This window comes from Solea senegalensis, linkage group LG6 (assembly GCF_019176455.1).
Source record: "Solea senegalensis isolate Sse05_10M linkage group LG6, IFAPA_SoseM_1, whole genome shotgun sequence".
Taxonomy (NCBI): Eukaryota; Metazoa; Chordata; class Actinopteri; order Pleuronectiformes; family Soleidae; genus Solea; species Solea senegalensis.
Window position 1 is genome coordinate 8046097 of NC_058026.1, and position 120871 is coordinate 8166967.

Below are 120871 nucleotides of genomic sequence, written 5' to 3' on the forward strand. Positions count from 1 at the left end.
AAACATCATGTCAGAAAAAGGAGCCTCTTTTCCAGAGGTTGCAAAAAGTGATGGACTGAATAAAAGCATGGAAAAGATGAGGTGTGGCTTTGGGTGCTTCTTCTTGCTATCAGACTCATGCAAGGTACTGTTATTTAATATCACTAAATAAACAAAACAGTACATGTGATACAAACCGTGCACAAATCCGACTCCTTTGCCTCAAAGCAGAGAGAGAGAGAGCAAAGCAAAGAATGTACTCAGCCTGGCGTGGCCTTCTGTCCTTACTGTATGATGGAGCTGTGGGTCACCATGGTAACTGTGGTTGCCGATGGCAACGTAGAGTAAAGCTAGTGTTGCATATTGCTTCTGGTGTTGTCGTGGTGCACAAGGATGAATAAAGGTATGCAATTCCACTTCTCACTTTTCCCTCTCCATTGTGTTTGCTGCCTGTGTGTGTGTGTGTGTGTGTGCGTGTGCGTGTGCGTGTGCGTGTGTGTGTGTGTGTGTGTGTTACCCACACCCACTGCAAATTTTCACCGTCGTCCTCTTGTCCTCTTCTCACACAGGCGACCGCCGCAAGTCCCTTCCAGACCCAACCACTGGTGAGTGAAACAGCTGCTGCTGCCCCCTCACACCTGGGTGGCTCAGCCAGCAGGAGCTGTAGGAGGCGACGCCACGTTTACGGGCACGGCACTGGAGTTCAGGAACCCTAAAGAGACACTCAGCTGTACAGGTTTTCCTTGCATCGGACACGTGTGACCTTTAAAAGGAGGGAAAGATGGAGAAATAATGGGTATAAATGATTGCAGGGATTAAACAGATTTTAGGGGGGATGATTAAAACCAGGAGAAATGTCCACTAAAACACCAAAAGAAGAATGATGAGGCTGAAAAGCAATGTGCATGATGTAAAAATATTTTTCCTGCAAACATACTTGTAATCACTGTACATACATGTGAGTTATTTGGCTTGCACAGTATTTCTAGCATTGAATGTATACTGTATACTGATTGTCGTGTTTTTCTTTTTATCTATAAATAAACACCTTTCTCACTTGAAATGTCTGCCCACTGTAAGACAATTAAACGTAAGAAAAGTCCAAGTCTCATAAAAGTATACATACCGCACAGGATGTCGTTGCATCTCAACGTCACGTGACATGAACGCTGTTTGTGTAAAAGGTTACAGTAAGAGTTTGATGAGGTCAGACAACCCTAGCATCAATATCACTAAATAAAATGCACATACATTAGGTCACATGCTCAATTGCGTCAATTCTGCCATACCAGAACGGTGGCGGCCCGAGTTAACAATGACCACCATTGGTGATATTGACCAACAGTGTACTGATAGAACAGGAGAGGGGGGAGGTGTGTGAGGAGGCAGCGAGGCGAGGTGCTTCAAATGTAAGGACCATGACTGGTTCAGGGAGCGAGGTGGCTGACTTGATGGAGAGAAGGAAGGTAGATGTATTGTGTGTGCAAGCGAGCAGGTGGAAGGGAAGCAAGGACACAGGCTGGTGAAGATGGAGCTGCCGGGCGGAGGTTCATAAAGGTTGTGAAGGAGGACACGAGGACAGTTGGTGTGACAGAAGAGGACACAAGCAATGGGACAAGATGGAGGTAGAGATCAGGCATTTTTAGCTCTCAGTTTCAAGTCTAATAAAAAAAAAAACCCTTCTCATCACACAGTGTCTACTGTGTAAAAATGTATTTATTAATCTCAATGACACCCATGAAAACCTGATTATAAACACAACAAATCACTCTATGGGTCTACGAGCACAAACCAAATGTCACATGTTGTCGACTTTGTAAACAAACGGAATAAAAGCAACTTTTTGTTCAATTCACAATTTTGTATCACCTGAACCAACATATTCATACTGTGTGCGTGTGGAGGAGTCACCAACACACATACAGTACGTCACTGGAAATATTCCCAGTTTATCTACATTCTAATTTGCCAACATTAACATCTTCTGGCACACAGAAACAAATCAGTAACATCCCTCAGAAAAGAAAAATAAATGGTAATAATGACAACCAAGGACACATTTGGATCACTTGACAAACCATCAACACAACGTCTGCACTAAAAATGTCAGGAAAAACCAATACACCAGTGACTATTGCAAATTATTATTATTATTATTACTGTTATTATTTGTAAACTAGCAAACTAGAAGTTATTTAGATTACTTTTTGAGTGATGCTGTATAACTGACCTTAAACCCATAATTAGGTTCATTTCACCTTTGGCCAAAAATCCCCCAGAAATCCTCAAACTGTATCAGAAACAGAGGCTCAGCAGCAACACAACCTCTGTGGCGCTGTTGACATGAATCGTGACTTTTTAAAAAAAGGATGTTCTCATTGGTTTGTGGTAAAAATGGCATTAAATAAAATGAAATGGCCAATTTGGAATTTCTCGTTCCCTTACGTGGATACCCTTCAAAGACAGGTTGTAAACAGTTCATGTAAAAATGTCAAAGGAGTGATGAAGTTGATCGCTACTATTCATGTCGTGACAAAAAAAGAAAAAAAAAGAAAGTATACACATCGCGCCTTGCTTCCCAGCCCAGTCTTGATGCGCATCACGATGTCTTCTCTACGTGCAGACCCTCCGCTTATCATCGAACAGTTTCCGGACAGTGTAGACCTGGGAGTGGACACAGACAGGAGAGCATGTTGTGCTGCTTTGTGATTCATGTTGTTCTTAAGTGTGCTCAAGTGCTACTAATCTATTAACCTGAGTGAAGGCCACACACAGCATCACCAGCATGCTGGCGCAGGACCAGAAAGAGACTTTCCAAAGGTTATCTTCCAGGAGGTTCCTGTCCCGCGCCTCAAAGGCCCGCAACACCATCTGCATCTGCCAACTACGCTCCAAGCGTTTGTGCAGAGAGTCCATGGATTCCTGAGGAGAGAAGTTAGACGATTGGAGCCAGACGACAAGGCGGTCTTCAAACCAGAGCTTACAGTTGTTATCACACGCTCTGTTACTGATCTCAATAAAAGTGTCGCTTATTTTCTAGCGCTAATTTTCTGATTTTGCCACACATGAAGAAAAAGAATCAGCCGTCAGCAAAGCCCATAAACCCAGAAACCACCAGTGCATGACTTGTTCAGTTGAAGCTTTCCCACTTCCCCCTGCCAGTTTGCCCCTGCTGATGACATACGAAAAATGGATAAGAGATGTGGTTTTGTGCTCTTTCTTTGTTTATTTTTACATAAATGAGCCTGTAAAAAAAAAAACATTCCAGCTCTATAGCTATCAACACACGTCACTCTGGTGTTAGAAGAGCATACTTCCTGATGTGATGTGTACATTGTGTTATCTTGTGCTAACAGCAGCAGGGCGAGTTACATGATATCACATCACTATAAAGAAAGATTATGAAGCAATATGTCAAACTGACTGAGTCTGAGGAACGAGATATACTTGAAGGGCAGTAGAGGTAGACCGATTATAAGGTTGGGTTGATCAATCAGGTCAATGTCCTTTTAATAACTACACCTGTTTCATTCATTTAATATTTAACTTATAGATTGTGGTTCATACATTTCATACATTTAAGATATATCACACAAAATTCAGTCCAGAAACAGACTGTGTTTTATGTAAGTCAGGGGTGTCTAAAGTTAAAATGATAATCTGAAGATTTATGGGGGCCAATGGCCCTTTTTTTTTTTTTTTCTCTTTAACAGTAACATTTACATGCACTGTTTTATAAAAATTTAATTTTCATTGTCACAATTATCATTGTGAAATATAATAATATGAGATGAGTGCATGTCTGTCACAGGGGGGTTTCAAAACCGGGTTTCCTTACCAGCTGAGCCACACGCAACGTACAAGGTCAATTTTTTGTCCAAGTCCATCCCTCGCCATAAATAATACATTATAAAACTGAAGCCGCGGGCCGGACTTTGGACATGCCTGATTTAAGTTGTAGTACGTATAATACATAATATTATCCCGGACAAAGTCTGGACATTTAAAAAAAGAGATATACAACATCTAACTTACTGAAGCACTATAAAAAGAAAAATATCAAGCAGAAGATAAGATGTGTGTATGTGTGTGTGTGTGTGTGTTCTTGAATGGGTTTCTTAATAAGGACCAAAACAATATAACAATTAACCTAAGAGAGTGAGGACATTTGGGCTCACATTCTGTCAACCCTTTAAAGGGCTTTAAAGAGAGGGTTTTGGGGTTAGGGTTAGGCATTTAGTTGTGATGGTTAAGGTTAGGGTAATGAGTGGCCTCACCCTGAATGGTGCTAGGCGTGTATGCGTGAGAGGGAGGAGGGCACAAACTGGAAATTTGTATTTGTAGGAGCAACTATTGAGTTAATTTAGTTTAGGGTTACTGGAAAATATCAAGCAGTTTTGTGGGTTGACGTGTCCGTTAGAAGCTGTACTAGGTTTGGTGTAAAAAGGCTTTTTTTTGACCGCCAGGCCTGTGTTACGTTGAATCGAGAGATTGTCATTCACGACCTGGAACATCAAGGGAATATTTCTGTGTTGTGTTGTTGATCTGAAAGAAGCTTGGACATCATGTAGACGGAAATGTAACTTGGATGTACGGCAAGTGAAAATAAAAGTGCTAACCCCTTCGCATGACTCTTTCTTAACTTGGTGATTGAGGAATCAAAGCGGCACCTACGAGTCAAGTGTATGTTTGCCAATACATAATTAGTTACTGTAAATAATTAAACTGTTACACATGTAAGGGGAACAAATAGACAGGGCATCAGCTGCACTGATTTAATTGTTCATGAACAAAGACAGAGAGTGATTTAGGTTTTCAAACCAAAGCAAGTATGATTTCTTTCCAAGTGCTACACGAGCCAGAAAAACTCGAGTCGTCTTTATTCTGTCTTTAAGCCACCATGGTTTGTTCCTTCATGACCCTGTTCTCTTGCTTGCAGATACAGTATCTTTTCCCCACTGGACTTGACAAATCAACTGTCAACTGTAGATTTTCTTTTTTTAAGTAACGTGTAAACCATAAACGTGCATCTCACCCGGATGTCGTCTAGCTTATACTCGAGCAGGTTTCCATCGGGGTCCTCTACATCCGCCAAGTCATCCTCTCCAGCCACATCTCCTGCCTGACCCTCGATGATGATCTCGAAGAACACCATCTTCTCTGAGAAGCGACTGAAGCTGTTGTCAAAGCAGATTTGATAGTCTCCCGGCTCTGTAGGCTCCACACTGGAAATAACAGAGAGTGAGATCAAAGTCAAACAGACAGATCCAACACGGCTGAAACATATCAAGTGTGGAGGTTGCACTCACAGGTGAACCCCGTCAGACCGTCGAGCATCAGCGATGAGCTGGACGCCTCCTGGAGAGATGATGGTGAAGTCAACATCCATACCAGCACCTGCAATCACCTGGAAGGAAACACAAGCACATACTGTACACACAGAGCAGCAGGACTTTCTCCTCATTTCATTTTATTTTATTTTTACTTCACACTGCAGTTACTGTATATGGTGTGTGTACTTTCACCCGGCTAAACATTATCAAGCAGTCTTAAAACCCTGTTGCATGAGAGACCATAATGTGGTCTTTAAGACTCGCCCACTAAACAAACACACGTCAGATGAGTAAGACTTTACACGATGACACATGATCCTGTGCAAACAAATGGCTTAAGAGAGTGGTAAGACCTTCATTAGTTTTTGCTCAGGTAATTGTGGTTAAATGGATAAAGCTACTTTTAACAGCGATCGGTCTGTAACAACGTTTTTCCACATTAACAACATGCATCCATCTGTCAAACACAATTTAAATATGATGAGGCAGAGAACCACCAAGACTCTTAATGGTATCTAGCTAAGCTGTGTAACTGAGCAAGAAGAGCCTTGGTCAGGAAGATGACAATGAACCCAACAGTCACTCAACAAAGTGTGAGAGGTCCCTCTGTGACATTCTCAGCTGCCCTCCATCCATCAGGCCTGCATGGTTTCACAGACAGATACACGTCACTTTTGCTGTGTTTCCATCATGGTACGGTTCGGTGTGGTGCAGCACAGCGCGGTTTGGAGAACAGTACCATTACTTGGTAGGAGGGGCGTGGACTGTGCCCGAGGGCTGCGTAACGGCATTGAACATGACACAACACAACAACAATGGAGGTCGCCCAGCAGCTCTTTTTTCTGCTCGGTCTATGGCCGTTTGTCTCAAGACGTCAAGCTTTGTATGTATGTGCATCGACTTTCATGGGACATTTACACCAGTCACAAAGGAGTGATGTTTTTCTGATGCCCAATCAGCTGACTGTAGTGGGAGGAGCTCCGATCGTATGGTACCATTTAACTCCGGTACCCAAAGAGAAGGGTACCAATGAATGGAACAGCTGGGGCCAGTTATTTTGGTACCATTACTAATGGAAACACAGGTCACTTGGTGGAAACACAGCTTTTGTTAAATGGCACATGGTGTTTGTTTACGTGTATAATTGCTTTAAAATATGTATACTAATTACAGTTTTGTAACCAATATCTGTGGTCTTACAGAGGGCGTCATATCGCACCAACATGTTCGTACAACAGACTGCATTTAGAAGCATAAGATTACTATGCAGAATGATGAAGGAACACTCCACCCACTTGAACACAAAGCATAAACAAATAATGAAGGCGTTAACATCTTAGACAGTGGAGAGTTTTCACGTCCTTTTTGACACGCAAAGGCCACCATAGTTTCCTGAGTCCTCCATTTGCTGCACTCTGCAGCTTCACCATCAGAAGTCACATTTTAACACACACACACACAACACTGCACATTTAGGTAAGCCAGTTTGACAAATCATGTTCTATATATCATACGGTCCTGATTTCTAAAAAAAAAAAAAACCTGCATCGGTCATAGAATAACCAGTATCAGTCGTGGACCTCTTGCAGCAGTCGGAGCACGGACGGTCTGTCGTCAGCACCGACCCGGTGTCCCTAAATGTCGTGTACACAAGAATACACAAGCGCGCGCGCGCAGTTACCTGAAATTCGACCTCCATCGAACCATTATTTATTGTTGTTTGGAAGAAACACTCTGATCTTCCGGCAGGTAGCATAAACGTGAACTCGCTGTCTTGACTCGGTCCGAAACAGCGCACGGACCCTAAACACAGCCCGCAAACAACAGCGAGTACAAACAGCCGACCCCGGCTGCCCTGCTTCCTGCTGAGAAGCTCCATGGAGAAGATATTATTCCCAAACACAGCGCTACCTAACTTCAGCCATCTCCTTCTCCGTCCTCTCTTCCGCACGAGAACTTTGCGACGCTCTGATTGGACGGAGGACGCGGAACAAGGGTAACTCTGCGGACCAATCACAGGGCGAAGAGTAGCAAAGCCCCTCCAATCAGCTTGGAGCTCAGGTCTCGATCACCCTGATACAATAACACCATGGAATCTATTCTAAAACCTGGATAGAGCACCTTCCATACGCCATGGATGTACTATAAGGACTGTTCTTATAATGCATCCATGAGTTACAGTGACATTGAGATTACATTTGTGTAAGAAACACACACATTTTTCTTTTTTTTAAAGAAAGAAAACAAAAGTCAAAGATCAGTCTCAGAATTATGACTTTAATCTATACAATTCAAAAATCCTGTATATCGCATTTTTATTTTAAAAAAGCATTTTAGTTGAGTCATGTTTGGGCTGTTACATGGGTGAAGAATTATGTCTTTGAAATGACTCAGCACTAATGTGTTGTTAACGGCTTCATAGTTCATAAATGGCCAAAAATGACTGTATTGGAATAATATCGTCTTTATAGATACTCAAGTTAGTATCAGACACAAAAAAGTGCCATCATCCCATCCCTAGTATCCACTTTTTCTTTTTTCTTTACAGCAGACATTTTGACTTGTCGTATTACAAACAGTACAGATGTTAGGAATAACATCAATGGCTCAGTTCAGTTGAATGAGCAAACACCACAACCTTGAAAACTGATGCAGCCAAACACAATTAAGCCACCGCGTAATACGTTATTCCACACTACTGCTTTTTACTGCAGAGAAAACGACAAACGTGTCACGGATAACAATCGGCTGATGAAATTCACCCACTGGCAGCTTGTGACAGAGAAAATGGGAAGGATATAAGATGTGTTGTTGCGAAAACTGCAATTCACTTAGGGACATGTGCGTAAAATGGGAATTTATAACGTGGAAGATACAGTAAAGCAACAGCGGGCCAAATGAGGAAGCCAAGTTTATGAAAAGTGATGATTTGACTGTTCATTTTTGTGATTCATACCTGTGTGCGTAACAGTAACAGCAAAACTCTGGTTGACTTCCATCTGTCCTTCCTGTTATTTTTATCCCCCACTGAATGCGATGTTCAAAGTGCATTTGTGTCTCTGTGTATGGTTTTGTGGTCCAGTTATTACTCATGCTGTGGGGACCTGCATAAAAACATGTCACTATGATGTGGTAATGTTTGGCTTTAGATTAGGAAACAGCAAAAGAATGGGATAAATAGTAGTTATGAATTATGCTAAGAGTAAGTCTCCAGGTGATTAATTTAAGTCAGTGTAGTGCTATGGAACTAATGTGTGTGTGGCAAGTAAGCCAGTGTACATATATGTTGTGTAGTTTCGACATATGGAGCCTGTCATTTCAAACGGCCTCCTCCTCCTCCTCCTCCTCCTCCTCCTCCGCCGCCTACAACAACCAAGGCAAGGGTCAAATTACCACGAGTTTGACCATGATTTCAGTGAAGTGATGAAACAAGCATGGATAAAACAAGAAAAAGAAGCATCTATAATTAGCACATAAAGTGGAATTTCCCTGTAAAAAAAAAAATAAAGCAGGAAAAGTCACATTGTTTTTCTCAAAGCAGAAAATGAGTACCGATAAATCATATGTAATAAAAAAAAAAAAAGGAACATGACAAGAATACTCCAAGTGTGGCAACACTTGAACAAAGCAGTGACCGTAATCAAGGGAGGGGAAAAAAAACAAAAACGCGTGGCCACATTCACTGCCTTCTTCATTCACTCTTATCTGTGAGAGACGAGGCTTCAATCACTGCACGCTGCTGTGACTGATGTTAGATGACCAAGTTCCTAAAATCAACATATTGCTCATAATATTGCCACAAACAGTTGCATAGATCAGCCACAATATTTAAAAACCAGTCATCTATTTTAATGTTGTGGCCGTACAGAAAGATGTATATGTACAGTATATATAAATGTACATATAATACACAGGTTGTAGGATATGCAAAGCAACTTAATATTGCTAAATAAAACGCATTGGACCCTTACCTTAAATATAACTTCATCAGCTTTACAGACACCCAAATGGTGTCTCTATATTTTGATCATCTTTATTAGATAAAGTTCACTCAGATGGGAGTTCAAGATACAAAAGTCTTGTTGCCTTATGCAGAAATAACAAATTATGAGTGTAATTAAGATCTTCTTGTTGTATTAAGGGAAAAAAGGATCAGCCACAATCCTCAGCACATAACGGGGGTTATATAAGGGGGAAACTGCTTTAGTGTCACAGTGATGCTCAGTCTAAAATGCAGATTAAATAGTGCATTTGGTGTGAATTCTTTTGTCCGATATTCGTTTGATATAACCCTGAAAAATTGAGTCAGAGAGTTTCTCAGAAGACACACAGAAAAAAAGAAAGTTACCATACGCTGAGAAAACAACCCAGAAGCGTTCTGTCAAACATGAGACACAAGGGGTGAGAAATTGAAGTGCTAGAAAAGGAAGTGTCAGCTGAGGGACGATAACTATGTTCAGCAGTTTTGGGGAGTGTCCCACACACGCACACACACACACACACACACACACACACACACACACACACACACACACACACACACACACACACACACTACTCACTCTAACACTGCCTCTTCCCCATGTCATCTTCATTTCCTGCTTACTTGAGCGTGCTTAAAAAGCAATATTAGTGACAGCTGACAGCAGGCGAGCACACACAAGAGGTGAGGGAGGACAGAAACCTCCACTTGGTGCAGTCAGAGGACATTTGTTTCAGAAGGTGAGGCATCGAGAAACGCTAAAACACGGAATTTTAAAATAGAAAATAGAAACTGTGTTTCAGGACGTTGTTTTCTCTGCTGTTGTATTTCAAAACAGCTTCAAAACTACACTCAGCTGCTGGGAGGCTGAGTGAGCTGTGGAGGAGCATCAGGTGCAAGAAGCCAAGGTAATCTCCCTTAAAATGCCATGGACAAAATGCAGGAGATGGATTCACAGGACCTGCCACAGCTGTCTTCTTGCGTGTCTGCAGTAATTTCAGTGTGCAGAAATGGCATTGTTTCCCAGGTGCTGGTTGCATTACACATTCCTATTGTGAGCAGAGGACAGAAAACTCTTTTTTTAATGTAGTTTCTCCTTTAATTTGTCTCTCTGTTCCTTCTTCGTTTGATTTACCTAACCCTAATCCTGTTTCTGTCAATTCTTTGCCCAAATCAGAGCCCTCAACAATTAGCCTCGGCGTCCCAGGTGGAGTTGTGATTTGGTGACATGGCAGAGGGCGACGTGGGAGTCTGCCCCCAAGTGTTTGTGGTGGACAGTCACCCAGACTTTGTCTCCATGCCCAGGAAGAGGGACCCACTGTGGGGTAGAGTAGGCCAAAAGTTTCTCCTCCTGCTGGTGGCTCTGACCATGTTGGGACTTGTTCTGCAGGGGTTTTTCATCTACGTACTGCACAAGAAAACAGAGGTGAGCATGATGATGCATGTGTGTCTGTTTGTCTGTGTAAAGAGAGAGAGAAAGCATTTTGAAAAATCCCTTTCTTCTAGAATTTCCCTATGTCTCTCGTCTGCTCTCTAAGTTTCACCCTGATAAAAATGTGTCAGATGGACTCTGTTTTTAGTTCTACTTCCCTTTGCTATCTCTCTAAAACCCACATTATGGCTTCACTTTCCAAAGACAGTTTCATAATACTGTTCGTTTGCATCAGGTTTGTTCATGTTATGGAGTTCTGATGTGCACCGCTGTCAAAAAACAAAAATCAAACCTTAGAGGACAGAAAAAGCTGAAGTGATGAAAAGAAGAATAACAAAAATGACTCCAGTCCTTTTTAAATGGAGCCAAAAGAGAGAAAGTTGGCATGTAACACACAGATTTAGTTTATTATTCTCTCGGTTTAGTTTTTGTCTTCCTCTCACTGCAGGCCCTCAGTGACTCTCATCATTTCTACTTGAACTGGTCCAATCCTAAAACATCTGGCCAGCAGGTATGTAAGAGTGTGCAGTATGTTAACTGGTTACTCTGTCACTGTCTGAGCTACAGTACGTGGGTTGTTTGACTCTTTTTTTAACGTTTCAGATTGCCAACTTAATGAGTCAAGTGGGATCTAAAGGTTATTAATATCTCTCTCTTATCACAAAATTATTTTGGTTATTTATTTTTTTCACATAAATCGATTTATCAATTTCTCCTGCTTTTATCCCATCAGAGATCAATGAGATTGCCATAGTGCGACCACAACAGATCCAGGAAAGGCCGTTCGCTCATCTCATGGGTCAGCGCTCACACGCCACCTAAATTTTGTTCAAAATAGTTGAATTTATTTCATGGTTTTGATTTTTCAATCTCTTTTTATCAAAGGCTCCAATAGTCCTGTCGGGGAAAACAATGTGGTGCAGTGGATACACAACAGTGGTGATGCCGTTACACACAATATGGGCTACGACAAGGGTCAACTGTTGGTCGAGAAGGACGGTTACTACTACCTGTACTCCAAAGTGCAACTGAACGCAGCAGTGGAGTGTTCCCTTATCCTGCACAAAGTCATGAAAAACACAAGTGCCTACGGTGAATCGTTAGAACTGATGAGATCAAAAAGGTTAGTCACTTTCATTCTTTGTTTGTTGCATTGAAGCTGACATGAGTGCACGCTGTCTTCTCCGTGAGTTTCACTCCAGACATCTCTGTGCCATGTTTCCTCTCAAGTTTCCGCTGCCGGCACCCAAAACCGACAAGTAAGACATCAGCCGGGGAGAACATGTGGAACAGCTTCCTTGCTGGGATTTTCCACCTGCAGAGTGGGGATAAAATATTCGTCACATTGGAGAATATACAGCGAATGCGACCAGGACCTGCAGACAACTTCATGGGGGCCTTTATGATATTTCCTTAGGGAAAAAATAATGACATGTGTGATCAGACTCTACATGTATGTCTGGGTTTGTGTTCATTTACACACGATGCTATGATCATCTTCTTTTTTATATATATCTAATATATGCAATGTACAGTAAACATGGTGTGACACATCGTAAAAAGAAAGAAAAGTATCTGATATTCAGATCATATCCTACTTGATATCATGTAACATACTTTGTTTTTTCATGTTAATAAATTTACAGTTGATCAAACTAAACTTGAGGTACCATCAGTTCCTGATAAGATCTCTTGGACAGATAAGGAGATCACACAAATTCCTTTTCTGCTCACAGATGTCACATAACAGATGAGCAGATGAGTGCGTGTGTGTGTTTTTAGGACCTTTTCTGGCATAAACACTGACCTTGTCAGGACCAGTAGTCCTCATGGAGACCAAAACCTGGTCCCAATCAATAGTTTTGGATAGTTTTTATTTAGTTTTTAAAATGAGTTTGTTTTAATTTATTCTTAATTTTGTAAATGCTTACGTTTTTTTTGTATTTCCCAGGTGCAAGATTCAAAAAGGTCACAATAAGTCATCACTTACTCACTCACTCATATGAACATCACAACATGAACAATAATAATAATAATAACAATAATGATAAATGCTAATAATAATAATGATTGCTTGTGTGCCAGGAGTCTCAGAAGTTAAAAAACAATACAACCTTTCAAAATTGCCAGCAGAGAAAAAAATAAATACATTTCCTATAAACCCTAAAGGCTTATGCATGAAAGGTATGAAATAAAAGCTTTAAAAGACGCTACAATTAGTTTAGTTTCAGTCAGTTTTCTGAACACACAATTCAGTTTCGGTTAGTTATCGTTTCTTTATTTTCATTTCAGTTCACAAAGATTTTCTTTCAATTTTAGTTTCCGTTATTTGTTCATTTTCGTTCCCCCAAAAAAGGCAGAACCGGATTCCGTTTGAAGAACTGGTTAAAGTTTAGGGCTAAGATTTGAATTGTGGTTAAAATGAAGGCAAAGGTTAGGCATTAACAGGTTACTGGTTAAGGTTAGAGTGAAGTCAATACAGGGACCTTAAAAGGATAGCTGTGTGAACCTGTGTGTGTGTGTGTGTGTGTGTGTGTGAGATAGTAGTAGGCTGTGAAAAAAACATCTTTGTGACGACAACTTAAAGAGCTTTTTTGAGGGTTAAGCCTTGATTTTAGATTTGGCTTTAGGTGGATTAGATTAAGAGTTTGGGTTAGAGAGAGGGGGAGGATGTGGTTGAGTAAGGATGCACTTAGGAGAGGATGAAGAGTGCTGAAGTTCTGAGGTTGGTATCGGTGACTCAGCTCTTTTCTCAGTTCACCGGGGAAAGTTGCACCAACGCTGCAGCAGCAGCAGCAGCAGCAGCAGCAGCAGTGTCTAATGGAAAAACCCAGTCATGTCCAACAAGTCAAGACAGTCAAGTACAAATTCCAAAAAGCAAAATACGTGATAAAATTGCAGGAAACTGCATGGACAGGTAGACAGACAGCTAACTGTGTGTCAGCCCTGAGAACGTTTTCAGTAAATGGAAAGATGCCGCTGTCAGATTTGGGTCATTTCCTGCTCTGAGAGGCAGATAAACATCTGTGCATCCGAGTGAAACAAACACACAAACAAGACCTTTTTTTTTTTGTTCTGCAGCTCAAGCATGAAAGCAACAGAGTACGTGTTCATTTCCTGCAGCATTCACTTCACTCGCTGTGTTTATATAGGTGTTTATGTTCAGCTTAAAGGTATAGTATAATATAATTGATATTTGCATATCAAATGCTTTGAATATGGAATACTTTTTCACCTCTCAGACACATGCACAAGGACACAAGTGCATGCCATGTGTAGCAATGTTTGAACAAAGGCGGCAAGACATATGAACACTAGTTAGAACATGTTATTAATGCTGAGCTTTAAATTAGTTACAAATTTTGCAGTTAGAGCCTTTATTTCTTTATTTTAGGGGTTTACCTTGTTAACATATACATATGTTTATGTATACATACATATATGTATATATGTGTATATGTATACACATATATACACATATATGTGTATACATATACACATATATATACACACATATATGTGTATATGTATACACGTATATATATATATATACGTGTATATATATATACATATACACATATATACATATACATGTATGTATATATGTGTATGTATATATATATATATATGTGTGTGTGTGTGTGTGTGTGTGTGTGTGTGTGAAGCTGTAGGAAGCTGTAGGAACAAAGGTGTTCACCAAATCTCCTCAAGGCTGAAGGGGAGTGCAGATTTCAATGATTTACTGTATCACTATTAGTGTTGCCTCACTAATGATGACTGTGCCCTTTCACGTTTGTTGTTTAAATTTTGGTTATTAAAAAAATAATGCAGATATTACTGTTTTAAGTAAATAATACAAATACACCTCATAACTTGATCTATAGGTTTGAAGATTATACTAGAATAGATTGGATTAAATTCGATTTGGTAGCAAGAAAAAGCTTATGTTTGAACTTTAATGTTGAATTAGTTTTTTATTATAATCTTGCATATAAATCCTTGCACTTATTGGTCTTTATGTAGTTTTTAGGACACTCACTGACACATTTGTGTCTTTGGAAATAACTAACTAACCCCAAAACCAACTATCGTCATCAAAAATTTAGGTTGTGGCAAATGACACTGAAGCATTTTCGGAGTCAATTAATTTAATGTGTGTTTGTCATTTTCCGGTGTTCGTGTTTAGTTCTCAACCACATACATGGTAAATAAACAGGAAGTGATGTACATGCAGTTCCCGGTACAGGCTGCGTAACAGCAGGGAACTTTCCTTTACCTATAAACTTACAACATATTCCATTTCATATATTGCCACTATCACTTTCACAGCTACCAACCGCTCTCTCCACTTCCCGAAAATGAACTCGGTGCCCACCGCACCCATAAATATGTCCATGTTTAATATGGATCATGGTAAAAAAAAAATACATTCAACAGTGTGTAGTTTGTCCATAGGACGTATAAACAGTTTCTCAACAGATACATATGTAAAAGCAGTTGTTGTTTTGTTTGTTCATTTTGTGTAGCTCATCGTTTGGCAGAAGAGATGAAAAGCCGTGCCTACAGCAGATCTTAATGAGGTCCCTGAGGAACTTGGAAGTTGGAGTTTGGTAACAGAAATGATCTCACGTCGTTTCTTTGAGCTTCCAAGTCTTTCAAATAAATAAAACAAGAGCTGTGATGTCTCTTGACCTGATGCAGGCTGCTTAAAAAACAACATATTGCACTTCAGCACTAATGTAGTGGCATCTCCATGAAAATACATTTGTATCGAAAACAAATGGCAACAGTATTAGAATATAAATAACAGCACATAAATATTACTGAATAAATATATCACATGCAGTGCAACAAATATTCATATTTACATGGAATGAGTGTCTAGTCCTTTCTGTATCTTCTCCTTAAATTGTATGTGAGAGGAAGAAATTGTCTTACACCTTTAAGTTTGTGTGTGCCCCGTTTTCACCCACATGCACTTGAAGAAACATTTTTTTTTTTAGGTATGAAGCACAGGTCAGGACACATCTGCACCACGGTGACAACAGTCGCACTACAATGTCCATATTAGTCCACAAGGAACATCCCAAATCCTGAGCCCGTTGACTCCAGTCTCCAGTACCTCATTTCCGCTCCATGCACTGTCATCTGCATGACCAGTTTCTTTCCATTCATCTGGCTCACTGCCCAGCACTTCTTGCTCACAGGTGTTGAACTTGTTGTAGCTGGAAGCCTCAACGTACACGTGAGTTTATCGCCCACACTGACGCTTAAGAGGCCCGCATTGCAATTGAAGGTGCAGGTTACATTGAGTTCCATGTACATGAAGTAGGTCCCTTCTTGATGTGGCTTCAGCGACTGCTGCGCCGGGTTGAACAAGAAGTTGGTTCCGACGGACACAGCAGCACCATAGTGGACTGGATGCCAGTGCATGGTGGAGTTCTTGAGTTCAACTGCAGGAGGAGACAAACACAGACAAGTTTTAGATGCAGCTTCTACATATGGCTCATTAACTGGCTGTCAGCAGTTTGAAAGGTTTGTCTGTTTGTTCTTTCAAACGTAAAAACAATGCTGCTTGAAGCTGCAGGGATTGTGAAATTCTCACTGCGCAATATGCCTTTTGTGCAATGTATATGCAGATTATATGCATTTTTTTTTCTCTACGTAAATTGGGTACAAGTGGTGTTGTTTTGTTTCTACGTTGTTGAGTTGACTGTAAATGGAGGCACTGAAGTGTGCAGCAATGATTTATCTAATCTCATCAGTTAAACTGCTCTCCTGTGTTGTCTTGTTTGGACACAGATGAGACTTCAACCTGCAGATAGTGTTTAGACTGATGTTCATAAAGGTTCTTAAAACCAAGAAACTAGACGACTGTAGGGCCCTGAATAAATACAGTCTGACCCAAACATTAACAAGAAAACTTCATATGACTTTAGTACGGAAGCACATTGCATTTTTTTTTTTCATGGTTGGTTTTTCTGAATAATTTTTTTTCACGGTTGGTTTTTCTGAGTATTTTTTTCTGATTTACTGACTAATTTTTAGTTTAGAGAGCATTTGAAACAGTAAACGCATTCACTACTTTATTGAGAGTTCGATTTATAACAACATGGACGGCTTCTTTAGTTTAATCAAGTTTTACTTTTAATGTGGGCTTAAGACACTGGGAGATAGTCCTGTCCTTAGGTCACATAGATGGTATTACCATTAGTTTGTCGACTTTACGCAGGCACCCGAGGACTTTACGGTTGTTCAGAAGGAAAGACCACTCAGATCTGTTAGACATAGCAATGTTTCTCCATGATCAGTTGGACAGATATGGCATGCTCCATGGATACAAGGTGATGCATTTGAAATGCATTCAGGCTGGCTACGTGGTGACTCAAGAGAAGATCAGGACACTGCTGAAAATATGGGAGTCACTTGCAGGTTGGATGTTCCCAGAAAAAAAATGACTCCGAAAAACAGGAAAAGAAAAACTTTAGACAGTAAAACAGAAAAAAAAAAAAAGTTCCAAAAAAATCAATTACTCAGAAAAAAACGGAGTTTTTTTTTTTTTTTTTTTTTCAAATGAATGCAATGCGCTTCCGTACTTTGGTTACTAGTTTTATTGTTACATAACGTTGTTCATATTAATTCAGTGAAAGGAGGATAAGTTAAAGTGTGTTTGTATTTATAGCAAACTTAAGTGTATTTACCTGATTTGGCTTCCAGGAAGGCAAATTTCTGCATCTATTGAAACAAAAACAAAAAATTGAAAAATGAGATCATTAAAGTGTGCACAAGACATGGGTCTTGGGTCGAAGACAAAAGAAAAGAGAATACATTTGTGCAAAACCACTGTAGTGATTTGTTTACCTTGTACTCTGGGTAAGGTGCGGGTCCTGTCAACCTTTCAGCTGTGGGAGGTAAGACTTCAAAAGGCTTGAGTTGAGAGCGCACGTCCAGCGCAAACATCGCTCCACCGGCAGCCAAGCCCGTCACCGCCACAAAGAGAAAAACGATGGACACAACGAGAAAAACGTCCAGGCAGCTTCCGCGTCTACTGTCTGTCTTCTGGAGAGACTCAACGTCCATCTCACGGTTCTGGTCTCTCATCCACGGGCAGTAAAGTGACTGAGGTTCGGGCAAAAGTCTCCCAAGTTTCAGCGACCAAAAAAGGCTCGATTATGGGATACAAAGTTGTGCAGTTCCTGTCGCTCGATGGTTTAGGTCCACAGGTTAGTCCTCGGGGTGTCACACAGACAGCTCTGGGTGTTGAGGCTACTGTCGGGACAGTGCGCATCATATTGACTTTTTATAGCCTGAGTCGCCCGCCTGCTGTGCGCTTACTCTGCGCGAGGTTTCGCCGAGGGAGGAAAAACGCGGAAGTCATGGGTTTCCCTCTCGCCTCCTCACACGCGCCGCACCTGCTTAGGAGAGAGAGAGAAAAGAAAAAAAGACGCGCTGACTTTCCGCAGCTTTCTCTGCTGTTGCGCAAGTGTGGACCGGTGGCAGTGAGTGCGGTGGAAAACGAAAGGGAAAGAAGACTGCGACTTGGACACCGTTTCCGATACTGAGGAACACACTGAAACCCGGGGCACAAGAGTGGCACAGACGAGATGAAACGAGCGAAAGAACTACATACCAAGATCAAGAGGGAAAGAAGTGGGCTTGTAACCAGAACCAGAAGAGGTCAAGGGCTGCTCCTGTGCACAGTTTGCGTGTTCACTACTGATGTGTAAAAAAGAATGGTTCAATCAGAGGTCCAGAACTTGCAGCCCCCCCCTCATCCATTTCATAGCCCCACCACTTAATATCACGTTATTTCCATATGATCTTATATTTTTTTTAATTTATGTAGATTCATTTGGCATCATAAATCTGTTTATATTGTTAACTGTAAATCACTCCATATCAAAATAAACTCTGATTCTGAAACGATGTGAAATGTGATTATAATTATTGCCAGCTGCGTTAAAACATTTAAAAGCGATTTTTTGGGTATCCATAGTCAGTTGAAGCCATGTGAGCCCAAGCGTAGTACCGTGATCGGATTTGCTAAAAGCTCGTTTTTAACGTAAAAGTACATTTGCTTCTTGCCACAAACATGTATATGCAGCCTTGAGAATGCCGTGAAGCTCTTCGAAGGAAGGAGATCATGAAAAGGTTTTCTTGCCTGATTTTCTCATCTCCTTTATCTGGCCTGCTCGAACTGTCTTGTATAGAGACAGGTGCTTTAAGTCAGTACCTATTCGATTTTAGCAGTGTCACACGCAAGCTAAGTCTGAAGGGGTTGTAATGCTGCCTTGCAAAGGCACCTGTCTGGTGACTGTGTGTGTGGTGTGTTCTCTGCTTCAAGCTTCCTACAGCCCCAGCCAGTGTTGTGTGTACAGTGGTACTAATAAATTGGAAACAGCCTATAGAGGCTAGGCTAGAATGTCAGCCATAGATCTGCCCAATCCGGCCTGCAAGACTTGTTAAAATCTCATACTGTGATTAGAATCCAAACACAATGTGAAATACTATATTTTTCACTTACAGATACTTGTGACTAAACGTTTGTGCCTTTATAGATCCACTGCGATCTGTAGGTTTGCACACGTGTAAATGGTCAATTTAGGCATAATATTGTTGAAATTGCACTTATTTTCCTCAGTGAATGAGTACTTGTTGTTCATAGGTTAATATGCTGTTATTTTACTGGTCCCGCCCACTTGAGATCAAATTGTGCTGTGTCCCCGAACTAAATTGACCGTAGTTGTGAGAGTGAATGGTGGTTGTGTGTTTTCTCCACGTAAATTGTGTACAAACAGTGTTGTTTTGTTTTTGCGTTGTTGAGTCGACTGTAAATGGAGGCACTGAAGTGTGCTGCAATGATTTATCTAGTGTCATCAGTTAAACTGCTCTCTTGTGTTAACTTGTTTGGGCACAGATGAGATCTTTAACCTGCAGTGAGTGTTTCCATTGGCGTACATAAAGGTCCTCGAGAGAAACTAGGTGACTGCAGGGCCCTGAATAAATACAATCTGACCCAAAACATGAACAAGAAAACTTTATATGACTTTTGCTACTTATTGTTTGTCATTTTCTGGGGAAGCAAACATGATTAGAGTTTGCCAGTGATGTGTATATGGATGTGAACTCAGCTGCCTTGGTGGAGCTTTGGACACTTTTTTTGTTTGTTTGTTTTAACAGCAAACTAAAGTAGATTTTTCTCCAGGTTCTCCAGGTTCCTCCCACAGTCCAAAAACATGCAATATGAGGATTAGGGCAATTGGACACTCTAAATTGACCGTAGGTGTGAGACTGGATGGATGAATGGTTGTTGATGGACTGGCAACCTGTCCATCAGCAACCCCCGTGACCCTCAGGTGGAGGAAACAGTGGTAGCAGAGATGTAAAAGTTGACAAACATGGAGAATTTTCCACAAAGTCTTATGACATGTATTCACGGTGATGCTTCACTCATTTAAATATCACAAGGAATGGCAACTGCGAAATGTTGGGAAAATGCGGGGAGTGTTTGTGTGTGTGGGTAGGTGACAGACAGATGGGGAAGTCGGCATGAAACAGAGAAAATGAGACTGTCTATCGTAACGAGTCTGACAGTTTGAAGAAGGTCATGTGTTCCTGTAGGACTGAGGGGAAACAGAGCACAAATGTATTTGTTCCCGTGTGAAACTAACCACACAAAACAAGCTATACATTTTCAAACGCACATACATTTAAATTCCACAAAGGTTTGCATGATGTCAGGACATGCTTTCACTTCATATTGATTACTTATCAGTGCCAGGGCGTGTGTGATTTTTTTTTGTTATTTCACTCTTATCTTAATCCCCTTAATTGGACTGAAGAGCATAAAGTAAATCATGAAATTGTAAGACGTGTTTTAAGGCAAGTCCACTTTGCTTGTCCGTAAATTCTATAATGTTTAATTAAACTGTTTTGTCACATTTGTCAGTAAAAGAAGAGTGAAGGAGTCAGTTCGGTGCTGTGCTCTAATCATGTTATCATTTTATCAACAACACTTGATAACACAACTGAAAATGATATCATTTTTTTTTTTTACACTTCAATGACAATTTATTACGCCCACAAAAGTTTACGGATGCGCACGCACACACGGATTTTCTGTGGTCAGGATTAAGCTCTGGCCTTTTTATGACAAAACAAACATCATGTGCTGGACTTTCTTACAGGGAAGTGGCTGATTCTATTTTCACTTCATATGATGAAACATCCTCCCACACACACACACACATTAAATGGGTGGTGTGTTTACTGCCCCCTACAGCAAGAGAACTCATGTATTGCAAAATCTCTGCTGCACACGCAATTTTGCTCTCAAAAAAAAACCAAACAAGTGCAGTCACAGACTACTCCATTCTCTTTTTTTTTTTAGAGCTAGATTACGAAACGTTTCCTTTTCACGCATTACAAACGGCAAACTACCTTCGGGCCATTGTGTCATCCTTTACCCAGACTCTCAACTTCACTGTCAAAGAAAAGAAGTGAAAAGAAAGGGAAGAATTTGTAAATGTTACCAGAATTTTCCAAAAAGTTTATACTTCAATCACAAGAACCTATTTACTGTAATGCTCTTGTACCCTCAAAATGTCTATACATCCTTCATCCAGTGGTGTCAATACTTATACAACCATTTAGCAAATTCAGATCAAATAAAGGTTTACTAAAGGAGAAGAAATGTTGCTGGAAAGATTTTTTGAGACAGTTTCCACCTTGATGATTCATATTTAAAGCCTCCAGGCATGAGGAGTGAGATCGTCTTTTTTTATCTCTTGAAATGTGTGTTTCCCAATAATGTCTGGAACTCATAAATCATGCAAGGGTAGATCAGCTATACTTTGTTGGGAAGAACTACTTTGTGTTGCCAGATTATAAGTGTGAATCTAAGGTTTGACACTGGTATAATAAATGATGGGGTTACTCATTATTGAGATGAAATGTTTGTTAAAGATAAAGAGCATTCCTGATTCTGTCTTCGCTGAAACCTGATGTCTTGTAAAAGGGAGTGACAGACACGAGGGTATCAGACATTGTCAACAGATCAGAACTTTGGCGCGGCACAGCATGGTTTTGGTTGGTTTTCCACTACAAAATAGTACCTACTCAACGTGGGTGGAGTCATCACTGCACAGCTGCACGAAAACCGCCTTCGTTTTGACAGTTGTTTTCACTGTAACTGAATCATTAGAATCAGTTAATAAAAACATGTGTCACTGGACTGAAATACAGCGGTGGGGTTTGTGATGCCGCTCGCCGCTTGCGATCACTGAACTCCATGCAGAAAGGCCCTTTTTCCGATCGGGTCCTCTTGAGAGTGCCCCTCTGGGGAAGTGTTCAATATAAATTAGACCTGTTATCTATGTAGTTAGCAGGTAAGGAAATGACTCAGAAAAACCAACTATGAAAAAAAAAACAGACCAAAAAATAAATTACTCCGAAAAACAGACCAAAAAATAAATTACTCCGAAAAACAGACCAAAAAATAAATTACTCCGAAAAACAGACCAACAAATAAATTACTCAGAAAAACAGACCAACAAATAAATTACTCAGAAAACAGACCAACAAATAAATGACTCTTTTTTTCAAGTGAATGCAATGTGCTTCCGTAAGCAGGCACTTATGTGATTGGGCAAACAGTAAAAATCTGCCATCTCACAAATGGCTGAAGTGTTTGCTGTGAAACTTTAGGGATCAATAGAGGCGGAGAGGACACCGCGCCCCAAGAAACACGGAAATTGTCACATTTCCTTTGCCAGTGTAAATCTGAAGCCTTTAAGAAGTGACGGTGTCGGGGCTAAAGTCATACTCCTTATACTTATGTTTGACGTGTGGTGGAAAATGTTGTGTTTCTTTATGTCAATTACTTTGTGAATCATGGAAATGTGGCGATGAGTTGATGCTGGTTAGTCAAATTGTAGTCATCACACACACACACACACAGAGTTTAGCAACATGCTTGTGCCCTCTCTCTCTCCCTCTCTCTCTCTGTCTCTCTCTCCCTCTCTCTCCATCCTGAGGCATCCCTTCAAGGTGACTGCGTCCCGCGACGAGTCGGGACGAGCCTCGCAGACTCTGTGATGAAATCCAAATTGTATGACGACAACAAAAAAGAGAAGAACTTTGACAGCACGTGTGCAGCGGGACAGCCGGCGCATATGTTCAGTCTCCCTGCAGCTCAGCAGTTCAAGGACGCTCCCACAGTGTCTGATGACAACAAGTTTTGTGTTTTTTCTGCTCCGAGCTCGTGGTCATGTTCATGTTGGATGGGTTTGGGCCGCAGAGCGGCGGTGTGTCCGCCTCCAACGCGGAGCTGCATCTTAAAGTGGCGGACAACCACAAGAGCAGCCCGCCCGCAGCAGCAGCAGCAGCAGCAGGGATGAGGATGGAGAACAGCGGTGGGAAGAAACTCTTAGACATTTCTGGAGCAGCTTTATCTAAACGAAAACTTCTGGTCGGCTTGGACCTCCTGTGCCTCTTCCTTGGTAATTAACTTCACTTCTCAACAGAATAACAAAGCTTCACCATGTTTGTGAAACCTTTACAGGCTGCCAATAGAGTCAGAGTGGAGCATGTTTGCACTGGAATGCTTTAGATTACTAAGTGTTGTTTTTGGTTCCTGTCGAAATGAATGATCTGCCAAGTGCACAAGGAAATGAGCTTTTTCCACTATAGGCGAGTTCCTCTGTGGAGATGAGGCTAAACCTCACCAATGAAGTTCTTTCCAGCTCTGTTCCACATTGTTTCCATCTCTTTTTATGTTGGTCAACAAAGACAGTCAGAGGCTGCATTCCAACACGATGCTCAGACATGTGGGCCTGCAGCACATTTACTACAGGTTGGAAAAGAAAGAATGAAAGAAAGAGACTTTCTCAATCAACATGTATCTTTGGCCATGCATGGGTTTCCACTAATGCGCGCTCCCGATACCGTGCCAGCTGGTTTGTGCATTGCCTGGGGAATTCTACAGTTTCCATGACAACCTGTCGTTCTCAGGGAGTTGAGCCATAGGGAATTGTGTTTGGTATAAATAAAATAAATGCACGATCCATGAGTACTGACTGCCTGTCATGACTGCAACTGCTGATCCCTCCTCCCCTGTTTTCCTATGTGTAACAGGATGGTGGTTATGTAATGTTGGCTAATTGGAAAAAGCTGGATGGGGAGCGAGTGTGTTAACAAATTGGACATGAGCAGGAGGGAGGGAGCGTCGGCTGCAAGATGTCTCTATAGCTGTCGTGTCTCTTCCACCTATCTCTCTACAGACACACATTTGTGTACAACGTACTGAGTGAGGACACTCGTAGACGTCATGCATTCTTTATGACCTTACCATAATCGCTAGCATCACAGTTCCATGTCTGATCCAAACCCTGAACCTAAACCCAATTCCTCTGACCCTACAACAAAGTCTCCATGTCTAACCAGCCTTGTTAAGGTGTGACAGGACGTGAGGATGAGCCTCACTGTCCTCACTTTCACAAAATGTCCTTGCAGCCTGAACAAAGCACTTTACCCTAAGCAGTTACAGCCTGAACTTAACCTTAGAATTTGGGTTCTGCCTCAATAGGACCAGGTTTTGGTCCCTATGAGAACAACCAGTTCTGACAAGGTCAGTGTTTGTGCCAGAAAAGGTGGTTAGGGGTAACAAATACACACACAGAGACAAACAGAGGCAGTGTGAGGCCGGTTCTGGCTCTGGACTGCTGCTGCAGTTACTCTTTGTTTCGTAGGAAAAAGTTGAACTGAAGTCACAAACAACTAATTCCTCTCTCTCCACTCAACAACAACAAACCCACACACACACGCACAGTTTATGCTTTATCTCTATTTACATTCTCAGCTGATTCCGTCTGCGCTCAGTCAGGACATGGGAGTTTTCTCCAGTTGCTTGGACATCTTTGGTCCCAGTTGAGCAGCACTGTGGTGACCCTCACATTCCTCTCGGCTGTCAAACTTGTTAGCTTCTCAAGAGAAAAGTTCTGGTTCCCACCCTGGTTTTGTTGTAAAACTACATACCCCTACTTGTCCGGCCTTCTCCCCTTTCCTCGGAACCCGTACGTCAGTTTTTATTAAAGCCTCATATTTGTGCCACCCACTCGTTTCTTGTTGATACGAGACAATCTGCTGCATGACGAGTCAAAGGCTTCACAGTTGCAATGACGCTGGGTGTCGAACCCTCAGTAACCTTTTGGTGCAAATTGAAATGTGTTAATTAACTCGCCTTTGCTGTGATTTATTTCTGACTTTGGCTCGTCTCTGTGAAGCTCTACTCCAGACAACACATCCTCTGATGTCTCTCACTCATCGCACCACAAAGAGGGATATCCGTGCGTCTTCTAGGGATTCTTGTAATATCAAATCATATTGTCTGTTCCTCTGATATTTCTCCCTCTCTGCAGCCTCCATTCCTTTCTTTGCATGTGAGCTGAAGGCAGTGAGTCCTTACAGAAGAGGCTTCATGTGTGGGGACCCCAGCATCACCTATCCTTATCTGCCACAAGAGGCCATACCAGATGAGTTACTCATCGCTGGCGGCATCATCATCACCGGCGTCACAGTGAGTACATATTAATTCACCGATCACACCGTGTCACGGTGCGCTGAGAACGAGGACGACTGTACAATAGCTGTTCCATGTACGTGCTCACCTCCAGATCGCCCTTGGGGAGTGTTACAGGGTGCGTTTCCAAGGCGTCAGCTCCAAGGCCTTCGTCACAAACTTGTACGTGTCCCGTCTGTACAAGGAGCTGGGTTGTTTCCTGTTTGGCTGCTGCGTCGGCCAATCACTGACCAATATGGCCAAACTGAGCGTGGGGCGGCTGCGGCCGCACTTCCTGTCCGTGTGCGGTGTCACCTATGCGTCACTCAACTGCACACCGGGGAGCTACGTTGCGACAGTGAGCTGCCGGCAGTCTGATCACCGGTCAGAGGAAGAGGCAAGGTACTGTATGTCAGCGGTGGATTTTTCCCTTCAGATATCGTTGATTTTGAATATTTACCTGTTGCTGGGTTTTTTTCTAATAACTCCTCTAAACATGGGTGAAAACAATGATAGCGTCAGTCGTGACACTTGCTCCTGTTAGAGCAACTGTTAGCAAAGATGGCGGACACAGTTTACATTCTGGGAATGAGGTCCCGCCCCCTAACGAGTGTGGAATTAGCGTTGCAGTTTCAAGCCTCGGACCAAGTGTCACTGGTGGGCACGTAACGATATTTCTCGACTCAGGGGAAACTGACGTTGAGAAGCACAATATTTAAAAAATACTACCCATATTCTAGTAGTGTTCATTTAAGGCCCTTTTAATGTCCCAACTTCAAAATATTTACATGTGGAAAAAATACACAAAAATATACAAGACATATACAAGAAAGTAAAGAACAGTTCTCCAATAACTCATAACAAAAATCCATAGCAGAATACCAATATTAATCTGATGCAGTCATCTCTTAAATCACTAAAGCTTTTAACAACACATTTGCACTCATTGAAAACCGGCCATTTCAAAAACACAATGTTCCAACTATAAAATAAATATTCAGCTCCTCTAAAGAAGCCCACGTCTTTACAGTCAGTAATTACTGGAGCATTCATATGTATTGTATTGTTTTTTTGTTTGTTTTTACTCGATCCAGTGATTTTGACCAGTATTGGACCAATAGTGTGAGTGAATATCATACGGCATCAACTGTATGTGATGTCATTTATGTTTTTATGAAAATATGAAAAAAAATGTAATTGCTCTTTTGTGTGTTTCTTGCTCATTTTTTTGCAGGAAGTCCTTCTTCTCAGGCCACGCTTCCTTTGCCATGTACACAATGCTCTATTTAGCAGTGAGTATTTCTATCAGTCTATTCCTCTCTCTCACACACACACACACACACACACACACACACATACTGGCAAACCCAATTTACTGTCTCTCCAATTTCCAATAACTATTTCTCTATGAAAAGAGAGAGAATGAAACAGGGACCCATCTCAGCCCAGTTAGCTGCAAAAAAGACTGAGCATGAAAGAGGAGAGGGAGAGCGAAATGGGGAGAGAAAGAGAACGAGAGAAAGAGAGGGAGAGAGAGAAGGACTGAATGGAGGAATGGGATAAACAGAGACAGCTTTGTTCTGCTGTGGGAGGAGTGTGACCTCGCCTCACCGCCTCACTGCTCTCCTCTATTGTGTGAATGTGTTAGTGTGTAAGAGCCTGCATTTATATGTGTTTATCAAAGCCTGCGTTTGTACATGCAAGTGCCTGCATATGACAGTGTGTGTGTGTGTGTGTGTGTGTGTATCTGCAGTGGTCTCCCCAACTGTCATGACTTCCTCATGTCACGATAGTGCTCGACGATCATTTTGGAAGGAGAATGACTTCATTAAGTTACGAGCAATTTACGAAGAGAGACGATCACCACCGTCACCAACACACACACGTGCATATATACAGTACATATATATCATTTGGTGCTAGATCATGTTTTTGTGAAGGACAGAGAATATGATTGGCATAATTGTGTCATCCATCAAACTATTTAACAGTCAATATTACAATATTTACTACTATATTAATTGTAAATATATAACTGAGCGGGGAAAGAAAGTTGAAAGAGGTGACTCAGCAGCAGAATGTAGACACAAGATGACTCAGTAGTTATGTATACACTCACTGGCCAGTTTATTAGGTACAAATGACCACCTAACAGAGTGGCAGGAGTGGCACGCGGTGTGTGTCCACAGATCTCCTTCGTGCTTTGGTTGTAACTCGTGATTATTTGAGTTGACGGTTGACTATCAGTCATCTCAAACCAGTGCTGGCCATTCTCCTCCTTCTCTTTTTTTTGGACCAATCTCTGTAAACCATAGAGATATATTTGAAAATCCCAGCAGATTAGCAGTTTCTGAAATACTCCAACAACCAAGAGTTACTTAAATTGCCTTTCTTCCCCATTATGTTGCTCGGTTTGAACTCAAGTTGCAACCTGTATGTGATGTCACCAATAAGAATCGGATCTCCACTCCCATTATGAAGTTTTGAGATCCATTCGCATACTGGTGTCCAGTACAAAATTGACAGAGTTGAGACTATGAACTCTTCTTTCTCCTTTCCAACCAGCAGAGCCACTCCCTGGTAAATTATTACCAACTGGTTAGCATCAACTGGTAAGACAGAAGACTACATCCACTTAGTTAAGTCACCTTAACCATGCCAACATGTCAAAAAGGGCCAGTATATGGAGTGTTCATCAAAATAGCAAGGAGATAATATTGATAAGATGCACTTGATCAAACCGAATTGTTAAGACTGCATTCTGTTCCGTGCATTAAATATCATTGTTTGTTGCAGTTTTATCTGCAGGCACGGTGGACTTGGCGAGGGGCTCGCCTGCTGAGACCTGCACTGCAGTTCTTCCTGGTTGTGCTCGCGTTCTACACAGGTTTGACTCGGATCTCAGATTACCGGCACCACCCGTCCGATGTGCTAACGGGCTACATACAGGGAGCCCTCACCGCTTACTGGGTGGTCAGTATACCCCGTCTGCCTGTATTTTTCTTGTTCATGTCCACGCCTCAGACATGTTCATCTTAAGTTGGCCTCTGTCTCTGTGTCCGTGTCTTCACAGGCCTTCCACATCTCATCCATGTTTAAAAGCTGCAGTCCAGATCTGTCTCCCACTGAGACCTTTAACGCCGCCTTGTCACCCCATCATTCTGTCTGCTAAACATCACTCACACAGACCTCTGTGGCACCAAGGCCCACCTGTGGCCCGCAGTCTGGTGCAGACAGACGAGAGATTGGAAGAATGCGAGGCCATTTCCTGTGAAGTCAAACCACATACCTCAGCGCTCAGAGTGAAGGAAAGAGATGGTGAGCGTTTGCCTGTGGCTCAAAAGAAAAGGACATACTACTGCGTATATGAACAGTGAGAAAGGAGGGAGGGAGGATGCTGAAAACTGTACCCACACTGCAGCTGGAGAGACTTAAAAGCAGCCTGAGCACTTGACCGCTTTGTCCTTGTGACGGACCTCGACATGTGATACTTACCTGTGAGACGAGACTGAAAGAAAAACACACTACTACCACTATACCTGTAAATGTATACAGTTGTTTGTACGAGCACTTTTTGACACATCCACATTAATATTATTAATTGAGTCTTTGGTATAAAATGTAAAGTATTTCATACAAACACGCATAACTGTTATGTTTTCTACATAAACACTGTGGATATAATGGTACTGTTGAAAGAATTATAAAAGCGGAACTAGCTTTATTAACTTGTGCCATTTAGTCCTGGGTACTCTCCAAGGTTTGAAGCCTCGGAGAGTATTTTGTTAGCAGTTACTGATGTGAAAGTGTCTCTTGAATATGACAAGTGTTGGAGGAGTACATTCTCTATGCTACTGCTTCTCGGTTGGATTTCATAATGAATATGAACAGATTTACTAAATAGTCCAGAATCGCACTGACCATTAAAGGAAAAAAGAATTTCTTTAAAATCTCAGTTCATGCTGCGAATTTTTTTCTTAAATATTAACATTAGACACTTTATTAAAAAAAATAATATCTCTGCCGTCACTGTTCAACCTGAAGTTCAAGTAACTATGGCAACAGTCCACAAACTTAACATGGCTGCCATTTGGTGGGATCAGGCAGTGTCTAAAGTCACAGGCAGTGAAACAAAAACAACTTAAACATGGTTTAAAAATGTGACACATTTCACATTACACACATTTCATGTCATTTGACTGGTTTATTAAACTAGAAGTGTTGATTAGTGCAGCTTTAAGTGCACGACATAAATACAAAAAAACAGTCTTCAGATTTTTTTATTGTAATAATAATAATAATAATAATAATAACATAATATTTGACATAAACATGAGTCCACACACCACTGCAGTTCATCTTGTAATAATTCAGTATGTGCTCGGACCTAACTTTGCTATCATTTCTGTTTACTCTCCAGGGATAAAGCTCCTAGAAAGATTAAAATATCCCCTTTTCTTTCACCATCACTGGTGAAAGAAATCCTTCACAAGTAGTAATACAACAAAGGAAAATAAGCATCCAAAGCAGAAGTGTTGACTAGACCAATCCCATGAGACTGTACATACAGTATGTGAGAGACTTTTTTGATGGAACCTTCTTCAGTGCATCATCATCATCATCAATAGTTGTACCTCAGTGATATTTCTTTTTACACTGCTGCTTAATCCTCTTTATTCCATATATTTTCTTCCTATTCTTTCCCCCCGGGAACCCTCCAGCTCTCTGTACAGCCACACAAAACAGAAAGACAAAAGCGTGTATTTCACATGTTTACTTGAACTTCAATAGCAATACAAGACAATCAGAACACTTCAGAGGTCAGTATGTACAAGGATCTCGGGGGTTGCAGAAAAGTTTTGAGGTTTTATATGATCTCTGGCTCTGGAGTCAAGAGTTCTGTTGCTATGACAAACTCCATGGCAAACGAGTCCCATCACCAACAGTTACTGGCAGGTGGAGGTTGGAGGAAGGAGGGGGCGGAGCTTTTGGCTTTTTAAGTGAAATGGGATTGGTCAAGAGTTCAAAATCAGTAGCAGGGGGTGTGTGTGTGTGTGTGTAAGAAGAAGCCCCCCAGTCAATGTTGATAAAATGCTTCACTGTGATACATTAATTATACAAGAATGATGTATATATATACACACTCTCTATTTCGCTCTGTCTCTCTCTCTCTCTCTCTCACAAACATACACACACACGCACACACACACGCTCACACACGCATGCTCATCAAGCTAGACACTCGCACGTATGCTGACACTCGCACGTTAGCACTTTTCCTCCTACAGTATGTAGCCATGTAAAGCCACTATAAAGTCATGCACATGTTCTTTGAAAGGATTTTTTGGCAACACACAAGTGCTTCTTTGACACACCGTTTGCTTGCTACAGGGAAGGGAAACACCCGGCCAATGATTGGCTAGAAACTTAGACTATGGGCCAATAAGGATATAAGCACTGATGAGATGGGAAGACACAGCAGGGTTTCAGGAGGGAGAGAAAAGGGGAGAGGAAGAGGTGCAGGGAGAGTTAGAAATGGATCACAGTCATAGAAAAGTAACAAAACATGGAAAGGGGGAAGTCTCGTGGTGATCAGGAGATAGAAGCAGGGAGGAGCCATCACTGTCACTCTCGTGGTTGTTACCTTCTTCATTTCTCCTCATTATCCTCGTAATCAACGTTTCATTCAGTGTGACGATCATCATTGTTTGCTGTTATTATTATCATCATCTTTCGTCTCCTCCTTGTTTTCTATGACCCGATCACCACCGCCCTAGTCACAGGCTCGTCACCCGCTGCATCTGTCCATCCTCTCCCTCCGAGGTGGGCTCTGTGGTGTACACTGCTTCTCCATTGGAGGCCAGCGGCGGCGGCTGGTAGAAGGTCTGGAGGTGATTGGGCCGCGGTCCGAGCGGGGGTCGCCCCAGGCTGTAGGGCAGTTCCAGGGCAGGGCGCTGAGGTGGGCCGGTGGGGCTGACCTCCTCTGGACCTTCAGGGCTGCTGTCGGGGTACGAGAGGGTTGGCGGGGAGGTGCGGGTGTAGAAGCGAGGAGGAGAGCTGCTTCGGCTGTACACTTGTGGGGAGTGTCGGGAGTAAAGGTTGTTGGGGGGCGAGTTGGTGTCTCGTGGAGCGAAGATATTTGTCGGCGGAGAGCTCCGGGGGAAGATGCTAAGTGGTGGCGAGCTTCGGTCCCCCGGGTAGAGCGGAGAGGGGTTAGACTCTCTGGCGTAGATTGGTGAGGAGTCAGGATCAAGGTCGAGATCAGGCGTCAAAGGCAAAGCAAAGCTGTCTGAATCCTCTCGTTCGCCATGATACCGAAGGGATCCTCTATCTTTCCCTCTTTTCCTCCCATCGAGACCTCCATCTTTGCTCTCAAACAGGAAAGATTCCTCCCTGTCTATATCCACCCCTCCTCTCCATACATCCAGCACTCTATCTTTCTGTTTCTCATTCTCTCGTTCAACCCCTGCTCTCCATCCATCTCTGTCTGTTAAAAACAAGGTTTCTTCCTTTTCTCGGTCCATCCCACTTCTCCATCCCTCAATCGCAAAATCATTCTTCTGGGTGATGAAAGTCTCCTGTTCGGCCTCTGCTCCTCCTCGCCACACCTCCATTCGTCCATCTCTTTTCTCCAGCAGATGAGGTTCCTCCCTCCCTCTTTCTATGCCACCCCTCCAATTGTCCATCTCCCTATCTCTCTTCTGAGAGGTAAAAGGCTCGTCCCGCCCTCTCTCAACCCCTCCCCTCCAGTCGTCCATCATGCCATCCCTTTTTACATGAAAAGTCTCGTCCTTCTCTCTGTCCTGGACGCCTCTCCACGTCTCTATACTTGCCTCCCTCTGTTTCAACAACAGCGGCTCTTCCAGAGCCTTGTACAGCGGCTCGGACTCCTGGGGTGGAGGGGGAGGAGGAGGGGGAAGTGGCCTGTCTCGGTATCGATCCCAGTCTCTCTCCCTTTCTCTCTCTCTGTCCATCCCTCCACTTGTCTCCACTGTGCTGCGGTGACGGGACAAAGTGCCAGGTGTGCGGCTGAGGGTGGAGTAGGGCCGGGCCTGAACATCTGGGGGACGCGTTTGCTGCCTGTCCTGGAGGCCGCGGCGACCCAGAGTGCCTTGCAGCTGCAATTTGTCCCCGTCTTTAAGCAGCTCGCGGGACTCCGACTCTCCGGAAGCGCGCGCCTGTGACCAGCCATCTTGTAAGCGCGGCGCTGTGGCATGATCCTGTCCGCGTGTGGTGGAGTGCGTCTCAGCCTCTTGTGTGTGTTGCCTCGCGTGCGCCCAGCCCTCTTGTGCGTTGTGACATGTGCTCGGCTGCATGGTGGCAGCCCAGCCCTCTTGGGGCGGCTGCGTGTGTCGAGTGAGCGTGGCGGCATGAGTGACAGCTGCCCTGTCGTGGTGATGAGGCCTCGCCAGGCTTCCGTAGCGCTCGGGAGGAACAGGCATGGGCACCGAGGGCCTAAGGTTGCTTTGCACCAGCTCAGAGATGATCATCTTCTCGAGGGCCGCCGCGTCGGACAAGTTCCGGCGCATTCCGGTGCTACTGCCCAGATCTGAAGCTCCATGGGGGGTGAGGAGGCCTGGCGAGATGTCATCCCCTCCTATCCCGACGCCTCCTTCCCTCAGAAGGTCAGTGCTGCCAACAACTCCAGCTCGGGACCCAGGCGTTGTCCCAAGACCATGCAGAGTGAAGGTGTTGGGGGTGTAGCCTCCATTGAGACACACACTGTCCAACCCACAGGACTCCTGGCTCTGTGACACACTTCCCTCTGTTGGGAGAAATGGAAGGATATTAGTTACAAAAGGATGAGGACGCCATTAAAGATATACATGAGGGGATGTACATGAGGTAATGTATGAGTGTTCCTGTGCCGACTTAGGGTGTAACTTTACCAAAATGATTGAGGGAATATTATTTCATGAAATGTTCAGTTTGTAGTGACATGAACGAGATGTTTATTATATCTTCATGGTCTATGAGTAGTTACATCGCACTTATATGAACTGAAGTGGCGCTCAATGATTCAAGAGAGCACAAGAAAGAGGCTCATACTCGGCTTGTTTCTGAAGGTTCCTACTGCTCCACGTCAGAGACAGAGAGACAGAGAGGGAGAAGTTCAAAGACAAGTAAATGACAAAAACAATTCAAACTCAAAAACTGAAATCACAACAACGAGACAAAAATAAGTGACCTTTGGCTTCCAAACACTCAAATTGTACAGAAACAGGAATGATACAAAATTGTACTGTGCAAAAGTCTTAAGACTACTTTGGAGAATTATAATAGTCAAGAATTTTGCAAAAACAAATATAAAGTCCGAGTTAGGACACCAAAGAGCAAAGAATAGAAAGGATACACACACACACACACACACACACACACACAGAGCTACAGAATATGAAGAAGCACCTGTGGAGGTGAAGGGTTGATTGTAACCCTGGGCCAGCATCGTGTCATAAGGAGAGGCTCCAGCATGAGTCTGCAACACTGGATTAGTAAGGAAATGATTTCCCAGAGCGGCTGAGAATAGAGAAGAGGAGAGGGAGAAAATGAAATCCACATCCCTCACCCACAAAGCTGAAGTCAAAAAGACGAAAGAAAAATGAGTGCCACCTCGGTTAAGAGTGGGAGTATTGTTCACGTCCGCGGCGATAAAAGACGATTCGGTCTGCCTGCGAACTGTGTCGTTCCACATCCTCCTGATGCGACTCTGGACCATAGAGAGCAAACAAGGTCAGAACTGATTCAGAGAGAGAAGACGGAGAAAGACACGGAGAGGCCCAGTGTCTTGTACCTGACGGTTAGCAGTGGCTCTCCGACTCTGGCTGCTGGTGTAGCGGCTGTTGGACCGCAGGGCAGAACCCTTTACCGAGTCCGGAGAGCTGGAGGAGGAAGTTGCACAGCACTGCGAGAAACGGAGGCATCGGCCGTAGTCCTTCTGACCCTGCATGTAATGTACAAACATGATATTATTGGTTAACATGTTGATGCAGTTTATAATGACAAGGTCAAATGTGAAAACCCTTAATCATCTTTGCCTCTATTAGGCAATCCTGGCTTTATTACCTCTAAACTTTCATTCCTAAAATGATTTACACTAACATGTCTTATTTTTACTAAATGCCCGTAAGGTCCCCACTGAATTGTTAAAAAATGCATTCAACTTTGCTGTTACATCATAATTTTATTTCGACTATTTCATGAATACTGTGACATCCTTTGTATATGTATGTAAGTTATTAAAAATCATGATAATACTAAGAGCCAGACCTTCCTGGCCAGGCTGCAGTGTAGAATGGTGATGAGCAGGCCCTGTGCTGTGTTGAGGGAGGAGAAGAGATACGCCAGGAGGAGAGATGGAGCAGCCAGGAACATCAGGCCTGATGACCAGGTGACACTCTGCAGGAACAGCAGTGTCAGGGAGCCCACTGCCCAAGCCCTGGAGAGGACACAGATAAGTGACATTTCATTTTCCATTCTGACAAACTGAGAAATCAAAATTAACTGTTGATTCACAAAGCATCATGTAGTATACATGGAGAAGAACCTTCCCGAGTGCCGCCCTCAATTTGTGTGCAAAATACAAAGTCATGAGCAATACCCACACTTTCTTTCCTTTATCTTTTGTAAAAGGGAAATAAACTTTAATTGTTCTTTATTTTTCATTTATACAGCGAATCTAAGGTTTGACAGCTTTCTTACTCCAAATGATGCAGAGATAGAGTTTAATGGTGTTATATGTTTTTATTGGCGAGACTGCTGCTGTGCATTTCATACTGGTTTTTTTTCAAAGGTACATCATTCATACCAGAATCTAGTCCATTTTTACATATAGTTTCTTTTTCTCTTTCATCTGGTTTGATTCAGTGTTATTCCACCGTGCAGCACTGTGTACAAACCAAGAGATGTTAACATATAAATTTGGTTTTCTTAATCCAGGATTTTTAATGTTTATAAATCCTACACTGTTGTGTTATGCTAATAAACGATACCAACGCTTCTCAAAACACGATGAACTCTGCACTCTTATCGACATACTAACCTAAGGTTGTCATGGCGACTGGAGTCTGGCTTCAAAGCAGCGGTGCTGTGCATCTTGTGTAAGGTCATCACCAAGACAATAAGGTTCAACTGAGGCAAAGAAAAAGGAGAAAATATCAAACACAGGCAAATATCCATCCCTAAATAATGGATCAATATGCCATTATGATTAATTACCAAGGCTACATGAAAAGTTTAACATGAATTTTCACCATTATAATGACAGCAACAGGTCCGAGGAAACTCCAGATGAAGTAGTTGTCTGTTCGTAGCCAACATCTACACACAAAGAAGCACACAAATATACAGATGTAAGGACTGTTCACACACACACACACACACACACGCTCGCACATAGTCAAGTCAACTTACGCCATCTTCGAGCCGTAGCCTCTGAAATCTATGGCTGCAGACACAGCCACCACCAGGCCAGGAATAGAGTAGCCACACAGGTAGAAATACTTCCTCCTGGAGTTACGACCTTCAAACACCTCCCGCTGTAGCAGATACAGCTCCACCCCCTCCAGACACAACCAGCAAAACACTGAGAGTAGCGAGAAGTGCAGCAAGCCAGCAACAATAGAGCACACAACCTGAAAATGTGAAGTCAGGAAGAGAAAAAAAAAAAGAAATTATACACCTTTCGCCTTTTTTTAATAAATACTTTTCACTGCTACGCGGCATGTCAGTCCACGATGTGCACTCACTGTGTATTGTGTCTTGTTGGCACCGGCAAGGAAGAGCAGCTCAGTGATGAGCAGGTTGGCCCACAAGTTGCAGTGGATGGTGCTGTGGTCCGTGTGCCAGGCTGCCCCCTGGCAGCACAGGGTTGTGAGGCAGGTGGCTAAACACACCAGAGCTACAGAGATGCCGACCCAAGAAATCACATAGACCAGGAGCTCTTCTACACCAGCCCCAAACTGGAACACAGAGAAAGAATCCTTTCTTAAATGTGATTGCAGGGAGAGCATGTATGAATGTTGGGGACATGTGTTGACGCAGGTTTGAGAGCATTATGTGGAGGTGTTAGGCTGTTGAACAACTTGCCAACACATCTTTCTCCTTCCCTGTCTGATATGCAAATACACACTGACATGATTTCTGTTTGCGAGAACAACATTCATGTTTTCACGCGTCTGACTGTACAGATGGGTGTATGTGTGCGTGTCTGTGTGTGCATGCGTCTGTGTCAAAATCCTATACATCACAAGCCTCACTATGCACAGACTGTACAAATGTAAATAAAAATCAGCGAAAGCCTTTTAGCTTTAGAGTCACAACTACAGCTGGAGAATTATGTCTTTGAAATGATGGCACCAATGTGTTTTTCACAGCTTCGGACTAATATCGGTATCGGTAGATACTCGAGTTTGTGATATCGGTATCGGACACAAAAAAAGTAGCATTGTCCCATCCCTACGTCTGTGTCTGTGGGTTTGCGTGAGTGACAGGTAGAGACAGAGAAAACAAGAAAAAAAAGCTCTACTCACGCTTTCATTCATCGAACGGATTCATGTGCACACCAGCGTTATTAAACTAAACCAAAATTTGGAGTATTTTGGAGAGTGCAGCGAAGGCAAAGTCGAACTGTCCCACAATGCATGCGTGCATAGGTGGACTTTGATATCTAAAAATGTTAATGCAGCTGTTTTCAAGTCTCAAATGTTGTAGGGCCATGGTTCTCAGACTGTGGTACGTGTACCACCAGTGGTGCATGAGCTTCCTCTGGTGGTACTTGGAGGTAAATCTGAAATAAATACTATTTTACAAGTGTGTACAAAAGGAAAATGAATGACGAGAATGAGTTACCTTATCTTTTTATATTATCTTTTGCTCCATCTTAATCCAATTGCACTCTATGTGAAGTATATGTGAGGAAGAGGAGGATGATGAGAGAGCAAATGACCTTTTTGGGAATAAATCTGCCTCCTGTGAAAAGTCTGAAGCTGTCGTTGCTCGGCCTACTCACACCACTGTATTTTAACGTTGTCAATAAAGGTGCTACTTGGTGTAAAACCTTTGAGAACCACTGTCTGTGGCTGTGGCGTGCATTTAACTCACAGCAGGTTGCTGATATGTCATGAGGACAGCGTAGCTGGACAGGTGGTTGCAGGCACAGGTAGTGTGTGTGTTGTTGGTGTGTAACAGGCGGCAGCCCTGTGTCGACCACCTGCCGCTCCCAGAGACCCCCGAAGCGTTCCAGAAGGAGCAGTTGGGGCCAAAGTGGTTCTCCAGCTAGACGGACAAACAGACCAATACACCCGATGACCACATCGTCAGTGCACAGTTGTCAGGAATTAGCTCTTTTCTGGGCATTAATTACGAGGTAAACGGATTTCCAAACAGACCTGCAGGTGCCGGAGAGTAAAGATGACTGGCTCGGAGAGGTACACTCTGTTGGATCCTCTGTGCACAGAGGCAGAGATCACATGGGAGTTGACCACCAGGCTCTTACGTCTGACCTCGGAGCCCTGGCCAAGCCCCAGCCCAAGTCGTAGAGTTGAATTCTGGGTTGTCAAGAAGGAGCCCAAGTTCTTATAGAGAGAAAGGACCAGCTTTACCTGGCCTAAGAGGAAAAGGGTAGAGGGGGAAGAAAACATGATGACATTTATATCCTGTTCCATAACTTTAATACATGGAGATAAACTAGTGTCTCTTTCCACATCCCATCTACAATACTGAGATTTACAAAATGTTATTTAGTCTTATGCCACACACCATTGTTGCTGTACTGTTGCAGAGCCACTGCAGATATCTGCAAGATGCTGTCGCTGTCATAGGAGTGTGGGAACGTCAGGTCCTGTATGTCCGCCTCCGTGTTTAGCACATAGACCTCCAGATCTAGGAACAGACATGCACACATGTGTGGATGAGGAGGTGGTTTCCACAACGTGTAAAAGAAAAACAGAAGAACAGCACGTACCGATATTTGGTGCCCTGTCACTGAAGCGGCCCTCATAGAGGTTGTTAGCCAATAGAAAGGCTCCTTTCTCTACCGCGTCTATCAGCAGCGACGCTGAGCGTGACTGGTCAGTGCTGCTCATATCAGCCCAGGACACCAGAGCCTCAGGGCCCAACAGGTTATCTACTGTCTGAACGACAGCCTGCAAAAGAGAAAAAAGGGTTTTATCGTCCATCCATCCATCCATCCATCCATCCCTCACTCCCTCTCTCCATCCATTCTTTACCTGAACATAAGCTCTGCATGTGCGTTCCCTCTTCTGCAGCTGAAAAGAAAAGCATCAAACATTTACTGTTTGAATCATCATCACTGACATTTCGGCTTTCATTTCCAGAGAAGGTCAAGTGCACATCCGCATTGACAAAAAAGGAACACTTTACCTTGTTGTAATTGCGTGCTGCAGACTCTTTATTGGCCGGTCTCAAGGCCTGGAGCTGGGAGTCCAGGATATCCAATAGCTGTTCAATTAGCTTGACAGACATGCTGACATCACCGGCATAGATCCGCCCCCGGGTCAGGTTCACCAATTCCCCGGCGATGTTGGCTGCGTTCTCTCCACTCTTGATCTAGAGTGAAAGCGGGGGTGTTTATAATGTCAAATATTTTGACATTTAACGGGGGAACTGCTTGCTGACTTGCTTTAGGGCATTAGCGCAGGGTGCATGAGCGCGCACGCGTGTGTGTGTGAGTGTGTGTGTAAAACTAACCTTCTGTGCGATTTGGCTGACCCACGGAGAGGTGCAGTTGGAAAGGTCAGGCCCTCTAGAGCTCCAACCCACTGGAGACGACACACACTGATAGGAGGCGATACCTGCAGAGGCAGACGGCACCACACATCAGGTTTCACATAATGCTCAGGTAGCTTGTCATTTCTGTTCTCTCTCCCATGCAACTTTTGACCTTATATTCAAGATTCAAGATATCTCAGCAGTTGTATATATACATATATGTATACATATGGATATGTACAAATATATGCTACGAACTATTTTATTTTGAATTTATTTTCCTGTGAAATATCATCACCGATGATCGGCCCCCTGCTGTCCACACTTGGTGCTCAGTGGCCCTTGGGTCATTTGAGTTCGAGACCCTTGAGGTAAACGGCAGCTGTGTGGAAACACACAGGTCTTAAACTGATTTTATTATCATTAAATAAGGTTATAGCATAACAGACTGTGTAGTGTAACAAAAAAGTAGAGCGTCATTATCATCAATGTTGTGATTTTTGTGTTCACCTGATGAATGAAGTACTCATTCTTCTTTTAGCACTGCTAACAAGACTTGCACCTTTAGCTTAATTAGTTCATTTAACTTTCTTCACCAACGACTCACTTCTCTAGGCTCTAAAGCTAAAATCGGCTAAAAAAACAGTTGGTACTGTAACTCTCAGACTCAGTGAAGTAAGCGCAGTGCTTTAATGTCATCAGTTTAAATGTTGACCACATTAACGATAATTCACTTCTATTTTCTATTTTGCCAATGAGCACATCTTTTATGCAGATGAATGTGCAGTAGCGTTATGCAGAGTAGCTGCACTAAATGTGATGGGGGGGTTACGTAATGCTCCTGTAAATACCATGGACAATCCTAAATGCATCAGAGGCCTATTTACATAAGAACATAACAGCCTCTCCTCTGAGGGAACACTGGCTGAGGAAGACAGCTGCACAGCGGGGTGAACCCACCGCACCTAAACCCTACAACCTCTCTTTTATTCCTCTCTCATGTGAAGTTCAAAGACGGGGCATCCGACTACATTTCAAAAGGGAAACAAGATACAGAGATACAGAAACACACGTTGATCTTACACACACACACACACGCAGCACACAGGCTGACATGCTGGCACACACTCACACGTGCCACACCTACCCAGTGACCCTTTAGGGCACGGTCTCTCTACTGTCTCTCCCTTCAGGGTGGGGGGCCATTGCACCCCTCGTGTCACCCGACCCTCACATCCGCCCACCTGACCGGGGCTCCCAGGAGCCAAGGGTACACGCAGTGGGGGGCGTGGTGTGAGAGGAACCATGGCTGTGATAGGCCGCTGGTCAAAGGGCCCCCGATTGATGACGCCTATTGGGTGAGAGGCTGACGGCCGCACTGGGGTCAGAGCAACGGTCGCTGTGTATGAGCGTACAGTCGTCATCAGCGACGAGAGGGGACCTGGATGTGACGGAAGCATCGTTAGTTTCAGAAATTACCATTAGCGTCCAATTACACATCTGCACGTATCCTGCAGACCTTTAGTGGGAGGCGGTGGAGTGAACTGTAGCGGGTATCTGAGCACGTAGTAGTTGTTCCACACATACAGCTGGTTGTCTCTGGGGTTGTAGTCTATGGAGGAGATGTACTGGTAAGGGTTGGGGAATGGTATCTGAACAGGCAGTTCCTGTCCACGGCTGGTGTCATAGGCGTAGACCACCATGTCGCTGCCAGCCCGACCGTCTGCCTGTCCCTCATCGTCCTGGAAAACTGAGCGGACGGCGTAGAGCACGCCGCACGCCATGAAGGCATTGCTCGCCCCCCGTTTATCAAAGCCAGTGGCCCATGTGCCCTCAAACCGCAGGGTGTACGGGTTCACCTGCAACATGTGAAAAGGGAAGACACAGAAATGTTGTGTGTCTAAAACCCTTTCTCTTTTCCTTCTTCCTAATCATTGATTTGTTTTCATTTCCACTCACCTGGCTGACCACAATGCGTCCGTTATTGGCTTCAGTGGAGTAGATCACCCAAAGGCCGTTCTCGTCCACTGCCAGATCGATGTCCGACTTCCCTCCCCAGCGGTACGGTGAGGTGTCGTGGTAGTTGGCATTAACCACCACTGCCTCCCCGCTCTTGATGCGTGTCCGCAGGTCGTACTTGACCAGATTGCGCGTTCGCTCCTTGTTGTAAAAGACTGCACCGTCATACACCACAAAGCCTGTACCGTCCACACGGCTGGGCAACCTAGGACAGACAATGACACAAAATACATGCGTACAGTTACACTTTCTTAATGAGGATGTTATTGGGGTTATTTTTTTGTTAAGGAAACAAGTTCAACGAGTTAAATGTCCTAGAAACATCATTTCATAATTAGCTTCTTGTTTTGAGTCATAGTAAGGTCACAATATTAATAATCCGGGTTGATTTAGTCATACTGTACGTACGGTTACTGATGGTCACACTACAGACATTTTAATAGAAGTCCCAAAGATCAACCTTGGAGCACGTTAGCAACTTATATCGTTTCTTGTTTAACCATAGTCATTTAAAGGTTTTACTTGGCAGTAACAAATATACTACCTGTAAGTATGTTTATGCCTTACAGGGCCTTATAATAAGCCTTAAATATGTACTTTAGGGAAGGCCTTGCTTTGCAGAGGATGCCATCTTGCTTCCACAGCAGCAGCCAGAGCATGTGTTTCATGTTTTGAAGTGAAAGCTAACTACCCAAACTGAGAATGACATTCTTACTAGCGTGCAAAGGCCACCACAGTTCCCTGATGCACTTTGGGAACACATTATGCAAATATGGGGTGGAGTGGCTCAGTGGTTAAGACCCTACCTTGTGTACCAAAGACATCATGGTCGCAAGTTCGATTCCACCCCTGGCTAATTGTACTTGATTCCATTGTAAGTCGCTTTGGATAAAAGCGTCTGCTAAATGACATGTAATGTAATGTAAATATACCAACACAGGCACTAGCCAATCAAATGACATTTATGTGTTTAGCTCAAACACCACATGGATCAAACCATTATTTATTTAATGGTGGGCATTATGAAAGCGCATTGCATTCACTTGAAAAGAAAATGTTTGGCTCTGAGTAATTATTTCTGTTTTTCTGAGTAATTCTTGGAGATAGTCCTGTCCTTAAGTCACATAGATGGTATTCCCATTAGCTTGTCGACTTTACACAGGCACCTGAGAACTTTGCGGTTGTTCAGAAGGAAAGCTCATTCAAATCTGTTAGACAGCAATGTTTCTCTGTCATGCTCCATGGATACAAGATGATGCACTTGAAATGCATTCAGGCTGGCTACGTGGACGAGAAGAGATGATCAGGAGATCACTGAAAATATGGGAGTCACTTGCAGGTTGGAGGTTCTCGCAAGAGTTCTCAATAATTCATTAAAATTACTCAGAAAAACAGAGAGAAAATTACTCAGAAAACCAGGAAAAATTACTCCGAAAAACATGAAAAAAACATTAGACAGTAGAACAGGAAAAAGAAATATTCAAAAAAAAACAAACCAAAAAATGTATTACTCAAATTAATTTTTTTCTTCGAATGAATGCAATGTGCTTCGGTAGGGCATGGCGAACATCACATCACCATCACTTTAGCAACATTAGCAACTCAGACAGACACAGACAACAGATATATACACTAGAGTGGCATTGATTTCTTGTTTTAAATAAATGTATAGATTACAAAAAGTCTGGAGAACCAAGGGTGACCTTGTCAAATAGTTTTGTCTCAATCCAAACCCAAAGGTAACTTGTCATTTAATCTACAGCTGGCGCAATAATAAATACAGAGCACACAGTCTCATTACTCACTTGTAAGTGGTGGTGATTCTATTTTGGCGGTAGTCCTCCCACGAGGCGTACTCGTACAGCACCTCGGTCCGATACGGTGTCCATGGCATGACATATAGCCTGTCACCAGCCTGGAGTGGGTCCTTACACCATGCTCCTGACTGATGCTCTGCCTCCAGGAGCGAGGAGGCCGGCTGGATACTGAGCAGTGAGCCGGGACATACGAAGACTGGAAGAGGGGATTTAGGAAGGGGAAGCAGGATGTCAGGAAGAAGAGAGAGAAAAAAGCGAGAGAAGAAGAGCAGAAAGGGATGTGAGGGAAAAAACAGAGTGGAATAATAGTGGAGCAGGTGAGGGTAGAAAATGGATTGATGCGTGAAAAATTGATTGAATTAGATGCAGTTGGTGCAGCAAGATTGAGAAAAAAGAATGAAGAAAAAAGAAGAGAGAGAGGGATTTAAAACACCTGCACTGATCTCAAGCAACAGAAGAGAGGTAAAAGTGTCATCACACACTGTTAGTGTGTGTGTGTGTGTGTGTGTGTGTGGTGAGAAATACAACTGGGACACTGCAATGGAAGGTGTGTAAGAGTGTTTGTATGTCCTTTGTGTGTGATTGTGTGTGTGCTTGTGTGTGTGTGTCTGTGGGTTAGTGCAAAAAGAGTGAAAAAAGAGTGTGAGGTAGAATCAGGGACGCAGAGGGCGGGGCTAAATTTTGCCTTGAAGTGAATGAGAGGGCAGGTTAGTTACACTGAGCACAACGCCTAGTTCACCCACATGTCAATAACTGTATGGACACACACATATGTATACAGTCTCACACTGGCATGCAAATAGGCATGCACACACACACACACTCACGCACACACACACACACACACACACACAGACACACAAAAGCAGTGCTTAGTTAGCACAAATCCAGATGGACATACAGTCACACACATTTGGTCTTATTTGTCCTATGAAGATAAATAAGGGGCTCTTCCTATAAGGGAAGAAAGGGAAAATAAGCATGAGGAGGAAGAAAGAAAGAAAGAAAGAAAGAACGAAAGAACAAAAGAAAGAAAGAAAGAAGCAAGGAAAGTAAGAAAGAAAGAAAGAAAGAAAGAAGCAAGGAAAGAAAGAAAGAAAGCTTGTATGTGAACAGGAAATAGATGAGAAAAAGATTATGTTTATGTTTGTGTGAACTGTTGTGTTGGTGTGTGCAGAAAGACCATGGAGGAAAATCAAGAGACAGAGAAACCAGCGGAAGAGAGAGAGGACGAAAGTTTAGAGAACTACACAGAGAGACAAGAAGAAGAAGAAGAGAGACTAGGTGCGGAACCTGGATAAAATTGGATAAAAGGGCGGGTTTCCATACAACAAGAGATGGATAAAATGGGGGGTGAAGAACCGAGTAGGAAATGAAAGAAAGAGGGGGGCAACATCCAGCATGACTACGAAACAACATCCTAGGTTAAGAGGAAGAGAGAGATGGCAGGAGAGAGGAAGAGAAGGAGAGGAAAGAGAGAGGGGTCGGGGATAAGGAGAGATCAAGATGCTACAATGTATTGTCTTTACCTTTTTGGTCCACTTCTACTCAAGCATAGGAAAAAAAGAGGGAGAGAAAGAAAGAGTAGTCAGAGGGTGAAAGAAGGGAAGTAAAGAAAAGAAAGCAAGAGAAAAAGGAAAGAAAGAAGGCAAGTGAGAAAGAAAGAAAGCAAGCAAGAAAGTAAGAAAAGAAAAAAATTGCACAGATAAAGAATTTTTGGAACTCATTCTCGCCACAAATATCATAATTTACAAAAAAATAAAGAAAAAAACACAAAAGAGAACCAGCAAACTCCACTATCCTACTCTCCTCCCCTCCCTCCCTCCCTCCCTCCCTCCCTCCGCCTCCCTCGAGCTCTCCTTTTCCTCAATCAGGCTCCTGTGGAGAAAAGAGAGCGACTCCTGTGGCGTGAATCTGGAAAAGAAAACACACACACGCATGCACACGCATGTGTATACACACACTCCCTCACATACGCGCACACACACGCACACAGATGATGTATAGTAAAATCCGACAATTGTTGCTCTCTTTCTCTGTACTTTCTTATAGTTAGCTTCCTGTCTGTATTTACAACACACACGCACGCACACACTCACTCCCTCACACACACACACACACACACTCCCTGAGGAAAAAAATAAACAACTTTCTATCCTTCAATCTCTCACGGTCGACATCAGAGGTTATACGAGTAAAAAAAAACACATCAAACCTAAAGTGTAGCTAGAAAAATGGGTTAATTTTTTTTTTCATGCACACATTTGCATGTCATGTTTCTGTGGGTGTGTGTGTGAACAGTATATGCGAGTTTATGTGTGAGTTTATGGAAATATACATATATATGCTTATATACTGTACATGTATATATATATATGTGTATATATATATATACACATATATATATAGCATATGCATACTCACTGTAAGGGACACATTCATATTGGATCTCCAGGTACTTGTATGTTCCAGGACAAGGGTCTGGAAACACATCGACTCCGGCGACCACCACACATTGAGTCCTGTTGTTACACCTGCAGCAGGAGTGGGATGGATGGATAGACGGACGGACGGACGGACGGATGGATGGATGGATCAGTCAAAGGGAAGGTGGAGTGAGGAAAAAAACAAGGGGGAGTAATTAACAGACAGGAAAGGGGAAGCAAAGGACACTCCATTTGTCTCCTCTCCCTCAGTGAATATTGATCAGTTCTTCTAGGAAAACAGTGCTGAGTTCACAGCTAATGGTGCAGCCAGGCACTCAGACTCCACTTGCAGTACACACGACTAACAACACAAACACTGGCTCGGTCGTCACACAGAGCACACAGGGAAACCGTAGATGGTCACGTTGGCATTGATCGGTTGAACTGCACGCATGTATAAAACTGCACAGGACCTACTGTACATGACTACACGTGTGTGTTTGCTCTATACGGTGTAAGCTCTTACATCAACACAACGCGCGGTCAACGGGATTCCCAGCACGTATACACACCTCTGGGCCATGATCTTCAACGCATCGGGGAGGTAACACTGTGTGTTCTCCATCTGGAAGGGGTCCGCATCACAGATCTTGTCGTCGGTGCGTCCATAATTGGCCGTTTCCACCATCACCACGTCGCTTCCTGGACAGCGTAGCTCTATGGGGTAACCCTCACATGCCAGTTCCCTGCGCAGCAGCCCAAAAGGCATGGCAGCTCGAGACATAGCTGCTCAGATGGCGGAAAAAGAAAACAGAAGATTTTACATATTTTCTGTCACTGCATGAGTTGGAGGATTCAGTTGTGATTTTTCCATAAACACACTGTACGCTGAGCTCAAGAGTCACCCCTGAAATTTAGCTTCAAAAGCTCCCTGAGGACCACACCTGTGCTGAGGATTCATGGTTAAAACAAACTGTTCTTTAGATTAAATCACATCACGAGCTGCTATGTTGGTACACTAATTAATAATTCACCAGCTGTACAACAAATGCCACGCATACCTTACAGTTATTGCCTTAATTAAATCTTGCCCATTGCTTTAGGCCTCAGAAGTAAATGTGTTCTGGCACAGTGTGTGTGTGTGTGTGTGCGTCTCTCATGTGCGCTCTCTACACACGCATGAACGCTTACATCGCAAGAGTGAAAACAGAGTGTGATGACGATATAAATCACACCACACACCTCCACCGTGACACCTTGATGTAACACAGTGCATCACAGCATTGTGTGTTTTTCATCTGTGTGTGTGGATAAAGCTTTTCACATGTGCTCAGTTAAAGACTTTATTTTCTTACATTTGTGAATGAGGATGAGCAATTTCACTCATCCTCATATCTGTGTGCGTGTGCGTGTGTGTGAAAACCCAACTGACTGCCATATTAATCCATGTAAACCAGCGATATTAGAGAGAATAACGTTACTACAACCTTAATCCTGTTGTTCGCATCACCTGCAGTATCGTGTGTACACATGAAAAGGTTTCTGCTGCACCGGGGGATTAAACCCCGCCTCACACATGGACGTGATCAGTATGCAGACTGTGCACTGTAACTGTCTGCAGTGCTGAATGATATGATGGCGTCCAGCTTTTATCGAGCTGCACACTTCAATCGTCTTTTTCTTTTTTTGTGTATTTATTTAGGTCACAGCCTTTCACCAACTTTGCCAAGGTGACATTGTCTGGGCGGTGGGCACGACGAGTACGACTTTACATGTTCTGCAAAAACAACCATTCATATTCTTGTCACAAATCGGTGCAGTCTATTGATCCATTATTCCTTTGAACTCATTAGGACACTTAAGATAACTCCCACTGCCTTGATGCTTACCTTGGCTGGAGGGGGCAATGTGAGCTATTGTGAGTGCACACACCCCCAGGAACCAGAGTGACACAGCCATGCTGGACAGGAAGATTTAGCACGTCACACCACCAGCCGCGTAAGTAGAGCCTAGAGAGAGAGCAGTGGAGGTGTGAGACTGAGAGTGGCGTTTGTGTGTGTGTGTGTGTGTGTGACAGTGAGAGAGTGCACATCAGAAACAAACAAGGTGGGAGCACAGAATAATAGAGAGAGACAGAGGAGAGAGAGACATACTGATAACAATTGGGCAATCAGTACTATGAACAGTCCCTCAATCTGCTGTTACCATGGTGATAGCACAGTGCAGCATGTGTGTGCGAAACGTGGAGAGAGTACGGGAGAGACACTGGGCGTGTGTGTTGGTGGGTGAAAGCGTGTAAGTAAGTCCGTAATTAGCCAGAGGCAAGAGTGGCCGCTGACCCATAAAAGACTCTTAATCTTTCTATCCACACACCGGCGGAGGGCCTTGGCTCAGCTTTGGCCACTTTTCAGTAATCCTAAATAAATGATGTAGTGGAGACACTCTCCCTCTCTGCAGGACAGGGGGAATGGGATGAACAGCTGACGGAGGGCGCAGGTGATCACAGGGTGATGCTGCGGTGTGGAGTTTTACGAGGGAACATACGGGACACAGACGGCCGAGCTGCACGAGAGTAAGAGGAATATGACTCCCGAATATAGACTGAACTCTTGGCCCCAGACAGGAGGGCGGATGGAGGCTGAACTGTAACATGCACACACCATTGCATTTGTTTTCTCCTGCTTAGCGTATACTCCAATCTGCTGCTGCTGCTGCTGCTGCTGCTGCTGTTTCCATAAAACCCAGCATGACAGTCTCTCCAGTGTGTGTGTGTGTGTGTGTGTGTGTGTTATTTGTGTGACTTGCTTTTCTCTCCGTCATCTTGTTAGGTAATGATGGCAGACAGATTTAGGTCACTTCTCAACAAATGTCAAACATGCATTCAAATACTGGTGCTTGTAAGGGTTCAGTGGACACGCACGCAGACGCACACGCACACGGCCACATACACAGAGAGAGAAGAGAGGGAGAGAGGGAAAAGAGAGACGTCTGCCTTCTTTAAGTCCACTGAACCAACAAGACTCACACACACGCACTCTCTCTTTGAACTGAAGAAGCCTCTTGGATTAGATTAAGAGATTAAACATTTTCAGTTTATCTAAAGCAATTCCAGTTGCCTATATCAAAACTCTTGAAGATACAATAACGTGGATGACTCAGAACCTTCGCACACACACACATGCACACTAGAGCTGAAACAATGACCCGATTATTAATCGATCACTTAATTAATCGACAACTCAACAAGATTTCTGATCGTTTCAGCTTCTTAAATGTGAATATTTTCTTCGTTTCTTTGCTCCACATAACAAAGAAATCATAAAAATTGAATAATTTTGGTTTGTGGACAAAAACAAGACATTCCAGATTTGGCGAACACTGATCGACATTTTCCGACATTTTATGGACCAAACGATTACTCGATCAATCGAGAAAATAATCGTCAGATTAATCGATTATGAAAATAATCACACTCACACACAACCATGTGTACAGAGATTCCACTGAATGAGAACCTTTATATTATTACATTATTTCATTTTTAATTACACACATGTATTCATACACACACACACACACACACACACACAGCTTTCCTGCATTGACTTCCATTTGGACAGCCCAAAACATATCGTATAATATGTAACATATCCTATAATTTAAACCATAACCAGTTAATCCCTAACCCCCAATCCTTGTTTATACTGTAAATATCAAGCCTGTATTGTATATTTTCTGGTAACTGTCTATAATGTACATTCTGTTTTATATTATTGTTAATATCTTTCTATTTTGTACTTTCACATAATGTGGAAATGTAAGTTTATTATTTATTACCTTTATCTTTACCGTCTTTGCCACAGTGATAATGTAATTGTCCCCACTGCTGGACTAATAAAGGACTATCTTATCTTATCTTAACTCTAACCTGACCACAATTCAGATCTTAGCCCTGAACTTAACCAATGCCTCAGATATAAGTCTAGGTTTTGGTCTCCCTGAGGTCTGCTGGTCCTGACAAGTTCAGTGTTTATGCCAGAGATGGTTCCTAAGGATATGTACACACACACACACACTTATACACAAGTGTATATGCAGAGTAAGTAGACCAAGGACACTGATGGGCCTTGACAAAGCCACACACCCATACCCACTGTTGGTGGGGATGTACTCTCTGCCTGTGACCAAAATCTAGCCCTGGGCCACTGCTCGGCCTACTTGGAGAAGCCACGGTCTCTAAGTGAGAGTGTGTGAGTGGTGGGCCTGGAGGGAAATTAATTACACACACAGAGGCATTAATGTACACACAATCATGCACATACAGCGCACCCAGAGACAGTGCATGTACTACTGCTTAATATGTGCATGAGGTCCACCCTCAATGGTGTACGAGGTGTAACATTTTATAACTTTATAAGCAGAAGATTCAACATGCCGCCCCTAATTATGTTTATGTGGGTGTACGATTGCTTTCAGGTACATATTGTTTGGTTTCTGTGGTCTTAAAATAAGCCTAACTTTATGTAAGGGAATAGTGGCTGCCATCTTGTGCAGCTATGTTTTTGCAGCAGCCTGAACAGACAAACCGGCCGGAGTCTGTGTTTTACAGTGAAAGTTTACTAAGCAAACAAAGTAGAATGGCACACACATCCTCCACAAAGGGAGGATGTGTGCATGTGAAGGAGACCTCTGCACAGTAAATATCGTGATATTTTGAGACACCAAGTATCGATTTCTTATCATTGATTTTACAAATTAACACAAAATAATCAACTGACATTTCAGTCCACTAGATGGTGACAAGTGCTCCCTCTGACTGGAGCTGTATATCGCAATATATGATTTCGCAATATTGTGATAATGCCGTGATGTCTATTCTCGCCATATTATGATGTCACTAATCCTGGTCGTTCAAAAAATCTAAAAAAAATCATACAAATCTATTCTACTCATCAAATGAACCCATGAGCACTGGAGTTTGATGTAAGTTGAAGTTGATGTAAGTTGATGAAGTATTATTTTTTTCCATTTTCTTCTGCTATATAAACACAAAACACTGAGCAAAAAGTACTCACATTTCTGCACAAGTATCGCTACTCCCGTTTTGTTTTTGTTTTTTTAAATATGCGATATAAAATGAATCATAACTTTGACACAACAATACATAAGGACACACAGAAAAACACATTTTGTAAAGCCTGAAGATGTGACCCATAATCACCCACCCCCAGGATGTCCATATAAGAACTATCCCCACATATTATTCCCACTGCAATTTACCAAGGGGTGCACCCTCTGTGGCACAGATCCGTGACGCATGAGCACTAAGGCTTCATGTAGACACAAAACAAGGAATCCAACTAACTTGATCATGATAGCAAAGGTCATTTGTGAGTCTGACAAACAAATCCCGTGTGGTTTGGCTCTATAAATAGCCATAAATAAAGGACTAAAGAAATATTGACCAACACGATGCTGCGAGAAACAGACGAAGGCTGAAATCCAATAAAATCAGTCTGTCGGAAATCATTCAAACTGATGTGTAATCGTGCCAGGTATAAAGATTCACTCTGTGTGTGTGTGTGTGTGTGAGACAGAGAGTAACTTCCCCTTCTTTTGGTCAGAGAGCTGTCAGTGCCTAAGGGTGGATCACTATGAAGCACAGTGACAAAACAGCCTTACACTGGCGTGTTCCTAATGGAGGGAAATGTGTGAGAGCGAGAGCGAGAGAGAGAGAGTCAGTACGTTTCCATGCACAGTTGAGTCACACCACTCTTCCACTACTACGCCTTTTAATTGGTCTACACTCTCTTCATTCCAGTATACTGTACAAACAGCAGTGGGGAATTGATTTAGTGAATGTAGTATGATTTTTTTTTCTTCCCTATGCGAGGTGACGATATACTCTCCTTTCAGCTTGTTATTAGTGTATTGGGGGGTTTCTGGCTGACCTATTATGTCACAGAGCAAAACAACTTTGGCTGGCGGCTAGTTGTTAGCATGTCGAGTGCCAATCTTGAACTTTAAGAATTTCAGCTGTTTTGGCTGACGGAACACAAACTCAGTCTTCACCGTGTGTGTGTGTGTGTGTGTGTGTGTGTGTGTGTTTGCCCCTCCTCACTGTTGACTCCTTCCTCTGCTGACTTCTTCTTTTTACTTCTAGGTCAAAGCCCAGGAGTGAGAACTGAGGTGCACGGGCAGAGCACCTGCATTTTCCCCACACTAACATGTTTACGTGTATAAGTCCCGGTCAAGGTCATCCAAGGTCATATAAAAACACTGAGTGACAAGAGCGAGGGAGAGCAACGAGGGATGGGAATCGGCATCGGTCAGTATCGGCATCGGTCCGATACTGGTCAAAAATCACTGGGTCAGATATCGGACAGATAAATAAAAATGTAAAATCCAATACAATCCAAAAAACCTATGTAGCACATGAATCATATAATAAAAATCAGTAAAAGTCATGCTTGGGGTGTTTAGTTCTTCTTTTTGGGAGAACAATGTTTGTTACACCGTTGGAGAATTGTGACAAATATGGGGATAACGAGTTTGCGATAACGGCATCGAAACACAAGAGAGTGGTATCGTCCCATCCCTGGTAAAAACACAGGCTCTACTGGTAGAAATGATTTCCGATTAAAAACAATGGCAGGAATAGCATGAAGGATTTAGAGAAGATCTTAAATACAACTGTGCCCTCCGAGTCCGCTTCAGACTGGCGACCTCCACGGCCCCCGGAGCGCCGACACTTTCATGACACCGTCAAATACATTCATGAGGTTCGGAGCCCGTATGTTTGTCTGGTCAGCCGGTGACCCCGGGGGAATGTAGGTGTCGCCCTCTGTGAATCATTGACTTGTTGCAGGCAGGAAACACAGGCAGCGCTCAGGGCCAAGTGTGCAGCATGAGGCCCAGTGCTGCATGCTGGATGTTCCTGAGAGCACTGGGGTTTGTGCTGCACATAGCAGGCTCGCTACAAAGAAAACAGAGGGAAATTGCTTGCAGATGTATTTCAGACCATGTTAAACATGAATTCACTCAAACTCGTGCACGACGGTTACATATCATATTTGCATAATGGAAAGAGTGCACCGCTAATGTACAGGTATTACAGTGTTTATTGCATGTGACTGAGATGATTTGTGAAGTCTTTTTTTTTTTATTTTTCCTATTTTATCTACTCTGCAGAATTGAGTCTATTTCAAAGCTGCGGGAAGGTTGATTAAACATTGTTAAGTTTCCTCCCATATTTATGAAGATCGTAATCCTGAGCTCAGCACTCGGACTCTCTCGATCACAATATAAAGCTCGCCGATTTATAGGCACCCTCTCGGAGAATCTGCCTCCTTTAATGGATGCATTCACTCATTTATCACTGTTTGTTGGTGCCTGATCATTGGGCAACATTAATAAGCGGAGTAGCTGAAATCTGTCACTGCCAAATCTAAGACGAGGTGGCCCTGTGAGGATTAAAACACTGTGCACTGACATTATAAAGCCATACATCCATTAGTTCCACATTAGTCTGTTTTTTCAGGCATGACTGCAGACGCAAAGGCTTTCAGAGAATTTTGATTTTTCCCGTTGTAATTATGACTATCGACAGAAAATGTACTCTGCTGACCAATTAATCTTATTAGATTGTCCAACACTTGATGCTTCAGCTTCTAATTTGTGAAGATTGATGGGTTTTTTTTTATCATACAGGATAGTAAATTTGGTCTGATAGTGTAATTAATTCATTTGTAATCAGATAATAATATAATTGGTTGTTTGTTTGACTAAGCACCGCACAATAGTTCTCAGATTTCAGATTCTTGGACATTTAAGTGTTATCTGGTTTCTTCAAGGCTTCGTATGAATGTCTTTGATATTTTTCACAATTTTCTGACATTTTATGGACCAACAAAGAGGAAATCGGATGATAAACACTAATGCAATTAATAAGTATAGTTGCAGCTCTAGTCCTATTCATAGCTCTGATAAAGAAAGAGAAAATGAAAAAAACCTACACAAACATACAGACCATCGCTCCAGTATAATGTTCCCTCTTGGTCCAAACATTTGAACAAACAGGCACAGAATGTCTCTTTCTCTAGAAGCTGGACGCTGAATATTTCCCAGACCTGAGAGTCACACCGCATTAACAATCAACAGTTGTAAGTTCAGTCGTCCTCGCCAGAGCCGTTCTCTTCTGGCAGAACATCCGAAACTCTCAAATATCAGCAAACACATCGAGCCAGATGTTTTCTCATGAGAGGGTGTTTAACAGAAACCAGTTGCACAATAACCTCCGGGAGATGACGAAACCACCTCACAGTCACGTGGTCAGATGACCAAACGAGTCTTTTAAAGACCTCGGATTTGGCTGTGGGAAATGATTCCATACATTTCGCAGCTCTCCCACATTTTGTCAACAAAATAATTCATCCGAACATAATCACTACCTGCAAATCTTTTTGTCAGAGAGCCTGAACAAAGACAACATTTTGTGTTTTTTAGACGAATGTCGCATGAATGACATATGGATAAAATGACTCATGAAAGAGACACTGACGCTCAGTTCTTCCCTGTTGTTTGCTGCAGATTAGTTTTAGCAGCACAGAACAATAATGATCTGGATTGTTGTTTTTGTGTGTGTGTGTGTATTTATAGCTTATGACCTGTGGTGTAACCCTGCCTCTCTCATCCATTGTCAGATGTTTGGCTCAAGCTCCCCCGTGATCCTCAAAGGTTACGATTTGCAGATGACGGATGGACAATGAGCCGATATTATACTCGGGACTGGTTGTAGTTTGAAGCACTTGGCATGTTTCCATGCACAGTCACAGTCAACGATCCTGTGCCAGTATACACGCACAAGGTGGCGATATGCCCCGTTTCAGCTTGTTAGTAGAGCTGCAACTAAGGATTATTTTCATAATCGGTTAATCTGTCGATTATTTTCACGATTAATCGATTGGTCCATAAAATATCAGAAAACCTTAAAAAACGTTGATCGGTGTTTGTCAAACCTCGACACGATGACGTTCCCAAATGTCTTGTTTTGTTCACAAACCTAAATGATTGACTTTTAATGATTTATTTGTTATCCAGAGCAAAGAAATTGAGAAAATACTCACACATCGGAAGCTTTAACAATCGGAAATATTGTTTTAATCATGAAAACAGCTTCAAAATGATTAATTGATTATCAAAATAGTTGTCGATTCATTTAGTAATCGATTAATAATCAATTCATCGATTAATCGTTTCAGCTCTACTTGTTAGTAACAGGCAGTTTCCAGGTTAGGTGGTGTTTGGGTCCTCCTGCAGTCCGTGAACTTTAGAATATTGAATTTTTTAAGCTGACAGAATTTAAATTTGGTTTCCTTGTCGGTCCAAAAAAAAGGTACTGGCCTGGATTTTTTCAGGCAAAACCCAGCTGTTGTCTTATTCTTCTGTGCACCAGCTTATTCTGTTATTTCTAGGTCAAAGCCAACAGGGGTGGGATCTGTAAAGCATGCGAAGAGCACCTATTTGACTCTAAATGATCTGGGTGTTTTATTTAAAAGTCCACTTCTAGCCAGACGAACACTATCGTTTTTGTTTTTTTCCCTAACGTCAAATAAACTTACTGACTGGTTTGATTATCGAAAAAGAAAAAAAAGAAAGGGAAATCCGCCACGATCCAAATCACAGACATGTTTCATTAAGCACAGGCTATAAAATGTAAATAAAAGCAGCAGCAGGATTTTAAGTGAGTCATGTTGTAGCCTGTTTATTTCTTTTTTATGGGAGCACAATATGCTCTGCCTATCGCCAAGATCTGGACATCTAAAAAAAATGTTTATGCTGTGGTTCAAGTCTCTTACTGATAATACATCTGAATAGAACAAATAACTGCTCTGAAAGACAACAATATATCTCTATATATTCTATCTATTGATTAAAGACATATTATGTCTTTAATCACAGCACAACTTTATCATCATGTATTTAATTATATATCTATCATCTGTCCTATTTTATTTGGTCTTTTTATATGCTTGCTTTTTGTGATTTTAACTTGTTGTTTTGGTACTTTGTCTTCACTCGGCTCTGTTTTGCACAATAAGGGGGAAAAAAAAGAGAGAAAAGGAATGGCTAAGTGTCCCATCCCGTGTTTGTGTGTGTGTGTGTGTGTGGTTGGGGTGTCCTCCAGTTTACTCCCACAGTCCAATAACATGCAGATTTATGGATTAGGTAAATTGGACACTCTAAATTGACCGTAGGTGTGAGTGTGAGTGAGTGAGTGGTTTGTCATTATGTGTGGCCCTGTGATGGACTGGCGATCTGTCCAGGGTGTATCCCGCCTTTCGCCCTATGTTAGCTCCCCCCCAGGACCCTCATGTGGAGGATAAAGGTGTAGAACATGGATGGAAGGATGGACGCTCAAGGTTGGAATATTGGTTTTGAACACAAAATAAGAAAAAGAAAATCACGCTGCAAAAAAGGTGCTATTGTTGTCTTTATTGAACTTTTAAATTGTCATATGAGGCAAAACCAGGAACCAAATGTGTTGGTTCATCTGAGAGGTTTTGGCACATTAAACATTAAACCTGAAATGAGGCTTTGAAAATACATTTCAAACGGCACCATCTTACATCTAAAGCACAGTATAAGTCCCCTCAGAGCGGTACATTGATGTAACCTTGAGCTCATATACTATTGTTTAGGTTCAAATGTGTCTTTCCATCACACAAAGGTGAGAAAAGACCTGAGCAGTTAGTGTGCAGAGCATCATCGGAGCAAACACTGGGAGGCGACATGTCATCTGCTGGCTGTCATATTCGCGTGTCCCTCGCTGCCCTTTCGTACTAATGGTGATTTGTGTGTCAGCTTACACAGTTACTATGATTTCAGGCATTTCAACATCATGTCACCAAGACAAACTCCTGGACAAAGAGCAGGATTGTGACCCTGAGGCGTGACAAAATGTAATTCTACTTCTTCCACGATCACTGACTGAGGTGTGACAGAGCAGAGCCAACTGCATTCAGCCGCTTTTGTTTGCAAGGCAGCAGAGCGGGCTCGTGCTGCACGGACAATAGGTGTTCTCTGAGATGAGAGAAATGTTGTCTCCGGCTAGAAAAGCCGCCATGCACCGTGCGTGAGGGAGAGGGTAAGCTTTGATTGTCGCTGGGAGATTACAACCACCGTTATACATTTACACATTATAAAGCAAATTGAAAAAAAAAATGGTCAACATCACCAAGGCAGACTCAAGTCAAGAGCATAATCAAATACTGGAGCACTAATTAAAACAAAATAGCCATTTACACTCACCGGGCCATTTCATTAGGTACCTCTGTTCACACTGCTAACAGATTATCTTATCAAAAGATCACATAGCAGAATCTCAGAATCTCAGTCATGTAAACACGGTTAAGACAACCTGCTGAAGTTCAAACCAAACATAAAACGGGGACGGGGTCTGGTCTGAGTATTCCAGAACGGTTTGAAATAATCGAATGGCAACAGTAACTAAGACCCAAGCTATGCAGAGGTCCTTCTTCTTCTTTGAATGCCAAAACATGTCAAACGTTGAAGCGGATGTCCACACCAGGTGCCACTCTCCTCGCTACTTCATGCATCAATTATAAACATCTTCTGTTGTTATGAGGCTTCCTGGTTAAATAATAGTTCAATAAAAATGAAACGTCCTCTGTATCTTATAACGTGGCCGTTGAGTGCATGTTAAGCAAACGTGAGACAATTAAAGGAAGAAAGCCCGTGGTACCTGACAATCTAACAGGTCATCACTGTCCATCCTTCATCACTACAGTCAATCACTGACCTGTGATGTGATGCTGCTGTCAATCCCAGAAACACACAACTGTACGATACACAGCAGTTAGTCGCTGCTGTTTCTCCTACTAGGTTTTAGAATGCTGGTCAAACAAAACCTTGCGTGCCATATTTGAGAAACCCATTTTTGCCCACAATTTCTCAAAGTGAATCTAATCAGTCGCTCCGTAATGAGAGGGTAAGCGTTACTATAGGCTACAGTTCTACAACATTACAGCATTCAGTCTCAGGTCATTGTATTGATGTTACTCTGATAGATCAGATTCAGCCCTCGGCTCTGACACGGCCTGCGTTAACGCTCACAGCATAAGAGGGCCGACTGAGTGTCTCAGTGTCTGACTGATGCGAGGAGACACAATAGAAACCTGTTTGAAGTGACCCAAAACAGACACATGTGGTGCATTTTACAAGTCAAATGACAGAAAATCCATCCTATCCTTATTGTGTATGTGTGTGCGTCTGAGTGGTTTAGGCAAATCAATTCTCTTTTTTTTCCCATCAATGGATGATGTAAATGATCCGTTCATGTAAGCAAGCCTTGTCATGTTTCTTTTCTCCTTTCCAACACAAACAGCACACACACACAGCTACAGCAGGTGAGTCACCGAGTTGTGCATTCACAAACATTTCATCGATCTGCTGCTGATGTAACACAGAAATATAAAATGACTGAGCCCAAACAATAAGGCTAATAATGGAATTCAGTCTGACAGATGAGTACGAGTCCTCACTGAGCTATTTCTCCCTTCATCTCCTTTCACCTTCTCATCTCTGTCCCAGTCCTTTCTTTCACTGTCTGAAATATTGATAATGGACTCTCACTTGTTATACGGCGTCTTCCACTCGTGTTCCCGTCATGGCAACCCTGCAACTATCTAACGCTGCATGTCTAGTCCTCCCAAAGAGTGCACTACAGCTGTTTATTCCATTTTTTTTCCATTGCACCACACCACAGACACTGCACTGAGCATCTGTGATGAGGAACACAAATGAGCCCAATGGTGATGGACCCCCACTGGTGGCCTATCGTGCGTGCGTGCGTGCGTGCGTGCATGGGACACCTTGAATTATACCACTTTCCCTCCTTGCTCTCCTCAGAGGCCCAGAGGAAGCCGATCAGGAGCCCATGAATATTTCACAGCACTCATGCCTGGCACTCATGTGCCACTGACCCAGCTCTAATGGCAGACCAGTGGTGTGAGGCCCAGCACAGCAGCTCATCAGATCTATGTCCCTCACTGATCCAATGGCCCTTTGGCGGCAGCAGCAAAGAGCAGGTACCTGTACAGACTGTCTTCAGCAGACCGATCATGTATGTGCGCGTGCATGTAAGAAAGAGAGAGAGAGAGCGAGAGAGAGAGGGAGGGAGGGGGGAGAGAGGGAGGGAGAGAGAGAGAGGGAGGGGCGGGGTGCATCCTCATAGCCTACATCCATATCTTACCGTCGATCCTCCGATTTCCCTCCTCCTCCTCCTCCACCTCCTCCTCACTCACTGCGTCTCCCGCATTCCGACTCTCCGCGCCCTCGCTCACTTTGCGCTCCTCGTTTGCAGCCTCCTCCACTCTGCCCGACGCATACAAAAAATGTCAATATTCGGCAGGGATGTGGTGGTGGTGGTGGTGGTGGTCGCGTTATACCTGCGGGACCATATAAGTCATTATAGCGATGTGTCCAACAACAACTGGGCGTCCTCCTCCTGTGATCCGTGCACTGTCTCTGCTGGACCTCACACCCTCCCTCCTCCTCCCTCCCTCCGTCCTATCGAGGCGCGTCGTCTTTCCCCGCTGTGTGTGTGTGTGAGAGAGAGAGAGTGAGTGTGTGCGTCACGTTGGTATCATAATTCCCACGGGTTTCGTGCCCAGAGAGGATGCGGGCGCATATCGGCCTCACAGCTCCGATGGATGGAGGGAGGAAAAATACGTACACGATCACACACGAAAACAAGAATCAGACGCAAATTGTAGCGCGCAGACAGACAGACAGACCCAGGCTGCTGCTGATGATGATGACGATGATGATGCTGCTGCTGTATCCTCCTCTTCAATAGCTCGACCACTTATCAATGTAGATCACAGTCCTCCTATGTTGTTCAATAACATCCTTGTGTTGCATGTAGAATAACGTCGACGTGAGAGCAGCCGCTGTGCATATCCTTGAAGAATCGTGATAAGGCGCAGCAGCAGCAGCAGCGGCGGCGGCGGAACATCAGGACCGGAATCAAATGCGGATATATCTGGATAGAAAAAAAAAACCCAGACAATAAAAATAAAGAAATCGTTTTATAAAATTGTGCTGAGGTAAAAAAACAACAACAAAAAAAAACAGCGGAACGACAAGTGCAAGAAAACCAGAGATAAGGTTTCCCGCTCCTAGCCTCGCCTTGCATCCGTCCTTCTCACTCTCTCTTCCCAGCTTGTTGCGCGTTCTGCATTCGGGAGCGCGCAACGCGTGTTCGCCTCCGTGTGCGCACGTGTGGAGTTGTGCGCGCGCGTGCACACACACACACAGAAAGGGGGGTGGAGGGGTCGACTATATTATCAAGGTTTGTGTCAGTGAGCAGCATTAAGCTGCTGTGTAGGCAAAAACAGAAGCAGTATAGAGAGGGATAAACAGCAGCTCCTGCTTTTTACTGAAGCCCTTTGTGTCGTTGCACATGTTAGAGGAGCGTCTCACACTTTTATGTCTCCCCTCACATGGATGGTGTTTGCTGTGTGTGCAGCACAGTGCACCAGCAGGCGTTTACTATATACACTATGTATTAGACAGAGCTGTGTTTGGAGCAGCTGTGACAGAAGGACATGAGGCCTCTGTAGGAGCAGACACTTCGTGTCACTTCACGTCATTATGTCACTGTCATTGTTCACCACCACCACCACCAAACCCTCCACCAGTCGAACCTTGATGACACCTGGTGAAACACATGGCGTCTGACAGTCATTATTAGAGGCAACTCATGCAACGCTTGCAACGAAACATTGGTGTCTTTTTAACTCTTTAAGGTCTGCAACCTCCACAACATATGCCATTTTTGACCCCTCTCCACCCATGTATAATAAATGTAGAGCCGCAAAACCTATTTGACCCATAAAATGAGGAGGACATCATGTAATATCTTATATATATATATATATATACAGTATAGAGAGAGAGAGAGATAAGAAGCATAGGTTAAACTAGAGTTTGTTGCATCTATGACATTTAAGAACTACAAATAGGAAACTGGTGTTCTTACATGTTAACAAAAAAAGCAAAGTTTACAGTAGCCCTACCTTGAAACAATTGTGTGGATTTATTTGAGTCCTTCCGTAATTTATGGGAAATTGATCAAATAAAAAGGGACCCATTTTGAAACAAATAAAACAGTGCTTAGATTGTATGCAACTCATGCTTGAGAAAGGCTGTGTGTGTGTAAGAGGTGGTCACTTTGAAATTAAAAAAAAAAATGAAAACAGAATAAAGAAACCAAAACATTTATCTATCAAAGCTACAGGGAGCCACAGCAGAGGGGCTGAAGATCCACTTGCAGCTCTTAGAGCCGCAGGTTGCAGACCCTTATTTATAGTACGTCTTCGGGACAGTTAGGGAGGCAGACACTCTCTCTGTATTAAAAGTTAGACTTAAAACCTTCCTTTTTGATAAAGCTTATAGTTAGAGCTGGCTCGGGGAATTCATTTCTAGTTATGCTGCTATATAGACCTAGACTGCTAGAGGAATTTCCTGTGGTGCACGACACTCACTCTCTCACACTCAGGGTATGAATATGACTTCATTATATGTCATTAACCTTGTTCTTTTTCTGTCTTTCCTTCCTTTCCTCTCTCTCTCTCTCTCTCTCCCTCCAGTTTCAAGGCTATTATTATTATAATCATTCATGTCATATCATCACAATTATTATAATGCTATAACTAAAGTTGATATCAGTATAATTTTTATCAACAATCTCTGCTGCTGCTTGTATAAATGACATTGTAGTTCTATAAACATAACATCACTGACTCAGTCAGAAATGTCCTGTTTAAACTTAGAACCTGATACAATGTGTATCTGCTCCTGGTCTCTTTCTTCTGTCTCTGCCTCACCTCCATCTTGTCCTTTCTCTCCCCCAGTTTTCCTTTCACCACCGGTCGAGGCAGATGGCCGCACATCTTTGAGTCTGGTTCTGTCACAGATTTCTTCCTGTGAAAAGAGAGTGTTTTTCTCTCAACTGATGCATCGTGTTTTCTCATTGCGTGAATTGTTGAGTTTCTCTATGTGTTTCTTCTGCTCTTGTCTATGTACAGTGCCTTGAGGTAATGGATGTTATGATTTGGTGCTATACAAATAAAATTGAATTAAATGTAATTGAATGTAATTGAATTATTGCTCCTGAACTTGATTTGGGCCAACTGTCAATAAGTTGAGAGTTTTGAGGTACAGAGTGAATAAAGGAGACATCAATTTAATATAATATCCCAAAAATTTTTCAAGCTCGGTGTCGGACATGGCTCGTTGTTTACCGTGTCCGACACTGAGGCTCTGGTCTCTAGGTTTCTGGTCTCCTGTCTCCGGGTTTCTGTTGTACACTCCAGACGCTGGGTTTCAGCAGCTGTCAGCTGAGTGGCTAACCAGATAAACTGCAGATTTCATTTCCAAGTTGAATTAAAACACAGAGAAAGAGTTTGTCACCATTCATGACAGAAGGTTAACTAAAAGCCACAATAAATGTCATATTCAAAATTGCTATTGCTCACCTTGTTTAAATACTTTTACTTCTTATACTTAAGTACATTTCATATCAGAAAATGACTGCCGATACTTAAGTACAGTAAATGTCAGCTACTTTAAGACTTTTACTCAAGTAATATTCTAAAAGGTGACTTTAACTTCTACCAAAGTAATTTTCTGGTAAGAAACCTGTACTTTTACTCAAGCATCGTTATCAAGTACTTCATATAAGACTGTGTCCAGGTTACTGTAAGCCAGAAAGTCCCCCAATTAGGGGACCCAGAGAGGCTCTGGTTAAAAATGTCATAGAATATTGCACTAAACACAGAAGAATATAGTGAGTGATTATGTACATCAAATTAAACAGCAGCATCTGGGCTACAATACGTCACAATCTCTTTTAAATGTGACAAACACAGCCCAAATAACAACTAAATAAATTTCTACATAATCTAACTCTGACTCGCCACATTTCTCTATCTAGCTCTGCGACACATTATTCAGAACACACACCACAGACCTCGCATGAAAGCAGAGACTCCATGGATTCTGAGGATATAAGTCAAAGAATAAAGACAACAGAAATCGCTTTGTCTAACAACCGCTGTAAAATTGCTCTTACCTTTGATGTTTCTCCTTCAAAAAGTTGATATTACTGCGAAAACAACACCATCTGCTCCGACGGACTTCCTGTGTTACACTCAAATCATTCCGAGCGTCTCTAATCCCTCCCGGAGATACAGGCCTGCGTAATGTCCAGGATACAGCTCAGTGCCGCCACCTTGTGTTCATCTTTGGAAAGGGAGATATTTTAGAAGTCTGCTGGAACCTTGAAACAAAGCCAGAAACTGTATTATTGAACACTTATAATGATGTAAAAATGAAATGAGTAGTTTTATACATGAGAAAATACAAATGGCACAGATGGTGCCAAATGAGACATCGCCTGTACTTTCTGTACTAAAACCTCTCTAATTTAGTTTTGTTTTACATTACATTACATGTCATTTAGCAGACGCTTTTATCCAAAGCGACTTACAATGGAATCAAGTACAATTAGCCAGGGGTGGAATCGAACTTGCGACCATGATGTCTTTGGTACACAAGGTAGGGTCTTAACCACTGAGCCACTCCACCCCTACACATGTTACTTACTCTTCACAAGTAACACATGCACTGGTACTTACAAATCTTATCAAATCCCAAAAGTGTTCCCTTCACTATGACACCCAAAGTATTCAGAGATATTACATTTTGAGTGTGCAATTTTTGAGCAGAGAGCTACAAGTATTGAAATAAAGCTTGACCTAAAATGTTATGAATCAAATCAAGTTCCAATCAGCGCAGTGCTGATCTGAACTGTACAGGTTCCTGTTTAGTGGAAATGCAGCTAAAGTTTAATCGTGTTGTTTCACCGTGTCTTTTCTACTGTAGCCTGGCAGCACATCAGGAAGTTCTTGCATATTAACTTCCTGTCTGATTTACATAAAAGCATCATCAATACAGTTTTCTTGTGCGCGGAAGTGTGCAATGGCTAAACACAGTCTTTATTATGAAAGATGACTCACATTAAATTACGGGTTATGTAGAAAAAGCCAGTTTTCCATCATTTCACTCGCATCCATCTGAATAGCCCTGATTGCTTCTTGTGTAGTCTATAAAGTGCAGCTTGACTTCATAAACACTCAATAAAACTAAATTATTTTAATGGTGATGAATAATTCATTGGTTTCAGATTATGCATGGCGTGTCGTGATTGGACAGCACAAATTATTACGTAAAATAAAAAAAATGTAGAAACTGCATTACGAAGATGTGTCTTTGAAAATGGAGAAATGCTTTGACTAGTGAGTGTAATAAAACAGGCCATCACGCTGACACTTGGCTCAGACCAAACCTTGGCTTCACTGTACACTTGGCAGCGTTCACAGATTGTCAAGGCAGTAAAGTCTACGCTGAGGTCAGCACTGCCGAGCAGAATTCATTGTTCTGTCAGGTAATATGCGACATTACCTTTTATTGGTAACTGGCATGTACACACCCACTCACACTTTGAGGTGTTTATAATTAAGATCAATCACAGTTAAAGATCCAATGTATAAGAATTAGTAACATCTAATAGGAAATCCATAGACTCCATATAAAAACTGGGTGAAGCCTTCCAGCTCACTGGCTGATGACAACCCGGAGATAAGGATATAGTGAATAGCCACCAGGGGGCAACCCTGCTGGTTGCAGAATAACTCAGTTTGAATAGAAGTCTATGGGGAAATGAGACGTTAGTAAACATTGTCCTGAGGAGTTGATTATCTCGAATGTCACTTTCAGGACAGTTTTGTATTGTAAATGATGTTATGTTAATAGGTGCCTGATTGCAAAAAACAAAAGAGGATTCCTCTCTGCACATCCCTCCTTTTCCCAGATGTGTCGGGGAGCATGCTGGTGCCCTCAGCAAGTCTCCTGCCAGGTGTCTGTAGCCTGTAAAGTCAACCATTTATGGGATTAACAGAGAGACAGACAGACAGACAGATGTTCCTCGCTTTTAGAGATAATATCAGGTGTTACAGAAATGGCAGATAAAACAAATCAGAAAAATTATGCACAAAAAAAACAACTTTTCCAGTCTTATTCCTCTAGCTCTTCATCTCCATCACCATGACACTCCTCCTCCACCCTCTTCTTTTTCATTTTCCGCCTCTCCACCACTGCCCCACCCCCTTTGTTTTTTCTTCTTGTTTTTCTTCTTCTCGTCTTCCACCTTGTATTTCAGCCTCCTCACGGGGTCAGTGAAGCTGCGCATGGACTTCCCCTCGAAGTCGTCGCTGATCATAAAGCTCCTGTCGATGAGCTCTGCCGCTTCCTGCCAGTTGCGGTAGCACCGCGGGCCCAGGTGCAGTATCTCCTCCACTGCGTTAGGGACCAGGATGGAGCAGTCAGGCCGCAGCACCACCACTGTTGGCAGCTCCTCCACGTTAAACATGGCCTCCAACTCCCTGTGGACACACACAAACACACACACACATTGGCACACACATTGCAATAGATTTGATGGATTTACACAGCTAGGTATATTTACATTACAATCATCCATCAGCAGGTTGTGCACACATGCAATGGGCCAGTCTCACACACCTCCTGTAGGGGTCCTCACAGGCCAGGAACAGGCACTTCTTTGGCAGCTCTTTGAGGAGGCTCTCAAGTCTTTCCTCTGACTCGTCCAAACTGATGGATGAAAAGAGAAATCACTTTGAAATTACAGATATGGCCCATTTTAATATTCACATTATTCAACAAAAATCTATGTATATATCTACCTACCTATCTATCTATCTATCTATCTATCTATCTATCTATCTGTGTGTGAATGTGTGTTACCTAATGTACAGCAGAACCAGCTGAGCAGAGCGATCAACATAGAATTCATCCGTCAACTGTTTGAAGAAGTCGCTCAGCGTGAGAGCAAACGTCTGGCACCTTTCACAGTCGGCAGATGCAAAGAAGAGCAACAGGATGCGGTTCTGCAGCCGTGTGACAATCTCACGCTCTGTGTCCAGCTCATCCCGGTCCTTGTTGTTCTTCACCAGGACTCGATCCATGAACAGGTCCACCATGATTAAAGAGACACAGGGAATGCGACTGAGGTTTTTAAGAAGCTACAAGTGGATCTGAAAAGAAATTGCAGTGAACAGTGAATCCTGGGAGAGGGATCCCTCCTCTGTGGCTCTTCCTGAAGTTTCTCCCTGAAGGTTTTCCCTATAAAAAGGTTTTTCCTCACTCGATGTGAGGGTCTAAGGAGAGAGGGTGTCACTTGCTGTAGAGACTGTAAAGCCCTTTGAGGCAAATTGTGTTTGTGATGTTGGGTTATATAAATAAAAATGAATTGAAATGAAATTGAAGGAAAAATCAAATGCTCAAACGAGTCTTGAATAAACCTGTCACAATAAACCTTTTTCACAGTGGGTCTTCACAGATTACATTAATTAGGGTTTAAGGGAAGGTCACACTAAATACTTGACCCTTTCACCTGAGAGAAGCTGTTTTATTAAAACTGCATACAGTACATGTTCGCTGTATTTCCTGAATGTGCTCCAATGAAGTGATTGAGAAATAATTATACTGCGTGGTCATCGTAGCGTTGCTAAAACAACAACAAACCTAATGTGGCATAAGACTTTGTCGCAGCACTGTATCTATTATAATCTCACTGGCTGTTCAGTCAGATAATCCTCACAGTTGCTTACCTCTAGTAAATATTATCTCCCCTCGAGGCAGCAGATCCAACATCCAACAGCCTTTTTTTTGTTCCATTCACTTGGTCTGTACTTTGCTGGACTTGAGTCAGTTTCCTGCCTGTCAGTGTGTATCACACTCACTCACTCACTGTGTCTCCTTCACCTTGATAGCAGTGGCTGTTCACTCTGTCTGCTCCACCTCCCCTCTTCTGCCTGGGAGGGAGGTGTGTGTGCGTGTGTGTGTGTGTGTGTGTGTGTGTGGTTTAAGGCTAAGATTTGAATTGTTGTTAGGTAAAGGTTAAGGCTAAGCATTATCTGGTTATGGTTAAGGTTACGGGTAACAGTTGTTTTAGGGTTTCCATATGAATGGAAGTCAGTGAGAGTTCTTAAAAAGATAGCTGGACAAACCTGTGTGTGTGTGTGTGTGTGTGTGTGTGAAAGCAATGGCTGAGCAAGCATAAACTGTAATATGTGTGAACAGAGGTATAAATAATCCTCAATGAAGTGAGCCACAATGAGACGTTTATTATTCAGTAAATAATGCAGGTGCATTAGCGACAGTTTGATTAACTCTGCGGGGGAAAATCCGTAATGAAGTACAGGCACAATTTGTGGGCAGCAACAAAGACAATTTATTGTTTTTTTAATAGAAATCAACACATAACAATTTTATAGCAAACTAGTTACGTACGTATTGACTTTGTTTTTTTAATACAAACTGCAAAAATGTTGCTCTGTTGATTTTTATTAAAAAATTTTTAAATGTTATTGTTGTTGTGTTGTTGTTTCTTTGTTTTATTTTACACATGGAGGAGTAAAAATGCTTCAAAATAAAAGGTGGAGGAAACACTCTCACACATTGTGATCAAGTGTTAGCAAACAGTCATCGCTCACACATCCAGCAGAACTACTGGATACAACGTTGTTGTTGTTTTTTAGCTTTGTTTTTTGACTGTACTTTAGTTGTTGCTGTTTTTCTGAAACTGCTGGATATGATTTAAGCTTCACTGTTGAATTGGTCAGTATATGAGTCTATGAGTAGTTAAAAACAGTCATGACAACTATTTCATTCATAGTTAATTATCAATTACATGAATAAATATCAGTGGAAACAGCTTACAGCTCAGTTGTTTCATTCCTGGTCTTCCTATCCTTGTTCCTATCTCTTTTGTATCCCACACTCCACCATCCTCTTCTTCCTCTTACCTTACTTTTCTCTTCCCTCATAACTTCCACCACTTCTTATTCCTCTTGTCGTCCTCTGTCTTGTACTTCAGTCTCCTCACAGGCTCAGTGGCACTGCGCAGATTTAGATTGTCAAACTCCTCGTTGAGCATGAAGCTTCTCTCAATGAGCCCCGCCGACTCCTGCCAGTCGCCGAAACAGCCACAACCAAAGCGACAGATGTCCTCCACGGCATTTGGAGAGAGAACAGACCCATCAGGACGGAGGACCACTATTGTTGGGACGTCCTTCACCTTGAACATGGCCTGCAGTTCCCTATAAAAAATGAACAGGAGAGAAAATCCACAGTTTATTTGCATTTGTTATTCTTTACTCTTTGTCAGGATCCCCATCGGCCTTCACAAAGTGGACCACAGCAAAACATATATTGGAATAAAAGCAGTTTAAGCAACAAACAGACACAAAAGGGCAAAAATACAAATCTGTATTAAAAAAACAAAACAATGAAATGCCTAGGGTGAAATCAAACTTTTACACAGTGGCTACTACACCTGAAGATATGAGGTTTCATAATTTGGTATACTATGTTGTGCTAGTTACTGAAAAACTAGTTACAGTTACTAGTTACTATGTAAAAAAAGGAACTCAGTTATTTAAACCAAAAAGTAATGCATTACTGAGAAAGTCATTTTTTAGTTACTGTAAAACGTTTTTCCAATGCTCACATTAAATAAAGACTGATTGATTGAGTTCCCCTTGTTGATTATTATTATTATCATCATAGTGCACGGCGATGGCTAGCATGTTTTCCACTACATCTATAAGGGGAAAAAACACGTGTTTTATCTGTAAAAGTTTACCATAGGACCCTTAGAATAATAGATTGAACATACCGTCTTTCGAACAACCGCTGCTGCTTGGGTGGAGAGTGGGTGTGCTCGCTGCTGTGACTCTCGGTCTCGGATGCTGCGTTAGCTAACTTAGCTGCTAACTTTGTTGAAGCATGCCGCTTCTCCAGGTGTTTCAGCAGATTGCTGTTGCTGTTGTTCGCCGTAGAAACTATTTATGAACCGCGACACAGTCTACAAGTTACCGAAATGTTGTTTTTCCCTCTGCTCTCCACTTGAAAATAATCTGAATACCTCGACGGGAAGAAACTTATCTTCCCCTTCTCGCTCGCTATCATGCCACACACTGACCTGTCCAGTCCTCTTCCTGGCGCGTTATGTGTGGGACGCTAGAGGGCGACAAGTGCTTTGTTTTTCAATTCAATTAAACTTTATTGATCGCTAAAATGTAATGGGAACTGTGTGTCGTAACGGAAACGGAGTTACTGAATTAAAAAAAAAAAAAAACTCGTTATATTATTAGTTACTGAATAAAGTGTTACTAATAACGTGGAACTGTGTGTATAGTTACTGCTCGTTATATTATTAGTTACTGAATAAAGTAACGGCGTTACTAATAACGTGTTACTACCCAACATAGTAAGCTATGTATATAGCCTATATATAACATATATATATATATAGGCTATGTATATATACATATATATGTGTGTGTGTGTATATATACATATATATATATATATATATATATATATATATATATATATATATATATATATATATATATATATATATATATATATATATATATATATACACATATATATATAGCTCATGTCTTTCCTTATCTTGCTTTAGAAAACTGAGAAACACTCTTCTCCTCCATCCACTTACTTCCTGTATGGATCCTCAAAGGCCAAAAACAGAACCCTTTTGTGCATCTCTTTGAGGACACTGCCCTGCTGCTCCTCTGATTGGTCCAAGCTGCAGAGAGGACATGGGAATGGACATGTCATGAAGGATAAAACAGTGTGATTACATCCCTGCATCAAAAAAGTGTCAAAGAGACGGAAAGACGGAGACCTCACGTAGATGAGTGCAAGCAGTTTGGGGTATTCAATGTATGCTGGGTCCTTCAGTCTCTTGAAGAAGTCATTCAAGACCGGCACAAACTCCCGGCACTTTTTACACTCAGCAGATGCAAAGAACAGCATCAGGATGCGGTTTTCAAGGATTGCGATGATTTCGCGCTCTGTGTTGAGTTCATCCTGGTCCCAGTTGTTCTCTACCAGAACCCGGTTTAAGAACAAGTCCACCATGATGAAGGAGCAGCAGTGACAGGAAAGGGTGGAAGCCCTGTATGTGGAGAAAAAGGTTGTTCAAAAGTCCTAAACAATGCTAACTATAATTATCAACACTCAGATTCTGTATTACTGTTGAATATAGTACAGTATGTGTTTTCAGTCCTAGCTGACAGCACGAAAGACGTTGGAAAGCCTGGACAGGTCACCGTCCACTCAACCGTCCCCAAATCTGCATGGTTTTGGACTGTATGAGGAAACTGGAGAACCCGGAGAAAACCCATGTACACACAGGGAGAACATGCAAACTCCATGCTGAAAGGCCCTTCATCTGGGTCTGGAATGAGGATTAGGAGGAAACTTACGCACGACAGCTCTAAACTATTTTCTTGGACATGGACATTATTGAAAATAGTATGCATGGGCCACATGTTGCGGAGACAATATTCAAACCAGACAATGTAAATTCAAGAGAGCAGATCCAAAACTCATAGTGTGTTTTTAATGCCTATACTCTACTTCCTGTTATCCTGATAAAACACTGTTAATCGACCGACGGGGTCAATTTTAATAAAAGCCTATAAATGCAATCATCTCTAATTATGTGACGTCTTAGGCAGATGTTCCCTTTATCTAACTGACTGATGCATTTATGTGTATTTATTCTCATCGCGGCTGAAAGACAATCTTGTTGATAAGATACAAAAGTAATCATGCCAGCACACTGCAGCCAAGCCAGAGCCAGCTGACCAGCACAAATTAGGCGAGACAGCGTTTTCCATGAGGAGGCTGATGGTCCAGAACAAAAAAAAAAACTACATCTAAAATAAAATTTGGATTTATAAATAAAGTTCAGGCCTAAAAGCTCAGAGATGTACTTTATCTGTCTTGCCCAGCTTGTATTTCACTGTCGCTGCAGTCGCTGCAGGCGAAGAATTGACAGCGATAACCTCACAAATTAGATTTGGCTCTCGGGCTCTGAGCTGTGCCAGATCTATTTGAGACCGCAGCTCTGGACTGAAACTTCCAAGGCTGATGTCAAAGAAATATGTTTGAAATTGAGCAGCATTGGACCTCACCTGAGAGCGGAAAAAAAGGAGGATTTACTATAAGACTTGGAAAGGTCAGTGCTTAAATCCTACATTGGGAGAAGTTATTTCACAATCATCTGCCTCACTTTTTTGAAAGTGATTGATTGAACCTGATATAAACTACCAACACTGCCTTGTTTTGTTATTGGCTAATTTAATAGCCTATAAATCTGTGTAGGTGCTTTGGTAGCCGAATGTACTGCAAGTCATTTAGCTCACCTTAAATCTCCTTAACTCCAGCAGGTAAAGAAATATATCCCAGAGTTCTGCTCCTTTTGAAACCATTGCATTCTTTTTTTCCTTTAATCACTTCAGAGTTTATTTCAGTGACACCTCTCGCTGCCTCATCACCTGTCTGTCATTTTCTCACGCTGTATTCTGTCGTCTACTGGGGGAGATTACAGATTGCCGGAGATGTGGCAGTGCCGTCATTCGGGGGGCAGAGGTTGCTCTGTGTGTGTGTGTGTGTGTGTGTGCGTGCTGTAGGCCTTTAAACGTCCAGCTCAATCTTATTACTTAAAGAGGAGAAGGAGAGGATGAAGAGGACAAATTGGATTGTATGGAGCGAGAACAAACATGTAGGTCAAACGGGTGAAACAAAATATCAAAAAAACATGGCAGGAATTAGGCCTTCTAAATTTAGCTCCACATTTCCTGGTTCGAGACACAACAGTTAGAGTCGAGCCTGCAGGTCCCAGTAAACTCCAGCAGGTCCTGTACTGAAGAGAAGTGGCTATTGATCTGCAGAGGCCCGAGCTAATCCCAGAGAGAGGTGAGGTAAATATAGAGATGTGGGGTCTGAAAAGATTAGTCTGAGTCACACTGAGCCACTGCACGGGGAAGCACACAGACACACACACACACACAGATACACATAGTAAGCCACGACAGACGTGACATGCAGCATGGCTTTACATGAGCTAATGTGTGAGCACAGATTTTGCATTCTCTGACGACAAATTCTCTTTTTTGTTGCTTTTATTATTCGATCCAAATTAAAACTTCCAATTGAGTTGAGCAGTAATTAGCAAACGATAGCACTAAGATTTGATCGTGGAATTATATTTTTTAATCCTCTGACCTCAAAGATGCAACAAGTTCATTTTTAAGTTGGAGAACTTAGTGTATGTAGTCTTCAGTTAGCATAAAAATTAAAACAACTCCTGTTATATCTATAAAAGGCTCATTCTGAGGTAATGAAAAACAATTATGAGGTGATTGTCCACTATTTTTATAACATTTTACACACGGGACCTTTAAGTGAAGAAAATAAAGTGTGCCGAGAAATAGGCTGTGCTGACTATATTACAGTATATTATAAGTATTGATTATTTTTTATTGACCAGTGTATTCCCATTTCAAACAAAAATGTATTTTGTTTCTTTGTTTTTTGTTTTTAAAAAGGCAAAATAAAACATTCATTATAAAAGTTTTTATTTTGTCTTTGGTAAAAAAAAAAAGAAGAAAAGAAAAAAGGGAAAACAGAGAGACACATGTTCATGTTCAACAGATGAGAGACAAACATGTAAAGTTTGGGCTACAACTGCAAAATGTATTGTGGTTAAAAACAATTACACAGATTAGTGTAGCTGTATGATTAAAGAAAAACACAAACACATTCACAAGTGACAAAAATAAGGATGGGTTCATTAATAACCTTTTAAAAAATATATATAAATAACACACTATAGCTAAGTGGAGCTAAAACGAAAGTCGAGCTAATACACAATAAAAAGAAGGGGAAGAAGAACGCTGACCCTTGGTTTCCAAACCTGGGCTTGGGACCTTTATAATGTGTCGAGTGGGGTCACACCTATTTTGTCTTTCATTCTCATGTTATACGGCACAATTATACTTTTTGAGTTCACAAAGAAATAGACTTTGGGAACCACTGAGATAGAAAAGTGTTCTTTCCTTTCTTATCACTTCAAAAAAACTCAAAAACGTCATTTTGGAAGCTTTTATATGGCAAGATAAGGCGACTTGAAATGAAATATGACCAGCAGTTACTTCTGTTTGAGAAAATTATTGTGTTTAGTAAAAGCACTTAAAGGGAAATTTATTTAGTTTAAATGGGGCCCGTCTGCGTAAATCTATTATCAAAAATAATAAGAGTAATATCAATGGACCTGGCTGTGCTCAAGGGATGTGTGTTGGATGCAATAAATAAAAGAAAAGCTGCTCGCTGACTCTTCAAGAGTTATTTATCACTGCATCTAATCTTCTCTCTTGTGAGAAAGATCAAAGTGTGGAAAGAGAAATGGACAAGGAAAAGCATTTGTCCTCAATCAAGCTTGTGTCCATCTGCTCTGCTTTCTCTCCCTCACCTTCTACTTTCTGTTTTATTCCTTCCCTCTTATCCATCCCCACCCCACACACACACACGCACACAATCACAGCTTTGTCTCCCTCATCCTTATCTCTGTACACCAGAGTTCTCTCCCATTCCGCCTCATGACCTCTCCTCTTGATCACAGCTCGTCCCGGGCGCTCCAGTTCTCCAGCTCCGACTGCAGCACATCTGAGTTCTGCGCCTCAAAACTCAGCTCCTCCTGCTCCTGAGTTTTCCTGGACTTGGCTCGGTCCCAGTCGGTTTTGACCGTTTCATTGTCCCACACCACCGAGGTCTCGGTGTCACTGATGTAGCCGGAGTCTCCCGTGTAATGGGTCGGGTAAACGAGGAGAGGCTCGGCAGAGAAGGCGTGCAGGTCCCGGTTCTCAAAGTGGTCCATGTACTCTGAACTGATGAGTAAAAGACAAAAAAAAATCATTTGGTCAAAGACACAATGAAAAGACAGGTGAGAGGAATCCAGAGAAACTGAAGGGAGCGGACGGGTTACACTCACACTGGATGTTTGTCGTACATGACGGGGAGGAACTCGTCTACAGGAAGCATCTTACTCAGAGGATCGGCCCCGAGGAGCTTCTCAGCTCCTCGTAATGACAACATGTAGCCTAGCGTCCAGTAGGAGTAGTCGGCCTCCACAAGATTGTGTATGTTGGGTACAGACTTCTCTGGATGGTCCACTTGCATGCGCTTCCGTCCGATGTAACTGTGCGAGGAGATGAGCGATCACTTCATAACATGAACACAAAATGATGACGCACAATCAAAGCTACCAGCATCAGGGGTGTCAAACCGGTCCGGTCTAACTGCTCAGTAGCCAGAAGTTAAAATGAAAACACAATATTCCATCATGATCTTTAAGATAATTAAGATATTCATGATGATATTTGACAGAATTTCAAAAGTGAAAGTGCTTGTTTTGATTGGGAATGATCTATATTTGATATTTATATATTTATAAATAAAAAAAACAAGAAAAATGTAGTTTGACTGTAGTCAAAACACATATATATATTTAACATAATGTTCAATATAATATATATTATAATAATGAAAATAATAATTAAAAACATTGCTAGCAAAGCATATTTAGTATTATATTCTATATCACCTCGCTGGCAGCTGTCTCAGCCACACACGTTGTGTTTAAAAGGAGGTGAGGTCCCGGGGCCATGTTTTTATTATAACTTGATATTAAGTGGTGGGCTGCATGTGGTCCGTAAACCACCAGTTTGACAACTCTGAACATCATCAAACTATTTTTTACCAATTTAACACATTCCCACTGAAAAAAGGATTTAAGCCCAGGATTGCATGTGTCATTTGACCTGTGGAGTAACATCTGCACCTTACTTCAGCATTACTGTGGCCCTTAGTGGCTTGGCATGTCTGATAGTGAAGATGAAAATGCTGGAACACAGTATTTGGAGGTTGGGGAGTAAGACGCATCATTTCTGCCAGTTTTTCTTCAGCTTCTGAACAGTGTTGCTTGAAATATCATGTGTGACAGATGGACGGATTTCACTGCAGGGGGAGGATTATCCTCCATGTTTTACGACATTGTGCATGTTTTTTCCTCCCGTTCACTAAAGCTCTACTCACATGAGGTCCCAGTCAAGCTTGTGTGTCGTCACCTCCTGCAGCAGCGTCTGGAGGCGACGTTTGAAGAAGACCTCGAAGCGGAGGTCGTCCTCGATGACCAGGGAGGTCTGCAGACCGCGGTCCACGATCTGAACACACACACACACACACAAATGGAAAAGCTTCACTAGCATCAGTAATGTTTGGACTCATCGGATCAGCATTAGTACAAATGAAAAAGTACTGTTTGTGTCCATTGGGGATATCATCCCTGTAAAAAAACACTGTGCTTTATCTAGAATAACGCACTTCTCCAAGAGAAACAGCAAAGATATTCAATAACATACTGAACTTCAAAAGACGGGCACATTTATTAAAACATAAATAGAACAAACTGGGCTTTGCTCGCAAAATCCAAGCTACTGTTCTTATCAGCGGTAAATGTTATTGACCGCATACAGGTTAGACCACGAGGCCTGGACCTTCCCGAGCATCTCACCTCCTTCCAGATGTTGTAATGAGAGAGGAAACAACCCAGTTCACCCTTGGTGAGAGGTCGGCCGTGATAAGGGTCTTTGTACCCTGGCAGCATCTTAATTCCCATAGAATCTATCTCAGACACATTCAGAGCTCTGGGGGAGAGAAAGGAGGAACACAGAGATTAGAGGTGGAAGCAATAAGTTATATGAACTCGATCTGTAGTGTGTGTGTGTGTCTGTGTGTTTGTATGGTTATCTTTGTGAGGACCAAAACAACCTTGTATACCCAAGGTAGTGAGGACATTTTAGCTGGTCCTCACATTCTGACACCCCTAAAAATGTCTTTTTCAGGGTTAGACCTGGTTTTAGGGTTAGGGTAAAGGTTAGGGTTAGGCACTTAGCTGTGGTGGGTTAAGGTTAGGGTAAGGGGCTAGGGAATGCATTATGTCTATGAATGTATACAATACAAACATGTGTGTGTGTGTGTATGTGTGTGTGAGTGAGTGAGAGTGAGAGAGAGAGAGACAGAGAGAAAATCTTTTATTCCTCACATTGTGAGGACCTAAATCTGTTTACACAGTCACATTATGGGGACTTGTCTTCCTTATGGGGACAAAAATCAAGTCCCTGTAAAATAAACTACTACATTTTAAGGTCTTCTTGGATTTGAAATCATATAAACCATACAGAGTGAGGACATTTCGGCTGGTCCTCATATCTTTACAGGGCTTTTTTGGGGGGTTAATACCTAGTTTTAGGGTTGGGCACTGTTGTGATGGTTAAGGTTAGGAATGCATTATGTCTATGAGGGGCCTCACTATGAATGACGCAAGCATGTGTACAGTAAGTGTGGGGGGAGGACAACAGGAAACAAAAGTGAGTGGAGTTGAGATGACATTATCAAATATGATAAACATGACACACCCTAATTACAGGGTAGGCTACATAAGGATTATATATGCCCCAAATGAGATGCAAATTATGCATTGAGGGAATCTGAAAAGCACTGCGTGCACCCGACTACTGTTCACCTGGTTATTTGCCTCAGCCTTGCCTCCCGAGATCAATCTACTCCACATGTTGCAGAGGAACAAATCAGGAAGACTTGGGCAGTGTTGGGGATCAAGATGAGAAACGTTCTTGCCATCCACAGCAGCAACAACCTTACAGCTGAGCTCCTGCTCGTACAGAGTTCTTAGCATTCGCTCACGCCGGTCAGACCGCCGCACCAGATTTATCATGAACACCTGGGTGAACACAAAGGCGACATCTCACACACATGCTTCAGTTTTTGAGTGCGTGTGTGTGTGTGTGTGTGTTAGTGTGTGTGTGGTTGTGTACCTCATCAAAGCCGATCTTGTTAGGCTGCTTGGGAGGAGGAGACAGGAAGCTGGAGTGCTCCAATGGAGGATTTTTCACTTTCAAAGGGGAAAAAAAGGGGGAAGGTTACAAAGAGAATGTGTCGGAACAGAGGTTTCTCAAAATGTGGTGCACGGAACCAAGAGGAGCTGTGACAGAATTCAACCAGAGTTTATCATTTGCTTGGTGTAGAGAGAGTATACACAATGGATAACAAATTACAGGGAAAACCCATAACTTACAACTTAAAAAGTAATCTATACATTTGTGACGTAAATAGAATTTGTACAATGTACAATCAAAACGATCTTGGAGAATTTAACATTATGGACAAATTAGCTCCTGTCCTGATTTATACTGTGAACTGGGCAACTATATCTATTTGTCATCTTTAAAAAGTGTTGGGAAAAGTTTGGGAAACACTGACCATAAAGAGAAGTTGCATTGACGTCTTGACTCACCCATAACCTCGAGGTGTGTGTGCAAGAAGCTCTCCTCCTCATCCTGCAAGGTTGCGTGGGAGCGCATCGGCACTGGGAAGTAGCCATAAGTCTCCTTGTTGCACACATACATCTGCACATCTGAGACAGAGGAAATGTAAGAGAGCTGTTACACAGCTGGCCGTTAAATAAAAAAAAGTCTCGTCCCACCTGCCATGCGAGCTGAGTAGGCAAAGACGATGACGTCATCCAGAGCCCAGGTGTACTCGGAGTGCGGTGGATAAAACGCGAGCTGACGGGAGGCCTCTTTCCTTAAATCCAACAGGTAGGTAGAGTGGACCATGGGTACAGCGAAGCAGCCCTGACGCTCCCGCTTACGGATTGGCATGTAAGCCGGAGTCCGCTTGTAGTAACCCTGCAGGTAAAAACACAAACTCCATGTATTGGTAATGTGTCGAGTCTCCAGTGGAGCAACATTTAAAACACAGCAAACTGGTCAATGTACAAACTGGCTTTACTCGTGAAATGATCAATAATCAGGAATATACTGTATTTCTGAAAGTGATTTCATGAAAGTGGCGTCTTATAATTCAGCCGACGAGCATTACAGTTGATATTTTACACACAGTCGATTTAAATACAGCCGATATAAATATGGTTGCATTGTTCAAGTCCTCACCTCAGCCCTTGTATAATATTACAACATACAGTATGTACAGGTTAAGTTTAAATGTCACTTTTTATTCATTAATTCATTTCCTAATCCTACACTACAGCATTATTTTGTTCTATAATATTATTCTTGTCAATCTGTCCATGGTGTACGTCGCCTTTTGTCCTATGTCAGCTGGGATTGGCACTGGCCTCTTGCAGGAATGGCTTTTAGGAAGAAACATCTGTATTACCTGTGAAGTCATGCCGCACCAGAAGTTGGAGTATGCAGCTCTGGACTCCATCATGGGAGCTACAATGGTCTTGTTCTCCATCATCAGCTTCCACAAGACATCCTGGTTGGTGAGCAGGTTGTCACAGTCAGCCACCTGCAGGTTGGAGGAAGAGGCCATCATTACTGACCACAATCACACACTTTTGGACTCTGAAATGATTGACTGAGCCACAGCGATCATGAGTATGAGCAGCTCCTGTCTGTTCGCTCAACACTGGGCTGTGTTCTGAATAAATGCAGCTCTGTGTCCAAAGAACGGCTGTTGCCATTTTAAACCGTGTGCAGGTTTCTCACCAGACTCATTTTCCTTAAGCCATAACATCTGTCGACTAAATTATAAGCTGGTGAAATAAAAAGCTAAGGTCAATGTAACGTGAATGTCAAAAATATGTACGAGCTAGTGAAAGTAATTAAGAACCAGCCACCTTACTATTTTTAATCTACTGTTTGTTGTCAGGTTCTATTCTTCCCATGCAGTACAGCACACATGTAAACTGATTCTGATTCATACGTAGGGCATTAAAGTATAATTTAAGAGGTTTAGTAAGAACAAATAAATAAATAAGTAAACTAGAGATGTATTTCAGTTCTGAACAAGCCGATTCCTTTATTTATATTGTGTCAAATGGATCTGGGTAAATAGGAAAGTCACTGAATTAATTTCTGTCACTTGCACATTCACACATAATCATTATGCAAACTCACTACTTCATCGTCTACAATAATACAACTGTCACATAAATCAGCTCAACCAGAAAGACTTATAAATATATAGAATGTATAATGTGAACTACTACGTTATAATTTATAAAAAAATATAAAATTAAATGGTGGGAAACAGACCAGCAGGTAGTCGGCCCAGACCTCGCGGGCGATGTCCAGAGCTGCCTGACGGAGTTTCATCACATGTTCATAGCGGAGGTTATTCCAGTGCTTAGGCCCCAACTCATCTTCAAAGACACTGAAGCAAACACAGACACAGAGCATAACGCGACCATCACGACTCTCTCTCTCTCTCTCTCTCACACACACACACACACACACACACTTCTAAGCATTCTACATCGGCTTCCAATGAGTGTCTGAGTCTGGAAAAACAACTGTTCAGTTGAGGGTGAGCAAACACAATATTCCACCACCATATCGCAATTAAGATGATGACATTTCACAGACTTTCAAAGAAAAAGTGCTTGTTTTGATATGAATGGATGGGTGTATACTTCACAATAATAACATATTTATGGTCCGAAACAAATCTTTTTATTAGGAATGTTGCTCTTTTATATATCAAAAATATCAAAACCTTGAGTATCTACCGATACCAATATTATTCCGACACAGTCATTTTAGACCATTTATGAACTTTGAAGCTGTTAACAACACATTTGTGCCGAGTCATTTCAAAGATATAATTCTCCAACGGTGTAACAAATATTGCTCTCCCCAAAAGAAGAAAATAAACAGCCCAAACATGACTCAGCTAAAATGCTTTTGGGATTTTTGGACGGTGCTGATTCTGACAAGGCGCACGTGCACACACGCACATGCACGCTAAAACGCACACACACTAACACAGTACCTGGGTTCATCTTCAGGTCTCCACTCCACATAGTGATAGTCATTCTGCACTTTGATGAGCCACTCTCTGAGGATGGCTGTGGTGTTATCAGTGTTGTGATCTGTCGCCACCCTGTGGGAAGATAAAATCTAATTTAAAATAAATAAAATCACATTGGAGTGTGCTCTATGACCTGCGGTAAAACCAGCTGTTAAATTCCAACTGACAAATCCAGGATCACTTTAGGATTTAGGGGCTGATACATGTATGAAGCCTTTGGACTTTTATAGTGCAGCTGTGATGAAATATGAACCCCGATGTTAAGATGAGACTCACAAAGACGTTTCTTTGTAACTTTGTTATAAAACCCCGCCTTTGCCCAGTTGCACGGGGGGAACCAACGGCAGCAATCCCTGTGATTTTCTTCATCTCTGCAGGATTCAATGATCACAAAAAAAGAATGATGATTCTACATAAACAGTAAGGCAAAAGAAAGGACGTTAACTCAATGTTACAGGTCAATTTTGAAACAAATACAAAGGAATCTGTGGGATCGTTATTGGTTCATGTTGAAAATAACATATTGGTATGAAGTGATTGCTACTTTGTTGAGCTGCAGTGCACAAATAAGCCATGAAACCACATTTAGGTAATGTCTTGGCCACCTGGAGAACCACACATCTCTGACATCATGTCATCAGATAAAGTATTTCCGTGGTGGAAACAGGAGCAAATCCCGTCCAGTTACACAGCAACATCAGTATTCTTTTGGGGTTTCTGGCCAAACTGTTGTGCTGTCAGCTGCTGAGCAGGAGTACAGCAGGTTTCTCAGACACATTTCTGGTTTACTGAAAACAGCTGCCTGCTGCTGCTGCTGTGGGAAACTAAACTGATGAGAGAGGAGTGTGATGGTGCCGGTTGACTCGTGATAGAGGACATTTCAGGATGACATCCGGATGTGTTCGAGCAGATGCTTTTATTAAAGCTTGGCTGAGGTGAATAAAAATGAGCGGCGTGACCGAACAGTGCGCGACGTTGACTAATTCTGAAGGATGCCTTCCCTGCGGCTGTATTTAAACCCAAATCTAAACACATTTTCCACATAAGGATATTACACACGGGAGCAGAGCAGCTTTCCATCAATGTGCGTAGATTCCATCGGGGTCCCACATCATACACAATAAATCACGTTGTATGTTTTTATACAATACTTTCCCAAGAGACAAGTGCACACCTCGTAAACCGAGACGAGCACCTGTTATTATAACTGTTTACTCTCTCTCTCTCTGTCGGAGACTCACTTATCACTTACGTGCATTGGGTCTTTGCTACGACCTTGGTTGCTATGGCAACTGACACAGGGGACTGGTCCAGCAGGACCCTATCAGTGTCTTCACAGCTATAGCAGAGACACAGAAGACTCCGCCGTTTTCAGGGCCTACACTTGTAAGTGACCTGTGGAAACAAACGCGACCGAGTGACCTTCACAGGCGGCAGAGACGGCTGATAATTCCCCGCAGGTGTGTCACTGCGAGTGAGGCCCTTTAAAAACACACACATGCTCTTCAGAGCCGCCGTGAATACAAATAACTGCCGCAGTACTCGGCCAACATGCGAGACATCTGTCGCATCTCTGCCAACATCTCTTGTATTTCTCACCCAAGCCGCGTCAAAGTCAGCACTGCACAAGCTGGTGCCCTTCGTAAGTTACCTGCCAAGTTTGATGAAGATGTTCCTTTCCTTTGCATTTACAGATCGATAGTGAGCAGGACCTGGACAGATCGGGTCAACATGCACTCACCTTTAGATACAGCTGTTGTTTAACTACACGTATTGGCGAGAATGTTGCATTATAATACATAACCCAATACAGCTGTGATGATACACTATACTACAGTGACAGGGTTCATGACTGGGGAGGCACTCGTCGGAAATTCGTTAAAGCAGAGTTTGACAGAATAGAGAGACAGAGGCTGAGAGAGAGAGAGAGAGAGAGAGAGGGGAGGCAAGGCATTCGCCTGTTGTCTGTGTTATCACAACAAACCCCTCAGTGTGTGTCTGGAAGGGACAGAGACACAGACTGGCCGCGAGAGCCAAAGAATATGTGAATACAACAGAAGTGAATGCAGCGAAAAATCCCTCTGATGTCGTGAGTGACGGCCGGCGTGCTGTGGCTGTTGGTTTCCCAGTGTGTTAAAGCGGCACTTTTACACAGTAGTGCCGTCCCGGCGCCTGCATGTGATCGACTCGTCTCCTTACACCTGTCTGAGACTCACAATCTGACTGTCGTGAAGTTGTGAATGAGCAGACGTATAGCAAGTAAAACTGATTTATGGAAATATTTGCGACAGCTTGCATGCCAGCAACAGAAGAGCCTACAGGTATGAGGGAGATGAGAGGGGGGAGATTTATAAAAATGAAAATAAGCAACCTGTGCATGTCCCTGCAAAGCAAGCCCTCACCATCAGGCAGTCTTTGTGTCGATGCTTGCCAAGTACTTTACAATCTTATCTTGTCATGCCGATAACTGCAGGTATCAACAGGTGGCTGCAGCCAGCAGCTCAGTTTATGTCTCTTTCAAGATGCACTTCAAAACTTTCTATCAGGTCTTCAACCAAGGGAAGAGACACATACTGGAGATCGACTCTCAAAGCTGCACAGTAAACGGAGCTTATGCTGCCACATGGCCGAGTCAGAGCGACACACACACACACACACACACACACACAGAGAGCCAGATTTCTGGCTCAGATGGGGGAAAAAACACAAGGCTATTGTTTGTTTTAAGAGACACACAGACAGTTGAATGTCTCATTTTAGGTCCTACTAAAAAAAATGAACCTTTGATGCCTTTTTTTTTTCTTAACCTTAGCCGTGTCACTTGTTAAGAAATAAAATCCTAACCAGCCATTCAAAAAATAGGTGAGTTTTTACATTTTACATTCTGACAATCTTCTGTTAAGCAAAAAATATAACATATTTTTCATAAAATGAATATAAATGAAGTTCATTTTACTTAAAAGAAATCCGTCCAGATGAACGTAATTTACAAATCAATCCTAAATATATGACAGTTATTTGAGGGTTAATTTTTATTTGTTTATTTTTCTGATCACTTGTGGTCCACCTGCAGTACATTCCTGGCCCATCAGGTGACCGTGGCCCACACTTTGAGAACCAAAATCATACTCAAGGCCCATGGCCACATTTGGCTCACAGTACAAATTCATATGTCTATCAAAACTAGACTATTGGTGCACAACACACCCGTAACTGATACCACAAATCCCAGACTGAATGTCGATAGCTGATCTGTAAATGTCAGCCGTCTCCTGCCCTTTTGCTGACATAGTTATTAGTAGCTAACCCTCATCGAGTCACCTGGAGTCAAATTTAAGCAAAATGGGCCAAAATGAAAGGTGGACTCTGAAAACAGGGACCTTAAGGAGCTGCTTTGGCCATAATTAAAGAATATAACATAAGATTACATGGAGAAAGAAACAACGTGACAAGGATCTGGACTGAAGCTCCAGAAAAAAAGACACCTGGTGTCACAGCAGACTATGTTCACAACACTTGGTTCATTTGAGTCTGTGCCTCAATAAATAATGAGCCAGTTTGGCCCTCAACTTGGACTTGGACCCACTTTTCAATCCTCAAGCCCTCTGTGAATGAGTTTGGTGACCTTCAGATGGAAAGATTGACTTCATCTATAAAAACACATCTGGACACTCTGCATCAGAATAAGAGGAAGTGAGCAGTGCTGTGCTGGAGAGGGGAGATGAGGAAGAATGGGGGCTGGGTGACAGTCATACAGCCTGGGGTAAAGGACGGTGAAGCACCTTAAGAAACCATTAACTGACGCCTTCACAGACAACGTTCGTTGCACGAGGGTTGTCTAAGATTGTTTATTGCCCACGAGGCAACAATTTGAAACAATTACAACAACGAAGCTGATTTCGTTTCCTCTCGAGTCTGCAGCGCAAGGCGAAGATGTGGAAGTTGAGGAGGGAGGGGAGGGAGAAAAAAAAGGGGATTGAAGGGGCGATGAGAGAAAGAGTGAAGATCTATGACTGAATGGAACTTTTCATGGGCACAGCTCTGCTGACGCGCCCCTGCCTCTGTGCGCCGCTGCCGTGGCCACGGTTCTTGACAGACGCCCGTGCGTAAAAGCCACGCTGCTCTAACGTGTCCTCGTGTGACCGCTCATTTATTTCTTATTAGCAGATATAAAGCGTTTTCCCACATCTAGATGATATCACAGCGGCACCAGCCGCTCACAACCCACTGATTTTCCTTTCCGAATAACTGTCTCAAGTGCGTCCCCATGAGCCCAGAGTGACGCTAAAACAGCACCACCGACGTGATTTCATATATCCCTGAATAGTCCTCTTATATAAGAAAAGTTGAGACATGTTTTGATGATAATAATAATGTAACAACGCACTTGTTTTATTATGGTTTACAACGACGATACTCACCACAGCGCAATGCGGTCCTTCGGGTAGTTTAGGCGCTCGATGGCACCGAGGAACAGCGGCAGGGAGTGCGCCGAGTTGCGGCAGACCAGGGCGATGACGACCCGGGGAGCGAGGAGCGGAGACTCGGGGCTCCAGCGCTCCTCGGGGAAATATCCCCGGCTCAGGCCCGGCAGGAGAACGAACAGCAGGGCGGGCAGCAGCGAGGTGACCCGGGGCATGGCAAGGGAGAGGAACTCTGTGCTGACGCGGCGGACAGAGAAGGACGCTGGGGATGAAGAAGCTGAGTGTCCCGCTGTTGTGTTATGCCGACAGTGGATACATGGCGGAGGAACAGGCAGGCATTAAAGGGCAGGTTTGTCCTGCCGTTTAAGGGGAACAACGTCGGTGCTCGTTGAATGCAGCGCGGCGACAGTCTTCCTGTGTCCAGTTTACACTAAAATACTCCATGTCAGGCGGCTTCTACCAGGTTTGAGTGAACACTAAGCTGTTGTTTTATTTTATTTTGCAAACACCGTGTTGTTTCTCCGACACAACAGAACAGCTTCACTCGCCGGGCTTGTCCTCCCCTTTAAGAAGAGATCCAGCTGTAGGCCATATAGGAAGCGAATCGAAAAACATGGGCGTGTCCAATGTGTTCAATATGCTGCAGGCCTGTCTGACACAACCCAGAAAACAAAGAGCTCTACTCAACTTTACACGGGCCTTAAAATGTAGTGAAGTTGTCTCACCTGTGTCCTAAAACCAAAAAAATAGAGCATGCAGTGTTAAAAAAAAGATACCATACATCCAATGTCTACCACTTTATCCTCCACATGAGGGTCGTGGGGCCACAGGAGCCAATCCCAGCTGACACTAGGGTGTTTCCACTGAGTGAAACGGTTCCGTATTGGTACGGCACACACGGGGAGAACATGGAAACTCTATGGAGAGAGGCCTTTGTTCTGAGCATGTCGAAAACTGTGGTCTTTTTTGCTGCATATACCATTTGCCTTTGATGGGAATCAATAGAGTAATTTCATACTTACTAAATCTTAACCTGTTCAAAGGCTGTATTTACTTCACATTCATTGACAAAATGAAAACAGTTCACTTGGGCAGTTCACTGGGCAAAAATACCATGCTGTGGTCAGAGGAGTATGACCACAGTGGTTCAAAATGATTAAAAAAAAAGAAAAGTCAACAGTAGCTCAAATAACCTCTCCTATGTATTGTATAGAAGACTGTTTCTGAATGCACAACATGTGGAACCTAGAAGCAGATGGGCTACAGCAGCAGGAGAGAGACCACAGCGGGTATCATGTATCTGAATGTAATTGTCCCCTGGTGGTGCAGAGCCAGTGAAGTGGCTGGGAAGACTGCGATGAGCCCATCCAAGTGGCATGAAGAGGGTTTTGCTGGTTGGCCAGGAAACAGCAAACTCCACACCATGCTTAATATCACTGGGTTGACTAAAAGTAAAACTCCACCATGGAAGTCTCCAAAAAGAGCTTCCAGATGGCTGCACTTTAAAAAGATCTGAGCAAGGGTGTCTGACGTTGAGAGACCCAAAGCACCTAATGGGTGTCCTGACCGTTATATGTAGAAACATTCCTTTTGAATTGAGTTGAGTAAATAAGCACATCTTCAGTGGAAGTTGTGTCCCTGAACTCTAATGGGGTTACATTTCTCTTGTGGCTTCATGAGAAGGAAATTTCCTCCCGCAATGAGCAACAAAACCATATTGATTTCAAAGTTTTACAAGCAGGTCAAAGTGTCGTCCAGGTCAATGAGAGTGTCCAGTCATCACGCAGAGGTTTGGCATCAGCTCATACACTGGATCAGAGAGACCAGAACCAGAGCTGCAGGGATAAATGGGACTGACAGCAAGAGGCACAAAGCTGTGGTCGGTTAGGTTGCTTTGACCCTGCCAGTGTAAAAAAAGTAACTCTGTACCTGAATATGAAGTCAGACTGTCACTCAGGATTGTGTGGAGTGTGGTGTCATGATGAATGTTGAGTGCTTGCTCACACCATGGCAACATAACAAGGCAAATCTTAAAAGCAAGGAAGCAACATCATAAATAACATGTGAGAACTAGACACTTGCCTTCTCACACTGTGTAAAAATGTGGGCATAAATGTATCTGCAGCATCATCTTGAAAATCAAGTTGAGCTCAATTGGGATTAAAAAGCCAATGTAGTATATATATAGATAGATATATATGTGTTAGATAGACAGACAGATGTTTAATTTGGTTTCCTGTTCATTCAGCTACAGTAGCATCTTTACAAACTCTAATAGATGTTTGTCTTTTCCCAAGCCCACCATATTGCACACCTTGACCACTGCAGTTTGCATGTTCTCCCCGTGTGTGTGTGCGTGGGTTTTCTCCAGGTGAGAGTGGATGGTTGTTTGTCTCTATGTGTGGCCCTGTGATGGACTGGCGACCTGTTCAGGGTTTACGCCGCCTTTTGCCATCTGTCAGCTGAGATTGGCACAATTCTGGATTCATGTTTGGTAAATTACCTCGTACAGAACATTCTGAACTTTGAGTAACAAAGTTCTTCATCTTCCACTGTGAACTCCCCATGTTTCGTGCAGCCCGACTTGGCTCCCCGAGCTCAGCTACATTCAGCCCACGCACTGCTGCATCCGGCTTACACAGAGGTGTCAGCGCCTTGGACTCAAAACATCTTGTGCTCTCACACTAGAGAACATCAATACACCCTTGACATTATCTACTGAGTTTAGAAAACTGTGCTGATGTTGATTTTCAACTCCGATTGAAAGGCATCTTTGTGTGAAGTCGCAAAAACCCTAACCTCACCCATAATGGAAGCTGGTTAATGAGATATAAACACCGTTTTCCTACATTACTCCTAAAATGGTTGTTATACATGTTTTAAAGGAAACATATATGGTATGCCTCGGGGCGACTGAAGGACTTCACATTCCAACACACGGTTATTAAATTGTTTAGGTGCCTGACAAATACTGAAGTGTGCTAAAGAAACTATACACCTCTTCATGTCACCTGAGGGGATTTTTTTTCATCAGAGATTATTGCAGCCTTTACAAGAAAAAAATCTGCAGCTGCCACCTTCGACTTCCCAAGTAGTTTACCCAAAGAGCCCTTTTTGACTGATTGCTTCATTTAAAGGGTTTTTAAACTTGTTGGGTGCAGAAAAGTATCTGATGTATTTAACAAAAAGTGAAGATTTGATCCTCTGCTATGCCGTTAACCCTGGTAATAGCACTGAATAAAAAAACAAAACATAATAGAAAGTGGGTAACACCTTCTTTTTGAATATCTCTAACCGATATTTCCCTCTGTAATGGAGTAAGGCCGAGTGTGACGATGATAGTGTGTTGGGGAGACTGTAACATCACCTCACATTTGTCTCTCTATGTTGAAAAGGAAGAATTGTAGCAAATTTTATCAAGATGACCTTTTAAAAAATATCCTCTGGCTTTGTCGCTAACCAACAAAAGCTCCGATGATGCAGTGAAGATAGCAAACAACACAAAGGTGGAAAAAACTATGAGTGGTCGTGAAAGCTCCAGTGTGTGACTCCTGTTGTGATGAGATATTCCTTAACCTAAAGTTTCTCGTTTTACTAGCTCAGCTATTATACTTCCGTCCTCCCTCCATCAGACGTGACATTAAATGCGTCACAATTATATTTAAAGATATCATAACAGAAAATGAACAATGAAGGAATTATATACACAGCAGGGTCGGCAAAATACAAAGTGCAAAATGAGGTGGAATCCCACTTTTCCCTCTTTTTAAACATATGGCTACTATAGAGCATGGGAACAACAGTGTGATGCCGAACTGATGACAGCTCACCTTTTCCCCATTATTAAGATGATATACTACAGTTTGCCAGTTTCGTCTGAGCTTCTGCAAAGAACATAACGCACCTTAAAAGATCCTGCACGCCATTAAATAAGGCAATGAAGCATGTGCAAATCCTCCAGACCCACGACCGGAAACCTTTGTTTCGAGAACTAAACCTGAGCTGCGATGTTGTGCTGCAGCTGGTGCCGTGTTGGCTCTCTGCGCTGAAGTCAAACAATAGCTAACAATGCAGTTGCCGAGACTAGACTGCCTGCCAGATTGAAACTAAAGTCTAATTGCATACCTTTTATGTGTTGGCACATGTCCCCCTCTAACTCTTTTGTATGGAGGTGCAGATCTGACACCCAAAAAAGAACCAGGCCTCTTTCACTCCCACAACCACCCTCAAATACAAGCAGCACAAATCATTTACAACCTTTATCACAAAGTCCCGCTTTATAACAGCTAATGTGCACTATTAACGCCGTGAACACAGACATTCTCGACATATGTAAGGGAGATTGTGACTAGATCAATTGATGATGTGGCAAAGTGAGAGTGGTTCATCCATCCATCCTCTAACAGGCACATCTCATTCTCATCACCTCAGAGTCGAGCCATAAAATCAATTTTTCTAGCATGATGTGACTAATGTTCAGCAGCACATCCCCAGATCAGCTGTGATTGAGCAGACGAGTGACAGTGCTGCACAGCAGGGATGAGAGATGTGCACTGCAGCAAGCATCGCTGTGAACACTTTTACGTTTCTGTCAGCTGTCGGAGGTTGATTGGAGGTGAGACTGAGGAAAGTATCGGCAGAGCGGATCATGCAACATGGATATCTTTAAGAATGTACACAAAGTTTTTTTTTTGTTTTTACTACAAACTACAAAGGTTGACCAAAATGTTCTCAAATCACAAAGGCATCTTGTGAAGTTATAGGCTTTTGGGTTTAAAACACTATTATAAGAACACTTCATAGAAGACACAGGTTTGCCTTAGATGCCTTAGACGTGGCTTTAGCAACAACACTGACCATTATCAGTCTGGATCAGAGGAGATCATTTCAGGACCAGTATGGACAGCAGGATTGAAATCTATCAACCCAGAATATACTGGATGATTATTGTGTTAAGAATGACCATGGTGGGAACATATCCTTTAAACTTGCATACAAAAGCTTTATTCCGTATTTACAAACCAGTAAAGGCTGAATATTTGTTGTTCTTCCTCAACTAGCTTAAGTAGTATATGAAGAGAGTTCTGCTGGCACAATTTAATTAAATACTTTTTTACGCCAAAGTTAAAATGTGTATATACTGGTGCCTTTTTTACTGTATTGCTTAAAATCCCCTTCACATTACGATCGTAACCAATTCATTCATGCATTTTCAGTCACCTGTGGAACGGACAGGCCTGTAAAAACATCATCCAATCATATTGAACGGCCCGAACAAAATAATTGAATCGTGATGTGACGCATCAATCAAACTGCCATCTGTCCTCTTGTCCCCGTGCCATGTGTGCACCCCGTAGTCAGAGTCTATGCTAGCTTGCATAAATCCAACAAGGCAGATGCAGCAACATTATGACAGGTGTTGGTCGCAAGCGAAAGACGCCAAGAAAAAGGCTGATGCAGAACGACCCAAGACCAGAGTGATCTTCGGTGCTGCGTTTGAACAACTGAAAGCCCAGAAAGGGAAGAGATGACGTGGTAGCTCTGTTTCTACTGGACATCTGGGTTAACTTTATGGCTTTGTGATGTTTTGAGAGTGTTTTTCGGCATCACGTTATCATTTGAACGAGAAAAGTTAGCATCACATGAAAAGTACTGAAAGTTACAGATGATGCGCAGTGCTCGTTAATCCGTGTGAAACCGATGGGGAAGTCTGAAGAAAGGGACATGGACTTTTGAATTCAAATGCTCAAACATTTTGTCCAGGATCTCCAACCCTACCTTTAATGTAAATGTAAAAAAAACATACTCAGAAGGCTACGAAGGGATTTCATATTCTGTGGATAAAGTGCACAGTGACATACTGAGAGTTTCTGTCCATCTAACACTGAAATGAAATGGCAAATAACGTTGAATCTCTCCACTGATCAGTTACATATTTTAAACTGACATGGGAAAATAGTGATACATCTGCATGTGTTTTTAGATCACATGAGAAAGATGAGTCACTTATCAAAGCTAATCCGCTCTACATGTGTTCAGGATCTGTGCTGTACAAAGGCCGTACAACTGGCTCCAGTCAACACAACTCAGACTTGGCTTTCAATACATGAAGTGCAACTGTATTTGTTTCCGAACTGAGCAGCTTGCACACGCTGTCACTCCTTCTATTAGCCAGAGCAACTTGATCCCGATATACAGTACAATAAAGATATAACGGTTTTAAACGTGGCATTAGGGATGCTTTAATTGAACTCACTAAAGAAACCACAAAATATCACAGAACGTAAATAGATGCTATTTTTGCTTGATTTGTGAAGAGGAATTGGGTAAAAATAGCAAGCAAAGGGCACAAAAAACGAATATGGCCTCTGGATGTAAAGATATACCATAAATCACTGAGTCATAAATGTCAGAGCAGCAGTTCAGGGTGATGCTGCTACATCTGGTGTAGGCATGTCAGCTAAACCTCAAGTTTGAGATGAAATCTGAACATTTTCTGTCCTTCTCACCGTATTTCTAGACCTGACGTTTGGCAACTGCACAGGCAACGAATAATACCAATACATATCTCACAGACTCACCACTGAACTTGGACACAAACTGGCTTCTTATGTGGAGGCTATGAGCACTGCCTACGTCTATGAGTCTGTCTATGTTCTGTTTGAATGACCTGGAGCCTTTATGTAAACAATGTGCAGCTGTGTATCTCTTAACTGAGTCTGCAGCTGTCTACAAGAAAACTCAAACATCACTGAAAAACTGCATTTCTGCCGAGTAACTGTGCTGTCTATTGTGGGAAGATTGTTGTAACTTTAAAGGAATACTTCACTGATTTGCATTTAGCTTTGTATGACTAGAATAGGGGTAGTAGTTTTGAAAAATTGTGCTTGCCAACCTCAGTATCCCAAGTCAAGAAATATCTTCATTCTTTTTTTTTGCCCACCAGTGACACTTGGTCCAAGCCTTGGTCCGAGAGTCGGGCCACTGAGCAAAGCCTTCTCCAGCACATCCCAAAGATTCTCAATGGGGCTAAAGTCTGGACTCTATGGTGACCAATCCATGTGTGAAAATGATGTCTCATGCTCCCTGAACCACTCTTTCACAATTTGAGCCTGATGAATCCTGGTGTTGTCATCTTGGAATATGCCCATGTCATCAGGGAAGAAAAAAATGCATTGATAGAATAATCTGGTCATTGATTATATTCAGGTGCTGAGAATGAGCTGACCTCATTATTTGGGCACATAATGTTGCTGAACCTAGACCTGACTGCAGCAACCCCTTACCTATTTGCTTAGTTAAATCCAGGTGGCGACTTGTGTATTTTGAATAACTTTGCCGTTCACTTCTGCACAATAAACTCCTTTGAACCTTCTTGAGACTGTGAGTCATGCACTTTAAGTCCTCATCTTTGTACCACATTTGTGATCGAGTAGGGCAGATGATTACTAACGAATGTGCTTGAAGGCTGCTTTTCTGGTCAGAGTCGTCCTGCCACCACAAAGCCAAGTCAAATATTCACACACCAGACATCAAATGACAGAAGAGCAAATGCTCCAACAAGACTTTAACTCAGGGGGGCCCCCCTCTCCTGACTGAGACTTTTTAATTTACATGCTTTTTGCAACCACAGCAAGACGATATTTAAACAAGGAGGCGCTTAGGCATTTCTTTTTTTTCATCCTCTGTACACATTGATTTTCCTGCCCAAACAGATGCCGCCTTGTGTTAATCTAAGATTAGTTTATTCAGGCAGAATTTAGTTTTAAAGAGGCACCAGGCTTGAAACCAAGGTGGAAAATTACTGTTTCTCTCCCCGTATCATATGTGCAGTGCACATTACATGAAATTTGACCTGCAACAAAAATACTGTCAGCACAGCATATATGCTACTTATACATGAGGTGTATACGACGTCTCATGTTGGTTTAGTCTGTGGTGAAAGTTTAAGTAGTTCGTAAGCACGCAGACCTGCTTCACATGCTTCAAATGTCACTCTTTACAACATGTCTTCTCACATTATAAATGGACTGAGGAATAATGTGGTACACCTTGAGAAAGTCAGATAGACTCACAGACACAAGCAGGCCCGGAAAATGCTGCTAAATCAGTTCATGTGTTGCTTGACGTCTCTTTTCTCTCGCTGTTGTTACACTTTCTGGTCTTTTGAAAATCCCTGAAATTTCATTACATTGATGAAAGAAGGTTTGCAGACCTCTGACACAGATGTGGTCATTGTCAGTTACCAGGGTAACCTACACTATGTAGACTGGGAGAACATTAAACCTACGTACAGTATATGCCACCTTCATAGGGTATGAGGAATGCTACAATTTATGAACACTGACAAGCTCAGACATTTCCGATTAAGAGACCCTTTGTTCGGGATGTAAACCCACAGGAGTATAAATGGTGTCTCAAAAATTGATGTTCCTGTCAGGTTATATTGACAAACCTCGCTGATTCTTTGGGTTTTTATGAAATGACATCAGGTCAGTTCATTTTGCCCCGTTTAACTAAAGTCTCAAATACAGAAGCAGTCACTCCCCACTCGTCGAAGTTTAATGCTAATTGGCATCAATGGTGAACACGATAGACATTATTAAACATGTTTGAATTGTAACTGTTGACACATGCTGATATTAGCACATTAGGTCCAAGCACTGCTGTGTCATAATGATGGTTTGAGCAAGAAGAAGACCCAGGTTCGTGACCTGGTCGGAACAAGGGAGTTTGCATGTTTGCATCCGCAGGTTTTCTCTGGGTTCTCCAGCTTCCTCCCACAGTTCAAAAACATGCAATATGAGGATTAGGTGAATTGGACACTCTAAATTGAAGGTGTGAGTGCGGATGGTTGTTTGTCTCTATATGTGTCCCTGTGATGGACTGGCGACGTGTCCAGGATTTGACCTCGCCTATCACTCTATGTCAGCTGAGATTGGCAAAGCACACCCCGTGACCCTCATGTGGAGGATAAAGTGGTAGAAGATGGATGGATGGATGGGAAATGTCAGAAAAATATACATATAATGTCTTATCTATGAAAGGAATATGGCCAGAGGCAGGGGCTAATACATTGCAAGTTGCACCAAAAGCTGAGTTTTTCATTCTTTTCTTCTATGCATGACTATTATTTGCCCTTTATTGAAATGCCTTTAACTGATACAGGCTTTAGTATGTTTTATTACATGTATTTTACAGGATATGGCATGAATAATTGTGTTACACTTGGTACAACACATAGTTTATGTGATTGAATTAAAACAACAGCATATTTCTCCTTCAATGACAGTGTACATACTGTCCTCTTCAGTAATCTGTGCCCATCCGTCTCTCAACCCGTCTCATAGACAGACCTTTCCGTCTGTGATCGCATGATACAGTTCATCAGTGACGGTCTCATAACGTCCAGCGCGACTGTTCAGAAAATACATATTCTCACTCGCGTCTTGTGGCACGTAACCTTCCTGCTGTAGACGAGTCTTCTGAATTTTAAATGTACCTAAGGGCAAATGTTAAAAAATAAGTACTTTTTGTACTTTTATGAATGTATGTCCTTGCATTATTTCTCACCTGTGGTGTCAACAGATGGCATGAGTCGGAGGAAGACTGGACGTGCGTAGGAGGGTAAAGCTTTCTGTACAGCAATCAAGAAAGAATCGAGGTCAAACTGGCCTCCCGCGTGGCCTATTGCTGCCATGCCAGCCTTTCCCTCCACACCTGCACACAGACAGAAGGACAGGAACCGTTAATCTTTGTTTGTTTTTCACCCCTCCTGACTCTGCTTTGTTTCATGTCTACCTGGTACAGAAACTCCATAGACCGCTACATCAGTGTGTCCCAACAGACCGCTGAGGATTCCTTCCACCTCCGTGGTGGAAACATTCTCCCCTCGCCATCGAAATGTGTCACCGCTGCGGTCTCTGAAGTACATGTAGCCATAATCGTCCATCACCAGCACATCACCTGAAGCACGTCAGCGTAAGAAACAGAAACAATTCAAATCATCATCCCTGAAGGGAATTGTACCGAAAGAAGGATGACTGTTTATTCTTCTGTAATGATGATTTATTGTATTATGTAAATTCTAAAGAAAGAGTTTCAGAGTAAAACTGGAAATTATGAACCGATAAGATCTGTGTGGGAGTTTGTTGTTTTTGTATTTATGACATTAATATTTTCTTTATCACGTCCATTAATCATTGTCAAACAAAACAAGATCCGATCTCATCGTGTACCATATGAAGTCAGGGAATGCTGTTGAAACATGCTCTCACTCTGTCATCGCTTCACTTCTGGGCATCTTAAAAATCTAAATTTCCACTGACTTATAGTGTACGTATGGGCTGTACCACGTGAAGAAACACGTGCGACCACAGAAAAGTATCGTCACTCTTCCTGCTCCTAACAGCCGGGAGAACATGCCTGAGACATAAGCAGAGTCTCCCTTCTTGAAGACATCTGAAGCTATTTTCTGTTTGGTGGAATCCAAATCAGCGTAGCCATCAAATCTCCGGAGTGGATCAGTGTGGTTGATGCGTCCCACCAACATACCTGGCTCACCTGCAGAGAGACGCAGATGGAAGGAGATAAAAGAGTAGATTCTTCGTACATTCCTAACATACATTTGCTCATGTGTGGGTAGGTGTGTCCTCACCAGGCAGACATGGTATACAGAGCCCTTGTGAATCTCTGAGCAGCTCTCCGTTCTCCTGCACCCTGAACAATCTGATGGGGTAAAAGTCCGGCAGGATGCGACTGCTGAAGCCACAAGCCCCCACCTGCACACGAGACGAGACAAAGTCCGTCACACGTTTAGCAGAGTTAAAAGTCCAGTAAGGAACATTTAGCTGAAACTGAATATACTACCCATCAATATGTTTGTGATGAGGGCTTTAAAAGACTCCATTGATTTGTATTGCAAAGCGAAAGTGGAGAGAGATGTGATTTGCATTTACATCCTTTTTGTTAATCAAAGACCAAGAGAGGGAAAGAGAAAGGGATGGGTAAAACCAAGTGGCAACTGGTCAAAATATCACCCACAAGAAGTGAACTCCCGTTTTCAAACCTTGCGATTCATGGTTTGATCATTGCCATGTTGCAACCAGGCGCCAATTAAACGATACCAGCTGTCAATTACACGGGGGTCCACTCATACGTGTCATGTTTAATTGTTGTTTAATTGTCTGTTTTCCACCAAATGGGAACACACTTTACAAAACAGACATTGAAGAGAACCGAGAACGAGACTGTCCTCCAACTGAACCTAATTATGGGTCGTATGCAGAAATTATGTCCCTCGTGTAGACACGATACCACACAAATGTAACCGTGTCTTTTTTGGCCCTAACCAAATGGTTTCAGTTGGACGACAGGACAACGAAAGTTTTAGTAAATTAAGAGTTCTCCTTTCACACACACAGACACACAAAACACACCTTCCCGTCGATGTTGATCAGGCTGCAGTTGCACTCAGTAGCACCATAAAATTCCCCGACTGTTTGAATTCTGAATCTCTGGACAAACTCTTCCCACACAGATGGACGGAGGCCGTTACCAATGGCAACGCGGACCCGGTGATGGGCTTCAGATGGGCGGACCGGTTGCGCCAACAAGTAACGGCAGACCTCACCTATGTACTGGATCACCTAAACAAGAAAGACGCATCAACACAGCCTTTCTCTACCCCATCAATATTAACTGGAGCAGGGAGTACTTACTGTGCAGTTGTGTTGAACACAATCGTCCCAGAAGCGACTGGCTGAGAACTTCCTCCTGACTACAACCGTCAAACCAAAAAGCAAACACTGGCCTACACCCATGACCGTGCCTGTAAACAGCATATTAACACAATGATATTGTGATACATTTGCATTTGAAGGAGATTGCAAGGGAGGGGGTGAGGGTAAGGTAAGTGCTAGGACAGAATATGCTCTTTTATGCTATTTTTTTACGACGTAGTATTAAGTCTGAACATTTGAAAATAGGGAAGTGAGGAAAGTCTGTGACTGAACTGTACAACAATATGACTGTTAAGGTCTGATAGTACTGCTCAAATGATCAAAGAAACAAACCTGCAGAATGATACAGGGGAAGGCAGCTGTAAATGACATCATCGCGTCGTAGTCCAAAGGAGTGGAAACCAAAGGCAGTGATGCGAAAGTAGCTGGTAGGACAGACGGAAGACAGTGACATTCGTTTTCACCAAGAGACACTTGAAAGACATGTAATTGCAGTTGCTATTCGGTAATTATACTGTCATGATTTTAAAATTGTTAACTGTTCCTGATGTTCCAATGTTGGAACACTCCCAGAATCCTGACAAAGGTGAGGAAAAGTGCTTTTTTGAGTTTCTTTTTTTTATAAACACTGCAGAATCAGTGCAGATAAATTGTCAGACACACTCACCGACTGTGCACCACCACAGCTGCCTTTGGCATTCCTGTTGTACCAGAGGTGTAAATGTAGAAGAGTCTGTCTGACAAGGAGAGCAACAACAACAAAAACTCATCAAAAAAGAGGAATGTTCAAAATGCTTTTTACCTTCAATGCTTTCGCACCAGTGTTTCATGTGTGTGGTGTGCACCAGGGCTCCCCCCCCAACCCCCATCATTCCTGACAATATTTCTCCAGGTGACAGACAGACAGACAGACTGGGCAAGCAAAGACTTGAGGGGTAACAACCGAGGAATGCCATGTGACAACAGGGATAAAACAGTAAACAGGAGGGAATCAATAAGAAAGAAATGCTTTGGAGCTGCACTGTGTAACTTTGGTTCATTTTTGTTATTCTGCCTTTGTTTGTTGTTTGGTCTTTATCTCCATCTAAAAGTATTGCTATCAGACGTGACTGAGGGAGGGTTTGTGTTTATACAGCAGCAGTGCGAGAGCCAGCTTTTATCCCAGAGGTGTTAAACTAGGGGGCCACACAGTTGGTGTAGTGGACAGAAATCTTGCCATCACAGCAAGGGATTAGGTAGATTGGACACTAAATTGTACCGTGAGTGTGGGAGTGGCTGGTTGTTGGTCCTGTGATGGACTGAGATTGGCACCAGCGCCACCCACAACCCTCATGTGGAGGATAAAGTGGTAGAAGATGAGTGAGTGAGTGTCATACTGGCCACCTGCATGTGGGCCACTTAATATCTCTCTAAAGCATCTCAGACCTCTTGGCCAGGTCACCCGTGGAAAAGACATTTCAATCTCAATGCGTTCTGTCTTAATAGTAAATAAAATAGTCACGCAACGCAATTAGCGGATTAGCGACCCGCTTAATGTCTCTTCTAGCAGCATTTTCATGATTGGAAAGGATAAGATATTCGGTTGAAACCGTAACTCACACATTTATATAAACTTGTTTGGTGTTTTAATGACAGTTGTCGGTGTTATTATTGACTGTTTCTTTGCATCATTAATATGTCGTCACTGTGAACTATACACTTTCACTTCTGTGCAATTTCATTATGAACATTTTCACTGCGATATCGTGATGGAATATTGTGTTATATAATATTTTGAAGCTCCTATTGCTCATCCGCTACTGAACAGTTGTTATTTCTGGCCAGACTAGCACCCAGGCCATTTGAGTTTGACACCCCTTGTTTATCCCCCTTTTTGAGCAGTAGAACTCACTTCTGAAACTGGGGCTTCTTTGTGTTTACTGTCAAACGCCAACCTGTTTGTAGCCGTCTTTACAAGCACAGTGTGCCGTTGCCTCAATCAGTCTGAAATTGATTATTTCTTTTGATCATAGTGTCTACGTGCTTGAACAATCCAGTGGATTAAGTCTAATACAAAGATCAGAGAGTAAAAGTTGGTTGCCAGCAATTCATTCTAGCAGGCAAAGACTTGCTGAGGAGAAGAAGGTGTTGCAATCAAAACACTATACACAGCCATACCCCCATATACACACACAGTCTGCAGCCTCTCACCATTAAATTCCTTCTTGAGTATGTAGTTTGTTGGATGTTTGGGTGAACGGGCCAGCAGGATGTCCAGGTTCTGGACATCCTGGAGGCTGTGAAGCTTCATTGCATCCTGCTGTTCACCACTGCTGAGCAAAACCATGTTGGACTGCAGAGAGCTGCTCACCTCTGATACGGCTGAAGCATGACCAGAGGATCAGTGTTACAAATGAGGAATCAACATGTTGAAACACGTTCATTTTACCGTTAGATAAACAGCAAAGACAGTGGATTCAACTTTGATTACATTCTCTATTCAGTTGAGCAACAAACTCAGACTAGACAACTGAATTCCATCATTCCATCTTTTGGCTATTCACTCCAGCATCTCATTTATCCATGATCTGTTCCTACCTTCGGCCATCTCTGTCCCAAACACCATCGCCTGAGCTCCGGACACACTGACACAGTGCAGTAGTGAGTGTTGTCGAAGGTTGTAGTTAATGAGTGCCGCCTCCACACCGACCATAGCGAGACCCAACCACAGAGCCACCACCAAAGGTTGGCTCTCCATGAACAAGGCCACCACATCACCCTCAGCCCAGCCTTGAGCCAGCGCCCAGTGTGCCACAGCATGGCATCGCTCCTGCAGTTCCCTGAAACTCCAAACCTGGAACAAAATACATTAGGGCTCAATTTTGACTGACGGAGTTTGCAATTTGTATTCAATTTTTAACTGTACAAAAAAATAATAATAAAGTGAACACAAGTTAACTCCTATATATTTTAATATAAGGTGGAAAACATATAGATAGGAATTGTTTCCAACATCTGAGTATTCAATTTTTACTACTAAAAAACGACAACAATAAATTACAGCCTTTGTAATCTGCTAATTGCATTGTTTCAAAATTAGAACAGCAATTTCAATGTCTATATTAAAACGTATATACAGAGGCCATATAGAGTGTCTTATATCCTCTTATATATTTCCATTTTCACCTGCTATATGAACACACCTGAGCAAAAAGTACTCAAATTCCAAAAAAAAATTGGATTGAATTTGTGACATTTGGAAATAGGTCACATTTCAAAGTTGCTCATTTTTATGAACAAAAATAAAATAAAAACGGTCTATTTTGTCACGCCTGCACAAGAATCACTACTCTTTTGTTTTTGTTTTTTTAAATAAATTATAACTGACCTATAAACACACCACCAGGATGTCCCTATAAGGAGTTGTGTATTATTCCCACTGATATTTACCAAGGGTGCTCCTGTGGCACAGACCCGTGCCGTATGAGCACTAAGGGTTAATTTCAGATGTAGTAAAAGTATTGACTTTATAATCCTTGATATGTTCTCACCTCCCCTGTAGCCTCATAGATCAGGGCTGGTTTGTCCGGGTGCTTTGTCACAATCTGAGAAAACAACGTTGGGATTGTGCTTCTATTCCGCAGATTACGTTTCATGGAAAACCTCACGCGCAGTATGACGACCAGGCACCTTTTAAGGATTCAAGGATTTATAGATTTGTATATGTCACGTGCACACAGACAAGAGTAAAGCATGCAGTGAAATGTCTCATTAATGTGCAGACAGAATAGAATGAAGAATAAAGAATGAAGTTGAATAATATTAAATAATGAACAAAATCCACATAAAATAGAGAAGGAAACAAAGTGGAGGGGTAAAGGACTGATGTGGAGCAGAACTATGTGTTAAATAGGACAGTGTTCAATAGGAGAAGCACACTTGCACATGCATATACACAAAAATGACTCACATCAAATCTCTTTTGACAGTGTGTAGAACTACATGAATGAACCTCCAGGAGCATCTCCAGCTTATACACAATCCCAGCCCCACTAACAGGCTACAGAGCCAGGGGACGGACAGCAACTTTACAGCACCCAAAACACTGAGGCTCACGATCACCACAATAATTGGACGCATAATGTGACCTGGTGGTAAAAAAAACAAAACAAACAGTGACGACTCCATGTCCAGCAATGTCAAACTTTCATTCGCCAAGAAATAAAGAAAGCACTTACCAGCAGCAGTTGGCTCTGAAAGCTCCTCCACGGGTTCCTATAAATGTCAAATTAGCTTTTCCTGTTGAGCCAGAGTGTGAGCAGCAGCCGAGGCAAGTTATCAGATGCTTCCAGAGCAGTTGTCAGAGGGGGAAATGCCTGATATGTGGCAGCATGCTGCAGAGAGCAGTGCAGGTTATAACTCATGAACTCCTCTGCTCTGCTCCTGTGATTGTCTGAATCAGATTGATTCATCCCCCCCCCCAACCTCGAGGGGTGAAAAATGTTCCAAAACAAACAAAATGTAATTGTGAAATTGTGGTTTTGGGGTTACTTACTTCTGTGTGTATATATACACAGAATATATATATGTGTGTATATATATATATATATATATATATATATATATATATATGTATATGTATATATATATACATATATATATATATACATACATATATATGATGTTTTTCATTTGAACTACAACCTGTAATTTAACTGGAGTCTGTGTCATAATGTAAATATGTTGAAATAACTATGTTTTATCATTAATTATAAAGCACACAGTCCACTGAAGTCAATTAATTATACGCTGATGCTCGATTTCACCACAGAAATACCGACAGGAGGGTGTGATAAACTTTGATGAAGGTATTAGTCATATACGCGTTAACTGTTCATCTATTACTTCATATATTATACAGTATATCCCTTAGGTGCTTTTCATTTATATGTCTGTTATCTGCTGCAGACTAACGTTGATGAACCACACACACACACACACACAAGTACAAGAACACAGTTTAATAACAATTTCTGCTGCATATTCCTAAAATAAACATAGTACCAAAAAACAACTTTGAAAAATAAGTAGAAAAATAGCTTCAAACTAGATCATATAGCATAGTAAACTCAAGACAATAGGAATCTCACAATCTTACATTCACAAAATGCTGCATATTGCATATAGTAGCTTTTTCACATAAATATACATTTTTTGAAATGCATGAACAAACAGTAACAATGGTGACAATATGGTTGCCAGTCACACTCACAAACCAGACTTCAGTTCAGTGGCAAACTAAACACTCCTAATATGAAAGGGGGAAACAATTCTCTAAAATCTATTACTTTAAAAGGTCCTAATGAATTTGATATAATAGAAAAACTAATCTTTGTCTCATTACCAAATGTGAACTGGTCGTGTGTACGTGGGACTGGATTATCCGGTGCACCATGTAAGTGAAGATGTGCTGGACAAAGACAAAGTGCAATAAAATAATAAAACTCAAGTCCGAACATCTCCCATTAGACCCCCAACAAAACGGCGGGAGCTCTCGTTTCAGGAATGTAACACTGCACAGTGACCGACAGTGTGTGAAGGCAGAGGCTTGAAGTCATTAGAAGAACATTTTACTCCATAAACACTGTTTGATTGCAGGAAGCTGCACGCTTATCAGAGGGGTGGGTCTGTTTTTGTCAATTGTCCATGAACAACTTCGTGGACAAAGGCGCAGCTCAGGAGGCAGAAGCCAAGATAGATTTGAATTGACTTGAATTATCTTCGGGATCAATACAGTATCTATCTATCTATCTATCTATCTAGATTCTAAAAAAAAAAAACTTAAAAAAACAGCCACAAGTGCTTTGAAGAAATCCACTTATTTTGTTTAAAAATCAAGAATATCAGTCCTCACAGAAGGCCACAGGAGGAACGAGAGGCAATCAGAGCCACTTCAATGGCAATAGGCATCATGAATCATTGGTTTCTTACCAATACAGCATACTGTTAAATACAGTACATGAAAAGGCTTCTGTTCTGTGACGCTCCGGCGAACAGAAGCCCACGCGATCTTATTTACAACACTTGTATGAAACAATAAAGCAAAGTGAATGCGCGCGTTTTAATCATATTTACTGTTCAGCCTGCGTAGACACTTGAAAATAAATGCTCTGAATCAGTATCACTTTGAACCAATGGGAATACAGCAAATATTGGAAAGGAATACCTTAAATATCGAAATAAGAATTCAGTCATTATCAGTATACGTTCTTCTATCGCAGGGGTGTCAAACTCATTTTTGTTCAGGGGCCACATACAGCACAATTTGATCTCAAGGGGGCCGGACCAGTAAAAATAGTAAAATAATAGCATAATAACCTATGAACAACAAGAACCCCTATGTTTTTTCTCCTTTGTTTTACATTTACTGAAGGATAATTTTACAAAACATGAAATTTCTTGAGCAATATAAGTGCTATTTCAACAATATCGTGCCTAAATTTACTATTTACACAGCACACTGGATCTATAAAGGCACAAACATTTAGTCACGGGTATCTGGAGCATTTGACATTACGTTTAGATTAGTGTGAAATTTTAACAAATTCATCCTGTGGGCCGGATTGGACCCTCTGTCGGGCCGGTTCTGGCCCCCGGGCCGTATGTTTGACACCCCTGTTCTATCGTTTAAGTGATACGCATACGTTTGCAACTCGACGCAACAAACTGAACGCTCAGGGCTAAAAGGGTCGCAGAAAGTGACGTGAATCCTATGCTATGGCCTTTGCACTCAACACAGCTGAACATCAAAATCATTAAAACAACAAAAACAAGAATTTGTCTAAGACAAAACTGGTTGAGACACCGTCACTGCTTTTTTTCTTATTTCTTGCAGACATGGTCATTTTGTCCCAGTCTCTCAGGTTGGTGAAACCGCTAACCCTGACTTTAAGGTGAGGTAAATAATGACTGAATTTATTATTATGATTATAATAATAATTATTATTATTATTATTATTATTTTTGTTGTTATTTTTTTTTAAATGACCCAAATCTTTCAAATAAGGGCTAACTTAGCTTACTCTTTGAGGATGATTAAAGGACAGAGCTGTTTATATTTGCGATTCCCCAGTGTGCTGCGCACTCTTTGAAGCCTGGAAAAAACAACAACAGAAAAACATGTTTGAAAAATGACGATGAGATTCTACTGTACAATTATTTTACTCTATATGTATATACACATATACATATATATACATATACATATATATACACATACATACACATATACATGTATATATTATGCTTACTTGTGACTGACTGCTGGAGGGATTGGTGCTGCTCAAGTCCGAGTATCTCTTCTTCTGTGGCGTGCAGATGCAGGAGAGGAAATGGGCATACTCATCTCTCACCTGCAGAGGGCAGTAGAAGATCAGTTCTGGAAACTCGTATCACTGCAATGCATTTCTTTTACTCAACTCTTTTAAAACAATATCGACTGCTGAAGATGTTGCAGCTGAGGGTTAGTTCAGTTTCTGCTGAATTTCACACACTGGCTCTTCAACAATTGAATACAACTTTACACAGCACTTTGAAGGTGTGTTGGAAAATGTCTCATCAACTCCTGTTATTTGTTCTACCTGTTTGGACAGCAGGCAGTGCATGAAGAACAGCAGCGCTCCCTGTAGGCTGTTCAGAATAGTAAAGATATACGCTGCCACTTCTGCTGTTCGGCTCTTTTCAAACAGCAAGGCTCCAAACACCCACATCAGTCCCAGTATGCACATCTGGGCGATAGCCGTCACTGTGAATGCTCTGCAGAGGAAACATGTGGGGGAAGGAATGATAAAGAATGAAAATGAAAGATTATCAAGAGCCCAGACACACAGATGACTCAGTTGCCAGTCAGTGCTGTAACTGGAAAACCCCCCTTGAAGAGTAAAAGAAAGAGACAGACAGGCATGGGTTTTGAAAATAATCAAATGTCCACTGAGCTTTGCACAACTGAAAGACTTCTCTGCTTTCAACACACAGAGGTGACTCGGTTTGTTTGTGTCCACCGTGGTGGCAGGAAAAGCATCTGCAATAATAAACACAGACAGACCCGAAGCTATCTGACCCCTTACAATGACCCCGGTGGTGATTTTATGGAAAATGCTGCAGTACATTTAAATCTCTGATCCTATACTCCACTTAAACTTAAATAAACAAAGTATGAAAGTAAGTGCGTGTTGGATCTATGTGCGGGATCCCTCCCGGCGTTTTCCCCGACTGTTTTTGGTATCTCAGGCACTGCCGCTGATCCACCATCTTCTCTTTTTATGAACACAGCCGACAAGAGCCTGGTAGGGTATATACTGTATGCTGCCAGTTATACATGTCTGTGGATTTGGACGTGATCCGTGCAGTTTCCTGTCAAAATGACATTGCTTTGACTCCATGGTAAGCTCACATTTCACGTTTTCTTACCGCAACGAATATATATATAGTATATATCTGCATGCTTTGGACAGGTTCTGGGTTGGGGGGGCCCTTCAATATTATTCCCATCAGAGAGCAGAGTCAGTCCTATGAAAACACTGGCCACATTTTTCCCTTCACAAAACTCACACATTCTTTCCATGAGTTTATCCCCCAAAACTGCCCCATTTCTGTAAAAATGTATGTGTTAACTGTCTGATTGTGCAACGGGGCAGGTGTGAGTATCGTACTGTATTACTTCACGCATTACAACAGCAGGAGAGGAAACACAAAAACCACACGGACTGACTTAATTTTGTGGAGCGTGGACAGATCCGGGTTGAGGCTGGTGAACTTCTGGGCGAGCTTCCACACCGTGATGATGAAGAAGAGGACATTGATGATGATGATGAGGCACACAGGGCCAAAGAAACTCCAGATGAGGCCATCTTCCAAGGACAGCCAGCAGCTATTCAGGGGAAAGGAACAACATGTGCATGAGAAAGGGTTTCTGCATGTCGTCACAGACCAACTGTAGATAGGAGCTGCTCTATGTAATCCACTGATGTAATTGTTAACACAGACAAGTGCAGACAAGGAAACACCCACAGACACACACACACTCTCTCTTTCACTCACTGCTTGTCTGTGCCGTAGCTGTTTGGTCTAATGATCGCAGAAACGACGACGACGACAAGAGGCATCCCGTAGCCAAAGACTATTAGATAAAGAGGACGAATGTTGGCATTGAAGACCAGGACCACCATGCGGTAGAGCTGCACACCTTCCAGCAACATCCAGGCGAAGACGCCCAAGAAGAAATAATGAAGCATGGCAGCAACAAATCTGCAGCCGCCCTGTGATGTGACACGACGACAGGAACAACCATGAAATCAGAGAGAAAAGAGAAGGGGAAATGAGAGTAACAGCATTTGCAAGGATGATACTTTCACAACTACATACATGAGATCCTTGACTTTAGCAAAAGTAGCAATATCATTTACAAGCATTAGAAATTTCACAATGTTCTGATCACAAACTTATTGTCAGTGTAAATGTGTAGATGTGAGTACTATTGTTAAATGTTACCACCGGTTTACATGGTGTAGCTACAGCATGAAGATTTTGGTTTTCCTGAACAGAAACAATTATTTTCAAATATCTGGCTACACGCATCATTATTATTATTATTATTATTATTATTATTATTATTATTATTATTAATAATAAAATGAACCAGGTGAGATTCCAGTCTTGTAAAAGGTACAATGAAAATCCAAATTCAAATGAATCTCTCCAACAATTTTACTTCTGTATATTTGCTGAATAAGTATCATCTCTCTCCATTTTCCACGACTTGTGGGTCCAAAATAAAATCGGCTTTTGTTCACGTTCAAATATTTTTCTTTCCGTCTTGTGCCTCTGGATCACCACAGTGATATGTCACTGTAATAGGCCAATAGTGGTGTGTTATATTATTAGAACAGGAAGATTAGTGGAGTAGATCCTTTGAATGAAACTACATTCTTATTTACACTAAAGCCATCGGTCAGGTTGTTGCCCTCTGTGTAACTGAAGTGATTATTTGCTTCTCCAAACATACCACAGGTTTAGTTTGTGAAATGCCCGCCAGAAAGATGATGTCAGCCAGGAGGAGGCAGACACACAGGTGCAGGTGGATGGTGGTGCGCGTCCCTTGTATGGAGCGGCAGAACTTGAACGTCAGGATGCACAGTGTCAGACACACTACGGAGATGATCAGCCCGATCCTGCTCACCATCTGGAGCGCAAACGGGTGCTATGGAAGAAAAGACACGTCAGATCCCGGTGCGATTACTGTCACTGGACTCATGCGGTTATCATTTGCTTTGCACCGATGTGTGTGTGTGTTTACAATGACATAAGTGAGGGAGAGGAAGCAGATTTGTCTAACAGCTGCAAACAGAAACAGAATTTCTGAGAGTGATAGGATAGGTGCATCGCCAGAGGTGATACCTCTTACGCAGCTTGTAATCATTTGGCAAATTGTTTAAAGTGTGTGTTTAATTGAATGTGCGTGAGAACGTCTGATCAGTCATTCGAACGGACTGTTCAAATGATACTAAATGCTTTGTTACTGAGAAAAGGCACATGTTGTTATGATCAAATCTTCAGCTAGAGTCATTTGAATAGGATTTGAATTGTGGTTAGATTAAGGTTAGGGCTTTCCAAATGAATGGAAGTCAATGCAATGCCCTCAGAGGAATAGCTGTGCAAACCTGTGTTTGTGTGTGCCAGAAAGGGTCCAAAATAGGACAGTTTCTGGGATAAACGCTGACCTCATCAGGACCAGCAGTTTTCGTAGAGGCCAAAGCCTGGTCCTAATGAGGCAGAAACTCATTTCTGAGGAAATGGTCCATGTTAGGATTAAGATGTGATGTGGCGTTAGTTTAAGGGTTAGGCATCGACTGGTTAGTAATCCGGCTTTGGTTATGCTGTCCAAATGAATGGAGGTCAATGCAGTGTCCTAATAGAGGTCACTGTGTGTGTGTGTGTGTGTGTGTGTCTTACCTCCATGGGGTACAGGGCCATGAGTACTGCAAAGCTGCTCAGATGTTCACAAATACACACAGTGTGCGAGGCATTGGAGGACTGCTGATAGCAACCATCTGTGGACCAGGCCTCTCGCTCACTCCAGTAGGCACAGATGTAGCTCACCTCGAGGGACGCGTCTGTGTCCTAATTAACAAAAACAAAACATTATGTCACTGACTGTATGTTTTATTTATAACTCCAATGCAACTGTTATGACTGCAACAATCAAAATAAGCAGGTTTGTTGACTGTGGGACAGGTGGGACTACCTCCACATGTCTGAGTGTGATGTTAACAGAGCGGCGCAGATGTTGAGTGGAGGGATTAGAGACCAGGACAGACACAACTCGAGAGTAGATCCGAATGGAGGGATCCACGCCATCTTTTTCAAGTCCTTTGAGCTCCTCAAAAGATCTGTCACCTGAGCTCTTCAGGTTCTTGTAGCTCAACAGTGCGGCCAGAGCAAAGCCTGAACAAAACAATAAGAAGTGTGACGGTCTTTCATGTGCAGACGTGGCAGACCGTGCAAGAGAAGAGAAAAAGAGGTTACCAGGATATTTTCCAGTCCCAGTGGCTGTTTCCCAGTCAGTGTCAAGTGTTGCATTGTCATTGGTCAAATGGATTGGTCCAGTGGGCCGGGTGTCTCCTCTCTGAACAACAATCTCTGCATCTGAACAAGCAAATGCCTCGTTACCAGACTGCACAGTTAAACAGGAACGTTCATGCATTTATCATTCTCATTTAGGGAAAAGGCCAGTGAGGTTACTCTTCTCATGACTAGAGACGTGCGCATTGCGACTGTTACCTGTCTCATTAGTCCCCATCCTGGTCAGGTTCTTTTTCAGTTGAGGACCGATAAGCATGATGGAGTTCTCCAGTGTACTGAGCAATGCGCTCACACCTTCACTGCTGTCCACATGACCAGGTGAAAGGATGGCATCAGTCGCTGTTAAAATTCTCTGTTGCAGCATAAAGCAGGCAGATTAACAATTGTACACGTTTCGTGTATACGTGTGTGCATATGTGTGTGTGTGTGTGTGTGTGTTACATCTGATGTTCTGACCTCCAGTAACGCATCTCCATTAAGCCTCTCATCAAATGTAGCATTCGGGTTAGAGAGAGACAAACAGCTGTGTTTCATCATGGATAAAATGTTTGCCAAGCCTCCAAGCGACTGAGAGACAGAGAGAATAATGAGACCATTCAGCTTGTGCTACACTACAACTCACATACTAAACCCTACAGGGCCAACGGTTGTGGTCTCACATATATGAAACAGAGACAACGCTGTTTAGCAAAACACTTGAGCACTGGGTTGCTGTACTATAACTGACCCTGAGAACAATGCAATAATAAATACTGTTCTGAGGGAAAGTTTTTAAAAGTTTCATGAAGTGCGGTTGTATGAGGTTCTGACACACATTGACAACACTGCCATTGTGGAGAACCAGCCTAAGAAAAAGGGACACGAGGGGAAAAACTGATTTTAGGGACCCAAAAAGCCGGAATGATATTTGGATTTCTGGTTTTATTTTTGGAACGCCGCAGCAGGAAAATGGTTGTCAAAAAAAATTATCTTGAAAAATAATCAATCAATAACTAAATTCTTACTCAACAAAAATAAACTCAGAATCAGTAACTCAATCACTAACTACACTTTAAGTCTACGACGCCCTCTCCTTAGCAGAGGAATATCAATCTTGTGGTCTGTATCTTAAGTCTGTATCTTGTGTTTTCCTCATCATTAGACTGTCTTTTGATGTCAATTTCACAATTAGGTTGACAGGAATTGTTCAGTCAGTGCTGCTTCCATTATTAAGATCAAATGTGTTTGTAGGCGCCATATGAATAATCTATGTATGTCATAGCAGTTTCAGTTTACGATTGATTATGTTTGGGATTAATATTAGTTCTGCTGATTTAACCACATTTAAAAGTATTAAGTTAGGGCCTAAATATTATCTAATTAGAATTTGCACTATATTTGTGGTACTCGAACATTGGTCTTTGATTTAAAATGTCACAATTTGCCTCTTATGGGATAGAAGAAATAAGCACCTGTAGCTTTAAGGGGATGTTTAAGGAAGTTCACTAAAGGTGAAGCAGTCGACCAGCAGCTCCCTGTGTCCCTGCAAGCTAAAAGCCAGAGACGTTGGTTTACAAACTTTACAGATCCAATAAGGGCGATCTAAAAGTGAGATAAGGCAGCAAATTTCTTCTCAGATATCATATACTTAAGCAGACATAGATGCTTATCAGGTGAGACTATTGCTTTTCCTTGAGTTCCTGCTGGTAGCCATGTTGTCAATGAGAGTACATGTCTGTATTTCAGACAGCTAACAATGTGTCAGTATCTCATACAACCCCACGTCTTGAAACACTTGTAATACAGTTTATTTATTGATTGTTGTTGCCGTGTCAACACGTGGCGTACCTGTGTTGGCCCACTTGCAGCATTGAAGCCGTCACAGTCAAGTTCTGCGTGGAGCAAAACATCGTACGACATTAAACCATGTGATTTTCACAGTTCATCACAGTATTAAGTACAGAGAGCAGACAGGTATGCATACATTCTACAGAGCAACCAACACAGCAGCACTGGACAGAGATCCTCACTGTTATCTTGTGAGGCAACATGAAAAGTAAAGTCAGACCGAAGAGTCATGGCAACAGGGAAGCCAAACAAACACAACCCAACTGCAGCCAATGCACTGGAAGCTGTATTTAGGACACTTGGTGTGAGGAAATAGATGTTTAATATGAGGAAACAAAGGTTTGTGTGCCTACACTAACCTGAACATAGAGTCCTTTCGTTGCCGTAATTGGTGAATCCTTTTGGACACTCGCACAGGTAGCTCCCGTCTGTGTTCTTACACGTGCCTTTCTCTCCACAGATGTTAGCTTGTTCACATTCGTCTATGTCTGTTAAAGGACAATGAGCAGAGACATAACAGATGGATGAGCAGCCACAAACACTGACTGCGACAGATATAGTTTTAGCCCATTAGAGACCAGGTATCGCTGTAAGTGAGGTCTTGGCAGTCTTCCAATGCTGCTTGGGCTAAGATCTAAAAGACTTGATCTCTAACTTTCTTGGTAAAGTTGGATTAGAACCAGCCGGAGGCAGGATATGGTTTTGTGGTCAAGGTCAGAGTACGTAGACATGTCAGCTGAATCTGTCTTTTTAAGATTAGATTAGATTGTACTTTATTGATCCCACAACGGGGAAATTCAATTGTGCAGTAGCATACATGTTACAAAGGACAGAACAAAGTCCAAACCCTGTATTTTTATGTTCTCTGCAAATTCCAAGCACAACCTTGTGGTAACATCAACGTAGACTCTTCTCACCTATGCAGCCTTTAGTTCTACTGCTTGAGTTGATGTACCCGGACAGGCAGGTGCAATTGTACCTCCCAATCTGGTTAGAACAAGAAGCCCCATGGCCACAGATTCCACGTTCTTCGAGACACTCGTTGACATCTGAAGGAATATGATAGCAGTGAGAAGGACTGGAGAACTTAAGTGCACCATCTCTCTCTCACTCACACACACACACACACACACACACACACACACACACACTCACCTTGGCACTGTCCACTATCCTCCGTGAAATTCACCTGCCCCTTAGTGTCTCTGAAGCCAGACTCGCACTGACAGTAGTAGCTGCCATTTGTGTTGAAGCACGTTGTGTTATTCCCACATCCATCTTCTTCACACTCATTAATATCTATAGATTTGAATAAAAAAAAATAAAAAAATCATAAGCACAGAAGACAATATGTAATAAAATATGATGGCAGTCTCTTTTCAGCTCTTATTCCCTCTGCAGGCTTTTAGCTGGTTTCTTTTCACTTTGGTGTAATTTTAACCTTTTTGATTTTTATGATTATTATTATTTTCATTCCAAATTTCCCTCCCTGGATATGAACGGTGCTAAAATGCCAAATTCTCTGATTGAGTCCAGTCACAGAGGAAGGAGAGCGATTGTTAAAATAGGAGGTCATGGCACATTATTACCAACACATTTGCCCGATACTGAGCCGAATCCTCGGGGACAGTCAGAGAAACACTTCCCCAGCATACACATCAAGCCTGAGGGGGGGAAAGAAAGAGGCCAGTTAATCGAATTTTATAGTTACAATGACGAGTGAGACACAGTACCACCTGCTCCATTTGTTAACCTTTATTCATCCATTTGCACAGAAGGGGCCTTTGTGTAGCCCAAGTTCCCCCAAGATGGTGGAGTAAGTTGGGTATTCATGAAACTCACAGCGTTACCTTGCTGTTACCCACCTTTTTCACACCATTCTGCATATTAGACCGCGTGTGTGAATGTGAAAGTGCTGCTGTTCCATGACATTTTTCAAACCCATTTTTAAAATTTAAAACCAGTGCAAATGCATGAAATACATCAAAATAAAAGAACTGAACATGAACAGAATCTCTTTTACAGAATAAAATGTCCTTTGTACGCCTCAAAATGCCTAAAAAAAGTAGCCGTCTCAGTCGTTTCTCTTTATAATCTAAAATAAGTTTGTCATCTTTAACCCAGGTGCATTTTAAAGTGCATAAAATCTAAAGGGTGCACACTATTAGAAACAGCATTAGTTTCTCTGAATTAAAGAAATATCAGTGCATGGTCAGTGCTACTCTAGGAATTTATGTGTGAATAATATTTGAGGGAACCAGAGAACCAGAGAAGTATTTTTCCCTCATTGTTTTGGACCACTAAGAGGTTGCTTTTGGGCCACATGTGGCCCACGTGCCGCCATTTGAATAGGCTGGTTATCCAATATATGCACATTTGAGTGTGATTTTGTCGTCTTCCTCCCACAACTTCAGCACCACATTGCCAGACACATGTCAGTCACATTTGTTTGACTCACGAGTCCCAGCAGAAATCAGCACCTCCTGCGTGTGGAATGAGTAAAATATATATATATATAAAAAACACGGGTTTCCCCTCCCTTGAACACAATGAGCCCTCTGTTGTTCTCTGAGCAGGCTGGAGCTCTCACAGTAACAGGAGAACCAGACAGTTTGTCAGTGACAGTGTGTGTGTGTGTGTGTGATTGAATCCCACTTCATGAGCAGATAACTGCAGACAGACAGAAACAAGGGCCGGCTTCATGCGCTGCCGAGGTTCATTCATCAGTATACGCAAAGTCTGTGAGAGGAACTATCCTCGCTGTATGTGTGCATTTGTCTCACATTGTGTTTGTGAGCTGTGTGTTGCGTTTCCCTGCGTCTCCCTCTCTCTCTCTTCCTGTTGCATTACATGATCTGGGCCTGATAGAAACAGAAACTTATTTGGCTTCTGCCTCAGTTCACAAATACGTGTTTCACACCAAACAGACAGTAGGCAAATTGTGTTGGTAAAGGCTTGATTAATTTCCTGAAAAGCTATAATGAGTGCAGTCAGGTCTCATGTTTGTCAATCAACTCATCAATTCAACTCAATTATTGTTGATTCAATCAAAATTCTTGCAAAGTATTTAACGATTAGTTGAACAAACTCTACTTTGTTGGACCCTCTCTGATGGCTATAATCTTCATAATAATAGTAATGCTTTAATCACTTGACACATGACTGGATACATATATATATAGTGTGTGTGTCAAGGAAACAATATTGTGACGTTAAGAAAATACACACAAGTATTTAGTTTTAAATTACAGTTTTTCCTTAATATCCGGGGGCCAAAAAAAAACAAATACACAGGCGATGATGCGCTTCTGCTAATGGAGCGGCATGTCCTCGACGGTCAGAGAGGAAGTATCACTTTATGAACTTCGAAGAACAAATTGATTACATTACAAGCTTTCAAGTGTGTTTTTAAAAGTTCTATATAAATAAAGGCTTGCCTTCACTCATAATAACGCTCACATAGTGTGACACCTTTGCCTAGGTGTAGGAGATCGATCATATTGATCAAAAATAGTGGTACCTTTTACTTGAGTAGAAGTATTTGTCCACCTCTGACTAGTGTAACCATGTTACACTATATTGTAACACTATAAATATTCTTACCAGCCACTTTATTAGGTACACTATTCAACATCATCTTTTTGTTAATACAAAACTCAGCACAAACCAAGCTTCATTTCTAAAGGTGATGCTGATCTGAAATCTGTATGGAAACCACTGTACCAAGGTTTGTGGTGACGGCGAAGAGGTTCTTCCTGTCAGGCTTTGCCCCGAGTGAATCAGGCTTTGAGTGTGATTTGGTGTAAGAGCCAGAAGAGATGCTCTCTGACAACCCAGCATCTGTCCAGTGACAGAGGTTGTTCTACAGGGTCCTCAGTGCGTCTGACAGGGTTTACATGACCCATGACCCATGCAAACTAAAATAAAGCTTTCATTCTCCTGTCAAATCTATGGAATGAATATAAACATCTGTCTTTTGAAAAGCAGAAGTGCATCAACGGACATCTTACACGTCTTAAACTTTGTGTTTCTCTTTTCTGAACCACATCATCTGGTCACTCACACTCACACACACACATGTGACAACATACACTGTGCGTTCATTCATAGACTTACCCAGGATGAGTAGCTTCTTACCAATCCCCATGTCAAAGGCAAAAGAGAATAATCCACACAGACGGTGACTTTGCCAGAACAATGAATGAACTGTAAATGTGGTTGGTGTCGGAGTAATCAAAGATTAACTTGGACAACTTCACCAAAACTCAAAAGTTATGCTAAGTATTTCCACTAAAAGATTTCAAAGATAAAGAGTTAAAAGAGTAAATCCATTGACAAGATCAATTCCTTTTTGTAAAGGATATTCATGTAGTGGCAGGAAAAATAATAGTGAACCTTCACCAGCTTTCTTCCTCCCTCTGATTCAGTCTGAGCACGCCCTGCTCACTCTTTACTCCCCCTCTCTCTCTCTCTCTCTCTCTCGCTCACTCGCTCACATTGCTTTCTCTCCCTGCTGTCCTCCCCTTCACTTATTTGTGGCCTTCCCTCCGCCACAGCTCTCTTTCATGCTCTCTTCTTCTCTTCTCTCACTCCATATCTTTCCATGTGAACACGTTTCTCAAACTGGCACCTCACATTCTTCCCCTCCACACACACACACACCACCACCACCCCCGTCCACACCCTCTTTCACATTTTCCTCTACGCTCCAGTGGCCTCTATTTCAGGAGCTATTCACAACACTCTCAGGAGACACAGTAAAAGAGAGGAGGGGGTGAACAGAGACGATGACTAACACTCAATCTAAACAGCTGCTCCTTTACTTGTATTTTGCCAGTAAGTAATCTTATATGCGTTTCCCTCTACTCCCCCCAATTCCTTCTCCACCTCCTCCTACTTTTTCTCTGTCTCCCCCTCAAAGTTCAGCCTTTCACCCAGTCCCACTGACAACTCTGAGCATTTTCTCACAGGCAGGAAAAATGTCCTGCAAGGAAACTTTTATCATCTTTAAAGACATTGAAGCTCTGAGCAGACACGATCAACAGGTTACTATCAAACGTGAACAAAACACAACGTGATCATGCTAAAAAAAAATGAAATATGTTTGGCCAGATTGGTGGTCTCTTTGGTTTGGGTCTATAATTCACTACTTGCCACGACTTACTGTAAACTAAACCCCATCCCTCTCAGTCACTGTTGATTTTTCTGTCAAAAACCGCTGCAGTTTATAGTGGCTTCAGTTTTGCGTTAGAAGTTCAGTGTTTTTCAGATGGTGGTTCATTTCAAACAGATAAACAGAGAAAAATGGGCCTCCGTGTTTGTACAGGAGTATTAGTGTTAGTGCAGGCGAGGAACATCATTTACACCATGTTTGATTATTTTCACTTGCTTTCTGGGAAATGATTTGTCCAGCACTGTTGCATTTTTGGTCGTTGCGTATACAGGCGCAGACCTTTGACCTTTTTTTTAACCATAGAACCAGATACTTGGTAGCACTGTTGCCAATCACCTGGATTAATGATTGAATCAGATACGTTTCATATAGTCCATCTGTGAGTCACCTCAAATCAGCCGTTTGCACGTGACTGAACATCATTCATTTGATAAATTTACACCTGTGATGTTCTGACAGCGACCTGTGAAAATGGCTGCGGCGCAAAGGGCCCCACTGTGTGTGAGAACTATACGCGGCGGCTTCGCTGTGGAAAAAGAAAGTTGAGAATGAAGTTTCACGTTGCAAAAGAAAGGACTTTCAGATGAAGATAACAAAATGGTCATTTGTGTAACTGAGTGGTTTGCAACTTCCTAAATCCAGTGATGAGTGTGGAACAGAATTGCAGATGTTATTGTAAACTCTGATGTAGGAGCAGCTACACAATGTGGAAATAAAACAGGAGATTGTGCTTGTCGTGCGTCACCTGTAACTCCACAAACAGTGAGTCAGACTCTTGGCTTTTTGTTATAAATAACATTCATTTACTATTGCAGGTATTAGGCCAGTTCCCTTGGTAAGGTCACTAATGCAGACAGTTTGTTCCTGACACTTGAGTTCCTGTGTTTTGGAGGTTTTGGAAAGACTGATAAGTTACACCCTCCTTAAATACGGAGTCACTAACCCCCAAAACAAAGATGCACGATGCAGCAGCTGTGAACAAGAGGACAGCATCCAGATGGGAGGAGGACAAACCAAAGACATTAGTCAACTGCGGCTGAAGTAGCATAATGTAAGAGTAGCAGATTTCGGTTTTTACTTTTTCCCACATGTGAGAGAGTGATGATGCCAGTTGTCATCCAATCCAATCCAACTTTATTTATTAAGCACTTTAAAAACAACAACAGCTGAAACAAAGTGCTGTACATCAGAGATAACTAAAACAAATAACATGTGTGACAAAATGTGTGACAAAATGTGTGACATAATAGACCTAAGAACAAGCAATAAAACAATAAAATACTGTAGGAAGCATAAATACAGATAAAAAAACACATTTTACACTTAATTGTAGGTGCCAATGATCAGTTTCCTGCTGCATGTTATAGTAAAGGCTGATAGGGAACAAGGCACTGGCTTCTGTTGCCATAGTGACCCAAACAACACAGCATCAGAAATTTCCAGCACAAGTTAAGTATCATATACATGCAAACACTCAGTGAGATAAATGCTACTTGATATGACCTCTTTTCCTCCCGTCAGTCTCTCCTTGACTCTGTGCCACGGTTTCCTAAGCGTGGAGTCAGTTTTGTGTCATATTCATGCAGACAGAAGGCCAGACATATAAAGACAAATGAGCATATGTGTGGAGACAGAGACAAACCACTGGCGCATGTGAGCAGGAAGAGGAAGAGAGAGTATTTAAGGTCATGTGCCTCACCAGCACATGAACTTAATCAAAGCAGATATTGCTCTGTGTGCATGCGTGCATGAATTCTTCATTAGCTATTCATCAGCACCCAATAATACCATTTTAGTGTATTAGGACCGATGAGCAACCATCCCTGAATCAAATATAACAGTCTACAAGAAAATGTGTGTAATACTGCTTGGCTTGGGTGCAGTTAGTGTGCAGTCAGGTAAAAAGATGATGCCAACAGACTAAAGACACACGTGAACAGAACATAAATAATAATAATAATGATAACACATCACATTGTTTGTGAACCAGGTGTTTCAGGAGCTCAATCCTGGAAATTCATGAGCAAAATAAATTAAATTAATAGATAAAAGACCAGAGGTTTGTATGAAATTAAGTCTAAAACTTTCTCCAATTTTAGTTTCTTTTATAAACACACAATTCAGTTTCAGTTAGTTATCGGTTTTTTTAAACTCTTATTTTCATATCAGTTAACCAAAAATGTTTTTTTTCAATTTTAGATTTTGTTATTTCATTAGTTTTCGTTAACTATAATAACCTTGGTTTATGTGTGTGTGTGTGTGTGTGTGTGTGTGAAGCATATCCGTCACTCTCTTTACTCTCTGTTTGTTAATGTCTGAGTTTCTGTGAGTGTGTCAGGCTGTGAAAAGTGATCATGACTGAATCTGCAGCTGTGCCATTATTTACTTCAGTGTTTCTGTATGGAAAGGTTTAGACACATGTGTCCACTATAAACATATGTGTGAGTTTGTATATACGTGTGTGTGTGTGTGTGTGTGTGTGTGAATGCAGTCATGGCTGAAGCCGCCGGACATTAATCCCTCACATGCAGTCAGTGAGCGTCTGCCCATCGTGACCATCAGTCATCTAAAAGGACAAAGTGCCTGGGAAAAAATGTGGCCTGTGAAATGAAAAAAAAAATGTCATTAAAACAAGACGAACAAGTGGCTTTTGTCACATGTCAGTTCCCTCTCGAGCTGTGACTTTCACATGATCATGCGCGAGGGTGACACATTTTCATTTGCTCAAATGAAACACTCTCCCATGACCACATTTCCACCCTGACGCACTACTGTACTTATGCAACGTCTGTCCATGTGTAAACAACTATTGCTGCAACAGACGCACAGAGACACATACTGAGAAACAAGACATTAGACAAGAAAAAGTTTCTTCCCAACTTCCTGTAGTCTTGAAGCCACGGCCTAACCTGACTTATCAGACAGAGAAGTTGCGTGTTCACTGCAATCACCCACCCCATGGGTCATGGCAGAGTTTGAAATCATGCCCAGAGGGTCACACAAAAAGTGAAATATCACTCAGATGTTGTCAAGTACAGTCAAAGTATTTATTTTCAAATTGAATCATCACACTCATTTTTGAGGGTGAAAAGATCGATTGCCTTACCACGCTGTGAGCGGAAGTTGCTCTGCTGTTGCATCATGCTGCTACTGTTTGGTTGTTCATGTTGTGGAATAAAGCTTTATAACACTGACAGATGTATAAATGTCCGTGCCCAGAGCCACAGACTTACCACTCTTACCATGATGGAAAAAGAGTGAATTGATTATAAACACACGGTTGCTGTTTACACTCTAAAGTTTGAGGTGAGCCGCAGTGGTTTTGGAGCCACTCTGCTCAACTCTCATATACTATAAGAGCACAGCCGACTCAACACATTGTGACTTCTCTCTCTTTCCCTCTGGTGTCATCACTTTTTTTCTTCTTGTTTTATTACATCTTTCTCCACTTTTCTCACATTTATTCAATTCCCACAGTGATGTCTGACTGTGGATGGAAAAGAAAAAAATCATGTTTTCACATAATGATGCCATGAGTATTGACGGCAGGTCACAGAAAAAAAACCATTGACATGAATGATGATATTTTTAATTGACTGTTTTGTTTTAATCACTCCAAAGATCTAATATTCTATGTTGTTGGATTTGACAAGCAGGAAAAGTGATGTGCTGCACACATTGTACCAAGCGTGTTGCATCTGTGGCTTTCACTCTGCATGCTTGGTTTTATACTGTGTTATTTTTAACCAGAAGTGGCGCTCTGGTTTTTTTCCGCCAACCTCGAGAGGCTTCCTTCTGACGCCACAAACATAATTGATACCAAAGAAGAGCAGACTTGTAAGAAGGTGTTAACACTACATGTGATTATTATGTGGTATGACTTTCCAGTGCAGAGGTGACATTGATTTGCTGTTGTGGCAAAAAGCAGCAACAACCAAACTAAAACTGGTTTTACTCTTGAGTGTGTTCAGAAATATCCTGAGACCTTGTCATGGTCCACAAACCTGATTAAAAGCAGCATTTTTTACAACCCTCTCGATATTTGCTTCACGGCAGGAAATGTTTGTCTCGTCAGTTCAGGCGCCTCATGATGAGAAGGTTGTGAAAATGCACATGCAGCCAAACACAGACGTAGCAAAAACAAGTGAAATGAAAGTGAAAAAAGTGTCAACGCTCCCTGTGCAAAAGCAACCACAGTGTCAAAATAATGTCAACTACTTGTGTACTTGTGAAAGTGTGTGTCTTTATATTCAAACAGCTTTACAGAAAACAGAACACAAATGTCCAAGTTGGAAGTTTAGGGAAGTGATTACAAACATCTTCACACATTCTCGTGTCCTCCTTCTCAACATCCTCTTTTCCCCCTGCCCGGCAGCATCACATCCTTGCCTCTCCTTACTTTATTTCCAAATTGTTCCATGTGAGCTGTCCCTCAAATGTCCCGCTAATTTCTTTATCCTGTTCCTTCCTGGTCACTCTCATTTTCAGAAGTTTCAAAGCAAAACATCTACCATCTCTTACTGTTTTCTGTATATGTGACCTGTCATGACCTACTGAGTGTACATATCATTATAAGAATAGCTTCTAAAGAACAAAAAACAAACAAATTGCAACATAACGCAGTTACTATACTTTACATTACGTGAATTAGTAACTGTGTTATTATGACTCTTACTGGGAAAACGAGTTGTATTGAACCAGTCTGGTCATTCGCATCTGACCTCTGGCATCAATGAGGCATTTCTTGCAGAAAATTGCTATTCACTGGAAATGTTCTCTTTTTTTGGACTGTGTGTGAAAATCCCAGCAGATCAGCATCTAAAATATAATAAGACCAGCCCATCTGGCACAAACAACCAGGCCATATTAAAAGTCACTTTAATCTCCTTTCATCTACATTCTGATGCCCAGTTTGAAATTGCTGCCGTATGATTGGCTGACTAAATGTTCCTGTTTTACCAAACTGTTGAACTTTATCATACCTTATAAGGTGGCCGATCAACGTATGTCGTAAATTTGACAAGAAAAATGGTTTGTCAGTGTTATGCAGCCCTACATTTCTTTCTTGTGTGACCTATTTGAGCCAGGGCATAGCCCATCCTGTCAACAGTTATTTTCACAGACGGATGGGTCTGCACAAAACAATGTTCACCATCCAAACAGAGAATTTTCATTGACACACATGCTGGGAGCTCAGATTAACAGCAGGTCATGATAGGTTTTGCCTCCAGCACAGAACAGGAACCTCCGCTCCGTATCTACCCATAAGTCTGCCTGCGGAAAGTGTTGATTTTACAGACCGCTGCCGCCAGGTACAGTATCAGGAGTTCAGTAGTTCATCCGGTGGAAACCATAGCAACAGGCTTGACAGGCGCCCCCTTTCCACCTGTCACTTCCACAGGAAGTGCTCACCTCATTGGTTCCTTCCTGAATGACTTGGTTTTCCCATGTTGGTATTGCAAAGGCTATCACGCTTGTCCTTATCCAAAACAGTTTGACTTATTACTGTTATACAGTGAAAATGGACGTTTAACTACGGCTTAACTAGGTTTAACTCTGTTGCTATTGTTTTTTTAATTTATAAATATTAGAATTTATAAGAAAAGTTGTTTTTATTGCTATTTGATTTCTATTTGATTGTGTAAAGCACCTTGGTCTTTCCTCAATACTTGAGGCCATCATGAGAAATGTGTGGTCCATAGTAAATGTAGCACATTTGTGTGCTCTGCAGTAATGTAAACTAAAATAATGCTTTTGAAATATGGACAAACAGTTTGTGTGTGTGTGTGTGTGTGTGTGTGTGTGTGTGTGTGTGTGTGTGTGTGTGTGTGTGTGTGTGCTGGAACGTCCACTGGACTCTCTGTTTATCTCAGACTCCATTAGAGAGCATATGTTCACATTAAGTTATCATGTAAACAAAGGTGTAAACATGGAAAGAAGGGGATCAGAGGTGATGAATTGCATTTTCCTGTTGCTGTCACTGACACAGTCTGAGTTGCTTTTCCACCTCAGTGGTTCTTTAGCACTTCAATTGTATGTGTGTGTATGTGTGTGTGTGTGTGTGTGTGTGTGTGTGTGTGTGTGTGTGTGTGGACTTTCTTCTGTCGTGCTTGCATTTCATCTTCCATTGGTTGCTCTGTCAAGTGAGGGGGTGTAGCGGGGTGACACAGGGCAGATGTTTCCTCCCCAGCTTTGAAGATGCTTGTAAAGATAGAGGGAAGAATAGTTAAAAAAAAAAAAAAGGTGAAGCCCATTACTCAGTGGAGGTTGGGAGTTTTATGAGGGAGGCCCACGGTCACACACAGCAGATAGAGCCTCGCTTCTGGCAGCACAGTTGGAAATGTTGTCATTCTCTCTCCAAACTTCTGCTGCAGCAGTTGACCCCCAAACGACGAGCCAGTATCTAACATAGATATTTTAAATTTTTATGGAGCCAGAAAAGCCGCCAGTGCGTCGTTTTGCAACACATTTGCATGATCAAACTGAACTTTGCCTGTTCAGTCCATGTTTACACAGAGGGGTGTAATGATCAGCCAGATGTTTTTGCTTTTTTTAAAAAAAAACTTGTGGATGACTTAACAAAAAGCTCATCTGACTGTTTTCTGTATCTGTCCCTCCACATATCAAGGCTGTGAGAGCTCAGATTGCTTGGTCTTTGAACCGAGGACAACATGAATGCCGGAAAGCTACCTACTGCCACCATGTGGTTAAATATATACCCACTCGTTTTTTTGAATACACGTTAAGAAAAGTAAGTAATAATTTTATAGTATATTATAATCTTTTCCTATTTAAGTCATTTTAAGTCACCAATCTGGGGGGGATAGTAAAGAAAAAGAAATTGAGTAAAA

At 42.2% G+C, this 120871-nt stretch overlaps 11 protein-coding genes across 19 annotated transcripts in view; 3 read left to right on the forward strand and 8 right to left on the reverse strand.

The window, feature by feature from the left end:
- The window catches only part of LOC122770634 (dynamin-2-like), an 18031-nt gene extending 17954 nt beyond the window's left edge, over window positions 1–77 (forward strand). For all 4 annotated transcript variants that reach the window (XM_044027595.1, XM_044027597.1, XM_044027596.1 and 1 more), the window contains exon 20: window positions 1–77. This exon is cut by the window's left edge. The gene's annotated coding sequence lies outside the window, so the exon portion shown is untranslated.
- Window positions 78–1677: 1600 nt separating this feature from the next.
- On the reverse strand, window positions 1678–7282 carry tmed1b (transmembrane p24 trafficking protein 1b). Its single transcript, XM_044027600.1, has 5 exons — window positions 6994–7282; window positions 5289–5386; window positions 5015–5204; window positions 2734–2901; window positions 1678–2643 (listed from the first exon to the last, which is right to left on the reverse strand). The coding sequence occupies exons 1-5, from the start codon at window positions 7189–7191 to the stop codon at window positions 2593–2595; spliced, it is 705 nt and encodes a 234-aa protein (XP_043883535.1). The 5' UTR covers window positions 7192–7282; the 3' UTR covers window positions 1678–2592.
- Window positions 7283–9894: 2612 nt separating this feature from the next.
- LOC122771364 (tumor necrosis factor ligand superfamily member 14-like) lies at window positions 9895–12386 on the forward strand. 2 transcript variants are annotated; one of them, XM_044028899.1, is made up of 8 exons: window positions 9895–10034; window positions 10133–10202; window positions 10472–10720; window positions 11175–11237; window positions 11330–11363; window positions 11460–11525; window positions 11612–11849; window positions 11957–12386. In XM_044028899.1, the coding sequence occupies exons 3-8, from the start codon at window positions 10523–10525 to the stop codon at window positions 12141–12143; spliced, it is 786 nt and encodes a 261-aa protein (XP_043884834.1). In that variant the 5' UTR covers window positions 9895–10034; window positions 10133–10202; window positions 10472–10522; the 3' UTR covers window positions 12144–12386. The 2 variants fall into 2 exon arrangements, with proteins under 2 accessions (XP_043884834.1, XP_043884835.1); XM_044028900.1 differs by lacking the exons at window positions 9895–10034; window positions 10133–10202 and adding an exon at window positions 10209–10321.
- A 2470-nt stretch (window positions 12387–14856) lies between these two features.
- LOC122770636 lies at window positions 14857–18144 on the reverse strand. The gene is made up of 3 exons (XM_044027601.1): window positions 17588–18144; window positions 17428–17461; window positions 14857–16179 (listed from the first exon to the last, which is right to left on the reverse strand). Exons 1-3 carry the CDS (start codon window positions 17825–17827, stop codon window positions 15794–15796), a joined length of 660 nt encoding a protein of 219 aa, XP_043883536.1. The 5' UTR covers window positions 17828–18144; the 3' UTR covers window positions 14857–15793.
- A 4581-nt stretch (window positions 18145–22725) lies between these two features.
- On the forward strand, window positions 22726–29233 carry LOC122770678 (phospholipid phosphatase 3-like). Its single transcript, XM_044027674.1, has 6 exons — window positions 22726–23226; window positions 25144–25301; window positions 25399–25685; window positions 26518–26575; window positions 28080–28256; window positions 28357–29233. Exons 1-6 carry the CDS (start codon window positions 22995–22997, stop codon window positions 28453–28455), a joined length of 1011 nt encoding a protein of 336 aa, XP_043883609.1. The 5' UTR covers window positions 22726–22994; the 3' UTR covers window positions 28456–29233.
- An 809-nt stretch (window positions 29234–30042) lies between these two features.
- Window positions 30043–59391, reverse strand: LOC122770677 (adhesion G protein-coupled receptor L1-like). 5 transcript variants are annotated; one of them, XM_044027669.1, is made up of 27 exons: window positions 58743–59391; window positions 58547–58668; window positions 47163–47282; window positions 45846–46059; window positions 45272–45381; window positions 44377–44391; window positions 42836–43043; window positions 40971–41235; window positions 40531–40870; window positions 40159–40452; window positions 38991–39094; window positions 38664–38849; window positions 38510–38548; window positions 38245–38425; window positions 38040–38162; window positions 37670–37887; window positions 37383–37556; window positions 36029–36241; window positions 35694–35929; window positions 35534–35600; window positions 35323–35411; window positions 34551–34719; window positions 34075–34224; window positions 33894–33990; window positions 33690–33800; window positions 33333–33356; window positions 30043–33048 (listed from the first exon to the last, which is right to left on the reverse strand). In XM_044027669.1, the coding sequence occupies exons 3-27, from the start codon at window positions 47230–47232 to the stop codon at window positions 31061–31063; spliced, it is 5685 nt and encodes a 1894-aa protein (XP_043883604.1). In that variant the 5' UTR covers window positions 47233–47282; window positions 58547–58668; window positions 58743–59391; the 3' UTR covers window positions 30043–31060. The 5 variants fall into 5 exon arrangements, with proteins under 5 accessions (XP_043883604.1, XP_043883605.1, XP_043883608.1 ...); XM_044027670.1 differs by having other exon boundaries at window positions 35694–35914; window positions 58547–59391; XM_044027673.1 differs by lacking the exon at window positions 44377–44391 and having other exon boundaries at window positions 35694–35914; window positions 58547–59391.
- A 4107-nt stretch (window positions 59392–63498) lies between these two features.
- On the reverse strand, window positions 63499–66786 carry LOC122771707 (nucleoredoxin-like protein 1). Its single transcript, XM_044029418.1, has 4 exons — window positions 66051–66786; window positions 65185–65474; window positions 64942–65031; window positions 63499–64802 (listed from the first exon to the last, which is right to left on the reverse strand). Exons 2-4 carry the CDS (start codon window positions 65418–65420, stop codon window positions 64460–64462), a joined length of 669 nt encoding a protein of 222 aa, XP_043885353.1. The 5' UTR covers window positions 65421–65474; window positions 66051–66786; the 3' UTR covers window positions 63499–64459.
- A 63-nt stretch (window positions 66787–66849) lies between these two features.
- LOC122771708 (nucleoredoxin-like protein 1) lies at window positions 66850–71220 on the reverse strand. Its single transcript, XM_044029419.1, has 4 exons — window positions 70686–71220; window positions 69158–69430; window positions 68969–69058; window positions 66850–67541 (listed from the first exon to the last, which is right to left on the reverse strand). The coding sequence occupies exons 2-4, from the start codon at window positions 69391–69393 to the stop codon at window positions 67265–67267; spliced, it is 603 nt and encodes a 200-aa protein (XP_043885354.1). The 5' UTR covers window positions 69394–69430; window positions 70686–71220; the 3' UTR covers window positions 66850–67264.
- A 1432-nt stretch (window positions 71221–72652) lies between these two features.
- Window positions 72653–84216, reverse strand: colgalt1b (collagen beta(1-O)galactosyltransferase 1b). Its single transcript, XM_044029128.1, has 12 exons — window positions 83658–84216; window positions 79198–79308; window positions 78462–78579; window positions 77578–77712; window positions 76883–77087; window positions 76694–76813; window positions 76215–76291; window positions 76014–76120; window positions 74894–75026; window positions 74416–74543; window positions 73313–73519; window positions 72653–73208 (listed from the first exon to the last, which is right to left on the reverse strand). The coding sequence occupies exons 1-12, from the start codon at window positions 83873–83875 to the stop codon at window positions 72938–72940; spliced, it is 1830 nt and encodes a 609-aa protein (XP_043885063.1). The 5' UTR covers window positions 83876–84216; the 3' UTR covers window positions 72653–72937.
- Window positions 84217–92825: 8609 nt separating this feature from the next.
- On the reverse strand, window positions 92826–99779 carry LOC122770657 (long-chain fatty acid transport protein 1-like). The gene is made up of 14 exons (XM_044027631.1): window positions 99619–99779; window positions 99351–99528; window positions 98932–99070; window positions 97979–98234; window positions 97592–97762; window positions 96069–96138; window positions 95735–95826; window positions 95381–95490; window positions 95099–95308; window positions 94318–94441; window positions 94086–94223; window positions 93462–93626; window positions 93234–93380; window positions 92826–93162 (listed from the first exon to the last, which is right to left on the reverse strand). The coding sequence occupies exons 2-14, from the start codon at window positions 99518–99520 to the stop codon at window positions 93005–93007; spliced, it is 1950 nt and encodes a 649-aa protein (XP_043883566.1). The 5' UTR covers window positions 99521–99528; window positions 99619–99779; the 3' UTR covers window positions 92826–93004.
- A 607-nt stretch (window positions 99780–100386) lies between these two features.
- Window positions 100387–113446, reverse strand: LOC122771423 (adhesion G protein-coupled receptor E1). The gene is made up of 17 exons (XM_044028991.1): window positions 112964–113446; window positions 110437–110511; window positions 110003–110146; window positions 109765–109896; window positions 109207–109335; window positions 108848–108891; window positions 107477–107587; window positions 107219–107372; window positions 106964–107083; window positions 106683–106882; window positions 106391–106558; window positions 105444–105638; window positions 104480–104697; window positions 104151–104309; window positions 103021–103195; window positions 102691–102792; window positions 100387–102534 (listed from the first exon to the last, which is right to left on the reverse strand). Exons 1-17 carry the CDS (start codon window positions 112992–112994, stop codon window positions 102493–102495), a joined length of 2199 nt encoding a protein of 732 aa, XP_043884926.1. The 5' UTR covers window positions 112995–113446; the 3' UTR covers window positions 100387–102492.
- Window positions 113447–120871: the final 7425 nt, after the last annotated feature.

Bases quoted from the DNA above. Each gene is read 5' to 3' on its own strand.
- LOC122771364 (XM_044028899.1), top strand. From the start codon at position 10,523: ATGGCAGAGGGCGACGTGGGAGTCTGCCCCCAAGTGTTTGTGGTGGAC. The intron at 11,238-11,329 runs GTATGTAAGAGT...TTAACGTTTCAG, and splicing joins CTAAAACATCTGGCCAGCAG to ATTGCCAACTTAATGAGTCA. The intron at 11,850-11,956 runs GTTAGTCACTTT...TTTCCTCTCAAG, and splicing joins GAACTGATGAGATCAAAAAG to TTTCCGCTGCCGGCACCCAA.
- tmed1b (XM_044027600.1), bottom strand. From the start codon at position 7,191: ATGGAGCTTCTCAGCAGGAAGCAGGGCAGCCGGGGTCGGCTGTTTGTA. The intron at 2,902-5,014 runs GTGAGATGCACG...TTCTCTCCTCAG, and splicing joins ATAAGCTAGACGACATCCGG to GAATCCATGGACTCTCTGCA. The intron at 2,644-2,733 runs GTTAATAGATTA...GTCCACTCCCAG, and splicing joins TGTGTGTGGCCTTCACTCAG to GTCTACACTGTCCGGAAACT.
- colgalt1b (XM_044029128.1), bottom strand. From the start codon at position 83,875: ATGCCCCGGGTCACCTCGCTGCTGCCCGCCCTGCTGTTCGTTCTCCTG. The intron at 74,544-74,893 runs GTGAGATGCTCG...GTGTGTGTTCAG, and splicing joins ATTACAACATCTGGAAGGAG to ATCGTGGACCGCGGTCTGCA. The intron at 73,520-74,415 runs GTGAGTAGAGCT...CTCCTCGCACAG, and splicing joins AAGCTTGACTGGGACCTCAT to TTACATCGGACGGAAGCGCA.
- LOC122771707 (XM_044029418.1), bottom strand. From the start codon at position 65,420: ATGGTGGACCTGTTCATGGATCGAGTCCTGGTGAAGAACAACAAGGAC. The intron at 65,032-65,184 runs GTAACACACATT...TTCATCCATCAG, and splicing joins CTGGTTCTGCTGTACATTAG to TTTGGACGAGTCAGAGGAAA. The intron at 64,803-64,941 runs GTGTGTGAGACT...GTGTGTCCACAG, and splicing joins TGTGAGGACCCCTACAGGAG to GGAGTTGGAGGCCATGTTTA.
- LOC122770678 (XM_044027674.1), top strand. From the start codon at position 22,995: ATGTTCATGTTGGATGGGTTTGGGCCGCAGAGCGGCGGTGTGTCCGCC. The intron at 25,302-25,398 runs GTGAGTACATAT...GCTCACCTCCAG, and splicing joins TCATCATCACCGGCGTCACA to ATCGCCCTTGGGGAGTGTTA. The intron at 25,686-26,517 runs GTACTGTATGTC...ATTTTTTTGCAG, and splicing joins CGGTCAGAGGAAGAGGCAAG to GAAGTCCTTCTTCTCAGGCC.
- LOC122770677 (XM_044027669.1), bottom strand. From the start codon at position 47,232: ATGGCTGTGTCACTCTGGTTCCTGGGGGTGTGTGCACTCACAATAGCT. The intron at 40,871-40,970 runs GTGAGTGGAAAT...CACATGTTGCAG, and splicing joins GACGCATTGTGGTCAGCCAG to GTGAACCCGTACACCCTGCG. The intron at 37,557-37,669 runs GTCTGTTTGGAA...TTGTCCGTCTAG, and splicing joins TTACTCTCCGGCACCTGCAG to CTGGAGAACCACTTTGGCCC.
- LOC122770636 (XM_044027601.1), bottom strand. From the start codon at position 17,827: ATGAGAGACCAGAACCGTGAGATGGACGTTGAGTCTCTCCAGAAGACA. The intron at 17,462-17,587 runs GTAAACAAATCA...TTGTTTCAATAG, and splicing joins CACCTTACCCAGAGTACAAG to ATGCAGAAATTTGCCTTCCT. The intron at 16,180-17,427 runs GTAAATACACTT...CTCCTCCTGCAG, and splicing joins CTTCCTGGAAGCCAAATCAG to TTGAACTCAAGAACTCCACC.
- LOC122770657 (XM_044027631.1), bottom strand. From the start codon at position 99,520: ATGCGTCCAATTATTGTGGTGATCGTGAGCCTCAGTGTTTTGGGTGCT. The intron at 94,442-95,098 runs GTGTGTTTTGTG...TCTCGTGTGCAG, and splicing joins TGATCAACATCGACGGGAAG to GTGGGGGCTTGTGGCTTCAG. The intron at 94,224-94,317 runs GTGAGGACACAC...GTCTCTCTGCAG, and splicing joins CTGTATACCATGTCTGCCTG to GTGAGCCAGGTATGTTGGTG.
- LOC122771708 (XM_044029419.1), bottom strand. From the start codon at position 69,393: ATGGTGGACTTGTTCTTAAACCGGGTTCTGGTAGAGAACAACTGGGAC. The intron at 69,059-69,157 runs GTCTCCGTCTTT...TCCTCTCTGCAG, and splicing joins CTTGCACTCATCTACGTGAG to CTTGGACCAATCAGAGGAGC. The intron at 67,542-68,968 runs GTAAGTGGATGG...CATTTTTTATAG, and splicing joins TTTGAGGATCCATACAGGAA to GGAACTGCAGGCCATGTTCA.
- LOC122771423 (XM_044028991.1), bottom strand. From the start codon at position 112,994: ATGGGGATTGGTAAGAAGCTACTCATCCTGG. The intron at 110,147-110,436 runs GTAATAATGTGC...TCAAATCTATAG, and splicing joins AGTATCGGGCAAATGTGTTG to ATATTAATGAGTGTGAAGAA. The intron at 103,196-104,150 runs GTCAGTCCGTGT...TTTCCTCTGCAG, and splicing joins TCCACGCTCCACAAAATTAA to AGCATTCACAGTGACGGCTA.